The sequence below is a fragment of the Heteronotia binoei genome, chromosome 13, assembly GCF_032191835.1.
Source record: "Heteronotia binoei isolate CCM8104 ecotype False Entrance Well chromosome 13, APGP_CSIRO_Hbin_v1, whole genome shotgun sequence".
In the NCBI taxonomy this organism is placed as follows: Eukaryota; Metazoa; Chordata; class Lepidosauria; order Squamata; family Gekkonidae; genus Heteronotia; species Heteronotia binoei.
Window position 1 is genome coordinate 40,995,527 of NC_083235.1, and position 144,179 is coordinate 41,139,705.

The following is a 144,179-nucleotide window of genomic DNA, read 5'->3' on the forward strand; positions in this document are numbered from 1 at the left end:
TCAGAGCTCTAGAAAACCACAGATCAATTTTCCATTATACCCTATGGGATTTGGTCTCCATAGGGAATAATGGTATGCCAGTAGACATTCTCCCCCCTTTCTGATGACCCTGAAGCAGGGGGAGGACCTACAGACTGGAGGATCCCCTGTCCCCATCTGGGGATTGGCAACCATAGGCCAGCTAGATGGACCAGTTTAAAAGCTGACAACCCCTATGTCTGCCGTAGGGCTCAGTTTCGGGCCCTATTCTTTTCAATATTTTTATTTATTTATTTATTTATTTATTTATTTATTTATTTATTTATTTATTTATTTATTTATTTATTTCAATTTATATCCCGCCCTACCCCACTGAAGTGGGCTCAGGGCGGCTTACAACATAAAACTCTAACAATAAATCAGTTCAAAATACATTAATAATTTATACAGTAAAATACATAAAAACGCATTTATCAATATACCATGCTACATCTTCCCTAAAAGTCGGTTCTTCAAGTATTCCAATGTTCAGATATGCTGATGTTCACGAATTTGGATATTCAGATATCGGTCAGTTGTATGCCAACCGGAGGAGGGTTGTCTTACAGGCCCTGCGGAACTGTCCGAGATTCTGCAGGGCCCTCACCTCTTCTGGGAGCTGGTTCCACCAACAGGGGGCTGCAATCGAAAAGGCCCTGTCCCTAGTTGTTTTCAAACGGGCCTCCTTTGGCCCAGGGATTGTAAGGAGGTTCTGAGACCCCGATCTCAGCACTCTCTGGGGAACATGTGGGGAGAGACAGTCCCTTAGGTAGGCAGGTCCTAGGCCATAAAGGGCTTTAAAAGTCATAACCAGCACCTTGTACCGAACTCAGTATGCTATCGGCAGCCAATGCAGTCCCCGAAGCCCTGGCTGAATGTGCTCCCATCTAGGGAGCCCTAACAACAGCCGGGCGGCGGCATTCTGCACTAGCTGTAGCTTCCGGGTTTGGCACAGGGGCAGCCCCATGTCGAGGGCATTGCAGTAGTCCAGCCTCGAGGTGACCATTGCATGGATCACTGTTGCCAGATCGCCATTCTCCAGGAAAGGAGCCAACTGCTTTGCCCGCCTAAGGTGAAAAAATGCGGACTTGGCGGTGGCTGCTATCTGAGCCTCCATAGTTAAAGTAGGCTCCAATAGCACCCCCAGGCTCCTGACCCTGTGCGGCGCTGTCAGAGGCACAATGTCAAGGGCTGGTAAGGGAATCTCTCTCCCCGGACCACGGCGACCCAAGCAAAGGACCTCTGTCTTCGCTGGATTTAGTTTCAATCCGCTCAGCCTGAGCCATCCAGCCACGGCTTGCAACGCCAGGTCCAGGTTTTCTGGGACATAGGCAGGCCGGCCATCCATGAGTAGATAGAGCTGGGTGTCATCAGCATACTGGTGGCAACCCAGCCCATATCTCCGGGCAATCTGGGCAAGGGGGCGCATGTAGATGTTGAACAACATCGGGGAGAGCACTGCCCCCTGAGTCACCCCGCAATCAAGTGGGCGCCTCCGGGAAAGTTCGTTCCCAATCACCACTCTTTGTCCCCGACCCTTGAGGAAAGAGGTCAGCCATTGTAAAGCCAACCCCTGAATCCCCACGTCGGCGAGATGGTAGGTCAGCAACCGATGGTCGACCGTATCGAACGCTGCCAATAGATCTAACAACATCAGTACCGCCGAGCCGCCTCAATCCAGATGCCACTGAAGATCATCCACAATGATCTGGATGAAGAGGTGGAAGGACTGCTAATAAAATTTGCAGATGATACCAAATTGGGAGTAGCAGCAAACACCCAGGAGGATAGAGTTAAAATTCAACAAGTTCTGAATTAACATGTGATTAACATGTGGAATTCACTGCCACAGGAGGTGGTAGCAGCTACAAGCATAGCCAGCTTCAAGAGGGGGTTAGATAAAAATATGGAGCAGAGGTCTATCAGTGGCTATTAGCCACAGTGTGTATATATATGTATATGTATGTATGTATGTGTGTGTGTGTGTGTATATATATATATATATATATATATATATATAAATTTTGGCCACTGTGTGACACAGAGTGTTGGACTGGATGGGCCATTGGCCTGATCCAACATGGCTTCTCTTATGTTCTTATAAATAAACTGGAGAAGTGGGCAGTTGCAAACAAGATGCAATTCAACAAAGGTAAGTGCAGAGTCTTACATCTGGGCCACAAAAATGTGAAGCACAAATACTGGTTGAGGGATTCACTTTTGGGAAGTAGTGTGTGTGAAAGAGATCCTGGGGTGCTAGTGGACTGTAAACTAAATATAAACAGTCAGTGTGATGCCGTGGTAAAAAAGGCAAATTCAATACTGGGTTGTATCAAAATGGCAATAGCATTAAAATCACAGGAGGTCATACTGCCTTGGTCAGGCCACATCCGAAATACTGTGTACAGTTCTAGAGGCCTCATTTCAAAAAAGATGTGGACAAATGAAGGATAGAGAAGGTAGAGAAATAAATACTTTTCTCCCTTTTTCACAATATGAGAACGTGTGAACATTCAATGAAATTACTGAGCAGTCGGGTTAGAACTGATAAAAGGAAGTACTTCTCCACCCAAAAGGTGATTAACATGTGGAATTCACTGCCACAGGAGGTGGTGGCGGCTACAGGCATAGACATAGGGTGACCATAATGTCTGAAGGCCAGCCAGGGACACCTTGGGGGGGGGAAGGTAGGGGTGTGTGCGCGCTCTGCGCGCAGCGGCCGGAAACAGGAAGTGACGTCACTTCCGGCGACGTCACTTCCGGTGATGTCGTGCCACCGCCGGAAACAGGAAGTGACATCACTTCCTGTGACATCATTTCCCCTGTGTCACCTGCCGGAAACGGGAAGTGACATCACTTCCTGTGACGTCACTTCCCCCAAATGACATCATTTCCCCCAAATGCCACTGCCGGAAACAGGAAGTGACTTCACAGCACTTCCTGTGACGTCCCCAAAAATCCCCCAAATATCACCGCCGGAAACAATTTTGTTCTCAAATCCTGTATATACTTCATCAGTATATGGGATAAGGCACTTTCTCAACTGTGCTGCATAATGCAGCCTATTTATTTTGTCCTGTTTGCTCTGTCTGCCACCTTCATCAATTTCGGGGTGTGGATCCCCCAGTGGGGTGGTCTCCCGACTCCCTCCGCCAGCTGTTTCTGATAGCCCTGCGCCCCCTCTTTCATTTGATATGTGTCCCGTGCGGGTGCCACCCTCCCGCCAGGAGATGCCGCAAAATGAGCCCCCTTGAGGCTTATGGCGGCAGGGCTCGGGGGAAGCGAGCTAGACTGCTGTTCTTTTGAGGGGTTATAGAGTGTTTCGAGCCCGTCCCTGTGGCATCGGTCCCATCGTTGTGGGGCCCAGGGGGCCGGCGCAGCGGCACGCCAAAGTAGCCTGTCACTAATAACACAGGTCGAGATGCAGGACAGGAACCCGGAAGTGACCGACAGGCTGCTTCAGCGTGCCGCTGCGCCGGCCCCCTGGGCCCCACAATGATGGGACCGATGCCACAGGGACGGGCTCGAAACACTCTATAACCCCTCAAAAGAACAGCAGTCTAGCTCGCTTCCCCCGAGCCCTGCCGCCATAAGTCTCAAGGGGGCTCATTTTGCGGCATCTCCCGGCGGGAGGGTGGCATCCGCACGGGACACATATCAAATGAAAGAGGGGGCGCAGGGCTATCAGAAACAGCCGGCGGAGGGAGTCGCGAGACCACCCCACTGGGGGATCCACACCCCGAAAGTGATGAAGGTGGCGCAGATAGAGCCAACAGAGCAAACAGGACAAAATAAATAGGCTGCATTATGCAGCACAGTTGAGAAAGTGCCTTATCCCATATACTGATGAAGTAAATACAGGATCTGAGAACAAAATTGCACCAGAAGACACAAACACAAAGCTCCCTTACACTGAATCAGTGCTTGGGTCCACCAAAGTCAGTATTGTCCACTCCAGTCACAAACACAAAGCTCCCTTACACTGAATCAGTGCTTGGGTCCACCAAAGTCAGTATTGTCCACTCCAGTCACAAACACAAAGCTCCCTTACACTGAATTAGTGTTTAGGTCCACCAAAGTCAGTATTGTCCACTCCAGTCACAAACACAAAGCTCCCTTACACTGAATCAGTGCTTGGGTCCACCAAAGTCAGTATTGTCACATAAGAACATAAGAGAAGCCCTGTTGGATCAGGCCAGTGGCCCATCCAGTCCAACACTCTGCATCACATAAGAACATAAGAGAAGCCCTGTTGGATCAGGCCAGTGGCCCATCCAGTCCAACACTCTGTGTCACATAAGAACATAAGAGAAGCCCTGTTGGATCAGGCCAATGGCCCCTGCAGCCCAACACTCTGCGTCACATAAGAACATAAGAGAAGCCATGTTGGATCAGGCCAATGGCCCATCCAGTCCAACACTCTGTGTCACATAAGAACATAAGAGAAGCCCTGTTGCATCAGGCCAGTGGCCCCTCCAGTCCAACACTCTGTGTCACATAAGAACATAAGAGAAGCCCTGTTGGATCAGGCCAATGGCCCATCCAGTCCAACACTCTGTGTCACATAAGAACATAAGAGAAACCCTGTTGGATCAGGCCAGTGGCCCATCCAGTCCAACACTCTGTGTCACATAAGAACATAAGAGAAGCCCTGTTGCATCAGGCCAGTGGCCCATTCAGTCAGGAAGGGAGGGAGGGAGGGAGGGAAGGAAGGAAGGAAGGAAGGAAGGAAGGAAGGAAGGAAGGAAGGAAGGAAGGAAGGAAGGAAGGAAGGAAGGGAGGGAGGGAGGGAGGAAGGGAGGAGGGAGGGAAGGGAGGGAGGGAGGGAAGGAAGGAAGGAAGGAAGGAAGGAAGGAAGGAAGGAAGGAAGGAAGGAAGGAAGGAAGGAAGGAAGGAAGGAAGGAAGGAAGGAAGGGGGGAAGGGAAGGGAGGAAGGAAGGAAGGAAGGGGGGAGGGGGGAAGGAAGGGAGGAAGGAAGGGGGGAGGGAGGGAAGGAGGGAAGGAAGGGAGGGAGGGAGGGAGGGAAGGAAGGAAGGAAGGAAGGAAGGAAGGAAGGAAGGAAGGAAGGAAGGAAGGAAGGAAGGAAGGAAGGAGGGAGGGAGGAAGGGTAGACAAAGAAACAAAGAAAGCAAAGATAGTGGACGGAAGAAATGGAGAGAAAGGACAGGAATATTATGAGAGAGAGAGAGTGAGAGAGGGTGGGTGGGTGACATGGAAACAAAGCAAAAAGACAGGAGGACGGAGGGATGAACATCCACCCCTCTCCTCCTCCCCATGACTCCCACTTACCCACCATGAAGTTTCCAATGCTGTGCTTGCAGCTGTCCATCCCCAAGGACAAGGCAAAGCAGGCTGGGGCCTGGGCGGAGAAGTGAAGCAGGCCCACGCAGGCCGCCTCTCTGCCCCTGCAGGGAGTGGTGGGGTGCGGCCTGCTCCTGCTTCTCCAGCGTTGCTGCTCAGGGTCCTAGAAGGACCCAGATTCGGGGCTTCTCTGCTCGCTGTGCTGCTTCTCCGAGATGGGCTCAGGCTGAGCCCATCTCGGAAAAGCAGCCACGGCGAGCGGAGCAGAGGCTGCCGCGCCGCGCGGAGGGAGGTAAGGAAGGAAGGAGGGAAGGAGGGAGGGAGGGAAGGAAGGGAGGAGGGAGGGAGGGAAGGAAGGAAGGAAGGCCAGCCGCCTCCTCCCGCCAGCCGCCCCCCTGCTTTCGGCCCCCTCCCTCCCTGCCTGCCTGGCCCCAGCTTACCTTCTCCCAGGGCACGGGGAGGGAAGGAAGGGAGGAGGGAAGGAAGGAAGGCCGCCCCCTCCCGCCAGCCGCCCCCCGCTTTCGGCCCCCTCCCTCCCTGCCTGCCCTGCTTACCTGCTTCCAGAGCGGGTGGAGGCCCACACACGGGGCCAGGCGGCGGCAGCGGAGGCCGGGGAGGCGGCGGAGAGGCCGGCGCTGATCTCTGGAGGCCCTCCAGGGACCAGCGGCGGCCTCTCCGCGGCCTCTGGAGGGCCTCCAGGGACCAGCGGCGGCCTGTCCCCTTCCGGCGCTGGCCTCTGGAGGCCTCCAGGGACCAGCGCTGGCCTCCCCGGCCTCCACCACTGCCACCGGACGCCGCACGCAGGTGGGGAAGGTGGGGAGTGAGGCAGCCAGCGTCCCTGCGCGTGCGCACACCACCGTGCGCATGCGCAGGGACGCTGGCTGCCTCACTCCCCGCCTTCCCGGCCCGCGCGTGCGGCCCGCCGGCTCCCTGCTGGCTATACCGGGACTTTCTAATGGTCCCGGTATAGGCAGCCCGGGAGCCGGGAATTGGTGGCCAGAACCGGGAAAGTCCCGGGAGACCGGGACGGTCTGGCCACCCTACATAGACAGCTTCAAGAGGGAATTGGATAAGCATATGGAGCAGAGGTCCATCGGTGGCTATTAGCCACAGCTTATTGTTGGAACTCTCTGTCTGGGGCAGTGATACTCTGTATTCTTGTGCTTTTGGGGGGGGCAGTGGAAGGGCTTCTAGCCCCACTAGTGGACCTCTTGATGGCACTTGGGGGGAGGGGTTGGCCACTGTGTGACACAGAGTGTTGGACTGGATGGGCCATTGGCCTGATCCAACATGACTTCTCTTACATTCTTAAAATAGAGTGCGTACAGCAGAGAGCAATGAGGATGATCAAGGGCCTGGAGAAAGAACCCTATGAGAAAAGGCTGAGGGTCTTGGGAATGTTCAGTTTGGAGAAGAGGCGATTGAGGGGGGATATGTTTGCTCTCTTTTAAATATTTGAAATGCTCTCATTTAGAGGGGGGCAAGGAGCTGTTCCATTTGGCAGCCAAGGATGGGACCTGAAGCAATGGGCTCAAATTACAAGCAAAAAAGTACCAGCTGGATATTAGGATTTTTTTTTTTTTACGGTCAGTAGTTCAGAGGTGGAACCAGCTGCCTAAGATGGTGGTGAGCTCTCCTTCATTGGCAGTCTGTAAAATGCGTCTGAATGATTATTTGTTGGAGATGCTTTAGGCTGATCCTGCATGGAGCAGGGGGTTGGACTAGATGGTTTGTATGGCCCCTTCCAACTCTATGATTCTATAATTGCTAAAAGTGATCATGCTTAAGTGAGTACTTTTGCTAAACCTGGAATCAGGGTTACAGTTTATTTACTGCTTTGTTTACTGTGACTGCTTAATTCTTTAATTATTCTTTGCTTACATTTAGGGATGAACAAATGTTCCCTATTTAGTTTTTAAAAATGTGTTTATATTTTCAAAGATTTCAGGTTTTCATGGCTGTTAACATCATTAGGGTTTGTAGAATCTTTCGGGCTCAAGTGCCGTGTTCTACTGGAGAAAGTTTTTCTTCCAGACGTTTCGTTCTCAGCTGCGGAGAACATCCTCAGTGGCGTTGCAGCCGGAGCAGGCGCTCTGACCTTCTTGGCTCAATGCACAGCAGCCAAGAAGGTCAGAGCGCCTGCTCCAGCTGCAACGCCACTGAGGATGTTCTCCGCAGCTGAGAACAAAACGTCTGGAAGAAAAACTTTCTCCAGTAGAACACGGCACTTGAGCCCGAAAGATTCTACAAACCCTAAAACCCTAATGTTAGGTGTATAATGTTAGGTGTATAATGAAGGCAGTAAATTCTAGAAAGGCTGCAGGTCCCGATAATATCCCTGGTTGTGTGGTAAAGGAATGTGCAGGGCAGTTAGCCGGGGTGTGGACTGAGATTTTCAATCGTTCTTTGTCACAATCCATTGTTCCCACTTGTTTGAAGGCTTCCCTTATTGTCCCAATACCAAAGAGGACGCCAGCAAAGGTTTTAAATGACTATAGGCCAGTGTCCTTGACTTCTGTGATAATGAAGTGTTTTGAACAATTAGTTCGAAAATATATTATTTCCTGCCTTCCTGTTATTTTTGATGAATATCAGTTTGCTTACAGGAAAAATAGATCTACTGAGGATGCTGTTAATACTGTTCTTTATACTGCTTTATCGCATTTGGATAAAAAGGGGACGTATGTTAGAATGTTGTTTGCAGATTTTAGTTCTGCTTTTAATACAATATCACCCCATAGATTGTTGTTTAAGCTTAAAGATTTGAAGCTGTCGGACTCTATATGTGAGTGGATTTTGAATTTTTTGTCAGGTCGTTCACAAAGGGTTAAAATGGATGGATATATTTCCTCCGTGAAGATCTTAAATACTGGCACCCCTCAGGGATGTGTCTTGAGTCCACTTCTTTTCACTATTTACACGTCTGATTGTGTTTCTAGCAGTCTGAGTAACAAAATCATTAAGTATGCAGATGATACAACGTTGGTAGGGCTCATCTCTGCGGATGATGAGTCTGCGTACAGGAGGGAAGTTCAACAGCTGTCCCTTTGGTGTAAAGTAAGTAATCTTATTTTAAATATATATAAGACGAAGGAAATTATAGTGGATTACAGGAAGAGTAGTTTGGACACCCAGCCGTTGTTTATTGATGGTGTTATGGTAGAACAGGTGACAGAATGGAAGTTCCTGGGAATTACCATGAAACAGGATCTAACATGGGGGGCAAATACTTTAGCTCTAGAGAAAAAGGCCCAGCAACGACTATACTACTTAAGACTCTTAAGATCACTACAACTGTCAGGAAGTCTGCTGGTTGCCTTTTATCGTAGTTCCATTGAGAGCATTTTATCTTATTGCCTCTGCGCGTGGTTTGGGAGCTGCACGGAAGCAGAGAGAAGGGTGCTCCAAAGAGTGACGAGAAGAGCACAAAAGATTTGTGGATGTTCTCTCCCCTCATTGGTGGATCTGTATAATATGGCATGTAAAAGGAAGATACAAATGATCCTAAGGGACCATACACATCTGGGCCATTTGCTTTTTGAGATCTTACCGTCAGGTAGACGATATAGAGTGTTGAAGGCTAGGACAAACAGATTTAAGGACAGTTTCTATCCAAGTGCTGTGGTTAGGTTAAATGCAGGGTTATGAAGGATTATCTGTTTTAGATGTATTTAATGTTTTAAATGGTTTTAATGGTTTTATGAATGTTTAATGGTTTTATGAATGTTTATTTAATGGTTTAAATGGTTTTAATGGTTTTATGAATGTTTATCCGTTTTAGATGTATTTAAATGGTTTTAATGGTTTAAATGGTTTAATGGTTTCAGATGTATTTAAATGGTTTATGAATATGTGTGTTTGATGTGTTGGTATGTTTGTGGAAGAGCACCTCATTTCGTTGCTCTCTTTTTGTTGAGAACAATGACAATAAATTCATCTATCTATCATCTATCTATCTAATGTTTATATTTTTGTAACAATTGCCTTTTTTCCTTAGGGAAGTTGGTTTTGTAGATCTGAGTGTGTACTATAAGCATGTTGTACAAAAATTTATATATTTATACAAGTATATACACACATATACCATTATATCTAATTTTGAACTGGGTCCTAAAATACCCTGGGTTTGCAGAGAAATCTGAACTCTTATGAAAAAAAGATGTTGGTGGGTTAAAAGCTCCCCAAAAGAAAAGAAGTAGTTTTAAGAGATGAATGCCCTCTGAGATCTCATATGTGTATGTACACAATGACCATTTGTAGGATTGCTAGGCAGTCACAACAATATTGCCTAGCTTCCAAGCCTTGATTTCTGTTATTTAAAGGAGGGGGAGGGGAGGTTGTTCCAGATGAAAGAAAGAAAGAACCAGGAAAGAGGGGGGGAAAGACTGTGGATCAGAGAATGGCAGTTAGGTGAATTGATATGATGAAAAATGGAAAGGCTGCCAGAGAAAGGAAAGATAAGAGCCAGGTAAAGATGAGTTGGTTGGTGGAGAAAGCAGGAAGCAAGGAATGGGGAGCAGCCAGGGAAGGAAGAAAGGCAATACTGTGGGAAGAGAAATGCAGATGGAAATAAGATCCCCCCCCAAAAAAAAAAAAATCCTTGTGGGCCTGATGTGTGTATCTATGTGTGCTTATTAAGTATAATGCTGACTTAATGATGCACAAATCATGTTGAAAATGTGTACATTTTATAGCAGGAAGTTAGTACAAGGAAACAGAAACAGAAAATTGGTTTAATTTGCTCAAGAAAGCAGCGAGATTGAACTGGGGATTCCCAAGTTAAAACAGCATGGATGAGAGACTCAAAATTATCCCTAGTTTTTTTAAGTTTTGCTTCCTGCTGCTCTTAATTCCTGAAATTTGGGGGTTGATGGTTCAGTAGGAGGCTTTTTCCTGGCTTTCTTCTTGTATTTATGATTATTTTTCTGTTGTGCTGATTTCATATGGTTTTGTTCTTGTTTTAAAGGATCTAGCAAACCACCTTGGGGACCCTTCAGAATGGAAGAGTGGGGGTATAAACTGCCTTAACTAAATAAGTGAGCAAATGGATGAGAAAATGATGTCACTAAATTAGTGCACATTTACAGAAAAGCTGTCTCAATATCCTCCATTTCCTACTGTGCCTCAATTAATTAATATGCCAATTTTAAGTAGTTTTTTAACTCTTTTAATCAGTTTAGCATCAAAGATTTCAGTCTGGTTATTTTCTAGCACATGCATAAATTGTTGATTAATCTATCCTTCAGCCTTTTCCTCCCTTATAAATGCTTAACAGTATATTTCCTGTGATCCCTATATGTAGTAGGTTTAAAAAAACAAGCAAACCAAACACCCTGGATAATATACTACTTCTGTGCTAAACAGTTAGACCTGGGGTACATGGGTAGTTTCCCAAACATACAAGCAGCTCCTTGGTCATATGAGTCCACTCTCTTTAATGGTGTAAAGTGATATTACTATGAACTGGATGATACAGTTTGGGGTAATTTCTATGGCTGTGGCAACACTTTTGCTAGCTGCAATGACCACAGGATATAGCTTTGGTTGTATTAAAGGACAAGGTCAGGGTTTCTTTTGATACAATGTGATGTGACATGAGGTAGCTGCTATAGGATGTTGCCAAGATTTTAAACTGTCATGAGGGCCTTATCTTGATTGGGTCCACAGTGTGGCACTCCTATTTCCCCTTGCACCTTTATAGTGCCAAAGTAGCTGTGTGCGGTGGGAAGTGGGAATAGCTGTGATTCCAATCAGGACTGGGCCATCATGGCATCTTCAAATGCCTTAAAAATGGCACTGACATCCTTGTGGCAGCCACAAGGATATCACATTGAGTGGGGCTCTTACAGTCATCATGTTTCCGCTTTTTGCCCAAAACCTGGAGATGCACATTTCCTGGGATGACCATAGGGCCCAGTCCAGAAGTCTAAAATTCAACTATGTGCAATAACATACATGTTATGTAGAGTACAATGAAACATTTCCACTCAGACAAGATTTCCTGGGATGACTATTTCCTGGGATGACCATAGGGCCCAGTCCAGAAGTCTAAAATTAAATTATGTGCAATAACATACATGTTATGTAGAGTACAATGAAACATTTCCACTCAGACAAGAGGTCTTAAGCAAGTGGAAGCTCAAGAAAGTCCTTACAAGTAGTCTTTGAACTATGTCAACTGGACTGATCCTTTTGGGAAGAGGTTGGGGCTCAGTGGTAGAGCAGAGCATCTGCTTGGCATGTAGATCTCAGTTTCAATCCCCAGCATCTCCAGTGAAAAGGATCAGGAGACAAGTGATGTGACAGATCTCAACCTGAGACCATGGACAGCTACTGCCAGTCTGAGTAAACAATATTGATCTTTATGGACCAATGATCTGATTCAGTTTTCATGCGTTTATTTTGCATTTCTGCTTGAATGTGACATAGCACAAAAGTATGTTTCAGCAACCCCCCCCCCCCACCAATATTGACCTTCTTCAATGAAAGCTTATGTCCCTAAGACAGCAACTTGCTGGTGGTCCCTGGTCCCAAAGACATCTGGCTATCCTCAACCAGGGCCAGGGCCTTTTTGGTCCTGGCTCTCACCTGCAGAATCTTATGCAATTCTGCAGGGTCTGTGAGGCAGAGATGTTCGATCAGGCCTTTGGTTGAGGACGCCAATGGTTTCCATCTTAACTGGCACCCTCTTCTATTCTTCATGAAACCTTGCCCTCCCCCCACAAAGTAGCTGGAAGTCTGTAATTTGAATAATTAATATTCACCATCTAACTTTGTTAGTTTTGCTTAGTTGTTTTTATCTTGATGTTTTTATTGTTTTATATATCACACAGAGTAATTGGGTGATTTGTAAATCTTCTTCTTCAAAATTAGACTGCAAGAACCACATCAAATAAGCTTTGGCCTTTTTACACAGCAATACTGGTCAGAAATGAAAAACCAGCACTTGATCTTACAGTGACTCTTGCGCAAATTGAAAGGTGTTAAGTAAAACGTCTCCAGCTATCACTTGAGTCTTGTTCACATGTTGCAGTGAACATATATACAGTCCATGTTCAGTGTTTACTTTTTAAATATGTGCATTGGGTAATTCTCATGTTACTTTCAACACCTAGACAACTGAATGTGTGATACAACCCCCCATATTAATTCAGGGACTTGTCCCTGGGTTTAGTTGCATAGAATCATAGAATAATAGAGTTGGAAGCAACTCCCAGGATCATCTAGTCCAACCTCCTGCACAATGCAGGAACTTCACAAATTCCTCCCCCTAAGTTCACAGCAGCATGAACATGCATGGACATGCATTCACCATGACAATGGGATCCAACCCCAATGTGAATTAAATTTATTGGCTATAGTTTGCAATACAGAATAGTTTGATATCAATGTCTTTATCAGAAACAGAAAGTATAAACAGTCCATGCATCAGATACTGTACAAAAATTAAAATTGGAAATTGATGTAAAATTAAACATGTATTTCTGCCATTTTAAAATTTTGTTCTTTATGTTAATAGAGGGGACAAAATCTTCTACAAGGGTGCTATAGAATGGGACCAGGGGAACCACGGCCCACTGTTTACTGTGTTTACATAGAGACTAACAACATTAGTGACAGGGTATGAGCTTTTGTGAGTCACTGTTCTGTTCTTCAGATACAGCAAGAATGCGAGTCCATCTGTCCTTTTAAAAGGAGTAGAGTGATTTCAGATGCTGACTGACAATTGCAAGTGAATAACAATAACAATAGCAGGTGTGATTAGGTGTGATATGCAGAGGGGTAGTAGGTGTGGAGAAATCAGCATTGGTAAAGAGACAGGAAACCTAAGTCTTGATTCAGCCCAGGATGCTTTGTCTTGAGCTTTATTATCAATTGCAATTAGACATGGGCATGAACTGAACAATGAGCTATGATTCGTGTATGGATTGAACTGATTCGTGGTTCATTCTGAACCAGTTCGTTTGCTTGTGCCATGTCTGACCTGGAAAGCAAATCCCATTTTTCCCCCTTGATGCTTTGTTTGGTTCATTTTCAATGCCTTGGTTTTTCAGACAGCCTCGTGTTGATTCAATCAATTCCTAGGCAGTGCTGAGGCTGGAGTTCTGAGAGCCCTAGAAACACCAATAGCATTTGTCCATAGCTTGATTGGCAGCTCTGGGGCAGCTCTGCTCTATGGGATCAGTCTTCCACTTTGAAGGGAGAACAGTTTGTTGTGAGAGCTGAAGCTGAGTTTTCCTGGGGGCACCTGCTTTGAAGGGCTATAACTCACACATTTCAAATCCTATCTTCACCAAACTTGGAGGACAGGTGGAGGAGAGCCTGCTGAAGACTCCTGGTGAGTTTTACACCTCCTAAACCAAACAAAATAACAACCATGAACCAGTTTGAGCAACCATGTGAATAAAAAAAATGAACTGAATATCTGGTTTGGGCATTCACATGAACCACAAACCAACACAAACCACTACTTTTGCATTCTGTGTCCATCTCTAGTTGCAATTCAACAGTGTCTCTTTCTAATCTCCCTTTGAAATTCCTTTGATAGAGAATTGATGCTTGTAGGTCAGCAACTGAATGTCCAGGGAGGTTAAAATGTCCCCTCACTGGTTTTTGAATGTTGTGGTTTCTAATGTCAGACTTATGTCCATTTATTCTTTGTCATAGGAACTGGCTTGTTTGTCCTCTTTCCCAGCTCCTGTTTTCCACTGCTGTCCTGGCTTCTGGGATTAATATTACAGGAAAACCCGGAAGTGATGTCTGTCAGCTCTAGGAATCATGAGAAACTCTATGGTAGCATCATTGGCTGATGTTGCCCTCCCCATATCTCTGCCGCCAGACTTCCATAGGTTGCCAGCCAATAGCAATCCCAGTGTTCACATACATACAGACAGGTACAAATGTAAAGAAAGAAGTCTCAGAAACAGGGCTACTGAGACTATCTCTGGGGATTTGATTGCCAACCTAAAAGTGTCAGGTGCTGGGGAAATCTTACAGGACTCCCAGTGCTTTGTAATAACTACTGCTATGAGTCAGAAAACAAGATCTCACCGGTTGACAAGAAGGTATATTTATCCCTGTTGCTTTTAATGGGTAGAGGAGCACTAAGCAGGTTTGAAATTTCCACCCCCTATCCCTATGAAGATCCTCTAAAAGAAACCTGTAGTAAAGAAACAAGGTTCTAAAGCCTTGCCAGCACATCTTTTTTTGGTGCTGGGGGTGGGGAGGGGTTGGAAGCAAAATGAATTGTGCAGGTGTTACCTGTTTTATGAAGCTGAGATTGTTAATGCAGGGGCATTTTTAGCCATATTGCTGGAGACATATTCTGATCAGGAAGGTGGAAGCTGTTTCTTATCTTGCTTTGGGAGATGTAGTAATTATTTATACTTAAGAAGGTTAAAAATGTATATACAATGCAGACCTCCCAACGTGTCTGATTTGAATGGGAGGCAATGGCCTGATAAAACAAGCAGAGGTGATTTGTGATGATAACGAGTCCTCTAAATCCTCAGGCTCACATGCACCCTCCTTCCCTTATATGCAGAAACATAGCTGATTTGATGTAATTCACAGGTGGTTGTGATGTTTAATCAGGAAAATAATAAACCGTCGTTTGTTTCTTGCTTACAAACCACAGTTCATTCTTTTCTGGTGGATTGGATGTCATGACAAACTGTGGCTTACGTCAAACAAGGAAGTCTTTTAATTTGTATCCCATGCATGACAGAAAGTGGCCTGAGTCTGAAGAATGTAGAGGTTTCCTTGGGATGCACCTATTGACTGGTGTTACAGGATACAGCAGGTAAACCAGACCTTTAACCATCAAGAACACGTTGTGAAGACCCAGAGGTGCCAGGGAAGGATATGATACCCTTAGAAAAATATAAACTATTATTTTATACATAGGAAGGCAACATGTTGAATATGCATCAACAACATGCATCAAGGAAAGTGGTCAACCCTAGCTTGCAAGAGTGTCACATCAGCTGTAATGCAAAGAGAACCAAAGAGACGTGATTCAGACTGCTGTACAGAAATGTCCCAGGCTTGCTTATTTCTGCCACAATTGGAACTGGACATGATGAGAAATGCAAGCTTTCCACTGATAATGACAATGGTAGTGTGGAGCTGAATTTCTGTACTTCTTTTGTATTCAAAGGGATGTATGATGTGGTGTCCCACTGGATGTTTCCTTACCCCCCCCTCCATGTTATTGGTGTCTGCTGAATGATTGGGGGATGGGGAAATATATGATGTGATGATACTATGTCACTTCTCCCACACCTTCATATCAGGCAGTATCCTACCACTCCATATGTGAAAAGCAGGCCTCAGATTCAGTGGGAGCTCACATAAACACAGCTCCTTTCTGAGAGGTCCACCTCCTCCTTCTGAGAGTTCCACCTCCTTGTTCATTGAATAGTATGCACAGCTGCATAACAATCCCTGGATGAGCTCCACCACCTAATTTTCTTCAAAACAACCCCTGGTGAAAAGTGCAGTTCTCCTGTGTTCCTCTCCATTGCGCCAGCTGTTTCTGAGTCCTGGAGAGACCAGTCCTAAGAATGTGGGCTCTACATGGAGGAACAGCCATGTGCATTGAAGGGAAGGCTGGAGTGAAGGGGAACAAGAAGTTGAAACTGCTCCTCCATCCTGTTCCACATGCATACCTCCACTGAGGGGAAGAGTCAGTTTCATCCCCTTGTCCTTCCTAACTTGAGTTTGCCAGCTCTCATGGTTGATCCTCTGATCAGATCCTGCAACCCCTGGAGTGATGTTTCTGGGAGTTAGTGGGAGGAACTGCAACAATGGAAGGAGACACAGGGAAATGCCATGTGTCTTCTGCACACAGATTGGAGGATACTGTTGAGGAGGAGGAACTGGACATAAACCTATGGCAGTCTCATATTCACTGTGACAGCTGCTTCTGGGGAATGACATCCCGTTCTAAAGCTTGTGTCCTGCCTTTGCTTTGAAACCTTAATGTGCAGCCTTCCCTTTGTTCTCTTGAGTTTCAACTTCATTTAGATTCCATGAATAAACAATATTGGTATAAATTGGTACAAGACTTAATTTGTGTGTGCTTCTTAAATGGATTTGAACTGGAAATGAATGTATGTGTGCTTTTAAAATAAAAGGGTCACCTTTATCATGTACTAATGTTATTTACATATGGCAAGAATAATGACAGAGAAGTTTGAAGGAATTTTTGTGCCATGAGTTAAGATAGGATAAAGCAAGCTTTCTAAAAGCACAGCTTTCTAAAGAAAATCATAACTGTAAGAAACTGTAAGATCGCAGAAAGATCTCAGAACCTTTGAGAGTTAAACTAAACTTTGCCAACTAACAGTTGCTAGGTGCTAGAGGTCTAATCCTTGCTCATTATCCAGCAAAACTAATAGAACTGTAAGTTTATAATTTATAGAACAGGCTAACAAAGATGTAAAACTTTTTATTCAGATATTGCATGCTAATGACTGCAGCCCCAAAGACACGTCTGAGAGTAAGCCCCTCCGAATAATATGAGGCATAATAAGACCTGCTTAGGGTTGTTACCAATGTGACATACCTCTATTTTTGGAAAGATGTCTTTTATGCCATTCAAATTTAATTGCGTTCTCATTTTATTTTTTTACTTTTTACTGAATGTTTCAAAACAGGTTCACAAATAGTTCGCACACACATGTAGATTCTCACACTGCTACTTAGGAAGTGTAGTTCATGTGTGGATAGAGCAACTATGCACTACTGTGTGTGTGTGACTTGACATATGCTTTTGAATATGCATCAACAACAGCCTCCCTTATGTTTTTTGGTTTTGGCTTACATTTATTAAAATGAATGCAAATACTGAAATATTCTTGTCTTTGGGAAGGATCATGAAATCTTGCTCAATGCCATATACCAATGGCCTATACTGTGGCCAGGTCACCAAATGGTCTAGAAGGCCTACAATAAGGGCAGAAAAGCCAGTTTGGTGTAGAAGTTAAGAGTGTTGGACTCTAATCTGGAGAAACGGGTTTGATTCCCCACTCTTTCACATGCAGTTGCTGGATGACCTTGGGTTAGTCACAGTTCTCTCAGAGCTGTTCTCTCAAGATCACTTTTCTCAGAGCTCTCTCAGTCCCACCTACCTCTCTGGGTGTCTGTTGTGGGGAGAGGGAAGAAATGAGATTGTAAACTTCTGAGACTCCAAGTGAAGAGGGGGTATAAATCCAATCTCCTCCTCCTCTTCTTCTTCTTCCTCTTCTACTGCCTCTGAACATTACTTATCATGGCTCATGGCACAAAGAGTCATGTCCACCATTCTTTTCATATCCCATTTCCATTCTGTTTGGTTGAAAACTGCAGAATAAACTTCAAGGAGGAAGTGGCTATGGGTCATGAGCCATCTCCCACTTTGCTTTCAAATGTCTAGATGGGCTGTTTTCTTAATCTCTCAGGAATTGAATATTAACATAATGACAGACCTGGAGGTGGGATCAAATCAAGGGAATTGCCCTTTTCAAATAATAAATTTGTGGATATTCAACCATACATACTTGGTATGTAGGCTACCTACAATCCTCTTGTTACGAGCAGTTGATGTTTCATTTGAATAGGTCACTGTGAAGGATAGACAAAAGTCCTGCCTCTTTCTGTCAGTCACAAATCCCCTGTATTCCTGTCTGGCGTATGCAGAGTTCACAGAGTTGCTGGCTCCGGATTGGGAAATTCCTGGAGATTTGGGGGAGAAGCCTAGAGAAGACAGGGTTTGGAGATGAGAGGGACCTTAGTGGGGTATAATACAGTCCACCTTGCAAAGCAGCCATTTTATCCAGGGGGACTGATCTCTGTCATCTGGAAATAAGTTCTAATTCCAGGAGATCTTCAGGCCCCACCTGGAGGTTAACCAAAACTACAAAGAAACCACAACGATGTACAATTTGATAAACTATTTATATTCAAGAACTAGTCCAGTCTCTTCTGTTCCAAAGTTCCAGTGTTTTACTGTATAATCCAATTCATATCCAAAATATTCCAAATGCAGAGGTCATACAGTGGAAGACCACAAAGCACCCACATATTGATTGCAGCATACATGCTGTCAATTTCTATTCAGTATATGAGTGACAGGTCCCAGGTAGATCAAAGCATGTTTCGATCATTCACTCTTCTTCTGGTCACAATTCACTAAGCAGTGGAACCAGTGCTCATGAACAAATATTCACACAATACATATAGTCCCTGGTCCTAAGGCTGGCTTCTACAAGGGCCAGGGCTTTTTCAGTTCAGGCCCCTACCTGGTGGAATGAGCTCCTGCTGGAGATCTGGGCCCTGCAGGACTTATCAAGGTTTTGAAGGGCCTGTAAGACAGAGTTCTTCCATCAGGCTTTTAATTAATCCAGCGGGCGTCCTTTGAAAGTCATCACTTCCCCCAGCATTTTAACAATACATAACATTATGTTATGTTATGCTGTTAGCCATCAACCACATGCTGTTTACTGCTTATGTCTGTAAGATTGTTTACTGTGCTGCTCGTGTTTCATAATGCCTGTTTTTATGATGTTATTTTAACTCTGTTGTTTTATTGTTGTAAGCCGCCCTGAGCCCGCTTCCGGGATAGGGCGGAATATAAATCTAAAAATTAAATTAAATTAAATTTATAGTATTGACTCTTGTCAGATAGGGTCTGAGCTTTCAGAGAGTGAGGTTGGAGGAATCCTGTCTCTGAGATCTCATTTGAGAGTAAGCAGGCTAAAACAGTGAATATTTTTTAGAGAGGATTTGTTCCTTCAGAGGAGTAGGCAGGAAGAAATACTTTCTCAAGAGACTTGGTATGTCTCAGAGCATGGCTTTTGAGATAAAGCAGGCTGATTAGTAAACACTTAAAAGAGGACACTGCTATCTCAAAATCTGGTTTTCAAGGGCGGTAGGCTGTTATTGGAATCTGAAGAAGGAACTTATACTGTGAGATTCCTAAGGTTGGAGAAAGGTAAAGATTTACCTCAGGAATCAAAGCTTGTCTGATAACCGCCAAGAAAGTTCATAAAACCAAGGAAGTTCATAGAAGTTAAGTTACACTTTTCTCCCTATAAACCTCACTTGGAATTACTTCTTCCAGAAGCCACTTAGGGCCTGTCTGTCAGGGTGGAGGTTGGGGTAGACTATACTAGTCAAACTCCACAGCAACTGCCTCTTTTTACATGACAATTTAAACAATGAGCTTCACAGACATTTTTTTTTCCTGCTTCAGTATACTTTACACTGAACCTTTGGTATACTGAAGCAGAAAATATGCACAGCACCCTATTTAGATGAGATGGTGATGACCACGTATATAGGGAGGATCATGGATAATGATTCCAAGCTGTTAGATGCCCCTCAGCTATAACATCTGAAAAGGTCCAAGGCTGAAGTCAGATTTATAACATTCCCCTGCTAGAGTTGCAGGGAGCCAGACTGCAAGTTGGAAGAGGACTGTGTAAGAATTTTATGTCCCCATAGTGACCAGATTCCTCAGGGAAATTCAGAAGCAAGGCAAGATGTTGTCAGTCTTCAGCATCTGCTAAATCAGAAGAATGCATAAGCAAGTCTCCACTTTATATTTTTCTTCAAATTATGTGAAACATTGCTATTCCTCTCTGATAAGGGTGTTGTTTTTTAACGAATGCTTTCTACAAGACCCTAAAATAATCAGATGTATTAACACTTGATTGGCATGCAATTTAATAAAGACTTTGTGTTTTTTCCAGAAGAATACCTGCCATTGGCAAGTGTTTGGATTTTTAAATTCAGAATGAGGGGGGGACACATTCACCATAGTTATCAGTGCTGCACACCTGTACACAATCCATCAGCTCCCCCCACCCTGCATTTCAGAGAAGCTGAAGCAGAAAAACCAATGTCATTATTTAAAGGATATTCTCAAAATGCATAACCAACACCAAATTACATAATTAAAATTATCTACCCACTATCACATTGACATTAATATAAAATAGCTGCACTAATATAAAATAGCTGCACATAATGATTCATAATGATGGAAGTCATGGTTTCCTTTGGACTCATAAGCTGATAACGTGATGACGGAAGTTTCAGTATAATGGAAATCTATATTGATTCTTGATGGAGGGCTGTAGTGGGAAAATTATACTTTACAAAAACCATTCACAGTCTCTTCTGCTTGTTTTCAAGGTACTCAGGTACACTTATTCTGGAAAATTTGTAAGAGACATGCTGAGCACACTCAGAGCCTCATTGTGTATTAGAGTTAAAAAATCCCTGTACAATAGTCCTGTTTGGAACCTGGAAGTAGAGAAGAACTTTTCAGATGATAATGTGGAGCCATGTGACACTATGGCCATGGTCAGATGTACATTTTTATCTGACACAGCAGTGAATGCTCTTCGGATTTAAAGTGCATGTCCATACGACAACATGAGGGATGGTGGCTCAGTGGTAGAGCATCTGCTTGGGAAGCAGAAGGTCCCAGGTTCAATCCCCAGCATCTCCAAAAAAGGGTCCAGGCAAACAGGTGTAAGAAACCTCAGCTTGAGACCCTGGAGAGCCACTGCCAGTCTGAGAAGACAATACTGACTTTGATGGACCAAGTGTCTGATTCAGTATAAGGCAGCTTCATATGTTCATATGTTCATCTGGGAGTAGTCAGTGAGTTGTGGGTATCCTGTCATGCTGCGACTTACTGTTGGACTTTTTTGATAGTGGATAAAATCTTGTCCTGAATGCTTGATGATGGGCCAAAAATGGATTTTCCCTTTCTGATCACACCAGTGTTAGCAAGTCGTTGCAACTTGCATCCCAGATTGGCACCATTTTTAAAAAATCTTAGCGATATACGCATAACCACAGAATCAGCGAAAGGTGGCAGGGGCCTTAAGCACCACAACAGATGCATTCTGAGCAACTGCTAATGTTTCTTTTTATTTTTTTTGGGGGGGGGTTAATTTTGTGACACAATCATTATTTAGTCCATGCTTCTAGAAAATAGTCCCTACAAGGTTGAGCCAATCCGCGGCATTGTTTATGCACATGCACAAAGGCTAGGCTGTCTGATCAGTCAACGACAGGACAGGCACTCTGCAAGGTGGATTATGTTTGGGATGTCTGATCGGGCAACAATGTTTCAAATAAGGATGGACAAAACAGGGTCACCTTGCTGATGGATTAAATGGTGTGTCTGACCATGGCCTATGGCAGCATGGCTGAGGGCATCTCCAAGAGAACACAGCTGGGACTGCAATATAACATGGAGACTGATTTATAGTTAAGCAGGACCATAGCCAGTCTTCCTCACTAGGTGGGCCTCTCATGTGTTTTGGCAGGGCAAATCAGGGTTCCAGATGAGGCAGTGCAGGCAATGGCCCCACCCTGGCTAAGGTTTAGGGAAAGAAGCCTCAAGGTTGGGTCTGGAGTTGTCTCAGAACTACATTACCTGGACTACAGAGGTCAGTTTCCTTGGAGGAAATGGGAGACTTGAAGGATGATCTCTAAGGCATCAAATCCCTGCTGAGCTCCCTCCCCTTCTCAAACTTTGCCATTCTTAGGTATCGCCTACAAATCTCCAGGATTTTCCCAAGCCAGAGTTGCCAACTATACTGTAGTGAGGCAGTTGAGGTACAGAGATGGATAACTTTAAAAGCAAGACCTTTACCGTTTTCGCACACAGCTTATCTCGCAGTCACAATCCTGTTCCCTCCACAGTGTCTGTCAGATTTCCCACCATCTGCGCCGGAGTTACAGGAAGTGCCGCGGCTTTTGTGTAACAAATGTAAACTGGGTTTTAGTGGTTTATGTTTGCTATGCAAAAGCTGCGGCACTTCCTGTAACTTCAGCGCAGATGGTGGGAAATCTGACCAGACGCTGCAGAAGGAACAGGATTGTGACTGCGAGGTAAGCTGTGTGCGAAAATGGTCCTTGTGAAATTGATACAGAGTAAAGAGCTGAGAAAGCAATATGATTGTGCTACCTATGAACAGGGCTTTTTTTGTAGTGGGAATTCTATTGCATACCTCTGATCTAGCCAATCCTTCTGAAGCTTACAGTAGGCCTTGTACTAAGAGCCCTGTAAACTCTTGGGGGATCTACCAGACTTCCAGCCTGATCTACCAGAATTCCAGTCTTTTCCCCCTTTGGACACTAAGCTGTTTCCCTTTTCAAGATGTGATTGTGTGTTTTAACACAGAGACTGTTCTTAACTTCTGGGAACAGCCTCCCACCAGAGTTTCCATGATTGAAAGCCATCCCACATGGGCTCTGAATCAGACTTTTCTTTGTGTTTTATGTCACGCACTAGAGAGTATCACAAAAACTGCCACTCTCTTTTCTAGTCACTCTCCAACTCCTTCCACTCCGTAACTGCTTTCTTCAACTGTCTAACTGCCGCCCTCTTTTGACAGTTAGAAGCAGTTCACCAATCAGAGTGAGTTTCATTAGTTGTCACTCACTTGCAGTTCCATTAGCTGTCACTCACGTGTACTGTTTCTCAGCATGCATATGCCTGCTGTCTTTTAGGCTTCCTTCGGAGGTGGTGGGCTCTCCTTCTTTGGAGGTTTTCAAACAGAGGCTAGTTGGCCATCTGACAGCAATGCTGGTTTTGTGAACTTCAGCAGATCAAGAGAGGGAGGGCAGGAAGGGCTGCATCAGCACTTAGTTCTAAGGCCCTTTCGTACATGCTCAAAGTGATTGCCACTTTGGGGTCAGGAAGCAATTTTCTCCAGGCTAGTTTGGTCAGGGATCCTGGAGGGTTTTTTTTTTTTTTTTTTGCTATCTTCTGATCTGAGCATGGAGCAGGGGTAACTGGGGGCATGGGTGGAGCCTGAAATACAGACCTGTAGCCAGAAAATTTTTGACAGGAAGGCCCAGAGGATAAAATTCTAGGTGAGGGGAGGGTGCAGGTGACAAAATGATGTCACAAACTTTTTTAAAATGCCATGCCTTTCACTTTCTGGACCACAAACTTTTAAAAAAGGTCATGCCTTTCACTTTCTGGACCAGAACTCCCAGGAAGGGAGGCAGAGGCTGGATAGCGTTGTCACCTGGCCAGGATAGCATTGTCACCTGTGGAGTGGCGTTGTCACCTGGCTGGGTTCTTCTTTGGGGGAGGGGAGGAAGGGAGGTTTCTGGACCTGAGGGTGCAGCTGAGGTGTCAGAGAAGCAGGAAAGTAGTGGGGAAGTGTAGGGAGGGAGAGGTTTGTGACGCTTGTGTTGGCCACTTCTTCCTATGGGATCTTTGGAGGTGCACTGAAGGAGAATTGCTTGCTGGATTGTTGGTCTGAGGTGAGGAAGGGGACCAGAAAGTGGTGAATCAGGCAGATGGAGCTCGGGGCAGAATAACTGGTGCTGGCAAACCATTTGCATACAGAGTGAGGGGCTATGGTGCATGCTGGCTGAGGGGGTGGTGGCTCCATCTGACAGGCCAGGAGCAGGGCAGGGAAGGAAGGGCAGCAGGAGCCGAACTGCCACCCTCGCCCCGCCTTCTCCCCTTTACCTTGGAGGAGAAGGCCACCGGAAGCAGCCCCAGACATGCACAGGCTCTCTGCACTCCCTACTCATGCTGAACTTACCCTCCCTCCCCCCCCCTCCCAGCTCAGCTCAACCATGTTTCCTTTGCTGAGACCTGCCGCCTCCTCCTGATGCTGCTACTGCTCTGGAGCCACTGGAGGCTCTCCAGGGGAGGGGCCATACAGGTAGAAGGGAAGGGGTTAATTGAGAGGCCTGCCCCCCCTCCACCCCATAGCTACAGGCCTCCTGAAATCCCTCCTTACTCCTTGCAGCATTCTGGAGCCAAATGGATTAATGGAGTGCTTCTTAGATGAGTTCCTCTCTTCATACTTTGACTGCAAATTGGTTCAGATATCCTGAAAGCAACTTATGTCACACATAATATCTAGCTTAGCCCTCAGCCCATGGAATGACATTGGAATAACTCTGCATAGGATCATACAAATGATATGAAATGGAGTAATTTGTATGTAGTTAATGGGTGTGTGTGGAGATTAAAGACTTATACAAAGACATGTGCAAGGCTGTTGTGTTTAGGGATTGTATTCACTGGACTGTATCCATGCAGATTTTCTACAAAACCACATTTAATATGATTGTAATTTTCATTCAGTATGCTTTCTTAAAAGAAATAAAATGAATCCATTTATAATTTATTCTCCAAACTGGCTTTGAAACTTGTGAGGAATAGAAAAAAAATTACATTAATCCTTTTCAGGTACATTAACCTTTTATTCTCACAGTTGGTCTATGAGTCAAATTCTCCTTTTTAAAAGACACAGCTATTTCCACTGACTGGTAATCCTCCTAATCATTTTTGTCAGTAGTAGAACTTCAGAAGCTCTTTTTTCATACGTTGCTTAGCCTCATCATTTATAAAGGGTTTTTAAAATTATTTTGCAATGACTCTTCCTTGATAATGTTTTGGACATTTTAAAAAAAGAGGTAAATGCTGCCAAGCTGAAAATGGTTTATACGAATCAGTTTATTATGAGGAAGTTGCATCTTTTCATTATATTTAGTGACATTTTTCAAAATCCTTGTAATGAAAAATATTTAGCATAGCATTTTGTGTTTTTAAAGAGAAAACAAAATAAGTCCCCCCCCCCCCCCATCTCTGCTTATAAATAGGAGACTTGCTTCAATATTCTTGTCATTATTTAAAGCTAGGACATTGACAAGCTGCAATGCTAAGGATACTTTTCTGGGAGAAAGCCCCATTGAGTAACAACCATTGGGAGTAAGCCCCACTGATTAGCAATGTGCTGGTCACTCCCTAAAACTCTACAGTAAATACACCATGGAGTTTTCAGGGATACCAAGAGTGTTGTTTGACACACTGATGTAACATCCAGGGTTTAGGGCAGATATGATGTCATGTATTACCAGACAGCATTCTCACCCGTTTCCATGCCCTGAAAGTTCCTGGATATGCCAAATGGTGGCCTGACATCCCTTATGACGGATAATTCATGAATCAGATTTTCCCTACAATTTAAAACGGAAATTGCAACACTGGGAGTTATCTTTTGTTGCTTTTTTTCCCATCTGGGGCCAATAACAGGAGGAAAGAAAGGTTGTAATCTGTGAAATTTAGGAGAAAGAGTAAGCTGTGACGCATGCCTTCAGAGGTCCTGAAGGAACCAAAAGGCTGGAATGACCGAGTGGAAAGCACTGCTGATGTTTACTTGCTGGGAGTTCTGCTTGTGTTTAAGACTGGGAATCTTCCTGAAGGGATGTGGGATCCCAAGATATTCTCATTACTTCAGTGGTCCTGCTTCCTAGCCTGTATTAGCAGTGACAATCATTATCATATGCTTTTTGATTAATTTCTTCTCTATGGCGGAAGATTTCAGAAAGTAGTTCACAGGCATTATAAATGATTTTTTAAACATGGAAGCCAAGGCACTTTAAACTGTTCCTGAATTCAGATTAAATCGAAACACTCCTTTTGAACCTTTTGTAGTTCATGCGTTTATAAACAAGAATGTTTTATGATCCAGTCTGAACTTTTAATATTTAAAAGGTTGGTGGTTTTTTTTTTTCCTTTTGCCCACTCTCAGGGATATTGAATACTCTGTAATATGTTGCTTTTCAACAAGCCTTGTTTCAAATTGTGTATGATCAAGAACTGAAGTTTCACTCGTGATTTATTGCCATGCAAGCCAAGAACTTTAATTGCTTCCCTCTGAGATGAATGTTGTCTCAATTGAATTTTGCAAATAATTCATGAGCATTCATGAATATGCATGCCTTCTTCTGTACAGTGTAATATTATTAATCTGTCTTTTCTTAAGAACAAAATAATAGATTAAGCAAAGGGTGGTGAGATTCAAGAAAAAACAGTTTATAAACAAAGGAATTTAATGTTGCATTGATTATAAGGCATTTATGAATGGCTTGTGCACTGAAGAGGGCTGTTTTACTGATTGTTGTTATGGTCAGGGCTCAGGAGTCTTTATCTATGAAAAAGCTGCCTTTTTATCTGGTGGGTTCCATTTTTAAGGGTACAGAAATGTTCTGCCTATTTGCTAATTTGATTTAAACTCTGCTGTCTTTGGTGAGTACATTTAAAGTGAGGGTTGAAACTGTGACTGCCAAACATGTTTGATGGATAATATATATATATATATATACATGTCTGTTATTCAAGATTTGTAAGTAGGTACTATGCATTGAGATATTCTCAAACAACAATTAAAGACAAAATAACTCTAAAGGCCCGGTATTTGCTTTTTTTTTTTTTTTTAAATGGCCCTTTTTAAAAAGTTTAAAGGGCCCATTCACTACAGAACAATTAGGAATCAGGATGTGCTTCCTTGCTCTCCCTACTCTCGCTGCCTCTATCTCTATGGTATCCAGGCAGGCAGGAGACACACAAACATTATTTTAATTTCAGGTCACTGTTTTTAAAGCTGCAGCCAAAATGGTCCCTTCTCCACAGCTCCCAAAATGGCTGCCCTCTGATTCAAAAAGACAGCCACAAAGGGGACATAAAAATGGCTGCTGCCACACTATAGCTAAATTACCCCAAAAAACTTTTTTGGTAGAGGCCTTTCACATCACCCACTACCTGATCCAATACCAACAAGGGAAAAAGTGGCTTCCACAATACTGCTCTCACACCCAACCCCCAGAGGAGTTTGTACTCTACGCTAGCAAAAAGCCTAACCCAAGAAACATCTTTTTAAAAAGGGGGGGAGAAGAGGAAGGAGGGTTAAACTGGCCATATAATCCAATCCACGTCACGTTCACCAGAGACCTAACAGCAGCCCCGATCCTCAGGAACATGCTGCAGTTAAAATCAAGCTCACAGGCGTTATCAGCGACCTGATCTCCACTGAAAAGCCTGAATGTCGGGAAGCCAAAGGAAACTGAAGCAGGAGCAAGCTAAAAGCGCTCCTGCCCTGTTGTTATTAAGTCTTCCTTTACACAGTTTGACAGGTGCAACGTGGCAGCAGGAGATCTAGCTGACAGGCTAGGTCACAGTGGCCTTGTCAGCAAGCAGGTTCTGGCTGGTTAAGGACAAGTGGAAAGTACCTGCTGAGTCAGCATGACAATGGACTGCCTGGATTGGCTGATGGACATATATATGGACTGCATTGTCAGTGTACAGTCCTCTCATTGTAGAGATAGATGCTGGCGGAGCACTTTGTTTCTAAGGTTAATGTTTGTTACTGCACTAGTGGATACTTTGTATATAGTTTGTAAATACACTGTTTTAACACTAGCTGCAGGTGTCTGGCTCACTTCCTTACTGGAGCTCACTGTTGTATATACCTCACTTCTCACTCTGCACGCACCCGCACCGACAGGGTTATGGGCCCAGCATGGTTCTGCTGCGCAGAGGAGTGTCGAGTGTGTTGAGCTGTCTGAGCGTTGTGGAGGAGCCGGAGGTGAGGAACGCCGCGAAGGACGAAGACTACCAGCTATCTCAGTCTGAGAGCGAGGGGGAGGACGGCAGCCAGCTGTCTGGAGGAGTCGGTGAGATGGCTCAACAACAGCTTGCCGTGGCCGTGGAGAAATCACTTCAGCTAACTACGTGGTGTGGAGCCTAAGAATGGAACACTATCTGAAGTGTGAGGGTCAGTGGCTGTACGTGAGTAACCCCCCTGCCGTGTTATCTCCAACCGAGACTGTGTTGGCCGAGAAAGCACTAGCGAATATTGTGCTGGCTGTGGGAGATGACCAATTAATTTACGTGCATGGGAAGGATGCTGCCAAGGCTGCCTGGGATGCACTTAGTGGGGTATACGTTAGAACCACTGCAGGCTCCCTAATGGCCTTGATGAGAAGAATGTTTTGCACGCTGATGCTGGATGGAGGGTGTGTGAGGCAGCACATCAAAAAGCTAACAGACTGCTTTGTTGAACTTGAGACCCGGGGCAAAATTGTTGCTGCTGATGACAGAGTGTATATCTTACTATCATCGTTGCCGCCGGAGTTCTCACCACTCATTACCTCCTTGGAGACGGTTGACGTGGCTACTCTGACCATGGAGTATGTGTGCGCGCACCTTTATGACTTCCAGGAACAAATTGCAGCTGTGACCCATCCGGAAGTATTGGCTGGAGAGCGTGAGTCTGTGGGAGCATCTGGGAAGGCGTCCAGGCAGGAGCCGGCTTGTGCTGCTGGCAAGCAACCAAAGTCTGAAGTGGAGCCGACGGCACTGGCCGTCAGACATTGCTTTGGATGTGGCTCTGCATCGCACCTCTTACGTGTTTGCCCTGAGGAAGGGAAGCATCGTGGACGGAGGCAGTGGGGACAGAGAACCACCAGCAACCATGAGGTGGAAGCCCAGCTGGTCACTTCTTCAGGAGAGAGTGCCGGGTCGCTGTGGATTGTTGACTCTGGTGCTGCAAGCCATCTCTGTTGTAATGAGAGGCTGCTGAGAGATGTTGACAGTTCTAATCTCTCCCACGTGCGATTAGCCGACGGATCTTCTGTGGCTGTAAAATGTACTGGGAGTGTAAATTTTCCTGTGCTGAAATGCATGTTCCAAAATGTACTGTGTGTGCCCTCTCTAAGATCTAACTTGTTAAGCGTCAGTACTCTAATTGATGACGGCTTTGAAGTAGTATTTAAGAAAGAGTGTTGTAAGATCTTAGGAGGTGGGGGGAAGCTGCTGGCTACTGGCACAAGGGATGGAAATGTATATGTGGTCAGGAGTGATTGTGCCCATGCTGCACAGGTTTCCAATGTGCCAGTGCATGATAAATGTATCCACCTATTACACAGAAGGCTTGGGCATTGTGGGTTTCATGCATTAAAGAAAACCCTACAGATGATGCCAGGTTTTAAGGTAAAGCCCTGCAAGTGTTTCTTGGACTGTCAGGTCTGTAAAAAGACCAAGAGCAAAGCTTGTGCTGTGGCAAAGAAAAGTACCAGGGAGACCAAACGAGCTCTAGAGCTGATACATCTCGATGTTCTTGGCCCTTTTCCCAAAAGTCTGTCGGGGAGGCGGTACTGCCTAGTGGCAACCGACGACTACTCAAGGTATTCATGGGTGTTTGCTATGGAGCACAAGTCAGAGGTGTATAAGTGTCTGACAAAATGAGCTAAAGCTGTTGAAAGGGAATTGGATTTGAACATAAAGGCCATTCAGAGTGACCGTGGGGGGGAATTTACCTCTAATGAATTAAAACGTTGGTTGGAGAGCAAAGGTATAGCTCAGAGGCTGGCAAATCCAACGACCCCCCAGGAAAATGGCTTGTCAGAGAGGCACGGTGCCATCCTACAGAGATTTATGTATTCCATGTTAGAGGATGCCAATTTACCCTTTGCATATTGGGCAGAAGCCATGGGCTCTGCAGTGTACATTTATAACAGAGTTTGGACCAAAGCTGTGTGTGATATATCTTACAAAAGGTTATATGGAAAACTGCCTGAGTTACAATTTTTAAAGGTCTTCGGCACCCAGGCATGGGTTAACATTCCCTTGAAGAACAGGAGGAAGGGAGGTGACCGGGCAGTGCGGCTAACTTTTCTGGGCTACGAGCCAGGAACTAAGTCTTATCGCTTTTGTGATAAGAGAACCAAGCTAACTTTCAGTCGGTCAGCCAGCTTTAACGAGCAGTACAGCTAGCCAAGACTGCATGGCTCTGAGGGCGGAACGGTTCTGCTGCCAAGTACAGATAACAGTGCTGGGACGGAGCCAAGGGAGAAAAAGCAGGAGCCTGCATCTCCCGGGCAGGAGTTGGAAGAGCCTGCAAGTCAGGAGGTGATGCTGCCACAGTCTCCAGCCCAGGAGCTGGCAAGCAGTGAGCCTGGAGAAAGTGAGCCCAATGCTGATGAGCCCAGTACAAGCGTAGGGCCACGGGTATCTTCCAGAGCTACAAAGGGTATCCCTCCTGCAAGATACAAAGGTCCCTATGTAACACTGGTTACTGCACCAGAGCCTCCAGGGTTTAAAGAAATGCTAAAGAAGAAAGCTGAAGCATGGAAGGTTTGGGTTGCAGAGTGCAAGGAACGAGAAAAAGAGGCTGAGGCCAAATGCCAGAAGGAAATGGCTGACCAGGACTATAGTGATGATGAGTGCCTGGATTGGAAGATGTAAAGTGTAAATAACAAAGTGCAAAAGTATGATGTTGTAATACTGCTGACCAGAAAACAATGTAAAGGCATGTGAAGGAACATTGCAAACATTGTAAAAGTTGTGAAGTTGCCAAATGTCTGTATATACTGTGTACGTCAGACTAGGAGGTGTGTTGTTATTAAGTCTTCCTTTACACAGTTTGACAGGTGCAACGTGACAGCAGGAGATCTAGCTGACAGGCTAGGTCACAGTGGCCTTGTCAGCAAGCCGGTTCTGGCTGGTTAAGGACAAGTGGAAAGTACCTGCTGAGTCAGCATGACAATGGACTGCCTGGATTGGCTGATGGACATATATATGGACTGCATTGTCAGTGTACAGTCCTCTCATTGTAGAGATAGATGCTGGCGGAGCACTTTGTTCCTAAGGTTAATGTTTGTTACTGCACTAGTTGATACTTTGTATATAGTTTGTAAATACACTGTTTTAAACTAGCTGCAGGTGTCTGGCTCACTTCCTTACTGGAGCTCACTGTTGTATTTACCTCACTTCTCACTCTGCACGCACCCGCACCGACATGCCCTGACTTATCAGCAACTCTATCAGCCCCCGATCTTTCTTAAAATGTCCGAAAGCCAGAAGAAAAGGGGAACTGACAAGACCAGAGCCAGCAAGCAAAAATGCTCCTGCCCAGCCACCTAATCTTTGCTTAAAGAACACCTAAAAAACAACTAAAATGATAAGATCTAAGCAGGAGCAAGCTAAAAGCTTTCCTGCCTAGACCGATTGCCAGACATAGACTGGCACGAGTGGGGAATGTGCGCTGCTATTGCAGCCAGCCCTGCCCCCAAGCACAAGCCCATTGGCTGTCAATCTTCCCCCAAGGATGGCAAATGTGTCCCTCCATCCTTACAGCAAGGCTGCAGGCGGTTGGGGCAAATTTTACATGCGACAATAGCCTGGTCACTGAGGTAAGGTTTTATAGTCATTTTGAAAAGTGTTTGTGGCTTTGTAAAGGGAAGGGATGCACCAGTCCTTTCAATTGCCAACTTTTGCACCAACATCTGTAGCTGTGCCTTTAACAGCAGCTCAGTAAGCAACTTTTCAAATGAAACCTTTTTTAGTATGCATATAAAGATTATCATCTGTTTATTGTGGCATATCACAGTGCTGCTAAAGTAAGATCTGGTTGAAAAGTTGGCAACCCTCTTTTCCTTTCTTCCTGTCTTATGTTATGTTCCTGGACCCAACACAGGTAAGGATATGGTCTAATTTTGGACACATTTCTAGATTCTAGGGAATGAAAAAGAGGATGGACCTGGTAGAGAATGAAGACATTGTAACAGAGGTACTTGCCTTACCAAACATAGTTTTAGAAAAGAGTCCAGTAGCACCTAATCCAATTATGCCTGCTAATGTCATTCAGCATCTGAAATTGCTCAATTTTCCAATATATAGGGCAGACGGAGTTTCATTCTAGCTGCATCTGAAGAACTGAGCAGTGACACATGAAAGCTCATATCCTGCCACAAATTTTGTTAGTATTTAAGGTGCTGCTAGACTCTTGCTCTTTTCTGCTGCAGCAGACAGACAAACATGGCTACCCATCTTGATCTATCAAAAATAGTTTGTAATGGAGGGACAGTGTGGGTGCTTGGCTGAGGTGCACCACAATCCTCCACAAAGTTTCACCATTCTAAATCCATAGACTTCAGTGGACCTAGAATATGTATTTATTTATTTATTTATTTATTGTTTAGGCTTCTAGGCCAGCCTTCCCTGCGTGCAGGGCTCATAGTGGCTTATGGCAAGCTTCCATAAGATCTGCTTAGGATTTAACCTTTGATATAAAGAACTTCCAAGCAGACTTTAAACAGACGGAGGTGCTTTCTACACTAGCTATTTAATCTGCTTTTAGTGTGCATTTCAAGGTGACCTGCTACATTAACAGCTTCAGTTCTGTCTTGCTTCACAGTTTCTTGTAGCTTCTACATTCATGTTGTGCGACTAGAACTCACACCGGTTTCAGCTTCCTTTCTCCCCACAGTTTTCAAGACTCCTTTTGGGGCGGACCTTTTGCCAGCTCAGCGTTTGATCCGGGTCTCTTTTTAGAAGTAGAACGTCTGTGGAGGATCTTCAAAGCCTGCCCTGTAATGTACCAGTCGCGGAGACGAACGTAGGGCAACATAGTTTATTACATGGTACAAAACACGAAGGAAGAGAGAGAACACGCGGGCCGGGCCCCGCATATATACAGCACGGAACTATTCTTCCTGCTGGCCAGTCCAATGCAGGCCAGTCATATTTCCCGCCACTAGCTGTGATTGGCGGGTGGCAGCGCCCCGCGCGGAGGCACCTGGATGTTCTCAGTTGCCTCTGCTGCTTGGGCGGACTAACGCTATTTCGCTGTTGCGCTATTATGAAATGGTTGCGTTCTGCGAACGCCATACATTACATGCCCATTGCCCTTCCCTGTAATGTCCTCTCTCTCTAGTTTTATGTTCCCTCCCCATTCTGTTTTCTTTCCCTCCTTCTCCAAAGACAAAAGAGAAATATCTGCCCTCCTGGACAGGCAAACTTTAAAATAGCCAGAGAGAGCATAAGAATGAATCAGTAAATATAAAAGACTAGAGGATTTTCCCCTCCCCTCCCTTCCCTTTCTTTTTGTGGCATCATGGAGCGGGCAGGGGGGGGGGGCTGAAAGATGCTTTCTCAGGGCATTGCAGTAAGGATTCCTGCTTTGGTTTCTCTTAAAGGTATGTTGTCCTATTATCTCTTTTCATGCCCTGTCAGAGGAAAATGCCATCAGTGTTCAATCAGGATCCTCTTCAGTTCTCCTCTCACTTGTTAATTGTTTTATTGATGGGTTTTTTAAATTGGGGTGGGGGGTTCCCCCCAGCTTCCCTTTTTGTGGGCTTGGTTTTCTATTTGCTGCCATGGCAGTAGGAACTTTCCCATCCAAACTAGCCAGCTAGCTGCAGATCCCCCACCATGGATGGAAAATATAGGAAGCATAATCCACAGAGAGTGATCTGAATCAAACGCATAATGACTTCACTACTGAGATACTGTGGAGTAAAAACAGAATGTAGAAAGGCCCAGAAGCTTGAGGGAACTGCCGCCATACATCTAGTTCAGGGAAGGAGGTGCCTTGTTATTATCCTGACAAGAATGAGAGATAATGTGATATATTATGTATGTAAATAGTATAGTATTTGGGAAGAAGCAGCCACTGGTATATTTTCATGGGTTTTGAGCCCAGAAACACATTTTCTTTTGAAACCCTTTTAATTTTCATTTTGTTCCAGTTATGCATCTGAATTGCCCATTTTAGATTTAAATGCACAAATTGCCTGTGAAACAAACAGGAGACATATTAATTTTCTTGCAAGCTTCCAGACATATCCTCAGAACTATGAATCCATTTTGTTCTGCTAATTTGTTGAGAGCGAAGAAAGGAGTAGGATTCTCTGTGCTATTTTGAACAGTGACAGTAATGGGCAACACTTTCAGAGGAAAGGGCAAAACTCTTTATGGTGCCGATGAATCAGAATGGTGGGCACTCAAGTATCTAAGTCTGAAAAGATTGTAATGATCAGAAACAGCCTGTCAGAATTGTAGGTCTGGAAGTGACCTGAAGGTCATATGGGTCAGTATCCTGCAAAGAAGGAGGATCTTTGTGTGTGCCTCTCAAACGAAGGTTTTCAGTGAAGATTTTGGCTTAACTCCTTAATCCCCATGCTTTCCCCAAGCCCTAATGTGTATAACTGTGTTTGTTGACTTTCATCCCTAGCTACTCCCATTTCTCCCTCCCTCCCTTCTGTTATGAAATTCTAACCCATCTGTGGTTGCCAGCAACGAGGAGAAAAAATGCCCTGCCCTTTTATCAGAAGCTTCAGGGGTTTGTTACATAACAGGTGATGTTATTTACCCCTGGGCTTCGAAAAGTTTACGCTGACAATTTCCACGCATTAAGCCTCTGTTAAATGGGCAGGACATTTTTCTCTAGGTTGTTGGAAACCCTAGTGTGCCCTGGATGAAACAATAACATAATAGCTTTACTTGAAGCTAGTTAATCTAGCTAGCTCAAACTAGGGTTGCCAAATCCAATTCAAGAAATATCTGGGTGGGGCCAGGAGACTTTGGGGGTGGAGCCAGGAGCAAGGTTGTGACAAGCATAATTGAACTCCAAAGGAAATTCTGGCCATCACATTTAAAGGGACCGCACACCTTTTAAATGTCTTCTCTCCATTGGAAATAATGAAGAATAAGGGCACCTTCTTTTGGGGCTCATAGAACTGGATCCCCTGGTTCAATCCTTTTGAAACTTGGAGGATATTTTGGGAAGAGGCATGTTGAAAAATTGGTGCCTCTACCTCAAAAAACAGGCCCCTCCAGAGCCCCAGATACCCACAGATCAATTCTCCATTATACCCTATGGGAATCAGTCTTCATAGGGAATAATGGAGTGCCCGTTTCCCTTCCCTCCCCCACTTTCTGATGACCCTGAAGCAGGGGGAGGGCCTCCAAATCAGGAGATCCCCTGCCCCCACCTGAAGATTGGCAACCCTAGCTCAAACAAATCAGTTCTGCTAAAGAGAGGATGGTAAGATGAAACTGCTGTTATCAATGTGGTGTAATGGTTAGTACATCAGAGTAGAATCAAGAAGACCTAAGTTCAAATCCTCACTGTGCCATGAGCATGTTGTGTGATCTCAGGCCAGTCACTCTCTCAGCCCAACCTACTTCACAGGGGTTGTTAGCATGAAATAGTGGTGGACGAAGCCATGTGTATTGCCCTGAGCTTGGAAGAAAGGAGAGATAAAAATATGATAGCTTTCATATCGTGATGAATCAATCTGACAAGCTGAGGTGAATTCCTTCAAATGTCCTGATACTGCTAGAAACAGTCTCTTGTCTTTCTGGAGGACAGTTTATTTTATTTTATTCAATTTATATCCCGCCCTCCCCACGAAAGCAGGCTCAGGCCGACTTGCACACTCATATAAATACATGGAACATAAAATCACATTAAGATAGAAAATCATAAAAACGTAAAAATCGAACCATTTCAAGTGCTATATTAATCTTTGAATTTCCCTATTCTGTTGTTCCAGCTGGGTGTTCTATAGAAAGACCAATCTTAGGTTGATGTTCAAGGTGGTCCAGTTGTTTCAGAGTCTGTTGTAGCCTGTGATCTTAATTTATTTATTTATTTATTTATTTAATGGACTTATATCCCGCCCTTCTCACCGAAGTGTCTCAGGGCGGCTCAATTTACAAATGCCTGGTGGAGTTTGCTATCATTCTGCCTCATCCTTTGTTTATAGGTGTGGCTGATGCCTCAGCAGAAGTAAGACATCACAGGAAAACTTAAGGAGGTGTTGAAGGACTTCTCGGATTGCAGAGAGGACCTTCTATATTTCAAATTGTATTTACATCCCTTTCTTCAGCCATGACTTCCCCAAAGGGTCTTGGGAACTATAGTTCTGTGATACACAAAGTACTCTCTGCTAGAGATTTCCAATCAGACTGTCACAGAACTACAATTAGAAGGATTTGCTGGTCAGAAGATTTAACCAGTTTAAGTGTATGGTTAAGCAGCTGTTCAGATATTTCATTCTCTCTCTCCTTCATTTCATACCTTTGCTTCCACTCAAATACATGCAGCATGTGTGCATCGGTGCTAAAAGCCTGTTTGCATGGACAGCCAAAAATGTTTTGGTGAGCTTTTAGACAGGGCATGGTAAATTCCTTCTTAGGTAAGGAATTTACCATGGCAGCCTCCCAGCTTTGAAAAAGCTGGGGCTTTTTGAGGTGCACTGTGGCAATCACACAGTCCTCACCTGGTTGCTGGGAGAGGCACAGGCCACACACACACATGAGAAGCATTCACATTGCTCCTATGTGTGCATGGCATGTGCATGGTGCACCCCAGCCATTCAGATGGCCAGAAACAGGAATTTGCTATTGAGAAGTTCCCTGTGGCTATTTATTCCAGTCCCATCCCATCCTATGATGAGGTAAGGACTGGCAGGCTGTGGGGGGGGGAGGGGGCAGATGTGCGCATGTGAGTGTACACATTAAATCTGGGGGGTGGCTGTGGCAGATCAAATCTACTGTATGATTGTACCCTTAGTGTTGCAACATGTGAACCAATCCTAAAATACAACAGAAAATATGCCTGGCAATAACTTTCATTCTCAGCCTGAGTTCAACAGGTAAAAGGAAAAATGCTGAAGCATTAGAAATGCGCCTTTGTGTTGAATGCTGATATGAGAAAGTATGGGTTGGATGAAGCATCTGGTGGAGAAGCTAACTTGTCATTTATAACATACAAGAGATTCCCTACAGTCATCGACAAACCGGCAACATTCTTGTTCTGTGTTAACAAAAGTCCCAGTCTTGTTAGACCTAATTCAAAAGGTGAATTCTTTAGGGGCAGCTGCTGTCAGTAGTTAATTGGAAATGTCAAGCACTTTAAAGGATTTTTTTCCTTGTTTTAAATTTGGGTGATACCTTTATTATTGTTGCATTTTGAAAGATATAGTTAGCTATATTTAATTGCTTCATTTTTTGTTGATAATTAATAAACGGATTCCTTTTCTGTCTTTTCTAAAAACACACAAAGATTGGAATTAGGGCTTTTCAAAGTGGATGTGGGAAAGGCAATAGTCTAGTGACAGAGGATAGATGTTACATGAAGCAGGACCAAGGATTAATCCCCCAACATCTTCAGTTAAAAAGACAAAGTAGTAGAAGAAGATGTGGAAGACCTGAGACCCTGGAAAGCCACAGCCAAGTGTGAACAACAATACTGATTCAAAGCAGACAAGACTTCCCATAGAAAAACTAATGCTCTGACTTAGTATAAGAAAGTTTCATGTGTTAATTGTTCTTTGTACCCCAAATGCTCACCTACTTCCATACATTTTCAGGAGTGAGGCTGGCCTCTTAGAATGGTCTACTCTTCGGGTAAAGGGATGAGGAATGGCTGTCCTCCTCAAAACATATACTGGTAAGGGTTTGGGATTATTTGTTTTAGCAGCTGTACTCCTGGAAGCCAGGCTTTCAAATGAGAAAGCCTCATTTTTTTGTCCCAAATATTTTGATGTAGGAAAGGTGCAGGGGGGAGACATACATTCTAAAACTGTCTTTGAACATGGAAAGCCGGTTATTTATTAATTTAAAGAATTTACATGCTGTGTCTCTAGAGTACAAGTAAAAACTATACAACAAATAATTAAAAATGACAATTTAAATGGCCAATATTAAAATCAAGCTGGTGGCATAAAGCTAGCATAAAACAACAACTGAGCATCTTCTTCTTTGAAGTGGGTTGACTAGCTATGCAGATTTATCTTCCCTATCCCTGGACCAGAGAAATACATTCCAATTTCTACTGTTCATTATGTTACATTGGAATATACTATTCTAATCTATTATTCCAAAATAAGAGCTACAATAAAATGGCCCTTCTGGGGGATTGGCGACTATAAGGACTATGAGGTTACCATATGTAGTGAGATAAGAAACCAATATCTCTGTTAAGTCCTGTGAATTTAATGTTTTGAGTGTTGAAATAACCTGCAACTTAAGCAATTTCCCTTTCTAGTCTGTTCCTGAAGTTTCTTTGCAATCAAACAGCTACTTTGAGGTCACCCATTGAATGTCCTGGAAGGTTGAAGTGTGCTCCTACAGGTTTCTCAGTCTTGTATTCTTGATGTCGGATTTATGTTCATTTATACTTTGGCATAGGGTTTGACCTGTTTGCCCTTTGTAGATACATATACAAACAGTAACCATATAAACTAAGCTTATTATCAGTTTGATCATTGAGTCTATTATTCATCATTATGCTGTATGATAATTCACTGCTCACCTCCTACCTATATGTGTAGACTGGTAATTTCCATTTTTGTTTCTGTCTCTAATCAAGAGACTAACGCCCCAAATTACTCAAAGAAATTAAAAAGGATCTTGAATCTTGGAAAGACCTAAATGTTTCTTTAATGGGAAGAATTGCCTCAATAAAGATGAATATTCTTCCAAGATTGTTTTATTTATTTCACACTATTCCAATTTTGCTACCAAAAAGTTTCTTTCAAGAACTCTGTGTACATTTGGCAAAACAGAAAGCCAAGAATTAAACTGAAAGCCCTACAGGACTCAAAGAAAGAGTGGGTTTTGCATTACTGGATTGGCAATTGTATTATAGAGCTTGTGTATTGAGTTGGGTGAGAGAATGGATGTTGTTAAATGAGAAAATACTATTATTTTTAGAAGGACATGATCTTACTATGGGTTGGCACTTATGGTGCCAGAGTCTGGAAGGTCACTCATACTTCAAATACTTCAAAAATCACCTATTGTGGAAGTCCCTCTACTCAACATGGGTTTGGTTGAAACCAAAGGCATATAAAAAAATTCTGAAATGGGTCTCACCAGTTGAAGCCTTTATTCAACCAAAATTATTAACTCAAAATACTATATGGAGATATGAAGAATTGCTGGGGGAAAATAATGAACTGAAATCCAAAGAAGAACCAGAATCTTTGAATATTACAATGAGCTGGTGGTTGAGATTGCAAGTGGAGTCTAGATATTCTAAAGATAAATCGGTTGAATTTGCCACTGAACAATATGGTGTTGATAAGATAATGTTAGGATCCCAAGAGAAATTGATTACAAGGTTATATTTGTTCTTATTGCAAATGAGAATAAAAGATGAAATTATAAAAGATTGTTTGATCAAATGGGCAAGTAATATAGGCCATAATATTGGTTTAGAGGAATGAGAGGCTTTATAGAAATCTAATAAAAAGCTAACTAAGTTGATTACATTTAAGGAAAATATTTGTAAAATGTTCTATAGATGGTATCTAACTCCTGAAAAATTGTATGTTAATTTATCAAACAAATGCTGGAAATGTAATTCTCAACATGGAAGTTTTAATCATTTGTGGTGGTCTTGCAATGTTATTAAAAATACTGGGAGATGGTACATGAGATATTGCAGAAGATATTGAAAACACAGATTCAATTTAAGCCAGAACTATTTTATTGAATATTTATCCTAGTCACTATTCAAAATAGATGACATATAATGGCACACATTAACATGACAGCAAGGATTATGATTGCTCAAAAATGGAAACACCAAGAACTACCTACAGAACAGGAATTGATTGGGAAAATATTGCAGACAGCTGAGTTAGACTCCTTATCCTACTTGTTGAAAGGCAAAACTATGGAAGATGCTAGAAAACATTGGGAACCTTTTTATGCTTGGCTTAATGCTTCAGTTTAAATTCCTGTGGTATATGATATCTGATGAAAATAGCTATTTCTCTTTTTTTCGTATTGGTTAAATATATGTTGTAATGATAGTGATGGACCTGGAAATGTGTAAACTAAGTTTCACAGTATTTGCTTTTTATCTTGATGTATTTTGAACCACCTCAAATCCTTTTTTTACTTTTAATATTATGATATGCAGAATGTAATATGTAATACTCTTTTTTATTCTTTTCCAATTCCCCTTCCCCACTCCATTGCTTCCCCTTCCCCTTTCTCTTTATTGTAAATCTAATACAACTTTTTCAATCTGTAAAAAGAGACTAGCATCCCCATTTTCTATATGTAATGGTTGAGGAAATTCTGTCACTGTATCTGAATAAGTGACCTTGCACACAAAAGCTTATACCTTGAATAAAACTTCATTGGTCTTAAATGTGTCATTGGAATCAAACTTTGTTCAGTAACAATTACAGTAATCAAAACATGATCCAATCAAAAGAACAAACAACTAATTCAAAGTGGGGGTGGACCAGTTCTAATAATTGAACTTCCAAAGTAGGATTAATGTAATTAATATAATAGAGCTATAAGGAAGTACAATTCTTTGATATCCTTTTCAGTATTATCTGGTCATATGGTGATATACAGGTACGGCTCGGGCTTTTTTTGAGCAGAAACACACAGGAACATAGTTCTGGCTGGCTTGGCATTGGAAGGTGTGGCCTAATATGCAAATGAGTTCCTACTGGGCTTTTTCTACAAAAAGCCCTGGGTACTGGCATAGTCCCTTCTACTAACTTCTCATATGCCTTTGCTTAAATTAAGCCTGGTATTTCCCTAAAGTTTAAAATCTAGTCTTTAAAATCTAGACTACAGTAGACCTTCACCGTTCATGGGGGATTCTTTCCCAGGATCAACATGAATGGTGAAATCCACAAATACTGGGAGGCTGGGTTCTGCTGCTTCTGAGTAGCAAAACAACCAAATTTCCTGCAAAATTTAATGATGTAATTATTACAATGGTGTAAAACCATTTAGATATCATGCCACACAATTGGCCTGTGAGCCGTGAATAAATTTATTCACAGGATTCCACAAATGACTCAGCAAATTCAGGCAGGGGTTTCTGTTTGCTTATTTCTATGAAGCATTTATTTCACATAAAGCCTCTTTTTTATACATTTGTTTTCATTCAGAAGAAAAACCCACTATTGTCCCCATGTAAGAACTATGTACATATATTATTTAGCACTCTTTTAGTGAAGTCTGATTTAGATTGCTGCTCAACCAACAATGTCTTTGTTTCTTGCTGGCAAAGAAGGAGTAAACCAAAGGGCAGTAGGGAAATTTTGTTCTGGCAATTTCATGGTAAGAAATTTAAATAGTCCTGATGTGACTGTTGAAAATGGAGAGCAGAGGAAAAAATGTGCTGTTGCAGCAATGGAGGCTAGGATATTAAGGCAATATTTTGTAAAGAGAAATGAGAACAGACACAGCCTAGGAAGAGCTGTTTATTTGAGGATTGCAAAGAGGGTGGGAAAGAGAAGAAAACTGAATTGCTTTAAGATTGTAGTGCAAAGGTAGAAAACGGGGGTGAGAACCAGAAAGGGATGATGGAAACAAAAACTACATTCCCCTGATAAGTTTAGAATTTCAAGAATACTTGGCATTTTGAGTATAACTGGATTCCAACAAAGCATGGCATTCAGGAAATGCTTATAATTGCATACTTAAACAGGTTTCCCTTTCCCCAAGGAATTTTGGGAACTCTAATGTGGGGTGCTTGGGATATCTCTGTATTCTGAACACACTGCACTTCCCAGGATCCTTTGGAGGAAGCAATGACTGTTAAACTGATACAAAATCAATGTCAATGTGTTGTAAATATGCCCTAAATCTAACTTAAACTGCAGCTGCAGTAAATCACTGCTAATCTCAGTCTCTGAAATTAGCTTGCCCTAAACCGTTATGCATAGAGGGTAAATACATACATGCCAGGTAAAAAACAACAAAAATAGAACATAATCCTGCCTAAAACCAATTACAAACCCATCCTTAGCTTGTACATAGGTAAAGGCTAAACTATATTTGACAGTTGAAGTCCATGATGTGTAATTTAGCTGCAAAAAAAGCCAAGATGATATAGATTGGGGCCACAGTCCTGAAGAATGGGGTTATCCCACATGTCATTTGCCCCCTCCCCAAGTCAGAATAAAGAGGCATACACAATTAGATTGGTAAAACTATGGGCCACTTTATTAAATAACACAGCAACGGCAAGGGCAACTGAACTGTGGCCAGGTCAGGGCCAGGGGTCTCCTCAGACCGCTCCCCTGCCTTTTTCAGCAAGCAAGAGATCCAGCCCCCCAGTTGGAGCTGTGTGTCACAGCTCCTGTCAGGCAGGCCCAGCAGGGAGGCTCGCACCGGAGGGCCCAGACACCAGACGTGAGGCTCAGCGAAAGGCACCCATCCAATCGAGTCTCCAGGACAGTCTGCATTCACACACCTAGGGTCACCAAGACCCCAAAAGGGGGAGGCTAACCGGTCTCCCCAGGCTGCATGGTGCCATAAACCCCGTAAAACCTGCCACAACTAAGGCCAAGTCTCTACTTAGGGCTTAGCACCCACCAAAAGGCTCAAAGCCAACACAAGCCCTTGCTGAAGATCCCTCAGGAAAAGCATATTACCCTTTTCTGAGAGATGCACCCTATCCCCTCTGTAGATGGGTCAAATAGTGGCCCAAACCACCCTCCAACACCTTGCGAATCTCCTTATTCACCCTGTAATGAGCCCTCTTTATCCCAGCCGGATTCCAAGCACTGTGCCACACCAAGCGCAGAATCATGGCTGACCAAACTATAATGGTACCAGACCATCTCTTCCTAATGTACTTGAAATCATCTCAAGCTTGCAAGATCAAAGCCTTGCCTTTAATCAGCCCGAGATCATTCCCCCCCCCCCCAGGTGAAAGATTAAAACCTGAGGAGGAGGGCCCACACACCCATAAAACAAAAGCGGGAGAAAGCCAGGCCACTGAAGACCATGGCACCCCCCCATTCAACCGTAATATATTTGCTGAGCCCCAGCTGAGAGCCAACAGCAGTTCTCCGAGCTTGATGTGCCGCCCAAAACACATAACTGTGCCCGCAGATGAGAACTCAGCTCCTCCGGCCAGGAACAACAGCATCTAAAAAGAGAAACAGACAAGTTATAAAACCCAAACCTTAACCTGCCCCAGCTCCCTATAACACAACTAAGAGTGGAGCAAAGGGCAAAAATAACCTTTAAAAGCCTGAGACTGCCAACGGCCAAGTTGCTGGATGGACGATGAAGAGTAACCAAAGGCCGCGGCCGTAGAGGCTGCTCCAATTCTAAAGGAGTGAGTACCAAACCTCACTCCAGACAACCCCAATAAAGCTAAGGCCCTAGACATCACTGCCCAAAACTGATGTTTCGTCAGAGGGCTGCCTCCAAAATGACAAAACAACAACCCTTCGCAGCCTCCCCGCAAGCCAAATAATCGGCCAATGCGGAAACTGGGCAAAGCTCCGTCTCTGAACATGGACCCAACTCTACCACGGTCCCAATGTCCTGTTGATCTGTCTTGGATCAGCGGATGGTAAGAGCCGCCTTACCCCCCTTTAACCTAATATCCCTTAGTGACAAGGCCCTGCCAGAAACATCATTCCCGGAGCTTGCCACCAATTCACTAATCCTCAGCACCCCAAAGAAATCCACCAAAGAGGCTGCGTGAAACAAAACAGCCTCAAAATGAGATGCACAGACTGCGCTCCACGCTCCCTTCAAACCCCCAAGAATCCCAGGAGACATAGGGGTCCTGGTATCAGGTTTAGGCCCTAACCTCTTTGGACCACCCTTCCAGCATCTTTCGAATACGAAAATCTGCTGTTTCCTCCTTATACCCTAATGCCTTGCTAGCGAAGTCCAGCACAGACATGCATCCCCTAATTGATCTCAGGGCCAATCCCTTACCTCTTAATGAAACACAATAATGGAGCAACTGCTCCACCGGGAGGGGCCAAACAATTTGATACCCTACCTCAGCCCTAAAGTCTTCAAACTGCCGTATAGCACGTTCGTAAGACTTCCTGGTGCTAGGCGCAATGGCTAGGCCTATCGCTCTGCAGGCCTCAGCTCTCCAATCAGCCATAGCTCCTGGGGCATTGACGCCGCATCCAGATCGGTGTCCGGGGCCAGTTGATGAAACCTCTCTATCTCTTTACAAGAGAGAGTGTCAGCCACCCCGTTATTCACCCCAGGAACATGCTTGGCCAAAAACAAAATGTTAAGCCGCAGGCAACACAGAGTGAAGGCCCTCACCAGCCTCATAACCTGCTGCAATTTGGATGAAAGGGAATTAATAACATGAACAACAGCCATGTTGTCACACCAAAAATGAACAGTGTGATCGACCATATCGTTCCTCCACAGCCAAACTGCAACCAAAATGGGAAAAAAAAATCCAAAAACATGAGGTCCCGGCTCAAACTGGCCTGCACTCATGACTCCGGCCACACCTCCATGCACCAGCATCCACGGAAGTAGACCCCAAAACCCAATGACCCCACAGCATCAGACATGACCTGAAGCTCCGCCTCAAGCCTCATGTCCTCTCTCCAAAAAGAAATCCCATTAAAGGATTCCAAAACCTCCCATACCCGCAGGTCCTCCCTCATGCTGCTAGTAACCCTGGTCCCGCCATAACATCACAGAACCTGCGAAGATAAGCCCTACCCGGGGCAACCTCTTTGCAAGCAAAGTTAAGATGCCCAACCAACTGCTGCAGCTCCAGAAGCGTAACCTTCTTTTTGAGGAGGAAAGTACTAATCCTTTTCTTCAAATCCTCAAGCTTCTGGCAAGGAACCATGGATGATTGCGATAAGGTATCCAGCTCAATCCCCAAAAACACAAGGCAATGGGCCAGGCCCTCAGTTTTTATCTCAGCTAATGGCACACCCAACTCAGCAGCCAGCTCCATAAAGCCGGACAGCAACTGAGCGCAGCGTCCAGAACCTGCAGGGCCCACAAACAGATAGTCATCCAAATAATGAATGACATCCTGTAAACCCACTTTCTCGTGCACAGCCCATTCAAGAAAAGTGCTGAAACACTCGAAAGCAGCACACGATACAGAGCAGCCCATAGGCAACACCCTGTCCATGTAAAATTGCCCTGCAAAAGAGAAACCCAAAAGCTCAAAATCATCCGGGTGGACAGGGAGAAGGCGAAATGCAGATTTGATATTGCATTTAGCCAACTCAGCCCCCTGACCACAGCATCGAACGACGCCCATAGCCTGATCGAAGGTGGTGTACCTAATGGAGCACAGCTCCTCAGGTATGCCATCATTAACAAAAGAACCCCTGGGGTAAGAAACGTGGTGAATCAAACGAAATTCACCGGGCGCCTTCTTTGGCACCACCCCTAACATTAACCACTGGAGGACTAGTAAATGGGCCCAAAATCCTGCCCTCCGCCAGCTCCTTGGCAATCTTAGCCACAACTACGTGCTCTAAACCCTTAACTGAACTGAGGTTCCAATACCACGTTGGTACTCTAGAACCCTGAAAAGGAATTCTAAAACCAAACGTAAAACCATTCAACAAATATAAACTGTCAGCCCTACATGGGTACCTACGAAGCCATTGCTCAAGAGGTCCCACCTTTATCGGGCTGGGGCCCTTTTCCAGTTTGGGAAGGACCCCCATCTGGTCTTTTCTGACCCTTGCGTGGCCGAACCCTTGGACAGTTGTTAAAAGAGTGTGGGCCAGCACATAGGGGGCATTCATGCTTGAACTGGCAAGCTTTAAGACTGCATGCCCCCTGCGACCCAAACTCTCAGCAAAGCAAGAGGGGTTGAACCGCCTGCCCCGCAGAGCTGCGGGAAGATGATGATGAACTGGAAGGAGAAGCGGAACCCTTAGATACTAAGTGACCGCTGTTAGATCGGTCCCCCAAATTGGGCCGCACAGGTGACATCACCTGCAGCCACAACTGCTGGTGAATTCGATCCCAAGGGAGGGAAGGGTACAAAGCGGCCCTCATCCTAAACTCCTGGTCATATTGAATCCAGGCTGGGCCGCTGAACATCGTATACCCTTTGTATATGATGTCCATGTATTGGATCAACACTGCGGCCCGCCAGGGCTGCGCACGCGTTATCACTCCCGCATATATAAAAAACCCTGGAAGCCAATTGGCCCTGGTCTGATCAACCTTCCTCTTCTTAAGCTTCTCCTTCTCATTATCATCAAGTTCCTCCTTGTCCTTCTTTTCTAATTCTCTAAATAAAAGGGAGAATATGTCCACATATTCCCCCTTTAAGATTTTGTCTCTCGTGGCAGGCAGCAGGTAATCGCCCAAAGGTAAGGCGACCTCACCAAAAGGCATAGCGCCAAAAGGGACTGCCCCATAAGGAGATGGGAAACCCCATCCCCCAGTCAAAGCAGCAGCTGCCCCATGCTGCCCCGCCCCAGGCCAATTACCGAATGGGCCAAACTGACCCTGCGGCCACATCCAATTATTCTGCTGTCCTACGCCCAAAGTTGAAGGAGTCCCAGAACTACCTGACGCAGCACCAACCCCGTTAGGTGCGACAGATCCCCAAGCCCCCCAAAGCCACACAGGCCCAGTAAAGGGCAAAGAATCATCCCCCGACTTACCAGGAGGTATGGCAGGCGCCAATGCTACTCCAGCACCAACCACACCGGATGATGGGCCCGATCCAGCATCCGAACCAACCAGCCCAATAGCTCCTCCATTAGCAGACGCAGCAGACCTGCCCTCCAAATAGACAAACGGGTCAGTATATCTGCCTGCAAAGCCCGCTTAGGAACCTGCCCCTTCCTAGGCATTTGAGAAGGTGGAAACCCAGATGCCCGCTCCAGGGCCTGGAGCCTTTGAAAAATGACTGAGTTCACATCATCCTCTCCCTCCTCATCAGAAGACGAGGGGGGTGGAGGATGCTTCTGGGGCGTCTTAGAAGCCTTATGCGCAGGCTGCTTCCCCTTTGATTTTCCACCACCTTTACACCCAGACATGCTCGCTACCCTAAGGGATCACTGCGAAAGGCAAAATTAAAGAGAGTATGAACTGCGTAAAGCAGCTCTCTACACTGAGCAAGGGGCTAAATCTCAGAAAACTCCCCCAAAACCAATCAATTTTCTTACCAGCAAAAAAGGGGAGGGGCAAGGCCCGCACCTAAAATGGCTGCCACCTCACTACCTCCTAAAATGGCCACCAAGAGCAAAGAGTGAGGAAGAAGAAGCAAGCCTAAAATGGCTGCCAAGCACCAGAGGTAAGGAGAGCACAACCACCCCAGTACGTAGAAAATGGCTGACCTCACCACCCCTTGACTGCCACCTCTGGTCTGCTTAAAATGGCCACCAAGACCACAAAGCTACCAGAAAGACGCTCTGCATGCCAAAAGGAAGCATTGGGCAACTGAAGCCCTTAGAAAAAGGCAGCCTCCCACCACCCAAATAACGCACCCCTGTAAACCACCTTTAACCTAATGATATGGGGCAGATCAAAGCACCAGGAGTGCGGGTGCAACACCAGCCCTCATGAAAAGCAGGGCCACAGTAAAGCGGGGATAGTAAAGCAAACCGCTCCCATGACGTTCCGCGATCCCCGACACTGCAATCCACCGATGCGCCGGCCTCTACAGGCCTAATCCCCTCCCCCGGTGCAGCCAAGAGCATGCAAGCATGCTCCCTGTCACCCGAGCACCACAAGAGGAATGAGAAGAAGGGGTGCAGAGGCTTCAAGACAAGCGCTGAAGCCCCCCTCCCTCAAGACGCGCCTAAAAGCGTGCCGAAGCGTCCGCTCTCCCTCCGGGGGGGGGCAAAATCTCCCCGGCAGCCATGCTGCGACATAGCGGGCTGCAGGACGCTCCATTCTCTGATAAAAATATCGCTGCCCTGCAGAGAAAAGCTACTCCGCCTTCTCCAGCCAGGCATTTCCAACCTTGATTGTGCTTTTCAAACCACTGTGTCTGTTTTCAGCTTAATTGTGTCAATTCGCCAAATGGTAAAGAGTGAGATCAGTTAGTCATACAGTGAATTATAAAAAAACAATGTATTTTTGAAGGGCCTATTTTTTTCCTAGGATAGGCCCTACGGAGAGTCAATTTCACTTACTGTGCAGATGCAAAAGCAGCCATGTGGCACAAGAACGGAAGCTCCGCCACAACTATTTCAACAACTGCAAAGCTGTTCAACAGCAGCTTGGTTCAGACAGTGGTGAGGAGTTCTGAGGCCCATCTCAAAAGTGATCACAGCTGTTGAAAATGCTATGTTGTTCAACACGAAGTTCCCAGTACCACTTAACAACCCCAGAGAGGCAAGTGAGCAAGTCCAGGGAACTGTCCAGCAGGGGAAGGTATTCAAGAAAACTCCATTGCTGATATCAAGGGAGATGTTCATAAAGTAGGTACAACTGAATAGAAAGGCTCCTTATCACTTGTTCCCCAAGATCAACCACTGTCTGTAGAATTTTGTTGCCATTAAGTGAGCTTTTGAAGCCAGAGTGATGTCAGGAAAGGTCAGTTGTAACCAATATATTTTTTTTGTAACAATAGGAGTGTGAGTTGTTTTGTTGACGTCTTAATGTATTTGGATTCTGGATGGCTGTACTATGATTTTAGATAATGATTTTAAAGGCTTTCAGGCTGGGTGGGAGTATGCTAGTTGATGGCTGAAGTTGAGTTGGGAATTGACATAAAATGTATATAATTTACAGACTAATATTCCCCATTCAAGTATCCTGTTGGGCGATTTCCAAGTTACACTATCTCAGTTATGTCCCAAGAGTACGTACATAAGTGCTGTTGAGTTGCAACCAACCAAGAGGCTTTCAAGACACGTGAGAAGCAGAGGTGGATTGCCATTGCTTTCCTTTGCAGCCTTCCTTGGTGGCCTCCCATTCAAGTGCCAACCCTGCTTATCTTCTGAGAACTGACAAGATGAGGCTATACCATGCTGCCTTCCCTCTCCTGTCTCAAGGATAGGTTTTACAAATGTTTCCCACAATGCAAAATACACGTTTGTGGAGGGAGGGAGCAAATCTAGAAAGGAACCCTTTCTCATGAGCATTAAATTCATCAAGAGTTTCTCCAGACAAACCAATTGAGTTCATGTATGCTAACCAGACCACAACCAATTGAGCATGAAGAGCTGCACAAAATAATTGCTCAGGCTAAAGAGGATCAGAGCCAGGGCCTTTTCTGTTGCAGCTCCGATCTGGAGGAATGAGCTTCCTGAAGAGGTTAGGGCCCTGAGAGATCTCTGTCTCAGTTCCGCAGGACCTGCAAGACTGTGCCTTTGATAGCTAAGATCGGAGATTGCGACATTGAATGAAGTGAACTGAACCACCTTGAAGCACAGATCTGATCCCATGGAACATCTGGATGTAACATTTGAGGATGCAAAATAGATGCGAAATGAACATGCTGTTATCCACCATCATTAAATGTACCATCATTTTTAAGATTGTTATAGCACCTGTACTATCTTAAAGTTTTAATGTATTATTGTTTATATCTGTTTTAATTGGTTTTATATAATGTTTTATCGGTATGTAAGCCACCCTGAGCCTGCTTTGATGGGGAGGGAAATCAATTAATCACTCAATCAAACAAACAAATAAGTGTAACCCTTGTTGTTGAGAGATAAATTGTTTGGAAGGAATATTACCGTTCTCAGACAGCAATGAGAGAGTGTGTACATGACCTTCCTGGAAGAGCCACACATGCACACACAAACAATAATAATAAACAACTAGTCTAGAATTCTTAGGGAAATCCATTTTTTTTTCTGAGCAATCTCTGTTGATATTGTAATTGATGAATCCTTTCCAAATTGACATGGAAGACATTTGCCCATCACAAGGTCTATGACAGGGATATAGAATGCAAACTATTATGGTTACAGAAAGAATTTCTTGTTGTGAATACTGAAGGGCAATGAATCTTTCATATCTCATGTTAAGGTTTTGCTAAGCAAAGTATATAATCCTGTTTGGCTTTGAGAGAATTAAAACAGTATACTTCCCTTTCCAATGATTCTCCATTGGTCTTTTTATCAGATTGTAAAGTCTCTTCAGACATATAATAGCCATCTTTTTTAAAAGCATTGGAAATGCTGAAGCACAGAGAAGCAGGATCTTGCCTGAGTTTATGTAGGAAATCTGTGAGAAATCTAAGAATATAAAGCAGATATTTTTATAGCCAGTTCTTAAATTTACCTCTGGATCCAACATGCTGCTAGACATCATTTTTACTTTGTTTAACCATGGGGCAACTCTCCTGCATAGATATTTGGGGAATTTTCACAAGCATTGAGTCATCACTTTTTCAGAATTCATATCAGGATACAAAACTCAGCTTGTCTCAAGTGAGGCTGTTCCTGAAACATTGGAAGAGGGGGAAAAACCCTAAAAGCAAACAAACAGACCTTACAGTGGAAGGACAAATCATTCAGTGCTTTCACCAAGAAAGCAGCATCCCCAAGCCCATTCATATAAACAAGCCATACATCAAGTCAACCCAGTCGTCCAGCTCATTCAGTCTGGACTACTCTGATTGGCATCAGCTCTCAAAGGTCTCAGGCAGAGAAGGCTTTCTCTCAGAATCTAGTCTGATGCCAGGGACCAAACCTGAGCATGGGCTTTACCACCGATCCATGGTGCATCTCTTGGTGTCATGAAGCACCACATGCTGTCTTCTTCATCTTCCCAAAGAGGGGGGATAGTGTTCATCCTTTCTTACATCCATAGGCTTACTGGTGGTATCTGAATAAATGCATACAAATTGTGTGGCTTCAAAACAAAATATTGTAAATAATGACCAGAAGGCACAGAAGTAAATAGCAGTTCAAGAAAATGAAGACATTGCAGACAAAGATGCAGAAATTTATTTGTGCAACTTTTCTAATGATGCAAGTGCAGCAAATATAATTCTTTGGCCATCACTTCTGGTATTCATCCATAAAAATAGCCAGTCATACCTATATTCTTTTTATACTAATTAAACAGGCCTAGTTCACACAAGCATGTCATCATGAATTTCCTTTGCATTTGGTTACTAGGGATGTACACATCAAAACATTTTGGATTGATTTCAGGACTGGATTTGGAGAAGGCATGCTTTTCATTATCCTGAAGCTGTGGAGCTTGCCTTACCATTTGGGTATTTTTTTTTCTCTCAGGGGTTTTGTTTGGGAGGGGCTCCAGAAGATTCAGGACCATTTTAGCATCACTTAGGAGGGGTTTTTTTTTTTGGAGGAGGGAGTCATGTTGGAGATCCCCAAGCTGACCCAGTACAGCTAATTTCCATAAGAACATAAAAACATAAGAGAAGCCATGTTGGATCAGGCCAATGGCCCATCCAATCCAACACTCTGTGTCACACAGTGGACACACACACACACAAAAAAACAAGTGCCATCAGGAGGTCCACAAGTGGGACTAAAAGCCCTTCCACTGTGCCCCCCCAAAGCACCAAGAATACAGAGCATCACTGCCCCAGACAGAGAGTTCCAACAATAAGCTGTGGCTAATAGCCACTGATGGACCTCTGCTCCTTATGTTTATCCAATCCCCTCTTGAGGCTGTCTATGCTTGTAGCCGCCACCACCTCCTGTGGCAGTGAATTTCACGTTAATCACCTTTTGGGTGAAGAAATACTTCCTTTTATCCATTTTAACCCGACTGCTCAGCAATTTCATTTAATGTCCATGAGTTCTTGTATTGTGAGAAAGGGAGAAAAGGACTTCTTTCTCCACCTTCTCCATCCCATGCATAATCTTGTAAACCTCTATAATCTCACCCTGCAGTCGATGTTTCTCCAAGCTAAAGAGCCCCAAGCGTTTTAACTTTTCTTCACAGGAAATGTGTTCCAACCCTTTAATCATTCTAGTTGCTCTCTTCTGTACTTTTTCCAATGCTATAATATCTTTTCTGAGGTGCGGTGACCAGAATTGTACACAGTATTCCAAATGAGATCGCACCATCGATTTATACAAGGGCATTATGATACTGGCTGATTTGTTTTCAATTCCCTTCCTAATAATTCCCAGCATGGCGTTGACCTTTTTTATTGCAATCACACACTGTCTTGACATTTTCAGTGAGTTATCTACCACAACCCCAAGATCTCTCTTTGGTCAGTCTCTGTCAGTTTACATCCCATCAACTTGTATTTGTAGCTGGGATTTTTGACCCCAATGCGCATTACTTTGCACTTGGCCACATTGAACCTCATCTGCCACGTTGACGCCCACTCACCCAGCCTCAACAGATCTCTTTGGAGTGCCTCACAATCCTCTCTGGTTCTCACCACCCTGAACAATTTAGTGTCATCTGCAAACTTCAAGTGTATAATGGTTATCAATATACAAATACTAGGAATACTATTGTGTATTTAGCTATTCTATTGTTAGGCTTAAGAGCAGTAGTTGTATCCACTAATTAGTAGGCTGCCTTGTGATCCTCTGTGTAAACTAGAAAGAGCTGAAAACAAAACAACAATAGCACTGGGCTATGCTATCGACCCCGTCCACAAAACATAATTTATAAGGCCTAATACAGAACCGGAAGGAGATTTCTGCTGGAATGTTGAACACAAAAAAACATTAGTTTGCTGACTGCTAACATCCTATTTCCTGGTGTCCAAACCATCTGCCAGGTTAGCATTGCACTTAATCATCCCCAGCACCAAGATCACCTCTTTAAATGCTGCTAGCACATCTTCAAGTGAATGGCTGCTGGAGGTAATTGCATCTTGTAACAATTGCCATGAATTTCATAGCAAGCTTCTGCCGATCTGTTGTGGGGGAAAGACATTGAGTATTGTAATTTGCACTGAACTTGTAGAAAACTGGAAAACAAATGCAAAGAACACGAACATACATAAGGCTTTGAAAATGTTCTCTGACTTCATCATTAAAAGACACACTCTGTATGGAAATTGCATGTATTCTCATCTGTTACATAAAGGAAAAAAAAATGAACTCAGATGGTTCTGTCCTTACAGGGCTGTGTAAGCCTCATGCTTAAATGAAAATTGTTTACCAACACCCCCACCTCCACAAAACAGAAAACTTTAGTAATCATGCAGTAAGCTTGATTGTATGCTCTAAAGGCAATTAGATCACAAACAAAACAATCCTATGCAGGCTCTCAGATTATGGTCTTTCATATCAACTGATTCTTTTTTAAAAACTGGAGATGCTGGAGATTGAACCTGGAACCTTCTGCATGCATTACCACTGAGCCATGGCCCCTCCAGCAATCTGCCCAACAGTCTTTGCTGTAGTTTTGTGCATAGGTACACACATCTAAGCCCAATGAGATTCCGTGTATCTTAAATTCAATGGGATTAAACTGGTAGACTTTTAAATGCTGGTTCACAGCTTTGACATACTATTTAAACCAGATGTGGGTTTAGTTTAGAACTGATTTTTTTTTTAATAAAGGCAATTAAATACAATTGGAAAAGTTCCAGGGCTTGCCTTTAACTAATTGCGCAAAAGGGTACATTTTGCTAACATGATAGCATATAAAATTTCCAAAGCCTTCCATTAAAAAAAAGTTACGTGGTGCTGTTTGTGGTGATATATTGAACAGCAATTTGTCTCTCTATAGCTCCCTATTGAGATGATGTATCAAGCATCTGTCAGCTTTGCTCTGAGGGCAGCTGCAGCCATCATGTTTTAACGCCAAATTATATTTGACATTTAATTCAATATCCAGAGGAGCATAATAGGGTGAAAAAAATCACTAACTGTAGGGGTGGTAAAGCAGCAGGATACTCCATTTGTGAGAGAGGATTCACCAGCATGCCCCTGAGCTCTACTAACTACAACAGTGTTTAATGAGAAATGTGTTGCGCATATGCGAGGTGAAAGTTCAAAGCATTTTGGATGTGGACAGATTTGGGGGGTGAACCTTCCCACCATTGTTCCATGTCAGAAGGCTTACTCACAAGCGAAAGAAGGGGCAGGTTGGAACCCTAAAGAAAAGCAGTAGAACTACTACATTAAAAAATCCTTTCTTAAAATGTGATTTGATATACGCTCCTAACAGGAGGAGTTTTCATGTCAGTTACATGCAAATCCAGCATGATGTAGTTGCAGTTGGAATGTTAGACTAGGATCTGGAAGACCCAAGTTCAAATTCCCAATCTGCCATAGAAACTCACTGGGTGACCTTGGGCCAGTCATTGGGTGGGATCAGATGAGCCGGTTGCCACAGCACCCTCATGGTTTTAAAAAAGCCGATCCAGGTTGGGGCGTGCTGCAGTGATCAGATAGTACCCACCTGGCAGCTGAAATAGGCATGAGCTGCACACACACAGGGTGGAGTGCTCAAATCGCCCCTGCACATGCTTGGTGTACCTGAGCCGATCACATAGCCAGAAATGTGCCACGGAGTACAGAAAGGACTTTGTCTGTTTACTCCATTCCTGAGCTATCCTATGATGAGGTAAGGACGAGCAGGCCATGGGGAACAGATGTGCATGTGTGATTGCACACATTAAATCCGGGGGTTGGTGTGGCCAATAGGCCCGTCTGATTGCAATCACTGTCTCTCACCCTAACCTAACTGAGGAGGGGAGAAGAAATTAAGCTGCTTTAAGGATGCCCCACCTTTCTCCCCAGTGGCGACCCAAAGGAGGAGAATGATGTTATAAGCCTCTTTGGAGAAGAAAAGCAGGGTATAAATATCTAAATAAATGGAGGCCTTCCCTCTTTAGTTTATTACAAGGAATTGTTTTTATTTCAGGCATTGTCATGGAAAGAACAGATGGATCAGAGCTGCAGAAAGCAATTTATTAGAATTCATTACAAGAAGCATCTGTTATAATATAATATATGGAATGTACCAACATACATTTTTACTTTGGTTTTCACACTGTGCTCCTCATTTTAAAACTCCTTGGGTGACAACCTTGGTTGCACATCAGTTTCAATGAGCATTAGAAGGTCTTCCGTACTAAGAGAACCACTAATATGGTGCATAGGTTAATCAGTAACAAAACGTAATTAGTGACTTCGAGCAAATAATCCTCTGATTTTAAACTACCTCACAGGGTTGTTGAACAAATGAAGTTGCCTTCAATTGAATCAGACTGTTGGTCTGCTAATATTGTCTACTTCTTCATACCACCTATTACCAAATCCTTTTAACTGGAGACACTGGGACCATCTGCCTACAGAGCAGAAGCTCTGCTGCCACTAAGCCACAGATAAAACTTTAGTGAGGATAAAAGGAAGGAGAAATATGGATTTTGCTCTTTGGAGGAAGGTGGGACAAAAATGTCATCAATAATATGAGTAGCTGGCAAATTTCCAGATGTGGCTTCAAAGAAATGAGTGCAAATTTAATGGCTTTCTCTTAACCACCAGAAACATCTAGAATGCTGCCACCAAGCTCAAAGATCTCTTTGTCTTTTAGTGTTTATGAATTATTAGCATTAAAAATGTAGAAGCTGCCTAAGAATAGCTAGTTTTACCTGCAGAAGTGTTTATCTATTTATAACGGATACCTTCCTTCAATGAAAGGTATCTTCCTCCTCTTGGAAACTTCCCATTAGGCTCATAAAGGCCTTTACTAGCTAGGGATAGGTAGCAAACTTGATTGGCAGGCAAATCCACCACTTTTGACAGCTACAATCACTTGTGAGATGAATACCAGATCTCTGTCTCACAGCCATCTGATTTGAGCAGTATGCTGAACAATGTTATGGCTGAGCAGTAGCTGTAGTGGTGGAGTTTCATTTCTTTAGCCTTACATCTGCACAGTATTTAAAAATTATTCCCTCCTGGTGTTGTGGATGATTGGATCAGGTGATGCTGGGGAATGGAAAAACTACGTATGTCATCAATGGTGCTGTTGACATGCGCAGGCTGCTTGCAGTGTGGAGAGATGATGTAAACCTAACTTATGGGTGCTTATGTGCCCCATTCTGCCCTGCCTGGAACACTGTTTTGTCCCACTTCAGGATCTACAAGAAGTTTTTAAGGGATAATAGTTTCCATTAAAAATAAGATCTTATTTTTAGAATAGACCAAGTGGGAGACCAGCAGAGACTTACAGAGGGCATATCATTTTCTTCCACTACTTTCCTGCTTTCTTGTCTCCTTCCTGCCCAGTGGTTAGCCTACATTTGTCTGTCCCCATATCTTCAGCTTTTCCTCCTTCTGTAATCCTGGCATCCAATACCTGGGGAAAACTATGGCCCAGTTGTGCAGCTCTGGTTGCCAGGTTGCCAGTTTTGTGGTAGGGAACCTACAAGGACATGAAAGGGACATTTCATTTTCCCATGTGTCCTATTCTCCACACAATTTCCACATTACTGTCTCTTAGAAACTCTCACCATCCTCATTTTTCCCTGCTTCGTTTTCTTCCTCCTACTTATCAAGCAACCTACAATTTATCTGCTCTCATTTTCAGCTATATTTATAACTGATTTACTTCATTTATCCCCAATGGGGACCTAAATAAGTTTACATCAGCTGATTGCAGACCGGCACTTTGGACCGACTCAGAGACGCCTCTGAAGTCTGCCCCAAAAATCCCTCCACATGCAAACATCTTCCAGGTGTCCCCATCCCACACTCACCCCGTCCTTCTGGCCACTCCACCCGGCTCAAAAAGCTACCACTTTGAAACTGATAGCAGATATTTGAGCCAGCCATCAATCACTGGATTGCCGTCTGGATGGGGAAGGGCGCACGCGAGGTGACTTGGTAGTCTGGAGCTGTCAAGTTGCCCCAAGCTGTTCTGGTTTTTTTTAATGAAACCAATCAGAGCACTGGTGCATTCATGCACACCAGCACTTGCCCCACCCCCGGGAAAACAAAGGAATCCAGCTTCCGGTCACCTTCCTGTGCAGCGGCGCGCGCCCAGCCATCTCATGGACAGGATGCTGGCGGCATGCGGGTGAGCGTGGGGAGGCTCCGGGACAGCTCTTTTTGGGCCATCCTGATTTGGGACGCCTCCCTGCTGCCCCAAAATGCCCTTCTGTTCTCAGCCATCATTTCCCTCTTCTTTTTATCAGCATAACAACCATGTGAGGTAGGCTAGTCTGAGTGTGTATGGCTGAAGTGAGGTCACCCAGTGACCTTCCACAGCAGAGTGGGGATTCGAACTTGGGTGTCCCAGTTTCTGGTCTGAAATTGTAAACATTACTCTGCACTGGCTATGTGGGATGGCTGCCATTGAACAGCAGCAAGTAGCTGGGTCTGGGTGAGTCATGCTAGTTGGGTGGTAACAAGTTGCCCTGTAATTACTGCTGGGCTAACCCTGCTGACTCCTCCTCCAAAGGCTAAAACTGCCTTGGAAACAGACCTTTCACTTATATAAAACAAGGCTTAAAGGCTGGCAATACTGTTGCAGTTGCCTAACAAGAACCACTGAGAGGATTCATTTTCATGCTTCCTTTTCTCCTTTTTACTCACCAACCTTAAACCTGCCCCTCATCTTCAGCTATATTTATTTATTTTCTTCATTTGTAACCCACCTTTCTCCACAATGAGGACTCACAGCAGCTTAAAGCATTCTCCTCTTCTCCATTTGATCATCACAAGAACTCTGTGTGGTATGTGAGCTTCCATGGCAGAGTGGGATGCTGAACTTGGGTCTCTAAGATTTATTTTATAAAATTTATACCCCACCTTTCCCACCTCATAAGGACCACCAAGGTGGCTAATAAATTGAAACATCTTATATCTAATAGTTCTAGGCAGTAAGGCTTGAGAGCATCAGTATGAGCTGGGAGCTGTAACTGAAGTCAAGGAATTGAACTGGCAACAAAAAGCTGAAACACAAGCTTTCACCCAGTGATGTTTTAAACACAAGAAATCCTGTCATGGCCAGGAGGTCAATTGCGCTGCAGCACTAAACAGATATGTTTTTATCAGCAGTCTCATGGATGTACAAGCAAGAGGGAGCACTATTTGTAAACATATCAGCAATATCAGTTCTAAACACTGGAGGCTACAGGCAGAAATGAATAAGAGTGGACAGTACCATCCACATGCAGAAAAGGTAGTCCTCCTGTATTCCTCTCCACTGTTTAGTTATTTTTGGCCCCTAGAAGGATTGATCCTGGGAACCATGTGGAAGACAAGTGTACAGGTTGGAAGGAAGCAGCCTGGGGAGGGATAAAGACCTTAAGTTGCTCCTTCTTATTTCACATATGATCTTTCCAGATCCAGGTGACACCCCCTCCCCCATCTCTACAGCTCCCTTGAACCCTGGAAATATTACTTCTGGGGGCTTAGGATCTGTATAGAGGAACACATATGAGGGTTGGCAGACTGGAGCAAGAAAGATAAAAATCTCACAGAAGTAATATTTCCAGCAGAGCTGCATGTGTAAAACAGGAAGGAGGAGCAATTTCAGCTCCTTGTCCCCATCATTTTGGTACCCACATCCCATGCAATTGCTCTTCCTTGAGACCTGCATTCTCAGGAACAATCCTCCAGGGATCAAAAAGAGCCACAGCAGTAGGAGGAACACAGATCTATATTTTTCATACCTGGAATGGTACCCTATGGGTACAAAAGCCATACGGAGAGGGTAATTTTGACTCCAATTGATTTAGAAGGGTAAATTTTTTTAGGATGGTACAGTGAATGAGCATAATAGACCTTTCCCTTTTACTTCTGAAGACCATCATTAATCTGCTAATAATAGCAGGAAAGCTCTCTCTGGAAATTAATATGCGCTAGGCAAATGACACTTTCTATACCTGGAGTAGACAGTACAATTTTGTGAGAGTGAAGCACCCAGCTAAGATCTTGTTTGATGAAGGAAATTCTTCTGCTGTTATTGTGAATATTAAAATTAATTAGCCTTCAAGAGAAGATGACTGTACAAGCCTCATGACACAATAGCAAATGTATTAATGATGGATTTTGGGAGAATGCAGACCCAAATTTAAATGGCAACATTAATTGATGATGTAAAAGTCATTTAACAATTTTAAACTAATTTGTTATATTTGGCTATATAAAAGACATGGGCATTGTTCCAGTACATTCCAAAATAAAATGTTTAGCAAGAGCTATGACTTGATGCACTCTCATACATTTTTTTCTTCTCTTGAATTTGCTTACTGAGATCCAGGTCTCTTTGGTATCTTCCTACTGGCCTTTGGAATGTTAATCTTAATATCAAATATTGACCAAATTCTTGATTTTCTGTGGCAAAATAATTTCTCAGACAGTTTGCTGACAAAGGCCATGTTGTTGTGTTTCTTCAGGGCTATTAGACAGGGTCAAGCAGCCTCCATTTTGCAATACTGCTAAAGGTCAGCTAACTGTCTTTTACTAGCAGTCTAGTTCTTAACAGGATTATTATATTTTTAGCACTATGTGGAGCTCAATTTCAAATTAATGTTAGGCTCCAAAATATCTTGGATTGTCTGTGTATTATTTAGGGATAAATTTTCTTTCTTAGTTCCTTTGTTCCAGAATTTTACACTGTGTTCTGTTCTACTCATCTTTAACTACCTATCTGTCACAATTTTTGTCTTGTTCCTCCTCCAAGAAGTTCAGATCTCCAGCAGCAAGTGACCACAGAGTAGGCAGGCATACACTAAACATTTTCCTGTTTACTCTCTCCTATCACAATCTCCCTTTGAAGTGCAGATGAACACTCTTAGGGAAAAAAGTGTTCCCCTTTCATCTTCTCTTTCTCTCTTCATCTTCCATCCACACATGAATGGGGGTCATGGGTGTTCCTCTGCATCTGCCCACATCTGCCAGGTAGATAGTATAGGATCTGTCTCTGTCTCTTACCCTACACTATCTGACATATATTTCTACAATAAAATAGATATTAATTTATTTCAAATTGAAACAGTGGCTCTGTGTAACTTTGCAACCACATGGTTGGTTCTGATCAAATAAAAGCACTGCTGCATTAAAACCTTGTGCACTCTGCTAACTAAAGAAGGATCTGGACTAACCAGAACCAATACCCTTCCAAGCAAATTTTACACTGTGCTCTGTTCTACTCATATTTAACTACCTATTTGTCACAATTTTTGTCTTGTTCCTCCTCCAAGAAGCTCAGCACAGCTAACATCTTTCTTGTTTCCTCCATTTTATCCTTACAACAACCCTGTGAAGTAAGTTAGATTAAGAGAAAGTTATTGGTCCTAGGTCACCCAGTTTCAGCTCAAGGAGTATAATACCCTTCCTGGCCCATTGACTCATTCAATGAGTTTCAAAAATTAATTCCAGAACTGAAGCCTGTCTCATGTGCCACTTTCAGTTCATTTACATCCTTCTATATGCTATGATACCGATGAATATGTGTGCACTAGTAAAACACTGCAAAAAAGCAATGAGTGTGATTGTACATTTGATTACCTCAAATTCTTTTTGTCTAGTACATTTGCAGATTTGAATTCCTCAATGTTCATTGATAAAATACCAGAGAAAACAAATCTTAATACAACCAAAAATGCAGTCTTTGATAGAGGCAGCACTGCTGAAGGGTATATGCACTGTTTTACAATGTAACTATTTTCTGTAACTTTGCCATTCAACTACCACAAAGTTTGGAGTACTTTTGAACTTTTGTAGAGGATTGTGTGGGATGCTGCAAATTTTGCAGTGAACGAGCTTGGCAGCCAAACATACCACATTTGACACTGGCAATCAGACTGTGAACTGAACCTGGATACGTTCAACTTGTACCAAATGATGCGAGTGGATATTGAACAGGTGTGTTACCCTGTTGTTCAGAAGCCAGGATCATCTGGGAGGCAGCTTCAGATCCCCAGGTGCACCAGGCCATGTTGTGCAGAACAGAGCTGAATCAGTTGCAAATAGCTGAACAGTCCAATGAGAATTTGGCTGCCTGGATGCATCTGGGAAACACGACATGAGCAAAAGGGTCTGGTTAACATCTGGTAAATGGTAAATTGCTCTCATGGATTGCTGCTTTGACATGGTGAGAGGGCTTGTGTGGTTCAGTGAGGCTGTGAGCTGTGCCATGCAGGACCACCCAAGATGGACAGGCCACAGCTGAGAACCCAGATAAAATGTGATCCACTGGAGAAGGAAATGGCAAACCACTCCAGTATCCTCGCCAAGAAAACCCCATGGACAGTAACAAAAGGCTAAAAGATATGGCGCTGAAAGATGAGTCCCTTAGATCAGAAGGTGCCCAATATGTTACTGGGGAAGAATGGAGGGCAAGTCCAAGTAACCATAGAAAGAGTGAAGCGGCTGGGCCAAAGCCAAAAGGATGCTCAGCTGTGGATGTGTCTGATGGTGAAAGGAAAGTCCAATGATGCAAAGAACAATACTGCATTGAAACATGGAATGTAAGATCTATGAATCAAGGTGAGCTGGATGTAATCAAACAAGAGATGGCAAGACTGAACATCGACATTTTGGGAATCAGTGAACTAAAATGGATGGGAATGGGTGAATTTAACTCAGTGGATCACTATATCTATCATTGTGGGCAAGAGTCCCGTAGAAGAAATGGTGTGGCCTTTATAGTTAACAAGAGGGTGAGGAAGGCAGTCATGGGATACAGTCTCAAAAATGACAGAATGATCTCAGTCCATATCCAAGGCAAACCATTCAATATCACAGTAATCCAAGTCTATTCCCCAACCACTGATGCAGAAGAGGCTGAAGTGGACCAGTTCTATGAAGATCTATGACACCTTCTAGAATTAACACCAAAAAAAGATGTCCTCCTCATCATAGGGGACTGGAATGCCAAAGTAGGAAGTCAAAAGATAACTGGAACAACTGACAAGTTTGACCTTGGAGAACAAAATGAAGCCGGGCAAAGGCTAATAGAGTTTTGTCAAGAGAACAAACTGGTCATAGCGGACACCTTCTTCCAACAACCTAAAAGGTGACTCTAAACATGGACATCACCTGATGGGCAACACCGAAATCAGATTGATTATATACTCTGCAGTCAAAGATGGAGAAGCTCCTTACAGTCAGCAAAAACAAGACCTGGAGCTGACTGCAGCTCAGATAATGAGCTACTCATTACAAAATTCAGGCTTAAACTGAAGAAAAATGGGGAAACGATTAGGTCATTCAGGTTTGACGATCACATTCCTTATGAATATACAGTGGAGGTGAAGAATAGGTTTAAGGAACTGGAGTTGATAGACAGAGTGCCTGAAGAACTATGAACGGAGGTTCATGACATTGTACATAAGGCAGCAATCAGCACCATCCCAAAGAAAAAGAAATGCAAGAAAGCAAAGTGGCTATCTGATGAGGCTTTACAAATAGCTGAGGAAAGAAGGAAAGCGAAAGGCAAAGGTGAAAAGGAAAAATTCACCTAACTGAATGCAGATTTTCAGAGAACAGTAAGGAGAGATAAGGAGGCCTTCCTGAAGGAACAATGCAAAGCAATAGAGGAAAATAATAGAATGGGAAGGACAAGAGATCTCTTCAAGAAAATTGGAGAAATCAAGGGAACGTTTCGTGCAAAGATGGCCATGATAAAGGACAAAAACGGTAGGGACCTAACAGAAGCAGAAGAGATCAGGAAGAGGTGGCAAGAATACACAGAAGAATTATAAAAGAAGGATCTCAATGTCCTTCATAATCATGACGGTGAAATCACTGACCTTGAGCCAGACATCCTGCAGTGTGAAGTCAAATGGGCCTTAGAAAGCATTACTAACAACAAAGCGAGCAGAGATGACAGTATCCCAGTTGAGCTATTCAAAGTCCTAAAAGATGATGCTGTTAAAGTGATGCACACAGTATGTCAACAAATTTGGAAAACACAACAGCGGCCACAGGATTGGAAAAGGTCAGTTTATATTCCAATCCTAAAGAAGCATAATGCCAAAGAATGTTCAAACTATCACACCATTGCACTCATTTCACATGCCAGCAAGGTCATGTTAAAGATCCTACAAGTTAGACTTCAACAGTATGTAGATCGGGAATTACCAGAAGTTCAAACTGGGTTTTGGAAAGGTAGAGGAACTAGAGATCAAATTGCCAACATTCGCTGGATTATGGAGAAAGCACGGGAGTATCAGAAAACATCTATTTCTGCTTTATTGACTACACTAAAGCCTTTGATTGTGTGGATCACAACAAACTGTGGCAAGTCCTTAAAAAGATGGGAGTACGAGCCCACCTCACATGTCTCCTGAAAAACCTGTATAAGGGTCAAGAAGCAACTGTCAGAACGGGGTATGGAACAACTGATTGGTTTAGAATAGGAAAAGGAGCTCAACAAGGATGTATATTGTCACTCTGCTTATTTAATTTATATGCAGAGTACATCATGTGGAATGCTGGCCTGAATGAAGCAGAAGCCAGAATTAAGATTGCTGGGAAAAACATCAACAACCTCAGATATGCAGATGATACCACTCTAATGGCAAAAAGTGAAGAGGACCTAAAGAACTTCTTGTTGAGGGTAAAAGAGGAGAGCACAAAAGTAGGCTTGAAACTCAACATAAAAAAACCCTAAGATCATGCCATCTGGCCCCATCACACCTTGGCAAATAGAAGGGGAAGACATGGAAGTAGTGACAGACTTCACATTTCTAGGATCCAAGATCACTGCAGATGGTGACTGTAGCCATGAAATTAAAAGATGTTTGCTCCTTGGGAAGACAGCTATGGTGAACCTGGGCAGTACAATAAAAAGACATCACCCTGCCAACAAAAGTCCTGTATAGACAAAGCGATGGTATTCCCAGTAGTAATGTATGGCTGTGAGAGCTGGACCATAAAAAAGGCAGAGCGCAGAAGAATAAATGGTTTTGAGATGTGGTGCTCGAAAAGAATCTTGAGGCCTTCCTGAAGGAATCTTGAGAGTCCCTTGGATGGGATATTCTCATTCTCCAAACTGTGCAAAGCAGTATAGACCCTGAAGATCAAATCAGTCAGTCCTAAGGGAAATCAACCCAGACTGTTCCTTGGAAGGTCAGATGCTGAAGCTGAAGCTCAAATACTTTGGCCACCAAATGAGATGGGCGCACTCACTGGAGAAGATTCCGATGCTGGGAAAGACAGAAGGCAAAAGAAGAAGGAAGAAGCAAAAGATGAGGTGGCTGGACAGTGTTACTGATGTAACAAACACAAATTTGAGCAGTCTTCGGAGGATGGTAGAAGACAGGAGGGCCTGGCATGACTTTGCCCATGGTGTCACAAAGAGTCAGACTCGACTGTGCGACTGAACAACAACAATAACAAATGTGAGTTGGGTTGGGGGAAATCCCAATAAAGCTCATGTTTAACATGTGACCCTATGGGGGACTTTTCAGGGGGGCGGGGCTGAAGTAGCTGTTTTTCAACCAAATGTCACCAAAATTGCAGTGGAGTGAGTGCTGTATACTAAAGAAGTATCAAAATTCAAGCACATTGGACCAAGGAGATGAATTCCGTGGGTCCCTGAACAAGCTGCCCCAGCTGTCTGTTTTCCCAGTTGAAGTACTTGTAAAGAACAAAAGACTCTGCCCCCAGCAAAGAAGAGAGGGAAAGAGAACAAAAGCCCTCTTACTTGGCTCCAAAGGTATGACTGGAAGCACTCTGTGCTCCTCCACTGCAAGGATCCAGTTGGAAGGGAGAAATGCTATTGTTTAAGAAATCAGTAGAAACAAGGAAAAACATGAGCACACATTGTATCCAGCTAGCAGCCCCTGAGCTTGAAAACAACACAAATTTCTTCAGGGACAGCGGATTTGTTTCACTAAGAATCCATGATTCCTAATACCATTCTGGGAAATCATGCTAATAATCCAAAAAGCATTTTCTGTGTATATCTTTGGATCAGGTATTTTGTTAGGTACACTCATAGTTGTGGACTTGAACTCTTCAGTGTTCATATTTTAGATTTTTGCTATGTGTAAGGTGCAGTGATGGTCTCCATACACCTCTTAAGTTGTACTTCAGTATTTAAATAGGTTCTTCTTATCAAAAACCTATAACTGGAAATTCTTCATCCCAACAGATGGGATATTCTCATTCTCCAAACTGTGCAAAGCAGTATAGGGGAAAAAACAAAACAAACAAACAGTAAACTATTTCCCCATATGATGAATGTTCTCCCTTTCCTTTTCTTTTTGCAAGTTGTTAAACAATTTAATGATTCCTCCTTCCCCATCTGTGCTACAATTTAAGTGATTTGCTGTACAGTTAATCAGTTATATAGTTAATCAGCATCTCAGTGGTTAGCCTATTTGATTTATTTATCTGGGAATTGTGTCTTGCTTCTACTACAAGCCTAACCCACTCACTCATAAAGGTGTGTGTGTTTGTGTTTGTATAATACATTATTGTCCCTGAAACAAAGATGTATTATGTTAGGGTACTTAACCTGCCCTGTCTCGTTAGAATGAAACAAACAACAATATTTACACCATAGCCAATGTAATATAATGTCTTAAAATATACTATGTAGTATATTGTTAACTGCTTATAGCGGTGATTCTCATATTGTAGGTCATGATCCAAAAGTGAGCCACAACTCTTTCACTGCTAAGTTGTAATGGTCAAAACTCTTGAGTTAGGAGACTCTGACTCCTTCTGTTCTCTGCAAGGAGAAAAGGAGAAGAAAGGACTGAGTGATCATATTCTGTCTCCTCCTCACCTCCCCTCTCATGTAGAACTGGACTTCAGCTGTGCAGCTGCCAAACTGAAAAAACAAGAACAAAACAAGAGAAAGAATTATAGCCAGCATGATAAACATTTCATTAACTGACTGCAGACTGAGGCACAGAACAGGACTGGTTGTACCTAGAAAGAAGGCATTGTTCCTTTTTGTAACAGATCTATGGACCACCAGATCTGCCATAACTTACCTTGACTAGGAGTGACTTTTCAGGATCCCAAGCAAATCATGTCTTTCTGTATCTGAGAGAAACATTATAATCTCTGGAATATGTCTTTAATGCATCACCAGAGCTAAGGGGCACATAGGAGAACCTGGGTGGGGGAAATATGGGGGTCCCTGGTCATCCCTGGAGGTCATTCAGTTTTGCAAGTCATGTGGTTTGCTTCCATGTGATGGTTTCATTGTGTTGCATAGGCTAGCCTTGTATGATCTGCTGTTTGAAAGCCCATGATAGCTTTTGGCATTACCATACCACCTCTTCTATTGAAGCCTTAATTGTTTAGCAAATTTCTGTAAAATAATGGTGGAACTATACTTTTTTCAGTCTTTTGCCCCCCCCCAGTCGGAAAGAAGAGGCAGACACAAGTGTTGGGTTTTAAACCGGGCCGCTTTATTAAACATTTAACAACTGTAACTGGCAGGGGGTGAAGTACCTGAACCAGACAAGCCCTGGGGTCAACACCTGGACCCCGCCTTGTCCAAAGGGCGAGCCACCCTGCCCCCAGCACAAGCCCGCCGTATTCGGGTTGTAGCTGAGCGGCCAGGCCTCCAGCCATCACCATCTGGGCTGGCATCGATCCCCATGGAAAGATCCACCCAGGTGAGGCTCCCTGTGATCTGCATTCCCCGCACTGAGCCGTGTAGCCCATCTACGGTTCCTGCAGACCACTGCACCAACGGTGCTAGGCCATAGCTGCTCCCCTGGAAAACCCTGTGGCCAACCTCCTCCAGCCTGCGACCTTAACCATTACCAATAACAAAAACTAACCTAACAAGCAGTACAAGGTAGGCAAAAAACACCCCCACAATAGCCAATTGTGTGGAGATGAAAAAATTCCTACCTGGCCCCTAATAAGGCGACCGGCATACGCCTGTACTACCAAAAGGGACGGGTGGGTGGGCAGAGAGCCAAAAGGAACTGCGTGGGGAGGGGGCGGGGGCCGGGGCTTATATAGCCCCGGCTCCGCGCCCAAGACAAACACCCGTATGTGGTGTGATGTCGCCCCTCCCTCCTTCCGGGGGGGGGGGGCAAAGACGGCCCCCAGCCTAAACGCCGGCGAGCCGGCTTGGCTGGGAAGGGGCCGAACCTTGCCTCTGAACCTTAAACATGCACACACATAATCATTTTTGTCAATCTGGGTGTAAATAAATTGCAAGGTGTTTTCACTCCAATGGTAACCATGGGATTGCTTTTGAAGCACATGTAAACACTTGAAACAGATGCCTTTGGATGTCAGCCCAGACCATGAAGAAAAATATTAGACTGTACATAATAATGCTCAAAGCAAATAATAGGATACTATTTTATTCGAAGGAATGGTCATACCACTGCAGTGATTTATGAAAATAAGGACTAATGAATCACTGAACCTAGTGTAGAAAGGCACTACAGAACAATACATTTTGGTCTGTTACAGAGTAATGGAAAATTGTAAACCATCCCTCTACCACCCATGCAAAACTTCTAGGAATATGAAATGTGTACATACAAATGTATGTTCAAGGGAACTACTCTAGATTTAGGGTATAACACGGAGGAGCCCATAAGGATTTTCAGGGAGGAAGAATACCATTCAGCCTCACTCTGCTTTCCCACCTCTATGCCATCATTTCATATTGCCCTCCCAGTTGGAATGAAGAGGCTGACACAGTATGTTGGATAAACCGGGCTGCTTTATTAAAGATAACTTAACAACTAGAATGGCAAGGGGTATAGGCCTAACAGGACAAGCCCTGGGGTCAACCACAGGACCCCGCTTTGTCCTTAGAGGGTGAGCCACCCTGCCCCCAGCACGAGCCCAATATTCTGGCTGGTGCTGAGCGGCCAGGCCCAAACGCCACCTCCACCTAGGCCAGCATCAATCCCTCTGGAAAGATCTGCCCCGGTGAGGCTTTGCCGTGATCTGCACTCCCTGCATTGAGCCATACAGCCCATCTGCAGTTCATAAAGACCACCTGCACCTCCTGGTGCAGGGCCATAGGTGCACCTGCTGGTGCAGGGCCATAGGTGCTCCCCTGAACAAACACTGTAGCCCATACCTCATCCTGCCCAGCAACCAAACTAATAATTCTTCCCCAACGTCCTAACACTATCAGGCAGTACAAGGTAGGCAAAAAACAAATTCACACGGGCCAATTCTGTGAAAATGAAAAAATTCCTACCTGGCCCCTAATAAGGCGACCGGTGTTAACCTGTACTGCCACAGGGTGGGCAGGCGGGCCGAGAGCCAAAAAACAAGTGCGAGGAGCAGGGCGGGGCCAGGGCCTTTATAGCCCTAACGCCATGCCCTGCAAGACATCCCCGGATGATGGAGATGACGGGGGCCAGCCTTCCCTCCTTCCAGGAGGGCAACAGCGTCCCCCAGTCTCTAGCCGGCACAGGGTGGGCACAGGGTGGGCAGGGTGGGCCAAGAGCTACAGGGTGGGCAGGCGGGCCGAGAGCCAAAAAACAAGTGCGTGGAGCAGGGCGGGGCCAGGGCCTTTATAGCCCTAACGCCATGCCCTGCAAGACATCCCCGGATGATGGAGATGACAGGGGCCAGCCTTCCCTCCTTCCAGGAGGGCAACAGCAGCCCCCAGCCTCTAGCCGGCAAAGCTGGGAAGGGGCAGATCTACTCTCAGTTTCCCACCTCCCCAGGCCTTATAGCTCCATGGGCTTCCCTTCTCCCTCTGCAGGCTGTCCTGTTTTTCTTTCCCTGTTCTCACTGCCTCTCCTTTCTCCATAGTTCCCTGACTCTTGCAAGCTCTCCTTTGCTTCCTATAAGTTCTCCTCCCCAACCTTAGCTCTTTTTTTGAAACTTTCTGTTATGGGCTCTTCTTTCTCTAAAGCTGCCTAGTTTTTGGCTGAGTACTACACCATCATTCCCACTGTGATGGCATAAATTCTGGGTTATGCCATAAGTTGCATCATCATGTGGGTATGATGATTACTCCCCCAGTAAGTTTCTGCCCTGCCCTTTCCCTCCAGTAGTTGGGCCATGCCATACCTGGCAACACTGAATTTCTTTGAAAGGATAAGTTTCACATCAAGGAAAAACCTGATTTTAACATAGAGCTACCCTTGATTCCTACAGAGCCACGAAGTCACTTCCAGGTCTCCCCAGAAGTGATGCCATGCCATTGTTGATGGCTGCCCTCCATATCCCTGCCACCCAGTCTCCCACTGGTTTCTCCCTTCCTGGCTCCAGCTTCCTCCTGTGGTCTCTCTTACTGTATTAATTTCCTTCCACTTGTTACTGCCAGTGTCTGTGCACAAATTTGGATTGATAGCACCATAACTGCCTGTCTTTCTGATTACCTGATTGAGAAAAAAGAGGAAGAGTGAAGATGGGCAGATTAAGGCATCCAATAGTTCTACTGCCAGCACCCAGAAAGAGAGGGTAGGATGCAATCACTATTGGTGCCCAGTGGTAACTCTTCCTGAGACAGTTGAGTCTGAGCAGTTGCCAGTGATGCCTGCCCGTGAGGCTGGCCTTCTGAACCTCATATCTGTTTGTGGCTGATGTTTTGTGTAGATAGCTCCCAGAAATCTTCCTTTGAGTGTGCCTGCTTTATTTTCCTGCTCATGCTGACATTCTGTTTCCCATGCAATCAGGCAAAAGTATAAAAGCGAGGCTACTTCAATACAACCAGCAGATGTAATTACAAATGCATAGACCTTTTCCCAAGAGCCTGAAAGCATATGTAACTTAATTTAACATTTTCCAGGAGGCTTAACTGATCTGCCAGGCCAATAGTTGCTGTATTTAGGAAGGATACATGTTTAATTTATAAATTAGCAGATTACAATCTTGTGTGTTAGCTCCATATTAAATGAAGTGTTAATGTAATACAAGACAAATGACACATGATAAACCATATGAGCATATATACAAACTTGCGTTAATATGTTGGCTTCCGTTACTCTCTGTCAGCATGACTGCTTTTCCCCATAATCCATGTTTCTAATTATCTCTTGTATTCCTTGCATATAAATAGCTAATTACTTAGTGTCCCTGTCAGCCATAAGTTATGTAGTATCTGAAAACATATTCCTTTAGAAATTTAATACAGGATAACTCAATAAGCTCTCAAATGGAAGGAACAGATATTTTTTGTTTAGTAAGATGACCAAGTATTTAATTTCAGTTAGCTGCTCTTCTATAGTCCCCTAAACAAGAACCCTCTCATTTTGAATGAAGAGGTACTGTCTTGGAACAAAATGTTCTTAATATCTAAAGCCAGTGCTTGATATCTAAATTAGGAAGTGAAAATATTTCCCACTTGATTCCTTTATTGTTCTATAAATTAACATTTCCAGTTTAGCTAGAAGACTTTCTAAAATTAATTCAGGAATTAAACCATGTGCAATTTGATGGAGGCTCTTTCCCAGTTGTTTGCACATTTCTTCCTCAACATCACCAATGTGTATCTGTACATTGATAAAACCCCAGTGTTCTGAAAAGCAGTGTTGATGTTACACAGTAACATCAAAACAAAGGGGGTTTTCATTCAGAGTCAAACAGATGTGTACGTGGATTCCTGTGCACTGATCAAGCGATACACACACCAAGACTCTTGATACAATCATACGTGCAATAGCGTTAACATTACTTTTTGTTAATGCTTTACTGATAATGCAGGAGGGACAGGGGAACACATTTAGGAACTGAAATCCATGGATAATTTTATGTGCTGAACACTGTACAACATTTAGGAATTTTAAAACAGCATGGGTAGACTTCTAAGGCATCGGTTCCACTTGGAAAGCAAGACCAGATTTGGGTAACAATGAGAAGTTTTGGAAGCAACATTGTAAATTAAATGGAGAGATGTTCAGGCCTGCTTGAGAAGCATGTTCTCTGAGTACATGTTAACATGCAGTTTACCATATATTCACTTAATAAAAAAAGTAAAGAAAATTCAAATACCAGAAGTTGGGGCATTTAAGTGCTCTTCCTACCATTTGGAATACTGTCTGAAAGTTATTTGATTTTGGTCTTTAAATGGTGCTTTCTGGTTTGAATGTTTTAAAGTTTTAAATTATTCCTAAATTTGGGTTTGAAGCCGGATTGGAAGTAGGCATGTCATGTGCTGCCTAGTTCCATTGTCTCCCTGTCCCCCACTCTCCCACCAATTGTCAAGCTCACTCTGGCAACCCTAATTGGAAGCATGTGCTCATTTCCATGTTTCCAGTTTATGAGATGGTTGTGATTAACCACAGTAAGAAAAAGGTATTTTGTGAATGCTCAGAGACACACATCATTGTTATTTCACAATCCAGGACCTAAAGTCTGGCAATTAAGCCTTGCTTCCAGTCTTCTTCCTGGTTCCCATTCAGACAGAAGACTGCTGTTGTGGGTCTCTCAGGCCCAAACCAAAATTATTTGGCTCATTGACACAGAAAACCTCAGTTTAAAATTAACAATATGTTGCTAGTCTGCTTCTGCCATCAGAGCAATCATTGTATGATCTCATATGGCATTTAGGGGTGAGATGTGATTTCATCAGGAAGCACATTTTTCACTTAAACATTATGGTCTTTTAGTAACCTGCCAAACAAGATGGTGTAATCAAGCTTCCCTCAAGTTTTCACCAGGAACTTGCCTTAACAGAGTGTGGGCCTGTTTTCTGTTGGTTAGTTGTAGGAAGAGCACAAACTCTTATTTGACAAGGAAGAATGCTCTTCCTCTTGGGGAACATTCCATTTATGCAAATAAGGTGTTCAGAAATTGAACTTGCTTTGTTCCCAGTGCCCTTTGAGTTGAGACAATGGAATTGGTGATTTGTTCTCAAATCAAAATAAGGAAATTTGTATATGTGCTGTGCCAGAATTCAGCACAAAGCCTGACTGTGGGTTTGCTAGACCCCTTGTGGGAGAATGGTGCAGTTAAACCTGCCCAACCCACTTGACAGAATAAAATATTTGATGAAGGGAGCTTTGACTCTCTCAAAACCTCATACACCACAAATCTTGGTCTCTAAGGTGTGACTGGACTCAAATTTAGCATGTAATTTTGGATGTCAATAACTAATCTGATCAGGGAAATAAGGGAGGCCACCTTATCCTCTGGAGGCGTGAAGTACTCTGAACTTAGACAAGAAGTAAGCCTAAATATGTCAGCCAAGTACTGGGTCCCTCAGTCTTGTCCCATGGAGAAGGACTCTCCATTTTGTTTGCCAGGTCTTGAAAAGTGGTTAAGTGTGTGGTGCATGCAGAAGTACTAGCAGGACCTGTGATTAAAAAAAAAAAATCCAAATAATGATATGTGGGCAGTTCATACAGTCCTTGATCAACCACACCATAAAGGTGCTAAAGGTCTCAAAATGGCACACCCCACAGAATAGCCCATAGGCATTGCCTTGTCTATGCCAGTAGCTAGTAGGCTTCCATGGTCAGGGACCCACAAACCTTTGGGACCGCCTCTCTCAATATGCCCCTTGTAGAGCATTATGCTCAGGTTCTAAAAATCTCCTGGTGATCCCTGGCCTAAGAGATCCATCTGACCTCAACCAGGGCCAGGGCCAGGCCTGGTGCAACTCTCTGTCAGAGAATATCTGGACCCTGCAGGATTTACTAACTTTCCACAGGTCCCATAAGGCAGAGATGTTCCACCAGGCCTTTGGCTGAGAACAGTGATGGGACAGTATGCAATTTGGTGCTCTCGGGTCTCCTACCCCCCTTACCTGCCCATTAGAGGTTTTGGGGCAGCTTTAATTTCTATCCAAATTAGTCACCATCTTGGATTTGTTCTGCTCACGACCTGAGTTCAATGCCAGTGGAAGCTGGTTCAGATAGCCGGCTCCAGGTTGACTCAGCCTTCCATCCTTCCGAGGTCGGTAAAATGAGTACCCAGCTTGCTGGGGGGGAAAGTGTAGATGAAAGTGTAGACCAGTTACGTTGGAGGATGTCTTCTTAGGGTGAAAGAAGTTCCTTCAGCCTAAGGCAGGATACATGCCATTGTTAAAACACTGTAGTCTCTTTTTAAAAATATATATTTAAAGAAACAAAGTAAGCTTGAAGAGCTGTTAATAACCTTTCTCTTCAGATTCCCCCCCCCCTCATATGGGAACCTATTTGCAGTTGTTCAGTATAAAATTCTAATCAGGCTTGGATGAATTCCCTTTATCATTTCTTATCTTCTAGGACTGGTACTGAGAATGCCTGGCTGAAATTAAGCCCTGGATGATACCCAAATGCCAGCTCTTCCCTTCAGTCAAGTCTACATGCTGTGCAAATTAGAAGCCCCTCAGCTGCTCCTTCTCTTTAGGAACCTGACTTGGGTAAAGGGAGGGAGGGTTTCTGTTCTCTATGGCTTCCATCTGAGGAGGGGTTACATCTTCCCAGTGAGATATTGTCTGCTGAATCACAAATCCATAATGAGATCCTGACTTGTCTTGCTGCCCTGTGAGCAAGTTCTATCATATTCTGGGCTGCAGCAGTGCTTCACTCGGATGCTCAGCAGTGATGCTCGGCAGAGAGGAAGGGAAAAGGCAGCATGAAGGCAGCTTCCTCTGCCAGTGGCATGTCAACTCTTGTCTGAGCCCAAGGGCTCCTCATTATACAGCCACAAGCCTCTTCCAGCATCCAGCATGGCTAACTACAGGCTGTTCTAATGACTCCTTTTGAGCTCTTCCCCACTTCACCAAATGTCTGTCCCAAGTAGCCTTAAAAGGGAGGAAAAATTGAGAAGAAACCCCCATTTTTATTCCTATGATTTGAGTCCTTTTGTGCTCCTGCTATTGTTGCAACTGCAATTTTTTATTGAAAGAGTTGGGAAAAGCATTTTCAAGACTGTGAGTCCCCCCTTTCTGACCTTTCAAGGCAGATTTCAGATATGTTGTGCGTCTCACAAATACACAGTATTATTCTACACAGAATAGAAAGCAAACCTCCCTACAGGTTCCCCCAACCCCTCCTTTCTTGCCTGCCTGCCTGTGACTCTGATAGAAGAACAAATGAATCCTCATGCCTTGACTCTCTTTTCCTCCCACCAACACCGCAGCTCTTCAGTTAAACAATCCTCCCTGGCTGGGAGATTGAACCAAAACTCCCAGCTAAACTTGATGGGGGCAAATCGGTTCCCATTTTGAAACAAATCCAAGTCCTGGAGCTGCTCTTCATTTTGACGCCCACCTGACTGACAGGCTGCTCCTGGGCAAAAGGAGCTTGGGCATTCCTGTGCTGCATGTAGATATAAGCAATGTCAAAAAGGCACCCTAGGCATCTGGCAGTCTCCAAATCAAATGCAGTTATTAAATGGATTCTGCTGAAGACTGTGCAGAACAAAATATGAGCCCCCTAGAGAAGAACCAGAATGTCTTCATACAAGGGAGAGCCAGTTTGGTGTAGTGGTTAAGTGTGCAGACTTTTATCTGGGAAAACTGGGTTTGATTCCTCACTCCACTTTCAGCTGCTGGAATGACCTTGGGTCAGCCATAGCCCTCGCAAGAATTGTCCTTGAAAGGGCAGCTTCTGTGAGAGCTCTCTCAGCCCCACCTACCTCACAGGCAATGTTCCCTCTAAGCTGCAGAATCTTGTGAGCAAAAATTCTACTTTGTGAGCTACTGGCATTAAAGTGGTGAGCTACTGCTTAATGAAGTGTGCTCTGAGGTCATCCTTTCTAAGCTAGGACAAAAAATCTTAGAGGGAACACTGGACAAGTCATTTCTAATTTATGGTGACCCTATGAATCAAAGACCTGCAAAATGTTCTATCATTGACAGCCTTGCTGGGCTCTTGCAAACTGAGGGTTGTGGCGTCTATGATTGAGCCCAATGTTCAATTTCCAGTGTTCAAGTCACAGGGTGTATGTTGTGGGGGAAGAAGATAAAGGAGATTGTAAGCCATTCTGAGACTCTGATTCAGAGAGAAGGGCAGGGTATAAATCTGTGGTCTTCTTCTCCTTCTCCTTCTTCTGGGTTGTCCCATCTGAGTAGCTGACCACTGAAGCACATGCAAATTGCAGGCTCCAGTGCAGCATGTGACTAATGAGATCATTGGTTGAGCAGTATGTAGCATGCCTCAAAGTGTGCTGGAGAATTTCTGCACATGCCAAGAAAAGTATCAAGTCTATCTACTGATAGGATAGAACAATACTGCCTGGCACCATGTTAATTAATTTACAGTATCTTCAAAGTATTGTGAAATTATTAATAAATATTAAAACAGGAAAAGCCTTTGCTTCACTGCTGTTCCCATCTGATCCCTGCTGCAGGTCTGCAGTTAAACACTCCTTCTCAGTGGTACTCTGTGTCCTTCAAATACTAGTGTATAGAACTGTGATCTCTGTGGTGCCTGTCAACACCATGGCACCTGCCACCATCTCTTCCCCAAAGCAAAGGGCCAATCCTAGCTTTCCTTCCCCTCATTGGAGCAGGGGTTGTTTCAAAAGAGTGCTGGAGGCATAGCCTTTGTGTCTGCAAGGAGCACTCATTCATATACAACTGCTGACATTATAGTGAGACAGATGACAGACATTTTGCAGTTGGGTGCACCTACTCCCCTTAGCAGCCATTTTGTGATGGTTCCTACTCACCTACATATTCCAAAAGTGTCCACAGGTTCAACAAGGTTGGGGACTCCTGGTGTAGACTATACTCTTGTGGGCAGTATCTGTTCTTTTGAATGTAGCCAGGGAACAGTGTCATGCTTTTGTGGTGCTGTAATAGTAATCTCATTACTTCACTTTATTTCAGAGTGGAACTGGCAAGCTCCAAGTGGGAGAAGATTTGAACACTTCAAACTTTTGCTTGGTCCCTTTCCTCCCTCTCTCTGCTTTCTCTGTCATCTCTAGCTGATCTGCTTCTTCAGCCACCACAAGCTTGTCCTGAAAACCTTTTAGCTCAACTCTCACATTGACTTTGGTAGAGCATCCAACAAAGTCTCTAGGACTAGCAGTTTCATAACTGATTCCAGATCTTGGACTTGAGATCTGACTAACTGCCTTTTCACCAATCTCTATGCTCAGATGGCAAAATGGCTCCACTCTTCATTCATGTCCCTTCCTATCCTCTGCAAAATCTGCTGGCATATTGCTAGCCACAGCTCAAAACATATATAAGCCACGGTGCAGAACTGGTCAAAACTGCTCATTTCTGCTCTTTCTGACCCCCTTGGTGCATTTTATAGCCTGGGAAAGCATGTGGCTGTCAGGGCTCCAGGAACCTCCTGGTGAGCTTCAAAGCATCTTAAATCTCAGGGGTCATGACAGAAAGATGTTCAGCAAGGATGTAATGCCATACAGTCTCCCGCACCCCAGTTGCCATTTCAACCAGGGGAACATACCCTTGCTTCAGTCTGGAGATCAGTTATAATTTTGGAAGAATTCCAGGCTTCACCATGAGGTTGGCAACCCTAGAGCCAGATCACCCACCAACACATTGATGAAAAATATATTTTCCCTATTCCCTGGGCAATGAGGGAACATCTTTAAAAATTTACATCAATCAGAGGCTAATGTTCTCTTTACTTCTACCAGAACTTCAGACTTTCCCTCGCCCACCAGCATTACATTTGATCTGTATTTCTAAACACTTTTGAATATTATCTTCATTTTAGTATTTTGCTTTTATTCTGGTCACTTTAATCTCAAAAGCTACAAAGGAATTCTTTTTTTTTTTCATTGAACATGCCTTAACTACATTCTGGGTAATTAAGATAAAAGGCGACCTACAAAGTTTGCAACAACAACGATGACAACAAAAAGTGGACTGCTTGAAGAAACCCAGAGTACCTTGCAGTTCTCTGTGCTTCGGTGAGTTAATTTAGATAAGGAAGACAGAAGTCAGCAGCAAGTCAATGACAGTTTGAAATTACAATGTAAATAGAGCAGAACAACCCACCTCTTGCCCTTAGTTCAGACTTAAAATATAGCAATTTGAAGATGCATGGTTCAAATGCTTTGAACATACAGTTAAGGACAGGGTTTTAACAAGAGCAGCTATATACTCATTCACTCTGAATCTATTATTTGTCTATATTAATTGCCCTAACTGAAATGGGCTGCCCTGCACCTAGCCTTCCCTTTATATTTGCTTGTTCAGTCTTTCTCTGAAGACCTCCAATGAAGGAGTTCCCGTTGTTGACCAGGGGCAACTTGTCACCAAATGATTGCCATACTGAAGCTGCCTCTACATGGCAGCTGAGCTACACAGGGAGCTGTTTCATCTTAACCCGCTCATTGTAGATATCTGCCATCTGCTTTGTTTCCATGGTACCGCAGACTGTCACTGAGGAAGTCTGACAATTCCATTTGCTTTCCTGATGGGTGGCCATCGTGGCCATATAACAACACCTAGCTCTGCATCCCATCTCAGATAAGAGGGATGGGGCCAGGTTCTCTGGTCTTTTCCTCAGGGTCCCTTAGAACATACTTTGGAAATTATTGTAGTAACAAATAGTCTTTTAAAAAAACAAACAAACCAGACTGGACAGTCAACAACCAATTTGTCAGTCACAGATCTAGTGGTGGCCTTTAACCTTGGACTCAAGCTTCTCATAGTTTGAGATTTGGGGCTTTTTAGTTGGGAAACTGCCTTTGTATTGGGTAAGTCCCTGGTCAACACTAAAAAAGAGTCTCTCCAGTATTTCATTAAAGTTTGGTCTATGACCAATGTTAAACTTGTTCAGGTGACAAATTCATGGAGAGGCCAATGTGCACATAACAGAACAGAACTAAGCACCTTGGCCTTGCCCTCCTCCCCAACCCAAGCAGACTAACGGAGCCCCTGTCTATGTGCATTCACTGCATGTGGACACAGCACCTATATCTGTTCAAGTTGTACATTTTTTCCCAGTCATTCTCAGTCATGGAAGTGGAACATACCTCTATATATCTTGAGTATGCAGCTACCATGGGGGTAGGATCAGATTTAGGTTTGAATCTCCATTCTGCCATGGAAGTTTGCTGGGTGACCTTGAGCTGTCTCTTTCTTTTCAGATTAAACTACCTTGCAGGGTTGTTGTTATGATACAATGGAACAGAGAAAACAATGTTTTAAGTGGCATTGTCTCCCCATTGGGGAGAAAGATGGGGTATAAGTAAAGGAAATCCAATAAATAATTTAATTTATACACTCATGTGCGCATTTGCATAGGGAGAGCCAATGTGATCAATCCTTCTCCCCTTCTGTCCATCTTGATTTTTCATGAATATGTCACATGTACAGTCTACTGATTCTTGTTCACTGGTGAAATATTAAGTTATGCCTGAAAGCTTCTCTCCCCCCCCCCCACACACAAAAAAGGTATGTCTTTAAGTGGCAATGCAGCAAATTCCATCTTGATTATTCTTTTTAGAACAATGTTCAATGTAATGTTAAAAAGGTATGCTGCTTGGATCAGGTTACTGAGTGCTTCTTCATCTTGAAAACCAGGAGAGTCTCAACCTGTTCTGTATGCTTTGGCCACGTAGACCAAAATAATAGCACAGTACTACAACAGCATGGCAGGAGACGAAGAGTGACTTCCAGTAGATTCCCTTTGTATGGTGAGAAAGTGGATTACGACCATAATCCATGTTGCATAGTGTTTATTTTTGAAACACAGTTTATAAACTGCACCTGACCCCCCAAAGTCCACATATGCAAGGGTTTTCTCATATCTCCCCCATTTATGGGGCTGATGTCAGTGTAGCTGGCTTAGTGCATTCAGCGCAGGGATATATTGTGAGAGAAGGCACCACATTGGTTCCCAACTCTTCTAGTTACACCTTGCTGTGGTGAGCTATGGCATGGACAGCTGTTGTGAAAATGTCCCTTAAGTGGTGTTGGTAGACAGTGCCATCAAATAACGGCTGACTTATAGTGAGCACATGGGGTTTTCAAGGCAAGAGACATTCAGAGGTAGTTTGCCATTGCTTGTCTCCACAGCATAGCCCTAGTATTCCTTGGAGGTCTCTCATCCAAATACTAGCCGGGGCTGGCCCTGCTTAGCTCCATGATCTGATAAGACTGGGCTAGCCTGGGCTATCCAGGTGAGGGATGTCCCTTAATTAGACCCAGGCAATTTTGCCAGCTAAGCCCTGAGGGCAATTCAGGGTTATGCAAATGAGAAAAAAATAGCATATCTTTTATGAAAAATAAATAGCAAGGGAGCACAGTGAAGTGTCACATGAACAACTTGGATCAGCAGGTAATTACCATGCAGAAAGATATAGATGTAAGAAAGAGAGAGAGAAGAAATTTTCTAAAATTTCAGTGGTATCAGCAAAGCATTTCAGCAACAGGAGGTGACATGTGTTACATTTCTGGATGATTATAGCATATGCAGGTAGTGCTGTAAAATATCTTGGCAGCAGGCTCCACTGAGTCTTCTTTCCCTTTTATATCCATCAGTCTCCAGTGTCTTTAATCACCTGAGAATGCAGAATTTGGTGTGCTTTATGAAAGAGTTTGGCTTTTGCAAACCAATGCAGAAAAAGTTGCCAATCAAAATTGATAAGCCTTCTGTGGAGTATAAACTATAATATAATTAAGGCTTAGACTTTTTTTTTTTAAAGACCAGAGTGTTACAACCAGACCTTCCAGCACTCTTGGTCTTCTGTTGGCTGTCCACACTGTTATTCCAAATCAATGCCAGTGAACTTTTACCTACCACTCAATTAGGTGTTAAACTCTGAGGACAGAACCAGATTTTTAAGTCCATAATTGAAAAGTCCATAAACGAGTCCCATAACTTAAAATAAATTATAGTTCCATTGAAGGAGGCCAGTGATCTCCAGCAGAGTAGGGCTGCCAAGCCCTCAGTCTGGGCGGGGATTCCCTCGCCCAGGAGGTTCCCAACCCACTGGCCCACATTGGACTAGTGGGGGGAACCTCCCCTTATGTCACTGGCATGATGACATCACCCAGAATTGAAGTCATTGTGCTAACGGTGGCAGCCACTCTAGGCGTTTCCAGGAAAACTCTATGGTTTTCCCAGATGCTCTAGCCATTTGGGAGGGACAAACTCTACAGTACATAGCGTTTCCCTGGAAATGCCTAAGCGGCTGTGTACAACATTTTCAGTGCGATGATGTCACTTCCCACTGGAGAATGCAGGGGACTTGGCAACCGTACAGCAGAGAGATTTACAGCACACCACCAAACTACCTTTCCCTGAAGCAAAAAACAGCTGCTTGGTATAAATATTGTCCTTAAGTGCTCTGAGGGAGCACTATTGCAAGAATGCACAGCCATAAAAATTGAGTTAGTGGGCACCCACATGAGAGGAGTCTTGGCCAACACATGGCTGGCTCTACCATTGGGCAAACTAAGCAATTGCTTAGGGCACCAGCCTTCTGGGGGCACTGAATTGGGTGCCCCCCGTGTAACTCGGTGACATTATCAGTGTGTGTGGAGGGGGCAGAAGTTAGCCTTGCCTAGGGTGCCAGACAGTCTAGGGCTGGCCCTAGGCTGACACTCTTATTCTATAGAAGGGTTTCCAGTCTTGTTCCGCCTGGGGATACTTTTAGAATGTTAAGAATATGGAATGGGCACCACCGCAAAATGGCTGCCATAGTGTACTGAAACCAATTACAGAATGCTGGGAAGTTGCAAGCCAAACATACTTCTACTGTGTTTCTGAGTTTGCATTCCATGAAGAGGTGGAGGAAAGCTGGGATTGGCTCTTCACTTTGGGGAAGAAATTATTTGGTAAAGAATAGGCATCAGGAAACTCATCAGTAAGAGCCATAATGCCCATGGGTGCCACATTGGGAATTACTTTTCTATGGAATCCACTTCCCTTTACACTGCATATAATCTCTTCACTGGAAACTTTAAAGAAGCATTCATTCATTCATTCATTCATTCATTCATTCATTCATTCATTCATTCATTCATTCATTCAGTCAGTCAGTCAGTCAGTCAGTCATTCAGTTCATGTATATTCTTCCTTTCCCCTCTAATAGGGATCCAAAGCAGCTTACATAATTCTCCTCTCCTGTTTTATCCTCACAACAACCCTGTGAGTTAGTTTAGGCTGAGAGTAAGTGACTGGTCCAAGGTTACCCAGCAAGCTTCCATGTCAGAATGGGATTCAAAGCCAGGTCTATTAGACCTTAGTCTTACACTTTAACCACTACACCATGCTGGCTCTTAAACAATTCCCAAAGGCCTTTTCCTTGCATTGAATTCAGTGGTGTAGGGAGGGGGGGCGTGGGGGGTGGGTCGCCCCAGGTCCCGGGGGCCCCCATTGCCAAGGGGGGCCCCGACGGAAAGTTATGCAATCCACCCCCCTCCCGCAACTTTACAGACTTATTCCAATTCACCCTAAGAAGGCAGTTCCTTTAAAGGACGCAGGAAAAGTTCTCCGCTTCGTGGCTGTCACGGGAGGGAGGGCTCACTTGCTGCCGGAATTCCAAAGCAGCCTGGGGCGCCAGCGAGTATCGGGGGGGGGGGGAATGAACGTTCTGACTTAGAACGCTGGAGGGTCGGCGAAAGTTCTGATTTAGAACGTTGGTGCTTCCTCGGTTGCTGCAGCCTTCGTTTCCAAGCCTGCCCGACGCTTCCTCCTGCTGGGGTCGAGCAAAGAGAGCGATCAGGCTCGAGTGCAGCCACAGCTTCGGGCCAACACGGCCACCCCCTGGAAACCGGGCTGGCCTTTCCCCCTGCAGAACACGTCGAAGAAGGGCATTTGGAGCACGAGAGGAGCAGCCCCCGCCCGGCTGCTTCTTCCGCCCGAGAGATGCTTGCAGGGGCCCAAGATGGCTGGCGGGCCGGGGCCACCCCAGAGGAAACCGCGGAGGGGGAGGGGCGCCCGCAGAAACCGGCCTGAGTTTCGCTTTCACTTTCTGGGGAAACGAAACTTGTAGCCAGCCCCTGAGCTGCTATTCTTCGCAGGTGCGGCGCTGCTCCGGTCAGCCAGGTGTGCGTGGAGCACATCCCGGCCTCTCTCCAGGTAGGGGCGGGGGGGGGACCGGGGCAGGACCAACTGCTGCCTCCCTTCTTGGCCCGGGGGAGGGCAGGGGCTTGAGGGCTGCTGCCGGGGATGCCTCGCCCTCCCCCCAACCAGAGAGCCTCGTTACCTTCCCCCCCAGCTCCACTGGTGCTCCTTGTGGGGGGCCCGAGTCTAAGACAGGAGCCCGCTTGCAAATGACGGGGAGGGGGGAGGGGCCACTCCAGGACCCCGAGTACCCTGCCCTTGGCATGGGGTCCTAGGGATGCTAGCTCCAGTTTGGGGAGGAGGGGGCCCATTAAGGGAAACAGCCTGCTAGCCCTGGGGACTGAGGGGAACCTCCACCTCCAGGAGCACTAGACCTCTGAATCCCAGAGCCAGGAAAAAACCGCAAGGGGAAGTCTCAGCCTCTCCGCCCAGGCTGTTGCTGGCCCTCCAGAGGAACTGGGTCACTGGGTGAAGTGGGATGCTGGATCAACTGCTGAGCAGTCAGTTAGAACAGATAAAAGGAAGTCTTTCTTCACCCAAAGGGTGATTAACATGTGGAATTCACTGCCACAGGAGGTGGTGGCAACTGCAAGCATAGACAGCTTCAAGAGGGGAATGGATAAGCATCTGGAGCAGAGGTCCATCAGTGGCTATTAGCCACAGAGGTTGGAACGCTCTGTCTGGGTCCATGATGCTCTGTATTCTTGGTGCTTTTGGGGGGGGTACAGTGGGAGGGCTTCTAATGTCCTAGGTCCACTGGTGGACCTTCTGATGGCACCTGGCTTTTTTGGCCACTGTGTGACACAGAGTGTTGGACTGGATGACGCTTCCTCCCGCTGGGGTCGAGCAAAGAGAGCGATCAGGCTCGAAAGTGTTTGATCTGTCAGCCTTTCTTTAAAGGCGGCCAAATCCGCGAATGGGTGGGGGAGTTTAATATTTTCTTTCCCCCCTGCCCTTTTTACATACCCATCCTCCGGCTCTTGAATCCCTAACTACTTTCCGCGGAGGAGGCGGCGGCAACAGCGACTGCTCTCGGACTATCCCAAACAAAGTTACCCAAAACTCTCAGAGTTAGGGCGGCGCAGAAAGTTTGGCAGCTGCATTATTCATGAGCTCAGTGTCTGGGACCGGCCCGATTACACGCTACACCCACTGCTAGTCCTCCCACGGCTTCGCTGAGAGCCAGACCCTCCTGGATTTTCAGCCGGGCAAGAGGAGCCTCCTGGGGGTGGGTGAAGCCAGCAGGCTGCTTGTGGCATTTCTCCCTGTCACATGGTGTGGTGGGGTAATCATGTTATCAATCACATGACCTAGATCGCACCAGCAGTGCCATCTTGGGGGGGTGCCGCCCCCAAAGTGACACCACTTCCCATTCCCCCCCCCCACAAGTGGTGGCCATTTTGGGGAAGTTACATCACTTCCTGTTTCCAGCAGGGCTCCCTCGCAAGTGGTGGCCATCTTGCGGAAGTGACATCACCGGAAGTGACATCATATCCTGTTTCTGGCAGCGTGCACACACATAGGGGGGCCCACATAAATCTTGGGCCCCAGGCCCCCAAAGCCCTAGCTACGCCCCTGATTGAATTAGTCTATGCTTTAAAAAGTTGTCTGGTGTGGTTGATATACGGTTCTTAACTGGTTTTGATGTGTCAACTTTTTCTGCAACACCATGGTTTATTTATTGTAAATAGAAAGATAGAGATCAGTACATAGATCAGTTTGTTTTGCTTGCTCTAGGGGCATTACGACAGACAGACAGACCGACAGACCGACAGACCGACAGACCGACAGACCGACAGACAGACAGACAGACAGACAGACAGACAGACAGACAGACAGACAGACAGACAGACAGACAGACAGATAGATAGATAGATAGATAGATAGATAGATAGATAGATAGATAGATAGATGAGAATGTACTTTTCATGTGACAAATATCGAAGGTGTGATGTGCAGGTGGGACAAAAAGGAAATATTTGGTTGGCAAGAAGTAAATTATAAAAGTATGAAAGGCCCCAAATGTAGTGATGGTTATTTATATGACTTATTATTGGATTTGTCCTAATTTAATTGCAAAATGTGGGAAAACAAACCAACACTCCCATTCACACACAAAAGCATTAGCAAATTGCCTTTGACCATGTCTGCAGATGCTCAGGCATTCAGATTAAATGAGAATGGCAATTAACAAAAGTGGATCTGATAACAAGCAGCTCAATTTGAAGTGCCACTCAAAACTCTTTTGTGGAAAAAAAAAATCAAAGAAATCACGCTGCCCCAACAGAGTCTCCCCCCCCACCCCATGCAATGTGGGCTTCCATCCTTACTGTATGAAATTTAAAAGCCTTTGCCGTAATGCACAGAAAAGGAATAATGTTCTGCCACTGTCTAGTAAAAAACCTGGGATGAGGATTAATTAATTGTTCAGGGGAAGAGAAACAAAGCATGTACCACTCCTCCTTTAAGACCAAGGGCACACCTGCTGAAGCTGTGGTCCTGTGTTAACAGGAGAGTTGTGGCTCTTGCAAGAGGACTAACCAAGGAGAGCTTCCTGCATTCTGATTTCTGGTTTCCAGACTATAAATAGGAGCATAAATTGCCCTGCCAGAAAAGAAGTAAGAACAAATGTGGGAGAGCCCAGTGTCTTCGCCTTCCCTTTCTCACCAGCATAATGACTATTTTCCATTTGTGGTGCAGAAAGAGAGAGAGCAACACAGGCTGCTTAGCAAGTGCTGTGGGCAATGATCTTTCAATCCTAAATATCCTTAATAATACAGTAGTGTATAATAGATAAGGGGAGGTATTAGGAAATGCCTTTTTCTTTGAAGGCTTGAACTGAGCAAAATCTTCACCTTGAGATTGAAAATGTCTTTCTCTCTCTCGGCAGGGTACAGACCACATGTGTGTGTGTGTGTATGCATGCATGCACATGCATAGTTAATTGCTTGCCAGTTTCACCCACTAAGCTCTTAGAGTATACAAATGGTAGGACTGGAAACCCAAGAAGATGGTCAAATCACACACACAAACTCCTCCAGCTAGACAGGTAATCTCTAGCAGGGAACATAAATTTTGAGAACTTAAGAGGCTGGAAATGAAAAATCTCTCAAAGACACAGGGGTTTTTTGCAGCAGGAACTCTTTTGCATATTAGGCCACACACCCCTGATGCAGCCAATCCTCCAAGAGCTTACAGGGCTCTTAGTACAGGGCCTACTGTAATTTCCAGGAGAATTGGCTTCATCAGGGCTGTGTGACTGTTGTGTATGTGGACTAATGTAGTGTATTATTAATAATGTTTCTGCCTGGCTCATTGAAGCCTTTAGGACTGAGCTTGGGGACTCAGAAACAATGGGCAGTAGAATCCAAATCCCTGCTGCCCTGCTCCAATCACGGGCCCTCTACTGGTTTGAATGATCCAATGACGTCCTAGCACCGGAACCTTGAAGTGTATATAGTGGGCCCCATTGGCCCAGTTCACCAGTCTTAGAGTTCAGTCATTACTATGCTGTACTGAATAAAGAGAGCTATGTTCACTGCAACCGCGTCTCCTCCATGCGTTGAACCCACTATATTATAGTGGCCTAATATGCAAAGGAGTTCCTGCTGCAAACAAAGCCCTGCAAAGACTTCAGGGAAAACTTCTCTGAACTGGACTGACTTGGTCAGTGGGAGGAGAAAATAGGCTTCCCAACCCTCCCGCCCTGGCGGGGGACCCCAGGATTTCCACCCTCTTCCCCCGCTCCCCTAAAAAATGGAAGCAGGGGGAGAGGGGGGAAACGGCGCCGGGGAGCGGGCGAGGCCACTGCGCCGCACCGCTGCCGCCCTCTCCCCGCCCACTGCAGTTGCTCCTCCGAGATGGGCCCAGGCTGAGCCCATCTCGGAGGAGCAGCCAAGAGGCGGCAGCAGCGCAGGGGAGGGCGAGGCAGGCCAGGAGCATGGTGAGCCGCGAATCCGGGCCCTTCTAGGACCCGGACTTGCGGCTTACCACGCCCCCGGCTTGCCTCCAGCCCCCCTCCGCTTCCACCACAGAGGCGGAGCGGGTGAGGCCGCCGCACCGCTGCCACCTCTTCTCTGCTCGCTGTGGCTGCTCCTCCGAGATGGGCTCACGCTGAGCCCATCTCGGAGGAGCAGCCACGGCGAGCAGAGAAGAGGCCGCCGTGCCGCTCCTGCCTCTTCTCCGCTCGCCGTGGCTGCTGCTCCGAGATGGGCTCAGGCTGAGCCCATCTCAGAGGAGCAGCCACAGCAAGCTGAGAAGAGGCGGCAGCTGCGGGGCGGCTCGCCACACTTCCTGGCGCTGTTTCCCCCCCTGGATCCCCCCCTGGCTCCACCCCCAAAGTCCCCAGATATTTCTGGGGTTGGACTTGGCAACCCTAGGAGAAAAAGAGATGATAAAACTCCTGGGAGAAAGGGGGAAGGCCTCATTTGTGCTGATTCGATTGAGGCAAACAGAACTCTTACCTGAGCTTTATGGGAGGTGGCCACTGCCATGTCCTGGTCCACACATATAAGCAGAGGTTTCAAAGTAATGGCCGTCTGTAGAACACCTGTAACTTTCTACACTAAGGAGCCTGTATTATATTTAACATATGCTAGGGTGTTTATAGAAGGAGGAACAGAGAAATTGCATTTTGCTTCTTTTGAATCTCTTGCTCAGTCTGGCATTGTGCTGAGGGGATGTTTGTGAATATTTTATTTTAAATAAATGCTTTGTAACTTTTGATGCTGGTAGTGGTCTATGTGGTAACCATCTTAGACATGCTGTTTTAAAAGGAGTGCCAGGGCAAAGAGAAGGGGCAGTTAGTGGGCAAGTGGCTAGCAATGCTCCCTCTAACTTGTGGAGTCTTGTGGGCAAAAATTCTACTTCATGGGCTACTGGCATTAAAGTTGTGAGCTATTGCAAACATTAGTTTGCTGTGGGACCATTTTTCCTGAGCTAAGACAAGAATGTGTCAGCCGAAGGCTAAAGAACTGTGAGCTAGCTCACACCAAGTCATCTTAGAGGGAACAGTGGTGGCTATTCCCCCTGTGATGCACAAGGCAGCAAGCCATCCCCATAACAACCAGACACAGAGGTGAGGCCTCTGAACTGAGAAGGGAAGTTCGGTTTATTTGGTTTTGGGTGTGGGGCTAGGCATTGCACAACATTGCACAATGCCACAGCCACTTCCAGGTGCTTAATAAAAAATGACACCACACATTGCAGCAATGCTCTATCATTCTACCAGATCTCTGTGGCTTTTCATGAACACTCCCCACACCATTCCACTGCTATACCAGGCAACAATGGGAACTTGGAGGTCAGGTTGGGGGTGGGAAGGGCCAGTTTGGTGTAGTGGTTAAGTCTGTGGACTCTTATCTGGGAGAACCGGGTTTGATTCCCCACTCCTCCACTTGCATCTGCTAGAATGGCCTTGGTTCAGCCATAGCTCTTGTAGGAGTTATTTTTGAAGGGCAGCTGCTGTAAGAGCTCTCTCAGTCCCACCTACCTCACAGGGTGTCTGTTGTGGGGGAGGAAGGTAAAGGAGATTGTGACTGCTCTGAGACTCTGAGATTCAGAGTATAGGGTGGGATATAATTCCAATATCGTTCTTATGTAGCAGACCTACCAACGCAGAGTTTTCTGGTGAGGCCTTCTCTGTTTGCTTCCACCTTCAGAAGTGAAGAGGTGGGCTTTGTGGTATAGAGCTTCTCTATCCTGTCAGTCTCTGGAATTCCCTTTTTTGAACACCTCCACATTCAGAGGCACTAACCCTCTGAGTCCCAGAGCTAGGAGGCAACCTCAGGTGAAGATCTCAGCCTGTATACCATGCTGTTGGTCCTCCAGAGGAACTGGTTGGCCACTGTGTGAGACACGATGCTAGACTACATGGACCATTGGTCTGATCCAGCAGGGCAGGGGTGGCCAACAGTAGCTCTACAGATGTTTTTTTTCCTGCAACTCCCATCAGCCCCAGCCCCAGCCATTGGCCATGCTGGCTGGAGCTGATGGGAGTTGTACACAAAAAAACTTCTGGAGAGCTACTGTTGGCCACCCCTGCAGCAGGGCTATTCTTATGTTCTTACTCATTAGATTTCTTATTCTATTGATTACATCAACTTACACTATGTAATCCACTTTGAGTCTGAGAAAGGTTGACTATAAATGTAGTAAATAAATAATTTCCATTCTATCACTGGTAGTCTTACAATTGCAAAGAGAAACAGAAATCCCATAATGTACACACTAATGCTTTCTGTTGTATCTCCCTGCTGCCTATAAAAATACCTTTTAGAAGCACTCTGAAAAAGCAATACACACCAGGGGAAAATTACTCCCAAGATTTTACTCTATTATTTTTCCTTTATTGCAACATGACACACCTTTGATAACAGACAAATTGGTAAGATAGAGAAATATGCTCCCTGCGGTTCGGGCAAAGCTCTTTTTTTTTTTTTTTTTTTTACAAAACTCCCACAATAAAAAATGTTGAAGCAATGCCAGTGGGATTTATTATTCGAGTTGTCAGCACCACCCCCAGTGGCCAGACAGCTGCCTCCCTTGATTATTAAGAGATGACTTGGGGTTAAAGCTTTCTTTTGTGCATGTTGTCTCTCTGACCTCGACTCAACTCACTGTGACAAGTACATGCATACAGTTCCAGTGTAATGTAAAATCATATTTAGACTGTCATTTCCATGTTCTCACTGTGTTATGATGATGAATAAGTCAGGATGTGTTGGTCAGGAGAGATGTTGTCCGTTAAGAGGAATATTATGACAGTGAGCTGCTGCCCCACCAAAATAGATCGGCAGCCATGAATGTCAGTAGGGATTATAACAAACGCTGAAGGGTAGAATTTTGATAGGTGGCAGTAACATGAATGAAATATAGGGATAGTTGCATGGGAAGATGCTAAGTAAAATTAGTGGAGTTTGGTGTAGCCAATCAACATCTTCAGTGTTTGGGCCTGCTGGTACAAGATCTCAGGAGAGTCTGAGACAACTTACAGTGCTGTCTGATAGCTAGCTGTGAAAAGGGATCACAGATATGGCTAGCCTGTTTTCCCATGAAGGACTGGTATTGTGGACATCATATTCCACAGTTCAGTTTTTCCATACTGGTACAGTTGGCTGGTTTTGACACTGTAGGCAACAGAAAATTCCAAGTGCTCAATGATGTGCCCATTTTCTTGTGTGCCTAGCTAGGTGTGTTATTAGAGGAATAGTCTACAGTGCATGAAGTGAGGTGTAGATTCTAGTCCTGCTTGCCTCCTTCTTCTATTTTGCTGCAGATCAGTTTGTTGCCAGTTAAAATGTGAGCTTTGTCTTATTCACAGTTTCCCATTCGGTGGGATTCAGAGTCCTCTCACTCCTGGTAGCAGCCTGAGTGCTTTTTCCCAGTGAGCTGTTGGGGAAAAGCAGCAACAACAGTAAGACAAAACAAAACAAACAAAAAACAAACAAACAGGAATGCTGACTACACACACATACATATTGAATGCCTGGATAAATTGTAACATTTATTCATGGTACATAATGAACAAGGTGCCAGCCAGTTAGTGGTAGGAAGGGAGTTCTCCCATGAAGGACTGATGGACATCATATTATCATTAGGGGTGTTGGATTCCATTTGTCATCTGCCCAGTAGGAATCCAGTCTTTCTCTACTTCATGGGATTTGATCTAACAAGAATTTCTGTCCAATTCTGATAATCTCCCTTGGTTTTTGGTGTGCAAAACCCAAGGTTAAAGGTATCATGGTCCTTTCCCCCTTGAACCATTTTTATCCAGTAGCAACAGAAACCATAGGCAATGGGGGAAATGTTTTCTAAGTGCCGGGGTTGTGGAATAAGCATGTCCAAGGGTTTAACTGTGGTTCTGTGGTGTACACCAAGTACATCAAGCTTATTTTCTGAGGTCTCTAGGTGCACATTTCCACAAGTCACATATAATTGGAAAAGCATTTTCTAGGTGTGGTCAGACAACAGGCATAGCACAAGCTGACCTTGCCTCTAATTAATCCTTCTCTATTTTTTGTAATGGAGAGTTTTGATCAGACATCCTACCCTTAACCCACTTCACTGCATGCTCACACTGTGGCTGATCAATCAGATTACTGCTGTGTGGCAACCACAGATTGGGTAGTCAGACAGCTTTTTAAAATCATTTGTCTTCTGAGTATGCACATAAGCACATATAGGAAGCAGTGCTTCAAACTTCTGGCAGGATAGCAGGGGCTGGTGGCCAATGTGATTGCTGGAGGAGGCTGCTGAGATATGAAGTGCATGGGAAAATGTGTCTGAAACTGTGCCTTGGAGGTTTTCTTAAGGAAAACAGTCTTGAGAAGCTCCCATGAGAGACAGAGATATATATAGAGAACTGTAAACAATAAATGCACAAGTGGTGATTGATGATCCAGGGGTGCTTATGCACTTATGAGCATATCCTTATCTGATCAAAAGAAAAGAGGAAAATGGACAGGAAGGTTCACACTTCCCATCTGACTGGAGTTCGCAACAGGGGAATTTAGACATCTGAGAACATGGGGTGGAAGAACTGACATCCATAAAGATGGACTTTCTCTGGTGCCTAAGAACTCTGCTTTGAAGGCAGGTTAGAATGGGGTGCCAACATCTGGGAAATGGTAGGCAGAAGTTGCTTTCTGATCATGGAGTCTAAATCCAGAAGGGAACAGCAGTGACATGAGATCAAACTGCTCATCTGACCGCAGCCCTGGTCTTCAAGGAAGAAGTGCTAAAGTGTAAACATTTTAATATTTATATGATCATTATCATTAGAGTATCTAATCTAATATTAAAATCCATCATATTAAGGAGTCTCATGACTGTGCTTCTCTAATTATGTTAAATGAGTTTATCAGTTATGGTGACAAATAGGTTTCCTTTGGTTCTTGGATATGTTTTTGTGCCATTATGTATATAGAGTCCAACTTTGTGTGTGTGTAAAACATTTAATACCATCCCATGTTTATGTCCTTGTTACACTATGTGGTCATACCAAGGCCTTTGGGTTTTTTAGCAATAGTATTTGTGTTTCTAAGGGTTATTGCCAGGGCAGCCATCTAGCCAAAACAAACTACAAAATATATTGCCTAGGCCACTCAAGATAGCAGTTTGATTTAATCAAGATGGTCACCAACAGCTGTAACTTCAGGCGATGCTGTCAATTCCACTTATGAAAAGCTTAAGAAGATATCTGGGTTTAGTAACTGTGAGAAATACTTTGCTCCTTCCAAACTCCCAGGATGCTCTTTTGAACAAACTGGGTATTGTTTTCTCACCTCACAAGATCTGATATCCCTCATAAAGGCAAATATAGCTTTAATAAGAAGTTTCCTTGCATTCCCACCTTTATGGTTCCTTACTGTTCTGACGTATGCCAAGGATGAGTGTAATATGGTTTTATTTGTGAAATGCGGCATACTATTTCATAAGTTATCTATGGCAGTATTAGTTTTCAAATTCATTTTGACATATAGCTGCAATTTAAGAGACAAACTAAAACAGCGCTTTTCAAATTGAGAAGAACACATTATATATTGGGTGGAAAACCAGCAATGATATCTATGGAATACATCAGATCTTTCAAAAGAGAACTTTATCTTCAACATTCCCAAAAGACAGAATGTATTTTCATTAAAATATCTTGTTAATGAATGGGATATTATCTGATGAAATAACCCTGTGGTTAGTCTAAAGGTAATTGTCAGAATTGTGCATGTGTCATGCTTCTGCAGGAGCACACAGAAGCACAGAATGTATTTTTCAGTGCAGAATTTAATTTTCTGAAGTTCTCAGTCTCCTTTTAAATTGCTTTTAAGTTTCCAGTAGGGATAGTTCATTGCTCATCAGTTCCACTTGTATTCCTCTTGTGTTAGCAGTTGTGAACATAAAAGTTCAGAATCATGTTTTCTGCAACTGACCTGTTCAGCTGTAGAAAAAGAAGTAACTGAGCATTCATGACTTCGTTGTAGCTGCCATCTTCACCCTTCTGCCTTCTGCCTCATTAAAGCAAATTGTTAAAAAAAAAGGTTTGATATTTTAAACTGAGACTTACTACTTTGGTATCTCTGTGTGCCTTATGACAGTGGCCGTTTTCCCACTGAGCTTACCTCAGAGCGACGTCCCTCTTCACCGCTCAGCATCTGCGCGGATTTCCCACCAACTGCTCCGAGGCTGCTCCGAGGAACCAGGAAGTTCCCGACCTTTTGCGTCGCAAATGGAAACCGCTAAAAACCAGTTTACATTAGCGACGCAAAAGCCGCGACTCTACTTGGTTACTCGGAGCAGCCTCGGAGCACTTGGTGGGAAATCCGCGCAGACGCTGCGCGGTGAAGAGGGACGTCGCTCCGAGGTAAACTCAGTGGGAAAACGGCCAGTGTGAAACAATGCTGTTGGTGACTGCTAAGGCTTTCAGACATTAATGGAAACTGTCATAACTGGCAACTGTCCACAGCTGGAAACTCATGCTGGATTTGTTAATCCTAATCTGCACATTAACTATGCCAAGAGATGCCAAATCTCATCTCCTTCCCCCCAACATGCTGTAGAGACCATTAGGGGTTTGATTGCAACTGTTCAGCACCAAAGATGTTCCACCCAACCCCATGCAACAAATGATGGACTGTTTCAGGAATGGCCCTCCATCCTTTTATATTATTATAGTATGGGTGCCCCAGAGTGCTCATCAATTTGTCCTATCTATGTAGAGTGATCCACCATGTTCCTGTCATTCTGAATTACAGTTTAACCAATCTGATCCTGTTTTTATCCCCACATGGTTTGTTGTAAGAGATGCAAATAATTCCTGATTTGCTCCTGATGGTGACAGGCTAATTTCATGCTGCCATGACAGGCTAGGTTCCACCCATGGGTCAGCATCAAGTGGCAAATAGGATAGATTACATCCAGCTCAGCAATAGAGCCTCATGGTCCAATCGAACAGAGCTCTGCTGGCCTTTTTTTTTAAGAGCTATGAATGAAATACTGAGCAGAAAACATCTGGGAAATTAATCTGGTTCATCAAAAAGTGTTGACCTAAGACTAGAGAGATGAGGGATCCAATCCATTAAGCCTTCAAGTTTTCTGGGTGATATCAAGCCATACACTCTTACACAGACTTATCTACCTCAGAAGAACATATGAAGGTACATTTGTGAGCACAAAAATGTAACCCAGAGACACAAGAGCCAAATCTGAGCAGGGCTCTGAACCAGCCAGTAGGAAACCCATAGCTAGAGTGGAGTGCCAAGGGGGTTGGGGGGTCAGGGGTGGGGAAGGCAGACAAGGCACTGAAGTGGGTGGCAACTGGGGAGGATGAGAATGCTACCTGACCAAGCACCAGCTCGCTTCTAGCTGTGCAGGCAGTGCCTTCCCTGGTCTGAATTTGTGCTCCATATCAGTCACACTGCTGGAGGAAGCACAGTCCACATGCTCAGCCACCATTGATGCCACTTCAGCTCTTCCCATCAGCACTACAGATACTGGCAATCATATTGAGTTCTCCAGTCCCTGTGTTCCTCTGATTTGAGGGGTCAGGCTGGGGGACTATCTAAGATCCCATTGCAGCTTGGAGCTCAGGAACTGCCAGCCCACCCTGGAGCTCTGCCAGCATGTCATGTGCCCATGCAGCAGCACCACTGCCTCTTCTCAGTTCCACCAAGTCCTTCTCAGGCATCTCCCCCATTAGCCTGGCTTTCTGGCTGACTACTCACCCCTGGGCTAGCAGAAAAGCAGCCAGCAGGAGTGCCTCACCAACACTAACACCCACCGAGGTTGCCCATGATTGCCTGGAGGCCCTGATCCCAGGCTGTATCTCTCCTGAGGCTCACTTTGGGTTGGGGGTGGGGACATAGCAGATTTGGGAGGGGTGTCACTCCTCTTGCCCCCCACCTAGCTATGGGCCTGACTAGTAGGAGCTGTGGGATGGGAGACTTAAGATTGGAGAGGGGAAAGTTAACTTAGTCAGAAAGATTTGGAGGGGTGTGAATACAAAGCTAGGCTCAGAAGGCTGAGTTAGTCTAAAAGGTGTGTGAATTAAACATCTGAGGAGATATCAGATCTTCAGTCAACAGTCCTTGTATGCTGGTAACTGAGGTGTTAAAGGAGGCTAGAAGGAATTGCTGGGTATGGCATGTAACTGAGTTGTGATAGAGTGCTATATTTTACATGTTATTAAATCTGCTTGTGATAAGATTTCCCTGAGGCATGCAGAAGACCAACCATAATCTGAAGTGTAACATCTCTCAGATCCTAGCTGATTGTTAAAAGTTGCTTTGTTCAATGTGTGTTATTTTTTTTCCTGAATAAACTTTGTTCTTATTCACTTTTAAAATGCAATTCATCTTGAGCTTGTCAGTTTTAGCTCAGTTATAAGTCCAGACTTGGGTTGCTTTATATCCAAGTCCAATGTTAAGCAATTTTGATCTTCCACTGAGATACCAGGTATAGTGAGGTAGAAGGGAAATTGTATCATGATGGAGGGGGGTGGGGAATCCTGTGGGATGGTATTTATCCCCCAGGAAATTTGTCACACTGCCTTATACTAAACCAGGCCATTGGTCTAATCAAGATCAGTAGTCAGTGGCTCTCCATTTTCTCAGGGTCTTTCACATCACCTGCTACCTGATGCTTTTTACTTTAGGTACTGAGGTTGAATATAGGCCCTTCAACATGCCATGTAGATGCTCTACCACTGAGCTACAGTCCCCCCCCCTCCAAACAACCCTTACAAAGTTGTGAATATGAAATGGAAATCTACCTCAACTTGATCATCTTGTAGGAAGGGAGGGATAACGGCAGGCCTCAGATTCAGCAGGAGCTCACAGGAGTGCAGTTCCTGAACCTTTCTGACAGTTCCCCCTCTTCCTCCCCACCTACCTTGTCCATTTAATAGTTGGTGCAGCTGCATAACAATCCCTGGATTAGGAGAGTGGAAGCCAGCCAGTCACCAGGAGCTTTGCCACACCCCCAGCAGTCCTCATTAACCCCTGGAGAAGCTGCACCACCTTTTCTCCACTTCTTATGTGATTTTGTGAGGTGGCTGGTTTGCTGGCCTTTGGGCTCGGGGGGGGGGGGGGAAGGAGAGCCCCAGGTGAGCAAGGCCTGCTTGGGCAGGCTGGATCTCTAGCCAGCTCAAACAGGCCTCGCTCGCCTGAGGCTCTCCTTTCTTGCGTCGGGTTGCTTTTGGCTGGTTGGGAGGGCAGCATGTGCTAATGAGTTATGCTAATGAGCTCTACCACCTATTTTTCTACAAAACGATCCCTAGATGATGGTATGATAAACAGCTAGAAAGCTCTGTGGTTTCAAGTATCTTAAATGATCAATTTATATATTACATTCAATAGTGCAGCTCTGCATCTACATGCCCTAAATACAAATGCTCATATTTCAGATACTTTTAAGATATTGCATTTGGAAAGTGTTGTTAAAATAAACCAGTGACTTACTATTACATATGTGCAATTACTTAAAACCTTTTTGCTCTGCACCAACACCATTTTGCAAACATAGTATTTTCCAAATTCCTGGAGCTGAAGAACTGATTTTCAGAAGTAAAACTGGAGGCACTCATTATACATTTGTCTGAATAGAGTTACTTTTAGAGTGTGAAGCAGTAAGAATTACCTGCCCTCAAAGGAAGGTGCTCTCTTCGTTTCAGCATTAATCACTGTTCTAGGTGTGCCGTCTAACTGGAAAGAGAGCAGCAACTCATACAGAATGTTGAAAAGTGTGTGAAGTTTAATTGGGAAAATCTGGTACAAGAAAAGAAAAGCTATCACAAAAAAGTACAATTCAGGAATTTGTGTCTCACAAGAGAGAAAGAAAATCATAAATGGGCTATTCCAACTGAACCTGCCAGGTTGCAAAGTTTGGCCTCTTCCTTAATTCTCTCATGGCACACTGATTTGTGCGTAGTTTTGCAAATTACTAACTGGCTAGTGCACGACAGACTATGCTTGGCTCCTCAGGACCTAACTTGTTGCTTTCTTTTCTTCCCTGCCCTTTTTTTCCTTTTCTTTTCCTCATGACTCCAGAACTCCCACTACTGAGTATATAGTCATTTACCTTTTAGGTTCACACTTTTATACTTATGGTACCTTAATTTGATTAATGGTTTTTTCACAGGTTATTCCATTAATATTTATGTTAATTTCCCTCTCATTTTCATTCAAGGTTATTCTATTTGTAAGCTTGTTCACTTGCTTTATGTATAATGGCTTTCCTTAGATTGTTTTATTGCACTCTGTTTCTTTCCTTATTGTTATGCTGCTTTATGATTAAATAAAGTATGTTTTTTAATTTAAAAAAATGTTCCATAAGCTATGCATATTTGATGGTGGAACAACCAGTTTTCATTCTGTTCTGGTTATTTGGTTATATTATATTAGAAAAGTAAGCTTTTTTAGAGATTTCTAAAGAAAAGTTGGAAAAAGTATCTTCCAAGAATTATTTTGATCTTGCGATTCAAAGTTCAGTTATATTGTCCTAGATTGTGATAGTTACAGCATGCTAACAATCTTGCCTGATTTTAACCCACTTTGATACTGTGGCAGCAATATAGACGTGAAAAACTGAAAAGCACAGCCATTTTATCAAGGAGTTCTGTGCTGAGTTCCATAGAAATAAAGGTTATTATGAGCATAAAAAGAGAAAAGATTGGTTGCTGAGTGGCACACAGTGATGAAAGTTATGTGGAGCAGGAAAACAGGACTCCCATCAGGCTGTGTGAGAATGTGCCTATGTGAAATACTGCCAGTTGCACAGTCTGAATGCACAGAAAGTACCCTACTAAACAGGCTCAAACTGCTGATAAATGGCCAAAATATTCAATGAAAAGTTGGCTCCCTGCTCATGAACAGGGTGCAGAATGTGAGCCCAAATGGTGAGTGTTTCAAGCACCCCTAACAATATGTAACTCATTAGGTTCTAACTAGAGGAGCTAATGATATTTCGCTTCTTTGTCTGGCATAGTTTACAGCTTTTGAAAATGGAATCTGTGGAAGACAATAGCCCATTTCCATTAGTAAAAACAAAGGCTGAGCTTTGCCCCTTCATGGTATAAGAGAGCTTCCTACTTTAAAAGCCCGAAATAAACTCTAGTGCAAGATTCACTTGGGCCTATGGAAGCCAACATTATAATTCATAGCTCCAGTCACTGCATTAATTAGCATGGCAGCCAATCTGCTCTTTTACCAGCTTCTTGTCTTGTGAGGAAATCTTTGAGTAGAGCTCCCCCCACCCCCATATGCCTAAAGGATTATCTGAAACGAGTCACTGTTGTAAAATCTGAGCTTTGTGTTTTGGAGAAGGTAAATATTTCCAGGCTCGCACAAATCTCTGCTGTCACTTTCCATCCATACCTCTGCATAAGCTGTGCATTTAAATGGAAACAGAAATGCTCTTTCTTCCGCACCTCCGCAGCAGGCTGGGGAATATTAGGGTGGGAAAAGTGCCTTCATTTCAGAAGAGGTCCTGGCAATCAGTTTAAACTCCTCTAAAGATTCAAGCGAGATGCGGCTGCAGAGAAATGAAGGAGGGAAAAGAGAATAGCGCCAGAGAAATTACATTACTGTCATTGTTAATTTGCTTTAAATAACCTTGAAAAGTTGAAGTCTGTTGAATGCTGGCAGCTACTACTAGCTTCATTTTTTCTCTTCCTCCCCTCTATATATCTTGAAGTGGCTCAGCAGTTTAGGCCTAATGGATGTGTTGAATTGAGACTGCAGTCCTATTACACACACATATTTGGGAACGTGCTTCTCAGCTTCTGGGGGAAAAAAACCCATGAATAGCATTGGCCTGCAAATGTGTTCTTCCACAGGTACTGCTGCAATGACATGCCTTGATTTTGGCCTCTCTTGCTTTTGGTAGAGGTGCCACTGAGTTTGGTATTCTTTAGCCCAAAGTATGAGATCTGGTGGTGCTCAGCACTGACTCTGTAAAAAGGGGAAATAGTATTCACTTTTTCTCTGGCCTGCAGCATGAAATGGTGTAGTCCATTCTGCCAATGAATTCTCCTGCATGTGTAGTTGAGGCAGGGTTGCCAAGTCCGATTCAAGAAATATAATGGGGACTTTGGGGGTGGAGGCAGGAGCAAGGTTGTGACAAGCATAACTGAACTCCAAAGGGAGTTCTGGCCATCACATTTAAAGGGACCGCATACCTTTTAAATGTCTTTCTTCCATTGGAAATAATGAAGGATAGGGGCACCTTCTTTTGGGGCTCATAGAATTGGACTCCCAGGTCCAATCATTTTGAAACTTGGCAGGTGTTTTTAGGAGAGGCATCGGAAGCTATGCTGAAAATTTGGCGCCTCTATCTCAAAAGCAGCCCCCCCCCAGATTAATTCTCCATTATACCCTATGGGAATTGGTCTCCATAAGGAATAATGGAGTGCCCAGCAGACATTTCCCTCCCCCTCCTCCCACCTGAAGTGGGGAGAGGGCCTCCAAACTGGGGGATCCCCTGCCCCCAAGTGGCAATTGGCAACCCTAAAATGAGGCCTTAGGAAAAGTCATGACAACTGTTTGCTTCATAGCCTCTAGTTTGCTTTATCTGTCAATGAAGAAGACAAATGATATATCTTTATTTATTTAAAACAAAATGAAAATTTTAAAACCTAAAAAAGAGGAGGAGGATCATTCATGCCCTCACATGTAAGACCCCTTCTACTGTTTAAGAAAACTAAGCTTAGGCTTTGACAGGGAAAGCAGACTGGAGGTGTTGACCAGCTTACTAAAACTGGTGGGTAGCCTCTGCATTATTTTGTTTATTTTATTTACATCAATTATTGTCCACCTTTGGGACCTCAAAGCAGATTACACAGAGTGAGAATACAATCCACAGGCCTTGACTGGGATAGCCAGGCAAGCCCAATCATGTTCAGATCACAGAAGCTAAGCAGGGCCAACCCCTGGCAAGTTCTTGGATGGGAGACCTCCTTGGAATACCAGGGCTGGGAGACAGAGGCAGGTAGCATGAAGACACTTCGCTGGATGTCCTCCATGCCTCAGTAGGGGTCACCAGAAGTTGCCATGACTTCCAGGCATGCACGCATGTGCACACACACAAAATATAACACCCCCCCCAAAAAAAAATTAAAAGAATGGGACAGTTAATAAACAATGCAATAGGATTAGGATTGTAGAAATCTGGAATTGATCAGAAATTGAAAAACCTAACAGAAACAGGTATAAGTATTAACATAACACATTCAATGATGATAAAAATAACATAGCAAGATCCTACTTACAGCAACCTATACACTGTAGTATATACTACAGTTTCTAACTGGAATTTTCAAGTTGATTTTGAGGGGAGACCAATGCATAGTGCATTACCACAGTCTTGAAGTTACTGTGATATGGATCTCAATGGCCAAATCAGTCAAATCAAAGTAAGGGAGCATCTTTCAGGCTAGACTGAGTTGGAAGAAAGCATTTTTTTGCAGCTTCATTATCTTATTTTTCTAGCAATAATGTTGGAACCAGCATAACCCCAAGTCTCTTCATTGACTCAGCAAGGGTTAGCTGAACTCCATCAAAAGAGGAGAGCACAATGTCCTTCAAGACATCTGCCTTCCAGCCAGCATTACCTTTGTCTTTTCAAGGTTTAGTTTCAATTTGTTAATTCTTAGCCAGTTAACCACAAAAGCCAGACAGCTATTCAAGACCTCTACCTCATTACCAGAAGGTGTGGATAAGGACATATAGAACTGGGTATCATCTGCATATTGATTATTCTCTATTAAGTTTGAATTTTACATTATTTTATTTCAACATAGATTTCCTGTATTTATGGCCACTTGACTCTGCTGTTTTTGCATCTGTTTGTCATAAACTGACTGCTTAATAAAGATCTACTTATGACATCTGATAAAGTGGACTTCAATGGACTTAGAAGGATATAACTCTGTTTATGTGTGCTGTAGGAAGACCAATGTGTGTTTCTGATATGTAATGTTCTTCTGCTTCTTTCAGTGACAGACATAATATGGATGTTATGACAGATTTTCTGGGGAACAGACACTACCTCACAGCATGTTTCCCCTCCCCCCAACATCCCGCCTACCATACTGCACCAGGTAGGGTTTCCATTCCCCAGGTGGAGTTGGGGGATCCCCTCCCTTTGTGAGCTCCTGCCTACTGGCAGCTATCCAAAACCATGACATTGTGCAGATTATGCTGACTTCACCCCAAAATGATGTACGTATGTTGGTGAAAAGGGGGGAGGGTGACATTCTGGTTTTTAGGCAAAACGCCGTGGGTTGAGGGTGATTTTATAGTAGAGTTTTGCCCCAAAGCCATAACGCCTCTCCTGACATAATTGGTGTGCCTATATAACTTCCAGGTGATGTTTGCACATTGTGTGACATCCCTGTTCACTCCCAAAATGCCCCCAACCCGCCTGCTGGTGCAAAAATAGGACCTGGCAACCCTAGCACCAGGGTTCTCAGCAGGAAATCAAAACAGTTTAATGAGATAGATCTGGACCTGGATATTTATTTATTTATTTATTTATTACTTTACATTTATATCCCGCCCTCTCCGCAAGCGGACTCAGGGCGGCTTACAACATCATAAAAACAATCAATTCCATAAAACATATTAAACCATAATTCACTTATCAATTTAAAACTATTTGCCCTATAAACTCACCCAAGTCTAAAGAAGGAAATCATACATCTGAGGTAGATGTTAACAATTAATCAGGAATTGTGGGATCTTTAACTGCTTCAAAATTTATTCTCCTAGACTGATTTATATAATATCAACACAATATTTTGCTGCAACTAAGTTACACCCCAGCCCTGGCAAACCTACTAGAATCTTTGTTGCACTCAGTTCTCCAGATAGAGAAATGTGACTAGGGATGGGTACGAACTGAAAATATGCAGTTCGTGTCAATTCATGGCCAAAGTACGAACCAAACCATGAACCAAACTGGGAAGTTCATTCGCAAAGTGAACCAGTCTGTAGTTCATAGCCCTGCAAACCCCATTGAAAGGGACTGCATTCCCTTTAAAGAGGGTTTGCAGAAAGCATGAAAAACAGCTGACCAGCTGGCTGCTCCCTGCCAGTCAGCTGTTTTTGTGGCTTTCATGATGGACAGAAAGCAGGGGTTTAAACTTTCTGCTCTGTCCACAGACTGCCATGATGAACCACCACAAACTGTTTAAAAGTTTATGGAAGTTTGTGAGGATAGACCAGTTACAAACTTTGGTTCGCAAACCACGAACAAGGTTGTAGTGGTTTCATTCGTGCTCATCCCAAAATTTAACAAAATTTCTGCTGTCCTCTCAGAACTTTAATTCACATGCCTCTTGGAATAACCCTTTTTATCTTAGTCCTGAAAACAACAACACAACTTCTGACTAACAACCTTCTCCTGTTAGATCTTAACTTTTCCAGTACGCAACTCTGACTGGCTGATTTGGAGCACAGCTCTGACTGGCTCCTGTGTTTCTATGCTCTGCCAGTTGTTGTCACATTGTACTGCAGATAGCTGTGATAAGCAACTTTACACATAGCAGTAGATAATGGCAGCAAAGTTCCACACCTCTTCAAAGTGACAATGACAGCAACCATAGCAAGCTTTAAACCAGTGATTTCTCAGCTCTTATTCCTCTAGTTGAAGGGTACAGAAACAGTTCCATCAGCAGCATGTTCATTTTACATTGTCTCCTTATGGATTATGCTAGATCCATCAAGTTGCCTCTACCTGAGCCCTTGTAAAAACAAATAATTTTGAAATGTAGTCTTTCTGTCATGATCATCTGACACCTGCTGGCACCACTGCATGGCTGCAAGGAAGTGGAAAAAAATCCTCCCACACCCATACCACAAACATTCCACGCTTATGCCTTGTTCTGGCAGATGAGACAGTAAACCTGTGTCTAGACAGCACAACTTCAAACAGCAAGTAGAGGAGATCTCCTCCATACAACAACTTCCTTGACCATAGGAATCTAGATACTAGGGTAAATATTTGTAAACTAGTCCCCCCCCCCCCCACCTACATCCACTTGTCTCTGTGCTGGAATCTTTTCACCATTTTCAGCGGCATTCATTAATTGTATTCTGAAGTGATGCAGTCATGCTACATGCTTATTTGCCAGCCCAAGCATTAACAGTTTCTGATACAGACAAGAGTAAGAGTGCACAGATGTGTCGATGCCATGTTGATGTCAAGTTGCTGGATGCTTCCTCTTCAAGTTGACTTCATCTTGGTCTTCTTATACCCTTTTGTGGCCCTACTTTCTTCCAGTTGAGATCAGTCAGCTTCCAAGTCCGTCACTTATTGTTGACTCAGAATAGATTCATGTCTGTCAATCCTTGCTCACTCTGCCATCTGGGGTACTAACTCTGTCCTTCCCCATCCTGCTCTCAGGTCCTTTTAGCTTTGTGCACCCTGACTCACACACACACAAGCCTTTATTGGCATATATCAGAAAGGAAATAAAACAATGAACAGGTATAAAGGTGACAAGGAAAAAAGGTATGCCAGTCATATACATCTAAACATTAGCAATCGATCCTTAATTACAGACTTAAAAATAAGGCTACCTTTTCATGTCCAGTTACAATTGTTTTTCTCAGAATGCCCTGGAGACATCTATTGTCATCATCATCATTTCCTCTTCTGCATTCCTGAGTTCTGCAATTCATCCATCTGCATCTTCTCTGCTGCACATTCAACAACTTGTGATCTTGACCCATGCCCCTCCTGGCTAATTAAAGGGCCGTTTTTTATCCCCTCTGAAGAAGGCAGTGGTCCGCCCTCTCTTAAAAAAGGTTACATCAGACCCGACCGAACTGGCACACTATCGGCCAGTCTCAAATTTGCCCTTTTTGGGCAAAGTCATTGAGAGAGCTGTTGCATTGCAGCTGCAGAGTTTTCTGGAGGACGCTTCCACCTTAGATCCATTTCAGTCCAGCTTCTGCCCGGGACACGGGACGGAGACAGTCTTGGTTGCTCTCATGGATGATCTCTGGAGACATCTGGATCAAGTCAGCGAGGTGGTTTTGCTGCTGTTAGACCTATCGGCTGCATTCGATATGGTCGATCATCGGCTGCTGGCCCGCTGCCTCGCCAACGCAGGGATTCAGGGGTTAGCTTTACAGTGGCTTTCCTCTTTCCTTGAGGGTCGGGGACAAAGGGTGGCAATTGGAGGAGAGCTATCCCAGAGACACTCACTTAATTGTGGGGTGCCACAGGGAGCATTTCTCTCTCCGATATTATTTAACATCTTTATGCACCCCCTTGCCCAGATTGCCCAGAGATATGGGCTGGGTTGTCATCAGTATGCTGATGACACCCAGCTCTATCTATTGATGGGTGACCGGACTGACAGTGCCCCAGAAAATCTGAACTGGGTGTTGCAAGCCATGGCAGACTGGATTAAGCTGAGTGGGCTGAAATTGAATCCAGCAAAGACAGAGGTCCTTTGCCTGGGTCGCAGCGGTTCAGGGAACGCGGTCTCCCTCCCAGTTTTTGATGGGGCGCAACTGGTAGCAGTGCGCAGAGTTAAGAGCTTGGGAGTTCTACTGGAGCCTTCCTTAATAATGGAGGTAGCAGCTACTGCCAAGTCTGCCTTTTTTCATCTTAGATGGGCAAGGCAGTTAGCCCCCTTCCTGGAGCGCGGTGACCTGGCAACAGTGATCCACGCTACGGTCACCTCGAGGTTAGACTACTGTAATGCCCTCTACATGGAGCTGCCCCTGTACCGAACCCGGAAACTGCAGCTAGTGCAAAATGCAGCTGCCAGGCTGCTATTGGGACTGCCTTGGTGGGAACATGTGCAGTCTGGGCTGCGGAAGTTGCACTGGCTGCCAGTTGTTTACCGGGTTCATTACAAGGTGCTGGTTATTACCTTTAAAGCCCTACATGATCTTATTTTATTTATTTATTTATTTATATTTGGACTTATATCCTGCCCTTCTCACCGAAGTGTCTCAGGGCGGCTTACAACATTATAATTTACATAGATTTGGTTTAAAAACATTTACAAATAAGTTAAAACCATAATTGATAAAACAAAATAGGGATAAAACCAGCGGTCTGTAGATGCATTTTTGTTCCATCCAGAAGATGTTCTCATTGTCAGTTAGATGTTATAGGCCTGCCGAAAGAGGGCTGTCTTACAGGCCCTGCAGAACTGCCCTAGGTCCCGCAGGGCCCGCACCTCCTCCGGCAGCTGGTTCCACCAGTAAGGTGCCGTTATTGAGAAGGCCCAGTCCCTGATGGCCTTTAGACGGGCCTCCTTTGGCCCAGGGATTACCAGCAGGTTTTGTGAACCCGATCGTAGTACTCTCTGGGGAACATGTGGGGAGAGACGGTCCCTAAGGTAGGCAGGTCCTAGGCCATATAGGGCTTTAAAGGTAATGACCAACACCTTGTACCGGACTCGGAATATTACTGGCAGCCAGTGCAGGTCTCGGAGCCCCGACCGTATGTGCTCCCATCTTGGGAGCCCTAATAGCAGCCGGACAGCGGCGTTCTGCACTAACTGCAATTTCCGGGTCCAGCACAAGGGTAGCCCCATGTAGAGGGCATTACAGTAGTCCAACCTAGAGGTGACCGTAGCATGAATCACTGTTGCTAGGTCGTCGCGTTCCAGGAAGGGGGCCAACTGCCTCACCCGCCTAAGATGAAAAAATGCAGACTTGGCAGTGGCTGCTATCTGAGCCTCCATCGTCAGTGAGGGCTCCAATAGTACCCCCAAGCTCTTGACCCTGCTCGCCGCTATCAACGGCGCGCCGTCAAAAACTGGCAGGGGGATTTCCCTTCCCGGGCCGCAACGACCCAAGCAAAGGACCTCTGTCTTCGCCGGATTCAGCTTCAGCCCGCTCAGCCTAAGCCACCTAGGACAGATCGAGGACCTGTCTACCTTAGGGACTGCCTCTCTCCATATGTTCCCCAGAGAGCACTGCGATCAAGCTCAAAAAATCTTTTGGAAATCCCTAGGCCAAAAGAAACCCAATTAAAAACTACCAGAGAACAGGCATTCTCCACAAAGGCCCCCCAATGGTGGAATCAACTGCCGGAAGAGGTGCGGGCCCTATGGGATCTTAACCAGTTTCGTAGGGCCTGCAAAACTGCCCTCTTCCAATTAGCTTTTTAAGACGGAACTCCTGATAATATCAATAACACTGAGCCATCTTGCACATATTCTGATTGTACTATAATGTTATACTTTTTTATTGGTTTTACTGTTTAAATTATTAATTATGTATTCTGTTTTATTTGTATCATGGTTTTACCATGTCTTGTTAGCCACCCTGAGCCTGCCCAGGCAGGGAGGATATTGCCCTGAGAGTAGCAATCGGGGTATAAATAAAAGTTTATTTATTATTTATAGATACAGATTGACAAAGCTTGCCATAATTCATTCATGGTGCTTTTGTGTTCTATTGATTATCTGCACATTGATACTGTACAGCTAAAACATTGAGTGCATATAAGCATGTCATTTAGTTAGTAAGATACTCCCTGATGCCATGCCCCTTTCTGGTTACTCCATTCCACAATAAATATTCTGTTGCAGTCTCGTTTACACACCTGTCCCAAGTAAGGGGAGAACATCACGCCATTGAGTCTCCCTTCTTAGGTTCAGCCTGGCAGTCCATAACTCTAACCTATTACAGCTTTTTTTTTTACAGTCAATTTTTTTTTTAAAAAAAGTTGTATTAACCAGAAGGCTACAGGATGCATGACAGTACAGCTTGCCCAATGTCCAGTAAACCCATTACCTTATCACATAAAGCATTCTTTAGATTGATTGCAGTTATGATTGTGGTTTGGAGTGTGCACAAAAGGATATAATTTTTACAGAAGAGTAGGACAACACACATAAAGATGACAGGAGGCAAACAAGTCCCACATACAAAAAACTTGTTCGTTTTCAGCTGCCCAAGCAAACTTGTAAATCTAGTTTAAGTGCCTTCATGCCAGGCAGTATTGTTTTACCTCCAGTCACACTGGAAGCTGATGAGATTACCTGAAACAACACACACACACAGAGAGGTCATGGCCAACAAAATTTATAGGATCAGGAGTATCTGAAGGTCCATAATTTTTCAATGGTGGAGCAAGGACATTTTTAATCAAGTCTGTGGGAATATCTGAAATGGAGACCTACTTCCTGTGCAATGAAACTCTTTATAACATAGTATGCCCCTGGTTCCTGTGGTTCATTATGCCTTAAGAGCCAGAGTGGTGTAGTGGCTAGAGTGCTGTTATCAGGATGTTGCAGGTCCAGATTTGGGTTCCCAGAAACTCATTGGGTGACCTAAGACCTCTCTCTCTCTCTCACACACACACAGCCTAACCTATTTCATGCTTGTCGTGATGACAAAACAGGAAAGAAAAACAATGTTTCAAGCTACTTTGTCTCCATTGAGAGGAAAATAAATAAGATTGTTTTCCCATTGGTGTTGAAATAGACAATGCCTGGTGTATGGAAAATAAAAGAACACCCTGCAGGTGGCAGCAAGAAGACAATTAGATAGGAAAGTGAGGTCAGCACCTTCTTTCCTTTTAAGAGTCATTCATTGCCGGTCTCCAAATTGCTACTCTCAGGGCAATATCCTGCTTCCTCTCAAAAGTTTCACACTTGGTCTCCTTCTCTCTCAGACAGAGATATAGTTAGGGCCCTGTCTCTCTCTCTCTCCTCTTTACTTTAAGTATGTTAGTTCCTAAGTAAACCTTTATCTGCATTTTAATCAGGTTGTGCACCGTTGCTGTGTTAATTACTCTGCCAACAATTGGTTCCTGTTTAATATATTCTTCTGTAAAATGGCATTTCAATATTTAGAATCCCATTACTGGAAAATCCAGAACCAAAATGCTGGAAAAAAATATGTGCAGAATTTTCAAAAATGGTTCACTGAATCCTGTTTGTTTTTATTCATTCCCAGCATAAGTGGTGTTTCTTTGTCTTGCTGCAGTGAGCATCCTTGGGCCATGTTGTGTTCTGGAAAAAAAATGTTATATCATGGTTAATGGTTGAGTAGGCTATAACTGTTTCTTTCAGAGCACCACACAAACCACATCCAGGCCTGAATAAAATTGCTCATCTTGGAGTGCAGGGCATACCCAGAGGTAGCATGCATCACTTGTCCTCTTTCCCTGGAGCTCCATTCAAGGATTCACAATTTAAAATAAAGACCACAGAAACCAATAAAGCAGCCCTTGTTTCTACCGGCTCTTCACTACATATCAACTAGAAATCTCCCTGGAGGAACGTGTTTATACACAAATTTAGTCCTGATTTGTATGGCTTGGCAAACAAGACACAGAACCATCCTTGACTGAACATGTCCATTTCTATTTTCACCACTGCAGGCTTAGAAAAACAAATTGTGCTTTGTGCTTTAAAAATATAAATTCAGATGTTTTAGGAAGAACCAAATTGTGGGAGATGTATGTCACTGTTACACTTACATGTTCTCTTCTTCCAGAAACTCAAAACAGCTTATATTGGGTTCCCAAGCAGTCATCCAATCACACAGCTTAAAACACCCAACCTGCTTTATTTTAGTAGTATAACAGTAATGTTTAATTTTACGCCATTCTCTGAAGTACAGGTGCAGCATTTACCTTCAGACCCTAAGTATAGATTATGACAGCTTTCTTTGAAAACTATCTGGAAATTTCAGCTGGTCCAAAATGCAGCGGCCAGGCTAACAAAACATGTCCAACAGTTCTGTTTCCCCACTCTTATAAGGGATATGCATTCTTCTAACATTACTCAACAGTATTGCCCATGCCAAAGTACAAAGGTGGGACACTGAATCAGGCCAAAGTGAAAGCTTAACTAAATTAGGGAACTGAGACTGGCAAAACAATGACAGGGCACAAACATTTTGTCCCTAAAGAAGCAGTATTTTGTGACTAAACTTAAGTGATTTTAATTCAGTATCCCCAAGTTTTTGCCTATTTGGCTTTTGAGCATCCAAAAAGTATTACATTATTGGGAGAATACCCAAAAGTTAGGAGTTTCTCTGAAATGAGCCTTCTCCATTTGGACTGTGTTGTGTATGCAGACTCAAGTGAAGACTGAATAGTGTGTTCCTGCCTGGCTCATTGGAGCCATAAGAATGGAGCTTGGGGACAATGAACAGCAGGATCCAAATCCCTGCTGCCCTGCACCAGTCACAGGCCCCTGCTGGTTTGAATGATCCAATAATGTGCTTGTGCGGGAACCCTGAATTGTATATAGTTGGCCCAGTTCCTCAGTCTTGAAGTGCAGCCTGCCTAATGCTGTATCTAATAGAGCTGATGTTCACTACTACTTCACCTCTTCAATGCATCGAACCCACTATATTATAACTGAAAGGTCTCTGTTAATGCCAAAGGAGCAAGTTTCACAAGGTAAAAGATAAGCTTTAGCAAATAGTTTACCCTGTGAATCCAGGCACGGGCTTCAAGAAAAAATTAAGCCAACCTCAAGTCACAGGGCAACTTCGAAGGCACACTGAGGAACTACAAAAGTGGGTCTCAAAAATCTAAAGTCCTATGAGCACAACTGAGAAGCATATCACAACTGTGCAATGACCCTGACCACAAGAAAATGATTGGCTGAAGGAACTTATATTGGCCTGGTACAGAAACATCTTATTGAAGCAGAAAATCTGGGCATTCCCTGGACATCCCCTACAGCAGTCTACTTGTACATGCCAGGACCCAGAACAGTGAGGAACTACCCTAAAATATTTGTAGCTTGACACCTGCTCAATATGATTCCCATTAATCATGCAACTGTACTTAGTCTTCCTTCTAGTAAAAACAAAGATTTTAGGCTTACTATAATTAATAGTCAAAAGGTCATTGTTGCAATACAGGGCAAAAGTCTTCCATAGATGCCTTAAGCCAGTATTGATTTGGGAGAACAATACTGCATCATCCTCATAAAATAAAATTGAAAGTACTTTGGGGGATGAAAGCTGAGGTTTGGTAAATTATATTAACCATTAGATTGATATAAAATTAAATAAAGTTGGGAGGAGCCTAAGTACAGCCCTGTTTAACATCATTACATGTAGGAACAGGAGCTGACAAATACTCAGCATCCTTACTGTTGACCTGTAGCCATGTATTTACATATAGATGTCGAATAAGCAATAATAGGAATCCATCTATGTTAGATTTCTCAAATTTATTCAATATTCTATCACATGGAGCTTTCAGATATTGTTAACTGTATACTTCTTGTTTTTTATTATTTTATTGTTATATTGTTTTTATATTGTGAGCTGCCACCAGAGATAGCATATGCTTTCTACAAATACATAGTCTTTGTATTTAGATTTTTACTTTATATATCACTTTGTTTCTGCTTTTCTAGTTACAGAAAGCAGCAAAGAGATGTACAAATGACTGAAGCTCTGCATAGTGACTATTGCAAACTAACTTCCAACTCCACTTGCAACTCTGAGATTGGCACCAAGTATTTTAGGATTGGGTTACGCCCTGTTCAACTTCAGAGATATGCAAGAGGGTCCGAGTTTTATAGGCAAATTCACTCAAAACACATTTACAGCTATAATGTCTGTTTTCAGAATAACCAGGATGGCATTCTTCAGAGTAATACACCTCACTGAAAGAATTCTCTCTGTCAAATTTCACCCAGCTTGAAGAAAGGGTTCTAGTTTGATAGTCAGTTAAAATTCTCACTTGCTTAGCAGGAAGAAGCTTGCAGTTAGTACCACAAGGAAGTAGACAAAGTTACAGAGGGGGCAGAGAAAGGTGTTTGTTGCCTTAATGGAGGCAGGCAGCATGGCAGAGCTACCAACCTTACTAGTGTTAGACATTATTGTCCATTTCTTGTTTATTATTGTGTCAGTGAGCATAGTAAGGGTTTAGTAGAAAGCAAACACTGGATTGTTTCTGTTTGATGGGAAAAGGCATTAGTACACTCTTATAGCTTTATCTAAACCCATTGTTTTTAAAGGATCTGAAAGGGTGTGACTGTTTAGATTGTGCACATGCTTCGATTGCACTCTAATGATTTCTATGCTGTATAACCACAGTAACTCCATCTTTGCTACAGGTGGGCACTTGCTTTGAGTTTTGTGAAGGGACTGCTGTCAGGTTGCTCTCAAGGGAATATTTCTCTCTCTCATGCTTGTTAGCAGCTCTTATCTTTGAAGCCTGTTTTCTCTCACCACTAGGTGCAAAATGGCCTGGTTCATCCTAATGTTTGGGATAGCTTAAATAATGACGTTTTGACTCATAGCCAGCACTTTGGAGACATGCTGAGGCCAGAAGATGTATCATTTTTAAGGGGTCTCATAGGAAGTCCTGAAATCATCATTTAGTATTTTTGTTTGTATTTTGGGGGCACTCATAATTTGAGGAAGTAAACTGTAGTTTACTGAGTTTGTACATAATTCCAGTTTTGCGTAGAGTGGAGTCCAGCAGCATATCTGCAAGTTCTCTGTTGCTCTCATCCACTTATTTAAAACTCTTATAACCAGTATTGTTTTGAAATAAATAGATCCCTGTCTAAACTCTTGAGGTAATGGCTAAATTAATATAGTAATTACTCTGAAGTACATTGAGCATATGATGATAGATCATTGCAAATGCTCATGTTTTCCTTCATGCAAATTAACACCTATGTCAACAAAGTGTCAGCAGTGGATACTTTATTAACAAATGGCATTATCTACTTTTCAGCTTGCTTCTCTCCACCTTTCCTGCCAATATTGTTCATTAATATAATAAAACCCTCATTATAAAGTCATTAGTGAAAATGCAAATAAAGTCTTCCATTGTTAATGTCCCCACCAGGTCCTTAATCACTTAAACAGTCATGCAGCATTAAGTATATCATTGATAACACACAATTAAAGGTTCATATAAATGGCATTATGCTACCTTTCTGATCCATTAACTTAAGATTTGTACTCAATGGGCCCTTATCCTGTAGTATTTTGGCCCCAGTTTGGATTAACCCTCACCCAACTATGCTGAAGATCAAGGCCTCTGCCAAACTCCAGATTGCCTCTCTTGTTGTACTGTTATCTGCCATTGCCAGTATTTCTGGGTGAATCCAATGCCAGTCCAGGTTGCTTTAAAATCTCATTATACTGAAAAATGATGTTTGCTCCTTCATCACACAAAAAGGAAGCATTCCAGGTTTCTACCTCAACAGAAACTAAAGTGCTAGAAATTTGGCCATCAAAGAGTACAGAATCTGGACAGCATGTATTCCATGTCCCCCATCCTGCATGTGTACAGAATGTAATAGTTTCACTGCCCATGCAATTCACTTTCAAGTGAACATGGAGATATTACCAATTTCACAACTACTCTGGTTCAAGAGTTCTTCACACTTGGAATGAAACTATGGGGGCGAAGCGTCGCCAGTGATCATGGCGGATGTGTGAGAGGAGAACTCTAACTCCCGCAGCCCTATTTCCCTCCCGTTCCAGCACTGGATCATTCTCTTACAGCCCTAGACAATGCAAAAAGCTGGGGGAACAACCTCGCCTTCCCCCAAGAAGACAGAATGATGGGCTAAAGCCTCTCCCCAGGGAGAAAATCCTCACAGAGTAACGATTGCAGCACAAGTGATTAGAAAAAATGGCAGCTTCCCCTGATGACAGAGAAGGGAGCACAGCCTACAACGAGGCCTCTATGGAGGAATTCTTTCAAGCCACCTTACAAATGTCTCTTCAGACCATGGAGATGTCTCTATTAGATAAACTTTCTGCACAAATGGCTGGGTTATTGAAACCCATTAATGATCAGCTACAGGACTTTATTAAATCTTTCTCACAAACTGCGCAGACTGCAGACATGGCCTTGAACTTAGGCATGGCTTTACAGGATGAAAATCTTCAGCAAAATGATTGTATTCTTCAGCTTGAGGCCACGGTAAGATAAAATAACCTTAAACTGCGTGGTTTTGCGGAGGGGGTGGAAGCTTCTAATGATCTAATTGATTTCCTGACACCCTGGCTGTCCCAAGAATTAAACCTTACTGATGACTCTCCATTAATTCTTCATAAAGCTTATCGCATTGGGAATGCTAAGTCTCCTAACAGAAGGCTCCCCAGAGATATTCTAATTACAACACCTGATCCATGATTCAAATCTTTGCTTCTGAATGCAGCCAGAGAAAAAGCATACTTAAAATACCAGAACTGTAAAATTACCATTTATCCAGATCTTCCTCAGGACGTATTGCCTCTCAGGAAAACACTGAAGCCAATCACCACCAAACTGCAGCAGGCCAACATAAAATACAGATGGACAATGCTGTACAAATTACAAGTGCGACACCTTAGCAAACAATATGTAGCCACGGATCTGGCCTCTGGAATTACTATGTTGAAGGCCCTACATTTGGAAGTTCCTGCAGACTTACTGAAGAAAACAGCTAAGAGGAAACTCTCACTTACCCCAGATTCCCATCCTGAAAAAGACCGGAAACCTATGAACTGAACATTTGCTGCTGACTTTCTAATTGAAGACGTGGAAGCTGTCAGAATTGATTTCAATGAAGAATACCTGATATCTGATTTATGAGTATAAAGGGAGGGGGGGAATGGGGCTGGGGGAGGGGAGTTACATTCTTCTTCTTCTTTGCTGTGTTAATAGTGTTATAACTGCTGTTTTATTTTGTTGGTTAGAGTAGGTATAAGTGTGGAACTTAACTGAAGCTTAGTATAAGAACTTACCAGTTAAGATTTCAATAACAGGAACTAGATAGATATTTTTGAAATTAAATTTAGTAGTATAGACTTAGAGTTTTACATTGGTTATTTGGTGACCTTAATACTTATAGGATACGATAGCACATTTCTAGAATTTTGTGACTAGATTATTAGCATATTTAGAGTGTTTAACTTGCAAAATGAATCCTTTAAAAGTTATGACTTATAATGTACGTGGCTTAAACAACAAAATCAAACAAAAATGTGTACTCTCTCAGATTATGAAAGATAAGCCTAACATTTTGTTCCTACAGGAGACACATCTGAAATCTAAAGATCATCCCGTCTTGAAATCTCCCTGGTTTGCTACTCAGCTCCTTGCCCCTGGGAACTCAAAATCGAGGGGAATAGCCGTTTTAATTGCCAAACACATCTGCTTTGAACTACGAGACACCATCTCTGATCCTCAAGGTAGATTCCTTTTTGTAAAAGGCAATTTGGAAGGCTTTCCTCTAGCACTAGCAACCTTATATGCTCCAAATATGAATCAGTCCTTCTAAACCAGTCATTATTGCAGCTACAAGCCTTCCAAACTGATAATGTTATACTAGGAGGGGACTTTAATCTGACAGCCAATAAGGCTTTAGACAGAACACATAGGCAGCCCAACCCTCAAAACTTAGGTAACACAGATACAGGTTTATCTTCCCTTCTTGAAAGCTATGGTCTATATGATGTATGGCGTCATTCCCACCAAAATGAGAGAGATTATACATTACTCAGCAAGACATAACATTTATACACAAATTGATTACATAATTCTATCCCAATCCTTAATGAAATTTTTATCAGACATACAAATTGGCATTAATATTTGGTCAGACCATACACCAATCCTTTGTACATTAAAACCATTTAGACAAATACAAACAGAAAGGCACTGGAAATTTGAGAAAAAAAATTATTGGATGATACTATGAAAGAACAAATTGCCCAAGGCAAAACTATTTTAAAGAAAATAACACAGATGATATCTCATTAAATACATTATGGGATGCATCTAAAGCAGTTGTTAAAGGCTTGGTATCTTCTATGGCAATACGCCTGAAAAAAGAAAACAAACAATATTGGAAATGCAAGAAAAAATTAAACATTTGGAACTACTCCATAAAAAAACTGGTAACTCATGTATTTATAGGAAATTAGAGGCAGAACAGAAACTCCTGCAGGATAAGAAAACTGAAACAATTCAGAGACAGCTGATGCATATTAAAAACAGGTACTGGAAAAAATCCCCCAGATCAATCAAATACCTAGCGTGGAAGGTTAAACAGAAGTGCCAAGCCTCTCACATATACTCACTTCTGGACATGGTAGGATCCAAACAAGTAGAAACTCAAAAAATTGCCAAAATTATGGCTGATTTCTACACAAAGATATATTCCACCACAAAACCTGAGACACCTAAAATAAAAGCTTTCTTAAGTAAGCAAGGGTTGCTGCCTAAGTTAACTCCTACTCATGTTCACTTGCTGGAAAAAAATATTACAACAACTGAAGTCATTGAATCTATTCAACGGCTGAAACCAAATACTGCACCCAGTAGGGATGGCCTCCCTCCCGAGTATTATAAAATTTTTAAAGCAGAGCTAGTTGGTCCCCTAACAACTCTCTGTAACAATATTCTAGAGTCAGGGTCCATGCCAAAAACTTGGTCAGAAGCCAATGTCATTGCAATTCCAAAACTGAATGAAGATCGTCACGATCTGGCTTCATACCGCCCAATTTCACTCCTTAATGTGGACAACAAAATTTTCAAAAAATTAAGTTATATTACCTGATTATATTAAGCCTGACCAAACTGGCTTTATTTACAAAAGAAACATTGCTGATAACATACATTGCATTTTAAACATTATTTCACATTGTAAATCTAATCAACATGAAGCCTTACTATTATCACAAGATGCCAGAAAGGCTTTTGATTGTCTTGAAATCCACTATTTGAAAATGGTTTTACATGGTGTGGGTTTTGGCATTACGTTTAACAATGCAATCCATGCTTTATATAAGGAGCCCTCAGCTAAACTATTAATAAATGACTATTTTACTGAATCAACCTCACTGCAAAGAGGTACGAGGCAAGGATGTCCCCTATCCCTGCTCCTCTTTGCAAAAGCCATAGAACCTTTGGCTGAGACAGTTCATACAAACCCTCTAATTAAAGGAATAGACATAGGTGTTACTTCTCATAAAATATCCCTATATGCTGATGATATTGTCTTATGTCTCTCCAAACCCTCTGATTCTTTGCCGGAAGTGCAATCGATATTACACATAATTTTAGCCTAGTCTCTGAACTGTCTTTTAGTCAAACAAAATCAGATATATATCCAATTAATATGTCAAACTTTAATATTCAAAATATTAAACAATTTTTCCCTTACAATTGGGTTTCAAAAAATTGGAAGTATTTAGGGGTGACTAAACCTGTAAACCTGTCACAGTTATTTTCTGCCAATTTTGGCACCTTGCAGACAGAAATTAGAAATTCAATTACAAAACTGGAATGCTATGTCTCTATATTGGACGGATGGACTAGATCCTATCAGACACTTTATCCTCCCCAAATTTCTTTGCTTTTTTCGGACCATCCCAATTGAGATCCCCAGGAAATGCCTATACCTTTGGCAAAAAAGAACTTTTACAATTTTTATGGGCAAAAAAAAGACCATGCACTAACCAAAAGACTTTACAGATCATACAGTATGGAGGTCTTGAAATACAAAATCTTGCACTGTACTATGAGTCATCCAATTTAGCCTCCTTATTGAGAGCTTTAGCTTTTTCCACCTTAGCTTGGGTACAAATAGAAACACATGATATTCGGCCTCTAAATTTATTTGACTATATATGGAACCTTCCTGCTAATAAGTTGAAACCAAAAGCTTCTCTTACAAAAAGCTGCTTACATACTGCCATTAAAATATGGAACAAATATAGAAATAGAATCGCCCCTTTTCTATCCATTCAATCCTCATACTTGAACCAAGAATGGCCACCCATACATACTGCAGATATTCTGATATCTTGCTATAAAGCTGGACTTACACGAATTATAGACTTCTTCAGCAAAGGAAAGCTTTTAGAAAAGAACAAATTAGAACAAAAAACTGGCTACATTATTTTCAAACCAGAAGTTTTTTCTCCATACCACTAATACAGAATGCCCTAGCCAGACCTCAAACAGAGTTTGAAAATATATTACATACACTAGGTAGTGATGATTCTAAACTCATATCTAGATTGCGTAAAGTTTTGCTCAACTTAGACCATACCCCATCCTTAAAATATCAAAGATTATGGCAAACTGATTATAACACAAAATTTTCTGACAACGACTGGAAAGAAATATGGTCTTCCTCATCTTATACCTCTAAAATTTCCACCATTAGGCTACAATCCTATAAACTGCTAATGCGTTGGTACTTACCTCCAAAAATACTTCACCACGTGCACAATAGCCGCTCTGAGCCTGCTTTGGCAGGGAGGGCAGGATGCAAATCAAATCAAATCAAAATAAATAAATAATAAAATTGTTTGGGGATGTTACTGCTTGCTGACTAGAAAGGAGACTGTCTTCATTTAAATAATGAAACATTGGATTGATTATTATTTTACCAGTCCTTCACATATCTTGTATGGGAATATAAATTTGAGGGAGGTTCCATGACCTTTTGGACTTTTCCTCTGGTCAAGATTCTTCTAATGCAATTATTGGAATGTGTGTGCCTTTAAGTTGATCACAGAAGACTCCTGTCACTTTAAGAATTTTTCTAAAGATTTGAACTTTAAAATTGATTATTTCTACATATGAAAGGTTTTATATTATAAAAGGTTTGCATTTAAATTGTTTCCACTAAATTCAGTATTGTGTATCTTAGTAATTTTTTTCATTAGTTATTATTTTTTGTAGTGTGCACTAGTGTTGTAATTGCCCAAGCCCCATGACTGATATTCAGAGAAGCAACATGACATGTGGAAGTCCTGATGCTATATTTGCAGCTAGAAAAGCTGGTACTGATGCATATAACTAATTTAGCATATCAGTGATAGGGTTAGAGTTTATCCACCCTGGAGGCCACATCAGAAGCATTTTCTATACAGGAAGCAGTTCAATATAGGAGAAAACATGCAAACTGTATGTAGATAATCATATTTGGTGATCAATAAGGGGTATCCATGTATATTCTCTGTGTTTTTTCTATGTATAAGGAATTCATAACTTTTGAAAGATTTCTCACTTTTTTTTTATAAAAATGTAGATAATGAAGGACTCTGGGTGTGCAATCACATAACAGTTTCAATGTGACATAAAGACCTAGTTTACATATTCTTATTCACCTGCAACAGCAGATGATGTCTGGCATGCATGAATGAGCCAATACAGATAACAGTTCCATAGGGAGATACTTTCAGATCATTTCATACATAATACTTTTTGGTGTTTCAGATTTACACCATATAAAAATAAAATGCTAGACATGTGGATGTGAACTAGGGTCTATGTTTCTCCAAGAAGAAGGTCTCTATCTTTCTCCATCCGGCTGTAAACGTCAGTGTGAACTAGAGATGAGGGACTGAGATTCCAATTCAAATCCCTGTTCAACCGTTAAACTCATAGGGTGGTCTTGGGCCAGCGTGTGCTCTCTCTCTCTCTCAACTTAATCTAACTCACAAAGATGTTTTGAGGACAATAGTGAGATCACTGTATCCCTTGTACATTACCTTGTACTCCTTGGATGAAGGGAGGCTTATAAGCGTGAGGAATGAATGGTGAGAACAGGTCTATGAAATATTTTTACCCACTATAGAGTATGTTATTGAGGAAGCAGAAGGGGAAAGAGAATGTCAAGGCACAGATGAGCTGGTATTCTTCCATCTGGATTACTTTGCACCAGTCAAAAAGAAGACAGCTTTCTCACTGGCACACATGCAATTGATGGTCTCTCAATTTCAGTACATTGGAGAGCCGTAGACACTTGCTTTGACATTTTTCCTAGAAATGTATCAACACTTGATTTGCAATTTTGGATAAGGACCACGCAATTCAAACCAGAACCTGTGGGGTTGTATGTTTTCCTTCCCACCTACTTGTGTTATGCATATATTAAGAAGAATCTGACTCAGTCAGTTATTTCTGCCAATGATATTGCCAAGTTGTATTGTGAGCCGGATATTTTGGCTGCTATTTTTAAGAAAACCTTTTGAAACTAAAGCAAGGGGCACTTGGTACACACTTAATTTCAGCTGTTAGACTTGTCAGATAAAGGGCTGGAAACACATGATTCATCTATATTTTTGGCAGTACTTGGTTCTCCAGCATTAGGACTTAAAATCAGAAAATATTTTCCATGATTGGAAAAACAAAAACCAAAAGGAGCATAGATCACCCAGAACTCCATGGGAGTTTCCAAACAAACTTCAGTGGGTATTTATGCATTCTGTGTACTGCCAAAACTCATAGAAGGCTGAAGAAGAAACATGACAGTTGCTTTATGTCTTCATGAGTCTTTCACCTCTCTCTGTTTTATCCAGAGAGAAATGATCATGTTTGCTACTTACAACTGGAATCACGTTAAGGTGGCTGCAGGAATATCAAAGGAAAAGGGCACACATCCCACCCAGTCTGTGGCACAACAGCCCTTTAAACTACCATTATTTCCTTTAGGTAGACCTGGGGACTGGAGGCTCTACCCATAGAAAATAATGGCCCTTCAGAGTTCAAAGGGACAATGTGCTGTAACCAGCTTGGAGAGCATGGCATGTTTCCTCCCTCTCCCTGCTACTTCAGGGCAGGGGAAGGCAATACCAAAACTGTCATTTTAATTTCCTGTGGTAAATTCAGAAAAAGCATGGTTACCATTTTCACTAAATTGGGACTATTGTTCTGATATTTTTTTTAAACTGATTTTTTTTCCTGACATGACTTTCCAGAACAATAACAACACTCCTGATATTGAATGAAAATGATAACTATGCCCTTTCTGACTCTGCAATATGGAATCAATGCAATAATTTTTGAATTGCACAACCCTAATCTTTTAACATTAAAGAAGTGTCAGTTCTCCTCTGGGTTAACAGATGGAGAGAATGAGTTACCGTTTTTGCACACAGCTTACCTCGCAGTCACAGTCCTGTTCCCTCCGCAGCATCTGTCGGATTTCCCACCATCTGTGCCGGAGTTATAGGAAGTGCCGCGGCTTTTGCGTAGCAAACGTAAACTAGGTTTTAGCGGTTTACGTTTGCTACGCAAAAGCTGCGGCACTTCCTGTAACTTCGGCGCAGATGGTGGGAAATCCGATCAGATGCTGCGGAGGGAACAGGATTGTGACTGCGAGGTAAACTGTGTGCGAAAACAGTATATGTGTGTACATCTCTGGGGAGAGGGGAGGAATATGGCATCCCCCCAATACAGGCATTCATTAGCCACCGCCACTGCTTATATCTGTGAACTTTTTGACTGCCAGGAGAAAAAAAGCAAATCTCTCTCCATGGAGCAGCATTTCAGATACCATCTCTGCAGTCTTATGAATGGGTTTCAGATAGCGTTCATAATCAAGCATCTCTCCCCCCCCCACCCCCCAATTCAGACATTTTTATACTTAAGCCATGCAGGCCTTTCATTTTCTTTCTTCAGATGCCCTCATTGAAATGCAAAGTGAAATTTTAGTGAAGTCTGTCTCTTGAACAACAAATGGGTATGTCATAGTCTCAAATCACCTACAGTCTGTAAATATTTATTATGTTCAACTTGTACATAACCAAGGCATGTAATTATTCCCAATTACTCCTTGCATTTGTCCACTTCAGCTTTTGATTGTCAGGAATGTGTAAACTGGTCGATTAGGGAGATCAGAGGGTTCACTGGTGGCCTCATGTTACTGCTAGTTTCCTTGAAACAAAATTCTTGTTTGCAGAATGCATTGTAAGCTTGGGGATACACTGCTCTCAAGCACTATAGGAAGTATGATTTTTAGTCTAGCAGCTGATAATAATGAAATCATGTTACTCTGCTGAGCAATACTACATCAAACTGGAGTTCTATCAAACTGGAGTAATTAATCGAAATTAAGTAGTGCATTTTCAATGCATTTATATGAATTTTTATTATAAACCAAAAGTTTTAGAAGTGCCAAATGTACTCAGTATTGGACCTTTTAATTGTAAATTCCAGCATGACTTGCCACTTTACATATGTATTATGTTCTATGTGTGACAAGGCATAGGAATGGCTCTCAGGATTGCCTAGCCTTATATACCATGTATGGAACCTTTGAACATATGAACATATGAAGCTGCCTTATACTGAATCAGACCCTCGATCCATCAAAGTCAGTATTGTCTACCCAGACTGGCAGTGGCTCTCCAGGGTCTCAAGCTGGGGTTTTTCACGCCTATTTGCCTGGACCCTTTTTAGTTGGAGATGCCAGGGATTAAACCTGGGACCTCTGCTTACCAAGCAGATGCTCTGCCATTGAGCCACCTTGAAAGTGAACTGAGGCACATGTTAATGGATGAGCTACACTGGGAAGGAAACTGGGGGGGATTGTAATCCTGTTGATTCTTCCTGGGAGTTTCAGCATCTTCCAGCACCACAAACTATCATAACCTCCTAGATCACATGTGGTTGCAATGTAAGGAGTTCTGCTTTCAAGATATTCTGCTGCTACCTTGCAGTCACAGTCAGGGCCAGCCCTAGACTGTCTAGCACCCTAGGCAAGGCTAACTTCTGGCACCCTCCACCCTGCACTGATATTGTCACCAAGCCATATGGTGGGTGCCCAATTTGGCACCCCCAGAAGGCTAGCGCCCTAGGAAATCACTTACTTTGCCTATGGTCATAGTCCAAAAGCTGGTGCCAGCAGACCACTTCTGCTTGATGGGAATTGTCTTGCAAGGTCATAGCAAAGTTTCTATCTAATTTGGCTTCCCTCTACCTCTGCCCCCCCTTCATTATATTATTGTACCAGCTTTCACAAACACACAGGTGACACAACCTCACTCAGACAAACTATGGTATTAGTGCCTAAGTTGCCATCTGATTTTACCTTCAATTGTTATTACGTCAATCTGTTTGTAATAATTAATTGTGCTATTGTTTAAACTTGTTACCCACCCTGAGCCTTGTGGTGCAAGGGAGGGCAGGTTAAAAGTGTAATAAAAAATAAATAAGAACTAGTAGATTGCTCTCCATCAATACAATGGAGATATCAGCAGGCTGAACTAAAATTTTAAAATGAATATAATTCTGGGAGACTGTAACGGTTTAGGCAATGGATGTTTCACAGATAGGTGTCAGGAAGGTAAGCTATATGGAGATATAAAAAAACCCCTCTATGTCTGTATGTCCGCTCATACACACTGATGCACTGTATTTATATAGAAACAATGTAGGAAATCAATAAATGAGAACACAAATTATTTCATTTATTTTAAATAACGATCTGATTAAACCAATGTATTTTATTGGACGTATCATTTCAATACTGAATTATTCACTCTGATTATTTAAGGGAAGCTCAAGCATGGCTTCGATAGCATATCTTTAAGTGCCAGTCATAAACCCCCACAGGTATTGCAGACATTAAAATTCAACACTTCTCTTAACTTCTCGGTCCTGTGGGGTTAGAAGATATGGTATCCACTGCTGGCACAGACCATAAACTATTTGCAATTAACAAGTGACATTCTGTGATTTATACACACAATGCTTTTCATTTGCAGGTGAACCTTGTTAGGGAAAGCATTGTTTTAGCATTGCAATGTATTTTAACATTGAGATGTGGCCATCACAGCAATAGTTCACACCGTGATCTGCAAATTAATTCAAGCCCCAGCTCTGAGGCTTGAATTCTCATTTTTCACTGTCATATGTGTGGCTTTAGTGTCAGAAGTGATGCATCTAAACCCCCTTACTTTCCATTTGAATAGCAGGCTATCACACTGTGACATAATCAACAACCTTGGAAAATATTGAGGCATGGATTTGAATATAAGTGTGTTTATGAAGCCGCTCTACCTGCTGATTAAATTTCAAGCTCAGAATCAAACCACATGGAGATACGGTTCCGAGCAGGTACAGCTCGAAGGGAATTGCATTTTGAAATAAAGTTGGTTTGCAGGACCCACTTTTTATTTAGGAAAAGAAATACATATAGAAGTAGCCATGAGGGGGGTGTTAACAGGACCAGATTTCCTACAGCTTTTCCCAGGTTCCTTATAATTTTTATCTCATTAAACAACTCACTGTGCTTATTTTCAGTTCTTTCCTATCTGGATGTGTTCTTCAGAATGAGTGTAGGGACAGTTTTCCATGTCTTATCTCTATTTTTCCATCCTGAAAACCTCTATTCTGATTTACTACTTCTTTGTGTGACTTGAATCCAGTGTTCTTTATTTTCATGCTGTTGTATTGCATCAAGTTTTCCCTGTATAATGTATGCATTTTCACCATGCTTTGCTCCTTAATAAATCAGCACCATACATTGTGAGGATGTGCGCTGAACTGTTGTAGATGGGCTCATGCATGTCCCAGGACTGTGGTCATCTCTTCAGTGAACCTTGGAGCTGAAGTTGGCTGATTGGACAGTCCCAGCAGCTGTTTGCCAGGCCTCAAAGATGGCTGCAAAGTAGCATTACTAAGAGAAATTCTCTTAATTCCTCTTTACCCAATCCCTCCTGGAAATCCAGCCATTTGTTTCTTTCCCTCATTCTAGGAATTTGGGGTCAGTTTCTAATCAATTCCGCTTTGATTAAAGGGAAATCTGAAGAGAAGAGGGGTAGAAAAAGTTACACTGAAAAATTTCAGAATTTCACTCAGAGACAAGCAACATCTTTCCAAACCTTCCTTTGGTCCTGCTAGAGCAGCACTTTGTGGCATGCAACATAAAGCAAGTCTAAGGACTGAAATTACAAAAGGGTGCATTGATTTCTTGAAAGACAAATCCCTAAAAGGAGAATCAAAGGAATCAGTGATTTTTAAAAAAGTAAATTCCAGAAAAAGCAATTCCCCTTCCTGTAGCAACATTACTAGTGGGAAGAAGAGTCCCACCTTTGCAGACATTCCTGTGCTCAGAGCAGTTGCTCATGCTGAAACATAGCCCACAGCTGTTCTTTCCCTCCTGGTCTGGTCTATATCTTTTCAATACAGTGTACACTATAACCATGTTATGGGTACATGCACAGCTTGCAAGCATTTTCTAGCTGAAAGACAACCATTCTTCACTGGGAGAAAAAAACTGGGATACTCCAGCTGCTATACGTTTTCACAGAGTTTTGAGGTGAAATGCACAATCCTCAAGTTCTGATGAGAGTTTCCACTAATCCATGGCCAGAACTCCATTTAGCTGTTGATCTAGGACTCTAAGGCCTTACTAAAGAATCTTGTTTTCCTTTAGCCTCTGAATTCTAGAGGGTTTCTATATCTGTGGTACTTCCTTTTCCCATGGCCTAAATAATACATGTTTTTTTATTATTCCTCCCAACCATAATCTCAGGGCCAGATTAACAATTAGGGAAATGAAGCACTTGCCTATGGGCCCCCATGCCTTTAGGGGCCCTGGGGCCAGCTTTCCCCCCACCCCAGATTCCCCCACGGCTAGTTTGCCTCTTCCTCCGTCAGCCCCTTCCCCTCAGCTTGCCTGCCTCGCCTCCTCCCCATCGCTTCCCCCTTTGTCCACCCACCCCCTCCCTCCCCTTGTTGGCTTCCTTCTTCATCTGACCCCTCATCCTTGTTTCCTTCTAGGTCCGCCTGCCCCGCCTCCTCCCCATCTGCTGGCCTAGCCCCAGGGAAACCCATCTCTGGAGCGAGAAAACTGCTTCTGTGCTCACTGGGCTTGCAAGGCACTTGCAGCTGAGTCAGGAGGGAAGCCATTGCAAAACTCCATCTGGGCTCTGGTTGAGTGGTGGGCAGCGGCCACAGGACACCCCCCCCCCAGAAGCAGAAATCCGAATTGCCTGCAGCAAAAAAAGTAGGAAAACCAGCCAGGCAATCTGGCTCTGTCATGCTCGCCTGCCCTTCAGCAGCTCCTCAGCCCCTCTTCTGCATCTGGCAGCACCAAGCCATCCAACACTGGCTCTCATAGAGCAATGGGATAGGGAGAGAAATAGATTGGGCCAGCAAAATCGCTGCTAAGCTTCCTACGTTGGGAGCTTGCTTCCCCACCCCCCCTCGGTAACTTGCAGGCTGCCTGTCAGTAGCAGAGGACAGATTTTTTTAAAGTTCCCTTTGCTCTTTCGGCTGCCTCCGCTCTTTCTATCAAGTGCAAATGAGGGGGGGGGGGACAACTTTCCTTTGTTCCCTCCCTGGGCTGTCTCTTCTCCCCTTCTTTAGGGGAGGGGGAAGGGAACGAGACAGTGGAAAGACCAAGTTGTCCGGGAGTGCGTTGAGAAGCCTAGCAAAGTTTCCCTTCAGGTTTTGTGCGCAGTGCTTCTCTGGGATGGCTGCTCCAGAGCCTCCAGTCAGTTCAGCAAGAAAGAGTCTGGATTGTTTCTGTGAGTCAGACTGCTTTGCAGGTTCTCTCTCTCTCTCTCAGTCTCAGTAGCAGAGGCAGGGTGAAGCGTGTTCAGGGATGGTGGGGGGAGGCAGAAGGCAGCCTCAGGAAGACAGCGGCGGCGGCAGCTGCAGGGAGGTGGCGGGAGGGGGCGGCTGCAGGAAGGCAGCGAGAAGGCAGCAGCAGCTGCGGAAAGACAGCAGCTGCGAAAAGGTGGCAGGAAAGCAGTGGGAAGGCAGCAGCAGCTGCGGGGAGGTGGCGGGAAGGCTGTGGCGGCTGCAGGAAGGCAGCAGGAAGGCAGCAGGAAGGCAGCAGGAAGGCAGCAGCAGCTACGGGGAAGTGGCAGAAGGCAGAAGCGGTGGCAGGAAGGCAGCGGGAAGGCAGCAGCGGCTGCAGGAAGGCGGTGGGAGGCAGCTGCTGTTGCGAGGAGGTGGCGGGAAGGCAGCAGCACCTGCGGGGAGGTGTCAGGAGGTGACTGTTGCTGCAGGGAGGTGGTGGGAAGGCAGCAGGAAGGCAGCAGTGGCTGCGGGAAGGCAGCACCACTTGCGGGGAGGCAGTGGAAGGCAGCTGCTGCTGTGGGGAGGTGGCAGGAAGGCAGTGGCAGCTGTGGAAAGGCAGCAGTGGCTGTGCGGAGGCAGTGGAAGGGGCTGCAGGAAGGCAGCAGCATTTGTGGGGAGGCAGCTGCTGCTGCGGGGAGGTGGCAGGAAGGTGACGGTGGCTGCAGGAAGGCAGCAGGAAGGTGGCAGCAGCTGCAGGAAGGTGCCTGTGGGAAGGCGGTAGGATGGCAGCAGCTGTGGGAAGGTGGTGGGAAGGCAGCAGTGACTGCGGGGAGGCGGCAGAAGACAGTGGCGGCAGCAGGAAGGCAATGGCGGCTGCAGGGAGGCAGCCAGCCTTATTCATTGTGCTGCTCGGGGCTCTCTCACTGGTCTCTCCAGTAATCCTGCCTTTATTTTCCTGCTCTTCCCTGTGTGAGGGTCTGGTTTCCATCCCTGTACTGCTTTAGCCATTCCTGACAGTTCAGCAGAAGCAATATAGACTCTATCAAGGCTGGCCCCGCCTGATAGCCGACTATAATCAATGCTTCACATGAACACAGAAATGAAACTGTCTTTTATAAATGAAGGGAAAATGTAAGGGGCGCCATTTTTTACTTTTGCCCCCCCTTAAAAATTATGTAGATCCGGCCCTGCCCCCACAGCTTTGTCAAAAGGGCTTTTGAGGTTGCCTGCAGGCTGCAGTGGAGCAGGCGCTCCGACTCTGAGATAATTGGCAAGGCCCCCCGCAGAGTTTGACTGCCTAGGGGTGTGGGCAGTGAGGAGGTGTTCCAACTTGGAGTTAATTTGCGAGGGGCCCCCCAAGATTTCGACTGCCCAGGGGCCTCCACAGGATTTAATCTGGCCCTGCATAATCTTAGCTAGGACTAATTAGCAAGAGTATCAGTTGTCACAAGTGGGTTGATAAATCCAAGGGTTAGCAGGCGATCTCATCTAAGTGATAGCCTAACTCTGTTCCGTTATGTTGCTTCCTACCTGAAGCGCCCTGAAGTAACATTGATACACACCCAGAGATTGCATAGAATTACTGCACCTATTAAGCAGCAGTCATTGCAATTAAGTGTTATTAGGCTTAAATTAGTACCTTGGAAGATGTCCAACTTAACTGGGTTTTTTTTTTAATTAAAACCATCTCAACTGACTGTCAGAAAGTGTGTGGCATTTAACAGTTTTGAAAGATGACAGTCTTGGAAATGGATTTTCCGTCAGATGAGAAATTTGAATTCTTTTCCTCATCCTGAAAGATGTTAAGATGAAAGTTACCTTCTGAAGTCCATTGGTGGTGGGGGGCGGGGTAAGGAGAAAAAGTTTGACTTTAAGATAGCCCACGGTTTGCAAATGTTTTATTCTTATGTTTTATTGAATCTTACATATAATTTATTTTAAATGTTTAAAATGTTGAAATATATTGCTTGAAGATGCCTAGGAATGAACTTGGGATCTTCTGCATATGAAGCATGTGCTCCACTACTGAACTACCACCCGCTCCCAATGAAAAAAGTGAAGCAAATGAGCCCCAGGAAACACATCCATGGACACCATGATGTCTACATTGGGGATCACTGCCCTAGATAAAGTCAATCAGAAAGAAAATGCTAATTGCAATCCTTCAGCCAGTTGTGTGAACTAAATTTAATTAATTTCAAAGTACTTGGGCATATGTACTATGTGTACTTTGGTATAAAATTGCAGATCTGGTGCTCCTACAAACTGATGCTCAACAGAAAAGTGATGCAAAACGATGACATTATTTTAATTACGTATGTGGCTACATGCCTTTTGGGGCTATAGGAATTAATGGGTTGGATCCAGCCATCCTTTTCCATTCAGTTAGAGTCCAGTGGCACCTTAAAGACCATCAAAGTTTTATTCAGGGCATGAGCTTTCATGTTCACGGACACTTTGTCAGAATTCCATTCTGTCTGATGAAGTGTGTGTATCATTGGTCTTTAAGGTACCATTGAACTTTGTTCTGTTGCTTCAGACCAACATGGCCACCCACCTGGATCTGTCTTTTCCATTCAGTGTCATCCTGTTTCCCTCCTTACTTCAACTCCTGTCAGCCATGGCTTTTGTCCATAATGATCCCATGATCTCCAGTAGATTCTTTTTTGGGGTGATCTATGGAGACCTTTCCTTTCCTTTTCACTAGCAGAAAAGCTGGCTAGATCCAACCAAAATCATTCCAATAGAATCATACTGATACATGGCACATTCCTTCCCCTCTGGTGCTTGCAGAGCCTCTGTGTAGTTTTGCACATGTTTTGGGGATCCAAAAAGCATTATATATTTACTTTTATTTAGAAAATTGTATGCTGTCCATCTCTTCAAAGATCTGCTCAGCTTCAATTGAGGTAATTTTCTGTTTCTTCCAACAGGTCCTCATAGAGCCTGGTATGATATGATGCAATTCACCCAGTCATTCCTGATAATGTGGAGCCTGTTGGCAGGAAAGCCATGGATTAATTTGCCCCAGCCCCTCTTCAAATAAGGCACAAGGTGGCGCTGAACAGTAGCCAACCAATGGGGAGGTGTAACAGGGGCTTTATATTCAACCTTTGCCCTACCTTGCAGATTTTTGCCACCTGCTACTGGATATGGAGGATCCCCATTGCGCATGCTGAGGGAGGAAGGTTGTGTCACACATATTTGTAAATTGCATTAATAAGTTGTTCTTCATGCTGTTTGCTCTTCGGTGAAGACAATTTTTAATGGATTAACAAACACTGAATTAGGCGAATACTTCAGACTCAGTTTATGCTATAGAAACAATATTTGAAATTTGACCTTCTTGGTTTTTGGCCTTCTAACTATAGAATGTTTAAGTGAAGAACAGCCAGGTCTCTGCTGACATAACCCTATTTTAGATGTTCTAACAGAAGTTTTTTCTCCTTATTCATCATCATGCACTGAAGTAGAAGAATAATATTCAAAGCAGGTTGTTTTTCTGTTTTTAAAGGCAACATCAAGGAACATTAACAGACTAGCAGCAAGCCTAGTTCTTTATATGACAAACAGAGTGCGAATGTGGGAAATATCACACTAAATGTTGTTCTCTCATTGGGTCATATAAAAAGGGAACCTAGGGCACGCAAATAAAATGGTGATTGGTGATCCTATAAAGAGAACAGACAGAACCAAGACCTTCAGGCTTCATGAAATCTGGGTGAGATTGTCATGCCACTAAATAATTCCATGGTGAGAAGAATTCCAAATAAAATGAAAGCAACATCCAGAAAACTTCCAACTGAACTATAACCATATTCTGCACTCAGATGATTGATAGTTTTATTAATACTACCTTTTCCATGGGCTGGTCCTTGATGCGGACCAGTTTGTGTATAACTTGACACTTTGTAACAAATAATGGATGATGGTCTGGGGACAAAAGGCCAATAGGTTTCTGGGTTTGGCTGAAGTAGCAAATGGCATTTGGAAAACAAAACCCATTACAAATGATTTTAAACTAATCAAGTGGAAAGAGTAAACACTATGTGATTTATCAATGCATTATAAATTAAGATGATAAAAACACAGAACAGTTGCAAAAAAGGATAATAAGCCAAAGCAAGGTCTCTCACCATCTCATCTCAATTGGGTAGAATTTGGATCACTGGGATTTCTTCTCAACTTGTGATTCCTACAGTCCTCCCTCCCCAGCACATGAATGCCCTCTTAGCTGAGTTAGTGTGAGCTAGCACAGTTTTTCAGCCTCCAGCTCACACATTTTTGTCTTAGTTTAGGAAGGATGGCCCCAGAACAAACTAATTTATGCAGTAGCTCACAGCTTTAATGCCAGTTGCTCACAAAGTAGAATTTTTGCTCATAAGACCTCACAGCTTAGGGGCAGTATTTACCCTCTGGGTAGTACTGGCACAGAGGCACTCTGGGTTATACTGGTGTTTGTTGCAAGCTAAATTAAAGTACAGTTCATGGTGTCCAGCTATATATAAACAGATCTATCTGATGGTACATAATTCTGTTTCACCCAAGAAAATTAATTTTAAACTCAACTGCCTAGTATTAAAGCGCTGTAAACACTTTAAAAACACTCATTTCTAAATGGTTCAATAAGTACAACTATGCTGAAAGTGCATAGAGAAAATCCATAGCAATGTTGTATTTATTTTAGTCGCCACTTGGCTTGTTAGTCGCCCTGAGTCTGCTTGCAGAAAGGGTGGGATATAAATATGATGAAATAAATAAATACATAAATAAGATGGGATAGGTAGAAGGTTCAGTCAGTATATCCACTGACCAAACTCCGTGGTCCTTGATCAGCTCAAACTATGTTTCTTTGTTATCTCTCTGATGTCCAAGTTATCATAGTGCTGGAGTGACTGAAATTCCCTATGCCTGATTTGGTCTGAAAAACTCCTCTGTTTGGCTTGGGGCCATGGTGAGGAAGGAGGGGGTTAATTTCCCCACCACAACATTTTTTAAATTACTTTCTCCTATGTGGTCACATGATGATGATTTCCATCTGTCTGTTTTATAGGTTTTGGTTATTTTCCCATTTTTTGTGGGGGGGAAATATTAGAAAGTTTGTCAAACCTTAGAGTTCAGCAAAATTCTCACAGGGAATTTGAACAATGGAGTCCAGAAGCAAGTATTGACAGGAATGGGAGTAACAAAGAAAGACCACAATAAAATGTGCTCCTGTGAGCTCCTGCCCAAAATGAGTCCTGCATCACACAATGTTTATCAAATCAGAAAAGCTCATGCTGGCTATCTTAAGCCTTGGTAGGCAATAAAGACAGGCATAGAGACAACCTCCAGGTGAAGGTTACCAACCTCCAGGTGAAGCCTTGAGTTATCCTGGAATTACGACTGATCTCCAGATTAAAGAGATCAGTTCCCCTGGATGAAAAGGCACTTCAGAAGGTGGACTCTATGGTATCACATCCCTGATGAACTCCCTCCCTTCCACAAGTTTACCCTCTCCTGGCGATATCCCTAAATGTCCAATACCAGAGCTAGAAACCCTAGGCAAAACATAGATCTCATTTTGTCTTGTGTTATGTGCTTTCATGTCACTTTGACTTATGACAACCCTATGGATTAATGGCCTCCAAAATATATCATTAACAGCCTTGCTCAGGTCTTACAAACTGAATGTTTTTTTCTTCCTAGGGCTTAAAACAGCTTTTTTCAAAAAGGGCAATGGCATAATTGTCCTATGTTACCCTGTGGCGGACTGATCCTGCATCTGCTAGCTGGCCTCAGCCCTGCCCACCCCTTCCCAGTAAGCTGACCTGAAGGCACCGTTCCACTTTGCTGCCTCAGTGTATTCACTGCCACCACTGTCCCTGTCTGGGCTCTGGTTAGGCAGGACAGCCTCCTAACCTCCTTCTGGACTTGCAAAAAAACCCTTCTCGGGGCTTCCTAGGGATCTTTGGGGCTCCCTTGGAGAGCTGGCAACCAGCTATTCTACCACTTTTCTTCACCCTAGGGATCCCCCAACCCACTCCTAGCGTTCCAAGCTGTTGGGGGAACTAGGTGGTACAGAAGGACTCAAGGTGGTACAGAGGGATTGTAACAAACATAATATTTATTTACAGTATATAAGTATTTGCCCCCCCCAAGTAGGAATGAAGAGTCGGACACAGTGCATTGCTATAAATAAAGGACCACTTTATTAATCATAATAAGAATGGCAAGGGCACCCAAACTGCGGCCTGGTCAGGGCTAGGGGTCTCAACAGACCGCTCCCCTGCCATTTGTGGGCAAGAGACTCAGCCCCCAGCCTGAGCTGTGTGACACAGCTCCCGCCAGGCTGACCCAGCAGGGAGGCATGCCCCAGAGGGCCCAACCACCAGATACACGTCACAATGGAAGGCATCCTCTAGTCGAGCCTCTGGGACAGTTTGCATTCTCCCCACCCCGGGTCATCAAACTGCAAGGTTGATCATGCCAGACCCCTAAATCCCCAAAAGGGGATGCTTCATGGTCCTGCCCTAGCTGCATAGTACCCTAATCCAGAAAACCTGCCAAACTAAAGTGACCAACCTATTTAACAGCGCCTCCCGATAGCCAAATCCACAATCCACTGTTTTGCTATGTAGGGTAAGCGAAAAAATATCCCAGCAACTGCCAATCAGCTGGGGAGCAAAAAATTCCTACCCGGCCCTCCCAAACATGAGACGACCAGCAAACACTTACATAACAAATAGAGTGGGTGGGAGGGCCAATCATCGAAGGGGACTGAAGCAGGGAGTGGAGGTCTGGCTGTTACAACAGCCTGGCCCCACCCCCTCAAAAATACACCCAAATGGGCTGTAGATCCTCCCTTCTCTCCCAGGGAGGCAAACTCTGCTAAAGCAGCCTAGCAGTGTTGCTGCAGGCTGCAAGCATCAAATTGCCCCCCCCCCCATAGGAATGAAGAGTTGGACACAATGCATTGGTATAAATAAAGGACCACTTTATTAATCATCATAATAAGAATGGCAAGGGCACCTAGACTGCGGCCTGGTCAGGGCTAGGGGTCTCAACAGACCACTCCCCTGCCATTCGTGGGCGAGAGACCCAGCCCCCAGCTGGAGCTGTCTGACACAGCCCCCACCAGGCTGGCCCAGCAGGGAGGTACACCCCAGAGGGCCCAACCACCAGATGCACGTCTCAATGGAAGGCATCCTCTAGTCGAGCCTCCGGGACAGTCTGCATTCTCTCCATCCCGGGTCATCAAGCTGCAAGGTTGATCATGCCAGACCCCTAAATCCCCAAAAGGGGGATTCTTCGTGGTCCTCCCCTAGCCGCATAGTACCCTAATCCAGAAAACCTGCCACCACTAATGCCAAGTCTCTACTTAGGGCTTAGCACCCACTGGGAACCCCAAGGCTACCCGCAGCTCTTGCCAGAGATTCCTCAAGAAAAGCTTGTTACCCTTTTCTGAGAGATGTACCCCATCCCCTCTGTAGAAGTCAGGAAATTTCGTAGAAATATCCGGATGGGGCAGATAGTGGCCCAACCCTCCTTCCAATGCCTTCCTAATTTCCTTATTAGCATTGTAGCGTGCCTTCTCAATAGCTGCAGGGTCCCACGCACTGCGCCAAACAAGGCAGAAAATCATGGCTGACCAAATTATAGTGGTCCCAGGCCATCACTCCCTAATGTACTGAAAATCCTCATGAGCCTACCAGACTAATGCTTTGCCTTTTACTAGCTCAAGATCATTCCCTCCCAGGTGAATAATTAAAACCTGAGGAGGAAGGCCCATACTCCCTTGGAATAACAAAGGCAGCAGGCCCGGCCACTGAAGGCCCTGGTGCCCCTGCCACTCGATACAAACATATTGGCTGAGTCCCAACTGAGAGCTGACCGAAGTTCTCCATGCCTGATGAGCGGCCCAAAACACATGGCTATGGCCACAGATGAGAACTCGGCTCCTCTGGCCAGGAACAACAGCATCCAAAAAGAAAAAAAAACAGTCAAACAAGAACCAGTAACATTTCAGCCAAACAAGCAAATCTAGGGACGGAGCAAAGGTCAAACATAAGATCTGTAAGCCGATGAGCACCAATGTCCCAAGCACTGAATGGAGGAGGAAGGATACCCCAGGACAGCAGCTGTCGAAGCTGCCCCAATTCTAACCACACCCCAGACAACCCCAGCTCACCTAAAGCCCGTGACGTCACAGCCCAAAAGTGATGCTTTGTCAGAAGGCTACCATTATTGTGACAGAACAAAAACCCTTCCTTGGACCCCCAAGCTGCCAAATAAGCAGTCAAAGTATAAACTGGGCACAGCTCAAGCTCGGAGCAGGTGCCAAGCTCAAGCATGGTACCTCTTTGACCCTGGTCCGCCTTAGAACGATGGACAGTAATGACCGCTTTGCCCTCAGATAATCTCAGGTCCCATAGCAACAAAGCATTACCAGAAACATTGTTTCTGGACCGAGCCACTAGCTCACTGACTTTAAGAGCCCCCAAAAAGGCTACCAAGGACACAGCATGAAACAAAGAGGCCTCAAAATATGAAGCACACATCATGTTCCAACTCCCCTTCAGACCCCTAAGAATCAGAGGGGTAATAGGTTTCCGTGCATCCAGCCTAAGACCAGCCTCTCTGGCCCACCCCTCCAGCATTTTTCAGAAACGAAAATCAGCTGTTTCCTCCTTATAACCCAGTGCTTTACTGGCAAAAGCCAATGCAGACAGGCGCCCCCTAATGGATTGCATGGCCAGTCCCTTACCTCGTAGAGAAACACAGTAGTGGAGCAACTGCTCAACCGGGAGGGGCCAAACACTGCGATACCCTACCTCAGCCCTAAAGTCCTCAAACTGCCACACAACACATTCGTAAGACTTCTTGGTGCTAGGCGCAATGGCTAGGCCTATCGCTCTGCAGGCCTCAGCTCTCCAATCAGCCATAGCTCCTGGGGCATTAATGCCGCCTCTCGATCGGCATCTGGAGCCAGCTGATGAAACCTCTGTATCTGTTTACGAGAGAGAGCGTCAGCCACCCGTTATTCACCCCAGGCTTGGCTAAAAACAATATGTTAAGCCACAGACAATGCAGAGTGAAGGCCCTCACCAACCTCATAACTTGCTGAATGAAAGGGAATTAATGACATGGACTACCACCATATTATCGCACCAAAAATGAACTGTGCGATTGGCCATATCCATCCCCCACAGCCAAACTGAAACCAGAATGGGAAAGAACTTGAGAAACATAAGCTCTCGGTTCACTCCTCCCTGCATCTGTGGACATTGGTGTGCTGGCCAACCGTCAGCGCACCAATGTCCGCGGAAATAGACTCCAAAACCCAAAGATCCAGCAGCATCAGACATGACCTGGAGCTCAGCTTCAAGCCTCATGTCTTCTCTCCAAAAGGAGATCCCACTAAAGGATTCCAAAAATTCTTGCCAACCCCCCAAATCTTCCCTCATGCTCCTGGTAACCCGTGTTCTATGCTGAGGCAAGCGTAGGCCTGCCATGGTGTCACAAAGCCTATGGAGAAAAGCCCGCCCAGGGGCAACAACTTTGTAAGCAAAGTTATAATGCCCAACCAGCTGCTGCAACTCAATCAAGGAGACCTTCTGTTTAAGAAGAAAGGAATGAATCCTGTTCCTTAAATCTACTAGTTTTTTGAAAGTATTCTGGACAGCTGCCCCAGGGTATCCAGCTCAATCCCCAAAAAAGATCAGTTTTTGGGCTGGACCCTCCGTCTTTTCCTGAGCTAAAAGAACCCCAAGTTCTGCGGCCAGCTCCATAAAGCCAGACAGCAGCTGTGCACAACATCCAGTCCCCATGGGACCCACAAAAAGCTAGTCATCCAAATAATGAATGACATCTTGTAAACCCACTTTTTCGTGAACAGCCAATTCCAAGAATGTGCTGAAACACTCAAAAGCTAAACACGATACAGAGCAGCCCATTGGCAATGCTCTGTCCATGTAAAATTGACCGTCAAAAGAAAATCCCAAGAGCTCAAAATCAGCAGGATGAACTGGTAAAAGGCGAAATGCTGATTTAATATCACATTATGCCAACTCTGCCCCCATCCCACAGTGTTGTACCACGGCCACAGCCTGATCGAAGCTGATATACCTAATGGAGCATAAATGCTCAGGAATCCCATCATTAATGAACTTCCCTTTGGGGAAGGAAAGATGGTGAATCAAGCGAAATTCCCCAGGCACCTTTTTAGGCACCATGCCCAAGGGGGAAACCCTAAGGTTATGCACAGGGGGAATGGGGAAATGGGCCCAAAACCCTGCCCTCAGCCAACTCCTTGGCAATCTTATCTTTAACTACCTGCTCTAAACCCTTAACAGAACTAAGATTCCCAGACATAAACAGAACCCAGGGCCCCTGAAAAGGGATCCTAAAACCAAACGTAAAACCTTTTAACAGGTAAACGCTGTCAGTCCTCTGCGGGTACCTGGACAGCCAGTGCTCAAGAGGACCCACCTTTATCGGACTGGGCCCCTTTTCCAGCCTGATAACTTCCTCCCCCTCCTCCTGGCTTCTTTTGATTCTTATGTACCCGGGCTTTAGGGTAGTTATTGAAGGAATGGGACCTGCCACACATGGGGCATTTGTGCTTGAACTGACAAGCCTTTCTGCTACACACTCCCTGAGAACCGAACTCCAAAGAAAGCAGGCGGTGTTGAACTGCCTGCCCCGCAAAACTGTGAGAAGAGGCTGCCAAAGCCGAGAAGGTTGCACCTGATCTGGCCACCAAATGACCGCTGTCAGAGCAGTCACCTAAATTCAGCTGGGCAGGAGACATGACCTGCAGCCACAGCTGTTGGTGAATGCAGTCCCACTGAAGGGAAGGGTACAATGCAGCCCTCATCCTGAATTCCTCATCATATTGAATCCAGGCAGGCCCACGAAACATAGTGTACCCTTTATAAATTATATCCATGTACTGGATGAGCGCGGCCAGCCTCCAAGGCTGGGCACGTGCAATCACTCCAGCATAGATAAAAAACCCTGGCAGCCAATTAGCCCAAGTCCGATCCACGCGCTTCTTCAATTTTTCCTTCTCTTTGTCGCCCAGATCTTCCTTATCCTTCTTCTCCAACTCCCGGAACAGAAGATATCGACATACTCCCCCTTTAGGAACTTATCTTTTGTTGATGGCAACAAATGATCCCCTAAAGGCAAAGCAACCTCCCCAAATGGTAAGGCTGTGAAAGGAACCGTCCCATAAGGAGAAGGGGCGCCCCAACTCCCCATAAAAGAGCCTGCACTACCCTGCTGTCCGACACCCGGCCAAACTACACCGGGGCCACATTGTCCAGTTGTCCAAGCCCAATTGGATAACGAGCCCATCCCTGCAGGGGAAGCAAACCCTGTACTCACAGCAGGGATGCCCTGCCCAGCAGGCGAAGCTGGACCCCAAGGCCCCCAAGGCCAAGCCAACCCAGCATATGCCTGTGAGATATCCCCAGCCTTACCAATGGATCCAGCAGGCACCAGCGTTGACCCAGCTCCCGATGATGACACCAATCCCGCGTCTGGACCGTCAAGACCCATGGCACTGCCAGTGATGAATGCACCAGATCTGCCCTCAAGAATAGAAACCTGGTTAACACATTCGCTTGGAGCCCCTTTTTAGAAGCCCTATCCTTTCCTATCCCTTCAGAAGGAGGAATGCCCGACACCTGTTCCAACACCCGCAGCCTTTGCATAATGTTCGCATTAATTGCCTCATCACCCTCCTCATCAGAAGTCGACGACTGGGGTGGCCTTTGGCATGGCTGCTTCCCTTTTGACTTCCCCGACCCCTTTCCTCCAGGCATCTTTATAAACTAATGCAGATCCTCAAAACGGCTTCCACACAAGTGCTTTCTAAAATGACTGCCCTCCCTTAAAGAAGAAAGGGGGACCCAATATGGCCGACACCCACAGAAAAAACAGGGAAGCAAAATGGCAACCCAGTTAGGGCAACAGTCCTCCCCCCTCCTGCCAGGAGTAAAAGCCACTTCCTTGCCGAAGGAGGAAGAAGGCTGGGCACCCCAAACAAATAAAAACAGAAAAACCGCCTTGCGTGAATCTGGCTCTGATCAGCTACCCAAGGAGCTCATCAGCACAGCCCCAGACGACCACGGAGTGCACAGCTCCCAAGAGAAGCACTTCGCCCGCAAAAGTGGCGGCCGCCACAGCAAACGCAGTCTCCGTGGCTCTTAGGAACAAGCTCCTGTTCCCCGCACGAGCAACGCTGGCCCTGACGAGGAGGAAATGTCAGTACCCCAGCAGTACCCCAGCAAGTACCAATGTCAGTACCCCAGCAAGCTAAACATCGACCCTTCCTAAGCCGATCGTTGACGGGGACTGAAGCAGGGAGCAGAGGTCTGGGCGTTACAACAGCCTGGCCCCGCCCCCTCAAAAATGCGCCCAAACGGACTGTAGATCCTCCCTTCTCTCCCAGGGAGGCAAACTTTGCTAAAGCAGCCTAGCAATGTTGCTGCAGGCTGCAAGCATTGAATTATAGGCATTTCAAAAAAAGTGAATGGAAGAAACAACTCAAAATAGGGAAAAAATACTCCTTCTCTCCCTGTTCTAATACTTGCCCTAACTGGATGACATGCATGGCAGGCACATCACTTAGTCTGTTGCAAGCCCCAATCATACCTTCCTGAGACTTGCCAGACTGACTAACTAAACTTAGGGCTTCCCACCCAAAATTCCCTATATCAAAATGCAGTTCCTGCCCAGGAAGTGGTTTACCTCTTGCAGCATTCTGGGAGACAGGCCTGAAGGACTTCCTGTCTCTCAAGGAGCGCCCCCCCCAGAATTGCCAGTTCCAGACAGAAGCGGAGGAGGCGAGGAGGATGAGACTAGGCCAAAGCCTGCCTCAAGTTTAACAGCCTCCCAGTTAAATACAAGTCAAAATGGCATTTCTCCACATACCCATTCATATTGTCTTCTCTATTGTGGCTTTTGTGGAGCCAAATATCTTGTTGAGAATTTCAGTGCTGGAATTCCAGCATCATGTCTCATTTGCAGTTGAGTTACCACAGGAAAGAGATTATATAGAAAGGCAGAATTACAGTGCTTCCCCAGGAAAGCTCTTACAGCTGATAGTCACTGTGATAGATCCAGCTGGTAGCCATTGTTCCTTCTAAGCTGATTTAGTGTGAGCTAACTCACAGGTTTTTTAGCCTCTGGCTCACACATTTTTCTTAGCCCAAGAAAAATGGCCCCAGAACAAAATAATTTATGCAGTAGTTCAGAACTTTAATGCCAGTAGCTCACAAAGTAGATTTTTTGCTTTCAAGACTCCACAGCACAGAGCAGAGGTTCCCAAAGTATTTTGGCCTACCGCCCCCTTTTCAGAAAAAAAAATTACTCAGCGCCCCTCTGGAAACCTACCTGCAAGAAGTGGACAAAAAGATAGAGTGACAAATTTGCACATAGTAAAAAAAAGTTCTTGTAATTTTGGAGTTTCTTCTGTGTTTGTACTGAAAAAGGGTCCAAAACCCAATCAGGTATGTTCATTTTAAGAATATCTTCAAATCGTTGATTAAAGTCAGAATGGAGAGCCTCCAAGTGCTGACAATAGGTAAGCAAGTCTTCATCATGTTTTTCTACTGTTGATAAATTTGGAAACTGGCTGAATTCCCCTCATCCTAAATTTTATTTGTACAGAAGAAGTTTTGCACAAACACAGAAATAACAGTTTTTGTTTTGATTAAATTCAGCTCATCATCTTGGAGCTGTAGATTTGTTTCATTAAATGTATTAAACAAGTCTGTCAAATAAACTATGTCTTTTTTTTAATCAATCAAGTTGGCTTATTTTATTTATTTTAGTATATTTCTATTCTGCCCATTCCCCATAGGGCTCAGGGCGGAGTACAACATATGATAAAACAATAAAATACAATAAAAACATTTTATAAACAGACAGCTCAACAGCACTCAGAAAACTTTACCATATCATCACATATTGCCCAGCCTGGCTGTCTCACATCATGATATTGTCAAGCATGAGATTTCAAAATAACCAGTCCTTGGGTTTTGAAACAAAGTGTGGTTTATTGATAATCCATGTGGCTCAGCCAAGCTAGGTATTGGAATTGATACTTAGTAACAACAGAGTACATGCTTTAAGATGGCACATCAAAGGTTCTATAAACAATTCTACATTCACGTGTGAAATTCACACTCTAACTTCCTTATCTCTATTGCGGTTGGCGCATCCTGGGTCCAGGCCTTGCCGGGCCTGGGAATGAGTCCCAGGAGGTCTTATCTTCAAAGAGGACATTCCTGCATCTGTTAGTCAAAGCGAAAGAAGCAATGGAGGGGGTTTGCTACTTTGAGGTGCCTGAGTATAATTCATGGTTAGTAACAATTCTATGATCTGACAATTATAACAAATAGAAAATTCACAATGCTTGACAGATATCTCATAGAGATGGCAGATATTAGTCCATTTTATAGCACAGGTGACAGTGCCAATACCAATAGGAGAGGCCAACCAGATCAAGAATAGACGTCCGCAGCCTCAACTAAAAGCCTGGCAGAAAGCTCTGTTTTACAGGCCCATGGAAGGCTAATGAGCCAAGTAGGGCCCAGATCTCTGTTGGGAGCTGATTCCACCAGATCTGGGCCAGGACTGAAAAAGCCCTGGCCCTAGTTGAGGCAAGGTGGGCGTCTCTTGGGTCGGGAACAGCCAACAGATGTTGGGAGGCCGAATGGAATGACCTCCTGGGCATATATCATAAAGTATCATCTTTGTTTTCTAGGAACTCTTGCATTGAGTCAAAGAGTTTGTAAAATAGGCACCTTTTGATAGCCAACAAACTTCTGTATGAAGCAGCAAGTGATTGAATTCTTCATCATTTTCAATACAAAGTTGCCCAAAAAATGAATTGCTTCTGAGTTTGTTGATTGTTCTAATGACATAATATAATGACCTATGTAGGCGTTCACTCAGATTTTTTGGCAACTAAATGCTGATGGTGAATGACACAATGTACAATGAATACATTCGGAAGCAATTTTTTTAAAAATATGCAATAAACCCTCTGTAGTGCCCTAGCATTGCTGGAACACCATCAGTAGCAACTGACAAGATATTACTCAGGGGAATTTTTTTCTTTTAAAAACTCTTCCAATGCATGAAAATATTGATTCTCCTTTAGTATCAATTTGCAATTTTTTTTAGCAAATAATATTCTTGGCAAAGAAATTTCTTCTTTTATGAATCGCATGTATGTTAAAAGTAAGGTTTCAATTCCTGGCAAAGTTGACTCATTAAGCTGTATAGAGAACTGGGATGTTTCTAAATACATAATGAGTCTTCAACATTTTGAGCCATTTCATCAATTCTTCTTTGCACTGTATTATTGCTCAAATAAATTTTATTGGTAATATCAGATGCTGGTTTGTGTAACATAGTGTATATTGCCTCACTTATAGCTGACAGAATTAGTTCTTCACCAATAGAATGTGGTTTTCCTGATTTAGCAATCAGTAACAAAACACTGTAAGAAGCACGCATGTCATCTTGTTTGGATGCTATTGAAAAGAGTTTTGCCAATGTCGGCTGTCTCAAAAAGTTTTCTTTAAGTGCTTGAAAAAAAATAAATCCTTATCTTTCTTATCAGTATGAACTTTTGTCAAATGTAATTGTAGTCTTGAAAGCTTCATAGCTTCATTTGATAATTTTTTTGGCAAATCAGGCACATTGGTAATGTATTGTTTGTAGATGACTGAATAAAGCCATAGTTCAAATATTCAATACTATATTGTCTACATTTTTTCTTAGGCTCAGCCATGATATCTGTAAATATATAAAATTTATGTGTTTATTTCTAAAACAATTAATTAATTTAATTACTGGTGGCGGGGCATGAGTTATAATTCTTCTCACCGCTGGGGAATAACCCCCCCCCCCCACATACACACATTAATTGTTGAGGGAAAGTCAACTTTAAAATATCTGGAAATTATTATTCTCTTCCACACACACACAAATGCACACACACTAGGTGCAAGGCAGCTCACATACATCCAAAGAGCAATCCAACCCCACCCCCCATGAATAGTTGAGAAAAAGCCAGCTTTGCAATTTCTTTAATATTGAAATCATTATTTACCACTAGCAGAGCAGAGACTAGAGCAGTACTTGAAGCAGCAGTGGCAGCCAAAATAAACCTCTGTATATCTCAGTCAGCTCCCTGGGAAGTAAGGTCAGAGCATGGGAAATAGGAAGGAGGAAAGCTGCCAGCAGTGGGCTCCTGGCTTCAGACAACCCAGGAAACACTTAACTGCTTCCAGAATGACATGAAAGAATAAGGAAGTTTCTTTGAAGAGGCTTTACTACCATGGAGAGCGAGAGAGGCTTCTTAAATGTAATGCTGGTTGGTCATTGCTTAGTCTTCTGACCATATCATAGCTACAGGCTTGTGCTGGGAGGGAAGAATAGACTGCCATGGCAACTGCTGCGGCACCCATCTGCAAGTCCCAGAAGCTTTCCACCATCTTCTCTTCTTTCTTTATGCTTCCATCACCCCCTTATTTTTATTCAGCAGCCCCCCCCCCCAATTGCACCCAAGGCTACTACCACTCCCCTGGATCATTCCAGTGCTCCCCAGGGGACACTATTGCCCATTTTGGGAGCCACTGGCTTACAGGGAGTAAGCCATGTTGGCCTAGGCAATAGAAAAAAGTTTCAGTTCAGTGGCACCTGAACCAACAATTTTTTATTCAAGCATGCACACAAAAGCTCATACCTTGAAAAAAACTTTTTTGGTCTTAAAGGAGTCACTCTAAGACAGTCCTTTGCAAATCCAATGCTTTTTATTTTGGGGGGGGATAAATGGTAAGATCTGATCCTAAGATTTGACAGAAGGGGATCACGTTAAGCACAAAACATCTTGCACAGGTCTCAGTAAATCAAGCTTGAAAAAGAAGAAGAAGAAGAAGAAGATGATGATATTGGATTTATATCCCGCCCTCCACTCCGAAGAGTCTCAGAGCGGCTCACAATCTCCTTGACCTTCCTCCCCCACAACAGACACCCTGTGAGGTGGATGGGGCTGGAGAGGGCTCTCACAGCAGCTGCCCTTTCAAGGACAACTCCAGCCAGAGCTATGGCTGACCCAAGGCCATGCTAGCAGGTGCAAGCGGAGGAGTGGGAATCAAACCCAGTTCTCCCAGATAAGAGTCCGCACACTAAACCACTACACCAAACTGGCTCTTGGAGGTCTGGAGCATTACATGGAAGGCCAAACCATTCATTTTTGGTTTATTTTGTATTGCACATTTTGAATTGCACATTTTATTCAACATTGCAGTATTTCTATATTGTCAGTTTCCTATGTAATGTAAAAATGTAGCCCTTAAAAGCACAGTATCTGCTCTTGCAGGAGGCTGAGTACATTTCCATTCATATAAACCGATTGTTGCCAAGGTACATCTTGTTCTCAAACTGCCTTGTCCACAGAGTAAAAAGTACACAGTAAAATATGGAACTGTGGACAAGAGCATAAAATGGAGTGTATTTCATGTGAACGCTGCAGTAGTTTAGGGACTTTAAGCACTGCAGTTCTTGTCTTTCAGCTGCTGTAGATTTATACACAGAGAAAGAAAGCATTTGGAGTAGGGAGACAGGAATCCAGTAAATGAAAGCATTGTTCAAGACTGGCAGGAAAATATTTTTATAAGGCATAAGAGGGCTTTGATCTACATCCTTGGCCAGCAGTGAGATTGGTTAGTGTGGTGCTCGGCTTACACTAGATAGGACGAGAAGGCCCTCCTCTAACCTTGAATACTTCTTTCCCTTCCATATCTCTTCTATTAATCCTGCTATTCTTCAGTGCTCTCCACCACATGCTTCTTTTAGCTTCTTTAAAAGGTTTGAACAATAGCAACTGACACTCTTTAATGTAAATTGAGTAGAACTACCAACTACTAATTGACTGAGGGGGGATCTGACCAACTCTTGTGTCTTTAGTAGGTGTTTGAATTGCAGAAATCAGCAGGCCCAGAGTTTGTCCACTGATTGATATTAGGATTGCCATAGCCTCAGTGGGACAGGGGATCCTTTGCTCTAGGGCTCCTCTCCCCAGTATTGAACAGCTCATGGGCAGGGGACTTACAGGCAAGAAATATAAGCCTAGGCCTGCATCACTGGCAACACAGTGACAATATTTCCAGCATGCAGGGGAAGTGACATCATCATGTCACCAGAGACACAGGGATGCTCTGGTATTTGGGTAAAAATTCTATGATAAAAATGACTTCTACCCTAGACTTTTTACCCAAATACAAAGGCACCTCTGAGTCACTGGCAACATGATGTCACTTCCAGTGAGCACCAGAAATGACATCACCATAGTATCAGCCACAGAAGTCTAGGCCTAGTTTTCCTGCCAGTAAGTCCCCACCCCCAACCCCCTGTCATTTGCCAGGGAATAACTGGCAGTCTTGTGATAAATAGCTAGGTAAGGACTTGAGATCTCCCAGAATTTCGGTAGGCTGAAAAAGCCCACAGAAAAAAAGCCCACTGGAAAGAAGCTCACAGAAGAAAACCAATGGTCATAAATGCTCACAGGAAAAAAGCCCACATGGAAAAAAGTCCATGCAGAAAAAAGTCCACACAGAAAGAAGCCCATGCGGAAAGAAACCTATGCGGAAAGAAGCCCACATGGACTAATAACATGTAAAACACCACAGATATTTATAATTGTGGAGAAACATTGACCTCTATTTATGAGAATGAACAGGTATTACCTGTATTTGATATTGTTATTGTAGGATTAAAATATGTCATATTCACTTGCAGCAATTTGTGTTGTGATTTTATCAAGTATAATTAAATAATATTTTTGCTACGTTATTTGTATATTTGATGGACTGTGGAGGGACCTGGCTTGCCCATGGCCTGTGTGTGGGAGTAGGTGAGGTAGGTGACAGCCTGGGGTGCTACTTCACCTATGGGCACCACTAGGCACCCCCTCCCTGCACCCTACCACTATCAGCATCCTGGGTCACAGAGCTGGGAAGCTGAGAGTGGTTGGACAGTGCATTGGCAGGGCTCTCCTCTTGCAAGAGAAGCCAGGCTCAAAGGAGAACATGCCCTGCACAGTTGTAATGCCCTGCACAGTTGCTCTTGCCTTGAAAGTGAGGATAGCTAAGCAGGGCACATTCTTACAAGGGAAGCTGAACTCAGAGGAGATGAGTGCGCCCAGCCCTGTCCAGCTGCTCTCACCTTCAGGCAAGAGCAACCAAGTGGGGCGCCTTCTTCTCCTCCAAGCTCAGCTTCTCTTGAAACTGAACTTGGAGGAGAAGAATGCACCAGGCCCTGCCTGCTCTTGCTTTCAAGGCAAGAACAGCTGGGTGGGGAACCTCCTCTGAGTCCAGCTTCCCTTGCAAGGGAAGCCAAGCTCAAAGGAGAATGCCTGCAAGTGCACTCTTGGAGGCACTCCAAAACTGCCCTAAGAAGGGCAGTCTTGGATTGCTTCCGAGAGCATGGGTGTGGCTCACCCAGAGTGAAAAAGAGGAAATATGAGGCACTACATGACATGGTTGCTACTTCTGTGCAGCAATATGAGCAGGTGGAAGATAAACTTAATTACTCAAGGAGACTGGCTAATTTGCAATGAAGAATTATATCTGAGCTATTATTGTTGTTGTTATTGTTGTTCTTAAATAATTGTTGCTTTTAGTCTTTTGTTGTGGTTACTGGGTGTACCACCGTGTATTTGTTAAAATACAAGTGAAGGGAAATTGAGCTAGGAAATTGACTTAGTTTAACATTCTCTTATGGTTTTGTTATGGTTTTAATTTGTAATAACAAAATAAGTAAATAATATTATTGGAAAAATTTAAGCCATATAGTTGTTCAAAAGCTGTAAATACTAGACTGTACTTTAGAAATTATTTCATGCCAACATTAAAAAGGTTGACAAATTGTAAATTAATAAATTTAAAGTATTTAATTTCATTTAAAATATTTCTATATAGAGTTTAATTTCTGTTATTATTGTTTTTCCTTCTTAATAAAGGTCACTGATAACAAAATGGTCACTTTTATTTCCTGTATTTTCCCTTCCAAACCTTTACATTCAGGAGCATTAAAGCCCTCTTCATACAGGCCACTTTTGTATAGTAATGAATTAATTTACTAATAAAATAACAAAATTATTATATAATTGTACTTGATAAAATCACAACACAATTTGTTGCATGTGAATATGACATATTTTAATTCTACAATAACAACATCAAATACAGGTAATACCTGTTCATTCTCATAAATGGGGGTGAATGCTTATTCACAATTATAAATATCTATGGTACTTGACATGGTATTTTCCCATGTGGGCTTCTTTCTACGTGGACTTCTTTCTGCTTGGGCTTTTCCCCATGTGGGCTTATTTCTATGTAGGCATTTTTTCGTATGGGCATTTTTTCCTGTGAGCAGTTATGACTGTTTTTTTTCTGTGAGATTTTCCCCTGTGGGCTTTTTTCATGGAACCCAGAATTACAAGTAAAGATGAAGGCTGAAGGTCTCCCAGAATTGCAACTGATCTCCAGTTTGGTGCCC